This window comes from Astyanax mexicanus, chromosome 2, assembly GCF_023375975.1.
Source record: "Astyanax mexicanus isolate ESR-SI-001 chromosome 2, AstMex3_surface, whole genome shotgun sequence".
Classification (NCBI taxonomy): Eukaryota; Metazoa; Chordata; class Actinopteri; order Characiformes; family Acestrorhamphidae; genus Astyanax; species Astyanax mexicanus.
The window spans coordinates 69,524,904-69,669,082 of NC_064409.1; the positions used below are offsets into that span (position 1 = coordinate 69,524,904).

At 37.2% G+C, this 144,179-nt stretch overlaps 7 protein-coding genes across 9 annotated transcripts in view; 4 read left to right on the top strand and 3 right to left on the bottom strand.

Annotated features, from left to right (window-relative positions):
• Positions 1-2,190: 2,190 nt before the first annotated feature.
• med12 (mediator complex subunit 12) lies at positions 2,191-46,250 on the top strand. Of its 2 annotated transcripts, none has more exons than XM_049474860.1 (44): positions 2,191-2,403; positions 6,057-6,161; positions 6,260-6,451; positions 6,873-7,032; positions 7,330-7,505; positions 7,650-7,760; positions 8,724-8,996; positions 9,677-9,823; positions 10,423-10,522; positions 10,769-10,905; positions 12,154-12,285; positions 12,376-12,502; positions 14,171-14,400; positions 14,504-14,563; positions 14,643-14,819; positions 15,531-15,675; positions 17,365-17,483; positions 18,894-19,037; positions 19,220-19,383; positions 20,084-20,215; positions 20,458-20,685; positions 20,821-20,965; positions 23,691-23,811; positions 25,288-25,395; positions 26,452-26,565; positions 26,829-26,992; positions 28,526-28,705; positions 31,236-31,307; positions 31,460-31,620; positions 31,901-32,062; positions 32,223-32,334; positions 36,156-36,245; positions 36,370-36,479; positions 36,708-36,843; positions 37,949-38,098; positions 38,507-38,869; positions 40,347-40,494; positions 40,652-40,851; positions 41,574-41,648; positions 41,852-42,078; positions 43,547-43,715; positions 44,116-44,337; positions 44,492-44,579; positions 45,828-46,250. In XM_049474860.1, exons 1-44 carry the CDS (start codon positions 2,305-2,307, stop codon positions 45,863-45,865), a joined length of 6,513 nt encoding a protein of 2,170 aa, XP_049330817.1. In that variant the 5' UTR covers positions 2,191-2,304; the 3' UTR covers positions 45,866-46,250. The 2 variants fall into 2 exon arrangements, with proteins under 2 accessions (XP_049330817.1, XP_049330818.1); XM_049474861.1 differs by having other exon boundaries at positions 14,646-14,819.
• On the bottom strand, positions 45,589-53,076 carry mars2 (methionyl-tRNA synthetase 2, mitochondrial). Its single transcript, XM_007258573.4, has 3 exons — positions 52,680-53,076; positions 51,556-51,890; positions 45,589-50,188 (listed from the first exon to the last, which is right to left on the bottom strand). Exons 1-3 carry the CDS (start codon positions 52,951-52,953, stop codon positions 48,974-48,976), a joined length of 1,824 nt encoding a protein of 607 aa, XP_007258635.3. The 5' UTR covers positions 52,954-53,076; the 3' UTR covers positions 45,589-48,973.
• Positions 53,077-53,980: 904 nt separating this feature from the next.
• Positions 53,981-71,509, top strand: hspa4b (heat shock protein 4b). Its single transcript, XM_007258574.4, has 19 exons — positions 53,981-54,220; positions 56,145-56,202; positions 56,391-56,531; positions 58,603-58,725; positions 59,459-59,558; positions 62,391-62,524; positions 62,716-62,960; positions 64,396-64,472; positions 64,736-64,887; positions 65,761-65,867; positions 65,974-66,107; positions 66,213-66,409; positions 66,530-66,622; positions 66,744-66,896; positions 67,051-67,176; positions 69,260-69,367; positions 69,463-69,582; positions 69,990-70,151; positions 71,036-71,509. Exons 1-19 carry the CDS (start codon positions 54,114-54,116, stop codon positions 71,222-71,224), a joined length of 2,526 nt encoding a protein of 841 aa, XP_007258636.3. The 5' UTR covers positions 53,981-54,113; the 3' UTR covers positions 71,225-71,509.
• A 2,995-nt stretch (positions 71,510-74,504) lies between these two features.
• gnpda1 (glucosamine-6-phosphate deaminase 1) lies at positions 74,505-80,586 on the top strand. The gene is made up of 6 exons (XM_007258575.4): positions 74,505-74,945; positions 76,281-76,382; positions 77,698-77,880; positions 78,009-78,193; positions 79,392-79,566; positions 80,380-80,586. The coding sequence occupies exons 1-6, from the start codon at positions 74,822-74,824 to the stop codon at positions 80,418-80,420; spliced, it is 810 nt and encodes a 269-aa protein (XP_007258637.1). The 5' UTR covers positions 74,505-74,821; the 3' UTR covers positions 80,421-80,586.
• A 4,386-nt stretch (positions 80,587-84,972) lies between these two features.
• ndfip1 (Nedd4 family interacting protein 1) lies at positions 84,973-94,049 on the top strand. 2 transcript variants are annotated; one of them, XM_007258577.4, is made up of 8 exons: positions 84,973-85,196; positions 88,817-88,901; positions 89,903-90,033; positions 90,126-90,213; positions 91,836-91,960; positions 92,618-92,684; positions 92,802-92,910; positions 93,062-94,049. In XM_007258577.4, exons 1-7 carry the CDS (start codon positions 85,167-85,169, stop codon positions 92,906-92,908), a joined length of 633 nt encoding a protein of 210 aa, XP_007258639.1. In that variant the 5' UTR covers positions 84,973-85,166; the 3' UTR covers positions 92,909-92,910; positions 93,062-94,049. The 2 variants fall into 2 exon arrangements, with proteins under 2 accessions (XP_007258639.1, XP_049330827.1); XM_049474870.1 differs by having other exon boundaries at positions 92,802-94,049.
• A 1,608-nt stretch (positions 94,050-95,657) lies between these two features.
• fgf1a (fibroblast growth factor 1a) lies at positions 95,658-98,742 on the bottom strand. The gene is made up of 3 exons (XM_007258578.4): positions 98,544-98,742; positions 97,341-97,444; positions 95,658-96,959 (listed from the first exon to the last, which is right to left on the bottom strand). Exons 1-3 carry the CDS (start codon positions 98,680-98,682, stop codon positions 96,762-96,764), a joined length of 441 nt encoding a protein of 146 aa, XP_007258640.1. The 5' UTR covers positions 98,683-98,742; the 3' UTR covers positions 95,658-96,761.
• A 1,409-nt stretch (positions 98,743-100,151) lies between these two features.
• nr3c1 (nuclear receptor subfamily 3, group C, member 1 (glucocorticoid receptor)) overlaps positions 100,152-144,179 on the bottom strand; it is a 44,771-nt gene continuing 743 nt past the window's right edge. The window contains 9 exon segments of the mRNA XM_022672039.2: positions 100,152-102,591; positions 105,666-105,823; positions 105,950-106,080; positions 107,595-107,739; positions 108,576-108,857; positions 109,908-110,024; positions 111,219-111,245; positions 113,563-113,720; positions 143,752-144,179. The exon segment at positions 143,752-144,179 is cut by the window's right edge and continues 706 nt beyond it. Of these exon segments, the coding sequence (XP_022527760.2) occupies positions 102,439-102,591; positions 105,666-105,823; positions 105,950-106,080; positions 107,595-107,739; positions 108,576-108,857; positions 109,908-110,024; positions 111,219-111,245; positions 113,563-113,720; positions 143,752-144,179 (1,599 nt within the window). The 3' untranslated portion in view covers positions 100,152-102,438.

Consider the following 144,179-nt stretch of genomic DNA (forward strand, 5'->3'; position numbering starts at 1 on the left):
TAGGTGGCAACAAACACACACACACACTTTAAAATTTGGATACATTGCCAATTCTATTAATTATTAAATTTTATATATTTTAAAATGCAATAGCTTTCAAACCGAATTACACAGAACAATAAAAACAAGTGTGTATGATACAGCTAGGTGGAAACAAACACACACACACTCTTTAAAATTTGGATACATTGCCAATTCTATTAATTATTAAATTTTATATATTTTAAAATTCAATAGCTTTACACCAAATCACACAGAACAATAAAACTAGTGTGTATGATACAGCTAGCTGTAGCATACACACTTGTTTTTATTATTCTGTGTAATTGAGTTTAAAAGCTATTGAATTTTAAAATATATATATAATTTAATAATATGTAGAATTGGCACTGTATCATAAATATAAAGCATGTGTGTTTGTTGCCACCTAACTCTATCATACACACTTATTTTTAGTGTTCTGTGTAATTCGGTTTAAATTCTATTGATTTTTTAAATATATAAAATGTGATATTCACTAGAATTGGCACTGTATCCAAAATATAAATGGTGTGTGTGTCTGCTGCCACCTAGCTGTATCATACACACTTGTTTTTATTATTCTGTGTGATTCGGTTTGAAAGCTACTACATTTTAAAATATATAAAATTTAATAATTCGTAGAATTGGCAGTGTATCATAAATATAAAGCATGTGTGTGTTTGTTGCCACCTAACTCTATCATACACACTTGTTTTTATTGTTCTGTGTAATTCGGTTTGAAAGCTATTACATTTTAAAATGTATATAATTTAATAATTAGTAGAATTGGCAATGTATCCAAATTTCAAAGATTGCGTGTGTTTCCTGACACCTAGCTGTATCATACTTATTTTTAGTGTTCTGTGTAATTCGGTTTAAATTCTATTGATTTTTTAAATATATAAAATGTAATATTCACTAGAATTGGCACTGTATCCAAAATATAAATGATGTGCGTGTCTGCTGCCACCTAGCTGTGACATACACAGTTGCTGAAATGCTATTGAATTTGTGAATATATAAAATATAATAAAAATTTTGAGCATTTTGCATAATATTAATGGGTGTGCAATTTTCCTCATGACTCAAAGTATACATCCCCGTTATTCTGATGTGTATGAACCCTAAGGATATGGAGCTATTGGTGTTTTTTTTTTTCTTAAAGCCATCTATTCTTATGTGGGAACATTAATAGGCATTTTTATGCACTGAAGTGATTTGGAGGTAAATAAATGAGTGTGTACAGAAGTAGAGGTGGTCTAGAAGTACATGCATTTTATTCTGACAGGAAAAGTGCGCTTAGTTTTTCGGTATTAACGCTAAAAGGGCGTTGCGCAAATTTCACCCAAACAGTAAAAGGAAGGGTGTGCGTCACTCTCTGTGGTCGTACTGTCCTGATTATGTAAGTATCTGCTGGCTACCATCCTCCGTTCAGAAGTTATTAGAGCCGAAAAGTCGAATATCAAAAATGAAACTAACTTTACCGTGGTTCAAAAACTGTGCAACAAAACATGATATATCTTTAAAAAATATATATCTTTTGTAATATAAGATATCTTTGTAATGGACGCAGGGTCTGAAAGGGTTACATTTACAATGTAGAAAATTACAAAAAAAGAAAGAAAGACTTTTGACTGGTACTATAGTTTACTATAGGTATACTAGTAAACTATTTTTGTGGTGTTCTGTCGAGTTGTGCTACCTTGTCAAACCTTGCTACCATAGTAGTATTTAAGGTAAAAAAAAGCACCAAATTAAACCATACTAGAGAATACTCCCAGCTGATAGGTAGGATAGATAGGTAGGATAGCTGATAGGTAGGATAGACGTGGTAGGCTAAATCACTGTATCAGGCAGGGTTAAAAAATAAAGTAATTTACGTGATTAGAACCCTATTTTTTTGTTTTATAGCTTATGATTATTTTTTTACTTACCGTTAATATTTTTTTACTGCTATTAAAAGTTTTAAAACATTAAATCAAGTTGTTTAATACTCCCAATAAAAACGTAATGAATTACATTACAAAAAAAATGAAAAATGTCCGTAAAAAAAGCACATATCTATGGATAGCATAACTCGACACAACACCCGGCTTTTAAACCTTCCGATTTAAATCCATATCAGGGTCTTTTAATTTGCCGGGTGTTTTCCCACAGTTCCGCTGGCTGTTGATTGGAGCGGGGCAGGGAGCGGAGCGTCGCTGGCTGTAAGCCGCTGTCGGGTATCGCTCGGTCGGATCGGGGACGGACGGACTCGGCCCGGGCTGCTATGCGGCTGGGACCATGGCGGCCTTCGGGATGTTGAGTTACGAGCACCGGCCCCTGAAGCGACCCAGACTCGGCCCTCCCGACGTTTATCCCCAGGACCCGAAGCAGAAAGAGGTCAGAGCCCGTCTTTACACACAGAGTCAGTCCACAAAGAGCCGGAGCGCTAGCCGGAGAGCTACGCTAACCTAGCTAACCGAGCACCACCAAACCCCCGGGCCTTCAGCAGCGCCCGCTAACCCGCAACAATACCGGCCTAACCGGGCTAAACCCGACCCGCCCGGTCCGCCACAGAGCCCGGCAGCAGGCTGAGATATAGCCCTGCCTGTGTAGCAGCGCTGTGTTCACTTTATATAAATAAAAACACGAACTGGACAATAATAAACTGCTCAGAAACAGAGCTGCTAACTTACTGCAATCCTGAGCGTTTTCCTACTCAACCCCCATCCAAATAAAATACCGAGGAAAAGAGATTAATATAAGGAGATTTGGGTGTTTCAGAAACGGCTAAAGTGCTTAAAATTATTAGGAAATTGACGTTAAAAACGAAATTTAATTCTGTGTCAGTTAACGCTGGCTGAGCTATCTGGGTTAGCTCGTTAGCTGAAATCTGTCGGCTGCTGTTTGTTGACAAGTCGTATCTAGGTTAGCTAACAGCTAGCTAACAGTAACTTGCTCACTGGCTATCTAACATAATTGATCTAATTTACACAAAGCTAAGCTAACATGCTTATATTATGTTTTTATATCGAAAACAACCGTAAACACAACGTTATATAAATCATATAATCCAAAGTTAGCACGCAGAGTGTGCAGTGGTAATATAACATTCCAGCAGGAACACCAAAAAATGCAAGTTGGTCTCGTTAAGTTTCCGTTTGTCTTCACTATATCCAGTGCTTCTAATTTGGCACTGTGCTGCTAAGCCTAAATGTTTGGTTAACCTAGACAAGTTTGCATTTTATTGGTGCAGCTTGAATCTCTAGGAGACCATCTTTAATGTGTCTGATTATCACATTAAAATCATGTCCAATTCATTCCTATATCTCGTATTCTTAAAGCCTATTGTGCCATTTTACAGAGATGGAGATGTAGCTAGCTAAGAAACAATACAGAAAATAAACATAGCGTTATATATATATCATATAATCCAAAATAATCCAAAGTAATAACTCACTACAGTTTAGAAATATACAACAAAATACAGTTATACAATCCCAGCAGGAATACCAACAAATGCAATTTGATCTCAGTAAGTTTTTATTTGTTTATTTATTCAATACTTCAAATTCGGCACTTTGCTGCTGAGCCTAAATGTTGGGTTGAGTTTCCATTTTTGGAGATCTTTGCCAGTGTTCTATTGGTGTGCAGATTGAATGGGTCTGATTATCACATTAAAAGTCAAGTCCATTTGATTCCTTTACCGGTCTTATAGCCTAACTAATGTGCACAGAGCAACAGAGATTTAGATTTAGGAAAAAAGAAGTGAAAGAAAAGAAACCTATAAAGCATAAGTGTTATAACATTTATTATTTTTAGTTTTATTTTTAAATTTTACATTTTTTTTAACTGAACTCTTTTTAATTCTATGTATTTTTTTATTGTCATTTTTTCCTTAATGTAATACTTGTTAACAGATTGTGATTGTTAAGTGTCAGAGGTGTTGCTCTCACCAAGTCAAGTTTGATCTTGTTCAGTTTCTGTTTTTTTGGAGATATGTGCTGGTGGTCTGTTGGTGTGCAGCTTTGAAGTGTCTGTGTGATCATGTATCTAACTAGCTTCTTGACTAACTGGATAATTATATAGGTTATATTACATTTATTATTTCAAACCATTTGTGTAGTTATGCAGTACTTCTTATCTGGCATTGTGCTGCGTGCTGAGGGTTAAATGTGCAAAACTTTTGAACATGCATTCATGCTGGTGGTGTGTTGATGCTTTAGTGCATCCATTAAGTTAATAGTTAAGTCTATTTTATTTACTGAGATTCAGATGTTGACAAACAATATTTTAAATGTGTTATCCAGAGTAAACAACCCAAAATGAGCAGTGGTAATGAACAACTCCCTTCAAGATGCATAAACACTAGGAATGCTGCGAAATTATTTATTTTGCATGTAACTGAACATAATGGAAACATGATCAAATAAAATGTTGTTTCAAAAATATTTATTGAACACTGAACAGTTTTGACATGTCATATTAAATTGACTTGTGTGATCAGATAGGTCTATGCATTGGTAATAAATACCCATCTAAAATCATTATCGAACATGAAAGACACTATAGACATTTTAGGTTAGTTTGTCTAATTGTGTGTATGACTAATGTGTTTGTTGACAAGTTGTGGCTACCTGACTACCTTTTTGCCTACTGTGCTATACTACACTACTGGTATTATTACTATTATTTGACACACAGTATGTTTGTTCATGCAGTACTACTAAATTTAAGGGCTTCTGAATGCAAATACTGTGTTAAATATGCTTATTTTTTGGAAATACATGACAGTGGTCTGTTGGTATGCATCTTGAATAATTGTATACCCTCACAATCTTAAGTGTGACTGTGGTGTCACTCTGAAAGTCAAATATTTTTTTTTGTAAAGCTCCTTTTGCAATTTAATATTCCTATGAAGTGGCTTCTCAGAGATTCACGTTTAAAACGACAGAATGAAGACCAAATGTGGAAGTGGTTAGGAATAGCTCCCTAAAAACTGCATAAATACCAAGACATTTTAGACCCATTATACATGTTTTATACGACAAAACGTTTTAAGATCTGTAGGTGGTCTGGATTGGAGTCTGGAAGACCATCCTGAGAGTCTTTCATGCTTACCTTGTTTGTTCCAGAGTTTTCAGTTTGGTTTGAAAGCAGATGTGAAAGGGGCTGCGAACCACAGTCCAGACCAAAGGACCAGAGTTTGATCTGACAGAAAGAACCATGGTCTGGTTCGGTTGCAGTGTGAAAGCATTTTAAAGATAGCTCCGAAAGATAGTTTCAGACCAGTTACACAAAGCTTAGACAGTCTTTAAAAAAAACAGAGGTAAAAATAATTGGTGTTGTGCTAAAATCCAACTACCCTTTGCGTGCAGGTACAAACACACAGGGAATACATTTATTTACTCTAACAGGTGATTAACCCTCATTTATAAACAGAAATAAGCAGAATCTGAGAATATTTTTTACACTCCTTCAACTGCGTGGTGCGCATGCTCTGACAGAGCTAGAATTCGTCACAACACCTGGCAACTCACAAACTCTTAATTAACATAAACCAATTAATATGAATTATAGAGAGACTCCATCCAGTTGTTTAGTCTGCTCGCTAAACTGCAGTTTGAAACTGAAACTAGCTGAACCAAATGTATACATTGTAACAAAGATTTGAACCTGGTGCAGACTCTGATTAAGACTTTCAGGTGTTAAAACACCTTTAGTGTCATTGTTATCCCAGTAAACCTAATCCAGTTGTGTTGGACAATTTTAGGCCTCTCTCTTTACCATGCTGTATCATTAAATTAAAGTTTTAAAACAGTAAGAGTTATTTGGTAGCCATGCGGCCATGGCTTCAGTGGATTCAGGGTTTAATACCCATAATACACTTGTAATTAATTTGCATTTGTTTTAACATGATCTGATTTTTACAAGCAAAGACATCTTTGCTCTTTGTTACTGAGATACATTGTAATGATTCATAAAGGTGCTTAAAAACACTGTGTAATATTGTAGCTGTGCAACCATTGTAATGTTTCCTTTTCTGTTTCTAGGATGAACTGACTGCATTAAACGTCAAGCAGGGATTTAATAACCAGCCAGCTGTATCAGGGGACGAGCATGGAAGTGCTAAAAATGTTAATTTTAACCCCTCCAAAGTAGGTTTGGACACACACACATTTTAATCATGTCTGCAGTACATCTCAGTTTTAGATTAGTACTAAATATATGCATGCATCATCTCTCTACTTTCTAGATCAGCTCAAACTTCAGCAGCATCATTGCCGAAAAGCTGCGATGCAACACATTTCCAGACACGGGGAAGAGGAAGCCACAGGTCAACCAGAAGGACAATTTCTGGCTGGTCACTGCTCGCTCTCAGAGCTCCATTAACATCTGGTTTACAGACTTGGCCGGGACCAAGCCTCTCACTCAGCTGGCCAAGAAGGTTTGACTTTATCTACCACGCTGTGCCTCACAGTTGATCAAAAACTCCTATTCTTTAATCATTTTAAGCCTAGTGTATCATAATTATGCAGGTTTGAGGTTTTTAAATAATTTATACATATATTATTAGGAACAATGGTATAAATGGATGATGTTGGATGGATTATGGTTAAACACTTTTTTGTGTTATATATGATTTAGTTAGTTATATTCCTAATATAACTAAGGTTTAATATTTCTAAGGTATTAGATATGATATATTTTCAATATTTGCTCAAATAAGTACTTCGGGTTGAATCTTCCAGTCATTATATTGTGGTTCAGGCTTTAAATAGTTAAACGTGTATATAGCACTTTGAGCCTGTAAAATCTTTATTTTTATTTAACTGCTTTTGACCTGGCATGTGTGTCCACCTGTCTAGGTTCCTATCTTCAGTAAAAAAGAGGAGGTTTTTGGTTACCTGGCCAAATACTCAGTCCCTGTGATGCGCTCTGCTTGGATGATTAAAATGACTTGTGCGTATCATGCTGCCATTACTGAAACTAAAGTCAAGAAGAGGCATGTCATTGATCCGTGTATAGGTGAGTTCAGACTGTGCATTTCTGTGCATTTGTATTTTGGGCTCATATGCTGCCATATGCAATTTTTGTTTTGCATATTGTCACTGTCAATTATTGTCAATCATATTGTCACTGTTACAGACATTTACAAATAGTGCATAAACATACAAACTGGTAGAAGGAGGAGTTTTGACACTGACAGTGACAGTATGCTTAGTAAATTCCCTGATGGAGATGGAAGGTCCTTTATTGTTGTGCACAGTAATTGGACTCTGTCATTGAAATGGCTGTCTTAACTGTCTTATCTTGCTCCTACAGAATGGACTCAGATAATTACTAAGTACCTCTGGGAGCAGCTGCAGAAGGTGGCAGAGTTTTACCGGCAGTCTCCCAGCCAGGGCTGCGGCTCTCCTCTGCCTGCCACTCCAGCTGAGGTGGAGACTGCCATGAAGCAGTGGGAGTACAATGAGAAGCTAGCCATGTTCATGTTTCAGGTTAGTCTGCCTTTATCGGTTTCGAACATCAACTGGGAAGGTGGTGCAGCGGTGTCTGACCTGATTCAAAAGTCATTGCTGTGTTTAAAGGCATAAAACTTAAAGATTGAATGAGTGTATAACTTAAAAAAACATTCTTTACAGGATGGCATGTTGGACAGACATGAGTTTTTAACTTGGGTGCTTGAATGCTTTGAGAAGATTCGCCCAGGAGAAGACGAGCTTCTCAAATTGCTACTGCCGCTCCTGTTACAGGTTAGTCAGTGTCTCAGTTACTACCAATAACTACTGCATTTACTCTTTGCTGCCTTTTACTTTAGTATCTTTGCAGGGGTGGGAATTTCTAGGCACCTTCCGATTCGATCGTCAACGCACCTCTATACATCTTTTTCTTTTACATACATGATTTCTTTTTCCTTGTTGCGTGACATGATACTTTTAAAGTAAAATATTTGTAATTATTCCTAATGAATCCTACTATTTAATAGGCACTTTGACACTGTGTCTATTTACTTGAAAAATAAAAAAGCATAGTTATTTAAATTAATCAAATGATTAATACAAAAATCTAGGATTAATGTTGTTAGGATAATATTAGAAACACAAAAAACCAAAGCAAGATGGGCGATTCAAATGTTGACTATAGTGCAATTTATATACAGAGCTGCTTTTATTGTTGCAGCTGATCTGTGTATTAATAAAGTATTATGCAAAGTATAAAATAGAGCTTTTTTTTTTATAAACACTGTACATCTCGGGGCAGGTTTGATGCTTTTAAATGAGAATATTGTGATGTGCTCAGTTACTGAGGTTAACTTGTAGCTTTAATGAAGGATATGATGAGAGAGCGAGAGCACAGTGAGGGTGTGTCGACAGTGTGGAGGAAAATAAAGTGGAAGAAAGTAGCGGATGGCTCCATAGTTAGCTTGCTGGATTAGCGTTCATGGTAACAGGACATAACTCATTGTACAAGCATAGGAGGAGCAAAATGTGTGCCTGTTATGGAAAATGCATATATAATGTACATGTTGGAAGGTCTGATTTGTTTTGTCATTTGTAAATCAAATCAAATTCCGATCGAGTCCGAATCTAGATGTGCATCTAAGAAATGAAAATTTCCCCAACCCATAGTATCTTTTATTCTTATCATTTCAGTCATGCCATTAGTAGTGCTCTGATCTCCTCCTTTACCCTCTCTTTCTCTTTTTTTCTCCCCAGTACTCAGGGGAGTTTGTGCAGTCAGCCTATTTGTCAAGGAGGCTGGCATATTTCTGCACACGCCGCCTCAACCTGCTGCTAAGTGATGGAAGCCTTGGGCTCAGCACAGGAGGACACCCACCCCACAGCATCTCAGGCCAGCCTGGCAATGCTCTACCACCTACTCCGACGTCACAGCCGGCAGGGGGTAACCAGCCCCAAACACCTTTCACTGACTTCTACATCTGCCCCCAACACCGCCCTGTGGTGTTCGGCCTCAGCTGTATGCTTCAGGTAAACATACCTTAGAGTATACCTTATGAACTTTAGAGTTTTATACCTGTGTTTTATACCTGTGTCTTTTTAAGGCATATTCCAGGGTTTTTATCTGAATCTGTATCATATATATTAATTTAGTGGATAGGTTTTTAATCTATTACAAATTAAATCTACCTTTTTCAGTGATCTCAGGCAAAGATTTGAATCAGATTCACATTCATTAATGTGTTTAATAGTATGTTTTTGTTCCTAATGCTCGGCCTGGTCACCTAAAATTAGGTGAATTTGTCATCAAAAAATATAAATGAAGCACATGATAAAAAATGGTGTAGGGATTATATGTCTGAATATGTAAATTAATCCATGCTTATTGGTCTGCTGCAGCTCTATTTGTTAGTATAGCCTTTAACGGTACGTGTCCTCTATCACATTTCTTTGACTTATTCTGCCGTGCTGGCTCGCCATGTGGGTGTGTCTGTGACGATTTTGAATTTAAATGAAGGAATAATTCAGCCTTGAAATACGCAGTCATCTTCTTTTCTTAGTCCTTTTTGGCTTTCAGCAGCTTTTTCCATTAAAATGAATAAGATGTGTTGATGTTGGTGTACAGAGTGGAGCAGTCCTGTTTACAATTATGAACCCTGTTATCAAGTATAAAGTGTAATAACTGCTTTTCTTTCCTTTCATCTCTCTAGAGCATTGTGCTGTGCTGTCCTAGCGCTCTGGTGTGGCACTACTCACTGACAGACAGTCGGAATAAGACTGGCTCCCCGCTGGATCTTCTGCCCATTGCACCCTCTAACCTGCCCATGCCTGGTGGAAACAGCACCTTCAACCAACAGGTGTGGACGCTTCCCTTAGTACATTATGTACAGCTTTGGAAAATATTAAGAGACCACTTCAGTTTCTCTAATGTTGCTATTCATAGGTATATGTTTCGGTAAAATAAACATTGTTGTTTTATTCTATAAACTACGAACAACATTTCTCCCAAATTCCAAATCAAAATATCGACATTTAGAGCATTTATTTGCAGGAAATGAGAAATGGCTGACATAAAAAAGTTGCAGAGTTTTTGGACCTCAAATAATGCAAAGAAAAGAAATTCATATACATAAAGTTTTAAGAATTCAGAAATCAATATTTTGTGGAATATCCCTGTTTTTTAATCACAGTTTTCATGCATCTCGGCATGTTCTCCTCCACCAGTCTTACACACTGCTTTTGGATAACTTTACGCCACTCCTGCTGCAAAAATTCAAGCAGTTCAGTTTGGTTTGATGGATTGTGATCATCCATCTTCCTCTTGATTATATTCCAGAGGTTTTCAATTTGATAAAATCAAAGAAACTCATCGTTTTTAAGTGGTCTCTTTATTTTTTTCTAGATATATGTATAGGTAGGTATATATTTATTATATATTTTAATCATCTTCTTACAGGTCCGTGCAAAAGTCAGGGAAATCGAAGAGCAAATCAAGGAGAGGGGGCAGGCAGTGGAGTTTCGCTGGTCCTTTGACAAGTGTCAGGAAACAACAGCTGGTAAGTTCACCAAGACTGCTTAACTTGACTCAGCAGCCGCAGCAGTGTGAGAGTGAAGCTATGAAAGGGTTAAGTGCTTTTTAATGAGTCTCGTTTGTCTTTTAATGTGCCTCTTGTGTATCTCTGTAACAGACCAGTGGTTGCATTAATTGTGAAGATGACAGCTAAATGCACTAACATGGGTTTTTTTAGGTTACTATTCTGAGCAGCTGGATGTACTTTGAGTCTTGTCTTTGTGTTTTACAGGCTTCACTATTGGCCGGGTTCTGCACACGCTGGAGGTCCTGGACAACCACAGCTTTGAAAAGTCTGACTTCAGCAACTCGCTGGACTCCTTGTACAATCGTATCTTTGGGTCAGGACAGAGTAAAGATGGGCATGAGGTAACGACGTGTTTCTTCTGTGAAAAAGTGGTTGCCAGACATTTGAAGACATTAAAGAAGCTAAAGCAAGTCTAGGCCTTTTAGAGTGTACTCACACTAGGCACGGATTGGTTGAATCATGCTAGAGCACGGATTGTTAAATCGTGATTGAGAATGGTTTTGCCCCCTCCCCATTCCTCCGCGGGCCTGCACTCACACTACATTTAAACAGTCCGGGCCCAAGCATGCTTACGTCACTCACTGCTCAGTGGGCTTGCCGTTGTTGTGCCAAATTCAACACCCCCGCCATGAAAAGCACCCTCTCTCGGAAGCATGTCTTCTTGATAAAAGCAGAGCTATTCTGCTTTAACTTACTTAGAAATATGTGTCAAAAGTCATAGTTATCTCAGTCACGGTTACATACATGGCGACGCACAGCATGCTCCTGCGATCACACTAATCAGTCAGATTGCCTAGTATGAGTACACGCTTAAACATCACCTAAAGGCTATCGCACCTTTATTTAGCAATAATGTGCCGAAGTGAGAACTAGGTGTGGGCAATATTATATATTGTGACACAGAAATATCATGATATTAAAAATCCATATCGTGATAATAGGGCTGTTCTGTCTTAAAAGTAGTCTATTATTTACTGTGAAGCTTTAGGTTTATTTATTGTATAATTGTTTCAGTCTGCAGTTTATATGCATGCACTAAATATTCTGCAATATTATTTGCTGCATTATATTATTTTATACTATATTATTTATTTCGCCACATTATGATTATTCTGTTATACTGTTATACTATCTTCCTGAAATGAATTAATTATATCAAGTATATCTTTATCGCAAAAATACCCTGAAATATTGTGATATTATTTTAGAGCCATATCGCCCACCCCTAGTGAGAATGCCAAACGGACCGTGGGTTTATATATTAAAAGACGTTAAGGTATAAACAAACATTTGATGGAGTTTAGATTATGTATTGTCTAATGTGTTCAAGTCTGTGCTTCATCCCCCACAATGAAGATTTTCACAAACAAATCATTATACCAGTAAGCAGTACAGACACTGTCTACTCCAAGTAAAACATTTTTATTAACAATAAAATCTTTGCATGTCATGTAAAGTAGTTACCTAATTATCATGTGTATAATAAGTGTGGTATAATTATGTTGTTAATTTATTGTAATAACAAACAAAAAATACTGTGTGGTATTTAAACCCTAACCTTCACACTCTCTGTGTGTGATGTGTGACAGATGAGTCCAGACGACGACGCTGTGGTCACGCTGCTGTGTGAGTGGGCCGTGTGCTGTAAGCGTTCAGGCAGACACAGAGCTATGGTGGTGGCCAAGCTGCTGGAGAAAAGACAGACAGAGATCGAGGCAGAGGTATAGCTTACTCACAATGCTTAAAATTACAGTTAGTGTGCGTGTTATAAGGTTTAACACACTCATGGATGATGGATTTTGTTTACACAGAGATGTGGGGAGTCTGAGGTGGTGGATGAAAAGGGCTCGGTTTCTTCAGGCTCTCTGTCAGCTGCCACTGTGCCCGTCTTTCAGGATGTTCTGCTGCAGTTCCTGGACACACAGGCCCCTGTGCTCAGTGAGTCATGCTTAGCCAGACAGTAGCTGTAATACTGGGTCACAGTGTTCACTATTTAGGCTACATTCAGACATCAGGTGAAGTGACCCAAATCTGATTTTCTCACAAAATCTGATGTGACCTATATCTGTCATTTGTCTCTAAACAGTTGAGCAGTTTGAACAGTTTACACGCCTATACTGATACCAGAGATGGGGACTTGAGTTTGCGACTTGGGCTCATGAACAATTATTAACATTGAGGAACGTTTGAACTGTCGTGACGAGCTTCCTTTCTTTTTGTCAGGGTAAACACTAGTACCTCAGATGGCCGGCACATTTGCAACTACTGTTGTACCCTCTGTAAATTCATTTAGCTGTAAGAACCTCAAACAAGAGGGAGCCAACAAAAGAAGCACAGACTGTAAAGTATACAGTGTCAAAAACAAGGATGCTGAATCAACATAAAATTATATCAGGCACCTTAAAACTCACCCAGAGAAGTCAGTCGCATTAGTGCATCTGGAGGTTTAGCAAAGATGTATAGCTCAGAATCAGCTGTGTAACGTTAACTTTGTAACTGATTTTTTAAATCTTTGATCTTTGAGTGTTAGTTTGCTTGTCACACCAGAAGAGAAGAGACTTTTATTTTTTTAAGAGACTTGGACTTATGTGTCTTGTAATGTGTAGTCTCACCCCACAAGGACTCAAGACTTGACTTGGACTTGTAAAAAAAAGAATTGTGAACATCGTGGACTAAGCCTGTTACGATAACAATCTTTTCCAAACGATATGTTGTCCCAGAAATTATTGCGAAAAACAATATGTTGGCATTTTAAGAACATTAAATGGCACTAATATAATGATAATATAATATCATACCAAATGTATTGCACTCTTTTAATAACAATAAACTTTCCATTCCTGTTCACGGGCATAATTTTGGAACCTGAAAATTTGCAAGCTTGAACCAAAGTAGGTTATAGTCATATATATATATATATATATATATATATATATATATATATATATATATATATATATATATATATATATATATATATATATATATATGTATGTATGTATGTATGTATGTATGTGTATATATATATATATATATATATATATATATATATATATATATATATATATGTATATGTATATGTATATGTATATATATGATATGACGTGCAACCCCGGTCTGTCCCAGCTGGTCCGCATTGGACCAGCATTAAGAATTTGCCTCAGGCAACACGAACTTAAGGGACACTGTGTCTTACTGAAAATGTGCTTGAACTCTTGTAAAAGGGGCACACTATTCAGCTATTCCAGCATTTTTTTTTGTGTTCTTTGTTTCTTGACACTTTATTTTTAGCATTTTTATTTTCATCTGATGCTGCATTTCTTTTGGCATTGTAATGCATCAGAAATTCATTAAGTATCAATACAACCAATATCAATATAATATATATCAAAATATGTTTTTTTTTTTTTTTTTTGCTTCTTGCACTGCTAAACAAATAGAACATCTATGTCACTTATTGTATGACAAATTATTAGATTCGGGCACCTATTACCTGCTGTGTAAATGTAGTTTTTCAGCTCTATAACAGGCCATCTTGCTGTTGGGATGTCAGGAGAATTTGCCGTGATTGTGATCATTTACACTACTTTTACACTCTCTCTGCAGCTGAGCCCGGGAACGAGAGCGAGCGTGTGGAGTTCTCCAACTTGGTGCTGCTCTTCTGTGAGCTCATTCGCCATGACGTCTTCTCCCACAACATTTACATGTGTACACTAATATCCCGCGGCGACCTGGCCTCCGACTCACACCTGCCCCGCCCTCGTTCCCCCAGCGATGAGCCCTCTGATGAATCAGAGCGTAAAGAGCAGGACACGGGCAGCAGTGTGAAAATGGAGGCATGTACAATTTTTACGAACCAGGAGTTATTTCTGGTTCATTTGTCTTTGCCACAGTTGATTCACAGTTGCCTGTTTTAACTCCTGTGCTCTTCTCTTGTAGGACACTGGCCTGTCTGAGCCGATGGAAATCGAGCACAACTCAAGCGCTAACTTTGATGAGGTAGGAATCAGTTGCATTGCTTTTTTATCTGTCATTGCTCTGGTCCCTAAACTGAGCATGCTTATTTGCCTTCTTCCAGCAGATGTTCTCTCCCCCTATGCACGGCGAGGCGAAGGGAAGCCCCTCCCCGGAGAAGGCTGCCCCGGAGCAGGATGGAAAAAGCACTGCCAAGGAAAAATGCATGGACCCAGCCTTCCCCCAGGTGTACGAACAGCCCCGCCACATCCAGTACGCCACACACTTCCCCATTCCTCAGGTGAGTTTCCTGATGTAATGAATAAATGCACATGCATGATGCATGATTTTGCTTGTGTCTGCAATTTCTGTACTGAAATAAGTAGTGTAGTAGATAGATACACAATAGATACACATATAGGAGATATTCAGTTCAGTTTCCAGTCCAGTCTTGGATTGTTCAGTCATAGGAAAAGGCTTCTAAAGCTATATCTTGTGATATACAGCTCTGGAAAAAAATATTTTGCTATTTATAGGTTTATGTTTGAGTAAAATAAACATTGTTGTTTTATTCTATAAACTACAGACAACATTTTTCCTTAATTCCAAATGTTGTCATTTAGAGCATTTATTTGCAGAAAATAAGAAATGGCTGAAATAACAAATAAGATGCAGAGCTTTCAAACCTCAAATAATGCAAAGAAAACAAGTTCATATTCATAAAGTTTTAAGAGATCAGAATTCAATATTTGGTTTTTAATCAGTTTTCATGCATATTGGCATGTTCTCCTCCACCAGTCTTACACACTGCTTTTAGATAACTTTATGCACACACTCCTGGTGCAAAAATTCAAGCTGTATATCTTATTGAAAAAAGTGTTCTGATGATCTACATTCTTGAAAAACTTGTTAAATATTTTGTGTTGAATTAGTTTTCAATAGAATTCTGTAAAAAAAAAAAACAAGAGAGTATTTGTAATTTTTTTTTCTAACAACCCATTATGGCTTTCAGGAGGAGAGTGCCAGTCATGAGTGTAATCAGCGCCAAGTAGTTCTGTATGGAGTTGGCAAGCAGCGAGACGAAGCTCGGCACGCCATCAAGAAGATCACCAAAGACATCCTGAAAGTGCTGAACCGCAAAAGCACAGCTGAGACAGGTACTGAACCTGCATGTTCACACGCACACTACTACACATACTACACTACCCTGCCACATTCACACACTCAACAGCATTACAGATATGCAGTATGCTTAGACACTTGTGTTCTAGGTTGCAATTTTTTTCCATTATCGTACATTTATTAGGTACATTACATACTACAATACAAAATGAGAAAAGATGAAAATATGTGGATGATTGTATACACCATCCACAAACTTCCATCCTCCCCGTTAAATACAGCTCTGGAAAAAATAATAGACCACTTAAAAAGGATGAATTTCTTAGATTTTACCAAATTGAAAACCTCTGGAATGTAATCAAGAGGATGATGGATGATCACAAGCAAATCAAACTAAGCTGAACTGCTCACATTTTTGCACCAGGAGTGGCATAAAGTTATCCAAAAGCAGTGTGTAAGACTGGTGAAGAAGAAAATGCTAAGATGCATAAAAACTGTGATTAAAAACCAACCAGGGTTATTCTGCCAAATATTGATTTCTGATCTCTTAAAACCTTATGAATATCAATTTGTTTTCTTTGCATTATTTAAAGGTCTGAAAGTTCTGCATCTTTTTTTCAGCCATTTCTCATTTTATAGAGCTGTATGTATAGTATAGTAGCAATATTCAGATATGTGTGGATGTAGCCTTAGGGTATATAGGCACAGTGATTTTTTTTATTACACCATTCTGTAGATATAATATGCATGCATTTGCATATTGTGACCTTCTGCATTGCTTTTGCTATGCATTGTCCCTTAGGTCTGTGCAAGTTTATTGTAGCTAATGTAAAGTAATGAAGAATAGGGCTTTTGGCCTTTCCACCCCCATGTACAGAGGATATGTTCTGCTTAAACAAATAAATAGTAAAGATCTTGAGGTATTCTAGTTTTGTGCATAAAATGAGATGTTCTGAATGATACATAATTAATACGTATAATAGTAATCTTCTCAAATTAATTGAATTGCTAACATAATTATTAATTATGATTCTGAAGATGATTGCAGCTTCTAGATTAGCATCCATGACATGCAAAAAGCAGCAGGTGTTTTTCCTTTTTTTCTTTTTTTTTTTTTTTTAAACAGTGAAATTCTTAGAAATGTCTCCTGCACAGTCACAGTCCCTTTCACTCTCTTGCTTCCCCACTCTCCTGCTCTCCCCCTCTCCCTCCACTTTTCTCTAATAACCAAACACAGCCATGCACAGCGCTGACCCACAGCTGCCGCCATTGAGTATGCATACCTGCGGGCCCATTTCCATGCTAATAGCCGTCATTTGCTCATTATCTCCCCACTAAGCGCCTGACCCCAGCCAGGGAGAGCAACCCAGCGCTAGCTTTAACTTTTAATGGCGTTGTAATTGAACAACCTATTATTTTACCCAGGCTAGATTTAGCTGTGCCACTGCCTGCACTTTAACCAGGGCAGGCTAGGCTGCTGCCATTACTATTTTAAGGTAGCGTTCAGTTTGCTTCACTGTAGCAGCTGTATTCTACAATAAGTCACCATTAAGTCAGTGTTAATGTTGAAAAAGCCATTAAGGAATTTCATAACCTTCAGAGATGGAGTTTAATTAAATCCATATAACATGAAGATTCCTGTGCGTTGTGATGACTCAAAAAGCAAAATGAAATTGTCTCTAATATGAATGTTTGTTTTACTCTCTCTCTCTTTCTTTCACAAGGAGGTGAAGAAGGGCAGAAAAGGAAGAGGAGTAAACCAGAGGCCTTCCCTACTGCTGAAGACATTTTCTCCAAATTCCAGCACCTCTCCCACTTTGACCAGCACCAGGTCACCTCTCAGGTTAGGTTCCCTTCAGGTCATTCCTCTCCTCCGGTCTTGAAGTAGAGCAGAGAGATAGACCAATCAGTGTTTGGGCGGTAATGTCAATCGCATATCATCTTTTAGCTGGATTGGCCGATTGCCGATACCGGTGTTGGGCGGGGTCACATTAATGCCATATAGATGCCCAGCAAACCTGCTACAGATTCCCCTAATTACGTCCACCTCTAAACACGGAGAATCTAAGTGTACTGTAAATCATTTTAAGAGCTTTACTGGCCAAAATAATCAGACTTCAGAAGAGATATAAGTGTAAATATTTTAATTTTTTATAATTATCTTTTTGTTCACTTTGATGTCGATACCACAGGAACAGGGATCCCAACATTGGCCACCTTACTGCCTGTTTTCCGCAATCATCTTACTGCTAAATAATAGCCTACTAGCTAATTAGCCTATCCTATAGTTACTGTTGTAAATATAAAACCAGATTATTATTTTAATAATGTAGGTGTAAACAACAGAAAATCGCTGCTTATCCAGCACTAAATAGAGTCTGAACATGATGACCGTTAAGTAGCTTTCTGACTGCAGCAGAAGCAAGCACTGCTGCTGCTGTGCTTGGTGTTGTTACATTACATTTACATTACATTTGGCAGACGCTTTTGTCCAAAGCGACTTACAATAGTCAAGTACAGAAGTAGAATAAGTTAAATGTAAAACATCTTTGGATAGGGATAAAAGGAGGACAAAGGGGAATAATAGGATAGAGGAGTGAAGGTGTGTGTTAGAGGTGTTAGGAGAGTAAGTACTCTTTGAAGAGCTCTGTCTTCAGGAGTTTATTAAAGATAGTGAGAGATTCTCCTGATCTGGTAGTGAAAGGTAGTTTGTTCCACCATTGGGGAACACTGTTGTTTGAGTTGTTGGTTAGGTAGATCTGCTGCTCACTGTATGGGCTAAAAAATGCATTGTTGAAATTAGTATTATCTGGTTAGTGGGCTCCTACACATATAAACATAGGAATTGGGGTTTCCTCAAGCGAGTTTTCTCAAGAGTTCCTTCTAGTGGCTTGACAAGAAACTAGAGCTTTACATGTGGTCCACATTGTGGCACTGCAGTTGTAACCTTGGATACCGAATCTGGTAAATCAGAGAAATAGATTGATCTTCCCTCCTGAAAAGAGTCTGATCTAGAGTGACTTTATTTCACAGGTCTACTCCCTTCAAAGGGTTTTTTACATGAACTGTTCACTTAACATCCAGTGAGAACAGAGTGTAGGAAATTGGAGATTTAGTTAGCTCAGCTCTGTCTCATTGCTTAAAAAATCCTTTCTGCAGCAAAACATAAATAAGGGTGAAGGGTACAGCACTTCAAGCACAGTTAATACTTAGTACTGTATGGTAACCAGAGTTTTATGTATTTCCGTTACAGGTGTCCAGGAATGTTCTGGAACAGATCACCAGTTTTGCCTTAGGAATGTCCTATCATCTTCCCCTCGTACAACACATCCAGTTCATCTTTGACCTCATGGAATACTCCCTCAACATAAGTGGCCTCATAGACTTTGCCATTCAGGTATGAGGCAACTCGCATGTTTGGAAGTGTGTGTATATTTCATGTGTAATTAGACGATTTCTATGGTTTTATGGTTGGTAAAGCATATCTACAGTCAATGACAGTCTGGAAGCATCATTGTTCATTTCTTAATCAGAAACAGCATGTAGTTCTGATGTGATTCTAACCTAAATGTGTTGTAGTTGCTGAACGAGCTGAGTCTGGTGGAGGCGGAGCTTCTGCTGAAATCCTCTAGTCTGGCGGGCAGCTACACTACGAGCCTGTGTCTGTGCATCGTGGCCGTGCTCCGCCGTTACCACTCCTGCCTCATCCTTAACCCTGACCAAACTGCACAAGTCTTTGATGGGTATGAACTTCACCATCTCTCTTTACTCTCAGGCTTTTTCCAGAAGTATCTAGAAATGTTTAAATAATGGCGTTTTTTTTCTACATTCTCTCCTCTCGTCCATTTAAAAATGCTTTTCCAGTATTGTCATGTGGATGTGGAAAATGGAGTCTTATGAAATGCATAGCCCTGTTAATAATTAAAAGTTTTAGCTGTTTAAGAGTGTAATTGTATTATTGTGCTTCTATACTAGTGCATCTCATTGAAAAGTTACTTTATTTCAGTAATTCAGTTCAAAAAATTAAACTCTTGTTATACAGATGTATTACACAGAGTGAAAACTGGAATAATATATAAGGAAAATTGGTACTTTTGGCAGTGTGAGCAGTCTGCCAAATCCTGCTGGAAAATGAAATCCGCATCTCCATAAAAATTCTCCAAACCATCACTGATTGTGGAAATTTCACACTAGTCCTTAAGCAGCTTGGACTGTGTGTCTCTCCACTCTGTTTTCCCGGGAAAATCTTACAGCACTTCATGCCTCTCTCTGCTGACAGAGACTGACCTTTATGTAGATGAAGATTTCATTTTCCAGCAGGAATTTTGTGTGTTGTAATGTAGTCACATCGACAGTTATATTCAGTTAGGCTTGTGCTTGCTAATCAGTCAGTACACATGGGATATGCAGTAATATTCTGGGTTTTGTGTTACGGTTGGGTAGGCTGCGGATTGTGGTGAAGTCAGGAGTGAACCCTGCAGACTGTTCCTCAGCTGAGCGCTGTATCTTGGCCTACCTGTACGACCTCTATACCTCCTGCAGTCACCTGAAGAGCAAGTTTGGGGAGATCTTCAGGTGAGCTCTCATACAGCGCATATATTTTTTCAGTAATTTATTCTCAGTCAGAGCAAATCGTTTTTGTTTTCCTATCACAGTAACTCACAATAATAACATAAGTGTACAGGTGAATGGATAACACTGGTGCTTCCTCCCTCACAATAGCAGAAACACAATAAATACAAATAGAAATAAGGAAAATCTAAGATATTTGTATTGTGTTGTGTTTGTGTATTAATGCTACTCTCCTCTCTCCTCAGTGAGTTCTGCTCTAAGGTGAAAAACTCCATCTACTGGAACATTGACCCTTCAGACTCCAACATGCTGTGGGACCAGGTCTTCATGATCGACGCCATAGCAAACCCTTCAGCCCACAACCTCAACCACTCTATGGTCGGCAAGATCCTTAATGACAGCCCCGCCAACCGCTACAGCTTTGTGTGTAACGTCCTGATGGATGTGTGTGTGGACCATCGTGACCCTGAGAGGTAGGCAGATTGCAGTTTTGATTTCAGGCCCTCAGATTAAAGTCATATCCAAGATCAACTGTCATCAGCTCCCTTTAACACACTACCAATTTGTGTCATCTGAAAAAAATAAATGTGTCTGGTTTTCTGTGACAGGGTTAATGATATCGGCATCCTGTGTGCCGAGCTGACAGCGTACTGCCGGTCTCTGAGTGCAGAGTGGCTGGGTGTGCTGAAAGCCCTATGCTGTTCCTCCAACAATGGTAACTGTGGTTTCAACGATCTGCTCTGCAATGTCGACGTGAGTACACACACCACACACACATGCACGCATGCACACACTTATATGCCTTATTTTGTTTGCTATCAAGGAATCTGGCAAATACGGAAACTTAAAACAATAAAACATAAATTAAATTCAGTTAAATAAAAGTCTTTTTTTATTTATTGATTTATTAATTGCTTTGTGGATATACAAAATGTGAGGCATCATAATTTTAAGTGAACCCTGTTGAACAAATTAAATGTAAATTTATCTAATTTTACTAACATTGTTGCTAATCGTTAAAATGGCAAGACATTCTTTGTTTAGGTGTTAAATGTGTCTCACGAGATTTTTACACAGGTAACAAAACAAATATTGGATCATTTTGGGCAGCAAACAGCAGCGCTGGTCTGCTCAAGTAAACACAGACCGTACAAAAATATATAAAATTAAATATATATCTTTGTGAATTTCCATCAAATAAAATATATATTTTTTAGTCATAAATTCCTTAACTAAAAAAGTATGTATTGTTAAAATCTTGTTCTCGTGAACCCAGTATTTTAGAGAGTTACACCCCTAAATATTGCTTGTTACTATAACTTTATCTAAGCATCTACTTATTTATTTACTACCTAATTTAAACAAGAAAAATGTTAAATTTAGATGGTTCAACAGTTTGAAGTAATATATTTCGAAAAGCAAAAAAGGTGATTAATAGTAATGAAATACAGAGCTGTAAACATGCTGCAGAAATATTGAATTGAAGTTAAAATATTGATAAATATATATAAATAAAAAAATAAATAATAATAATGTAACTTTGTTGCTTTCTCAGGTAATTACATCAGGTCCATAATTTCTTGTCTGTCTGCTCACTGTGACACTCAAGTTTGTATTGGCGTGGTTGGAAGCAGTTAATAAGAAATGATCCAGTTAAAAATCCTTTAGTTAGACATCAGCAGTTACTCATACTACAGTATAGAATAACCGATTGGCCTTTAAACTGAAAGTGAGAAAAGCCACTTGTTCTTAAATAGGAGCTTGTGAAAGTGAAAAATCCAGAAGGTGTTTGAGCAGTTCTTGAACATTTCCTATTCATTTGATTGTGTCACTTTAATCTCTTGTACCAATGTCTTTTAATCCTTGCTGAGTAAAGATATGGTGGTGTATTTAAGCTCTTCAGAAAGCTGCAGAATGTGTGGTCCATTTTGGTATTTATTATAAACTATGCTGAGCAGCAAGCACTGATATACAACGTCAAATACTCTGTTGCCAAATGTTTGGATTATATCAGAAGCATCAAAGCCAAGCAGAGATGAAGGCTTTCCCTTTTCTAAAACTAAAACTGACCTCGGCTTTTGAAGGCCTTTGGCCATTAGCTGATGAATTGTATCAGCTGTATCAAATGAGGTAGAATGCTAAACCCTGCTCTACTGTGACCCTTCAGTGCTGCAGCCTGACACCCCTGGATTATAGGTTTTACTTGGCCTGGCAGAGTAATTATAGGTGTGTTTCTGATCGCCCACTACTGCTCTCTGCGCACTTCTAAACCTGGCAGTTTTTTTTTTTATTTTTTTTTTTTTACATATTTTAAATATAGTCATTTTCTTCTGGTATAGGCATGTGCTGTTTTATTGTCTGTTATATGGGATATGGGGAAAATCATATATCACGATATGGAATTTTTTATATCACGATAACGATATATATCATGATATACCACATATGAGTATGTTTTCAGTTATTCTTCGAAAAATATGACAAAATAATATCATTGCTTACTTTTTTCCAACTTTATTTCAATATGACATTAAACCAAACTTTCACAAATGAGAATATATATGTATCAAATGCAGTAGTTATTTTTTCAAAATGACAGGTATTTAAATTGAGTTATCAAAATAAACTTAATTAACATTTTTAAAAGTGTCCATCAAATAACGTGAAGCAGCGTCATGTCGCAAAACCACATTATGAAGCTTTTTTTGCGAAGATTACTTTATCACATATATAAACCAAGTTTATGCAAAGTGTCCTGGCCAATACATTTCATCGTAGCCTACTTTATTTATTTGCTTAAATAATTGATGAAATTACTGTAGAAACGATATTTATCGTCATATCGCACAGCACTACTACACTATATACAAAGATACATACAGGGATTCACAAAAATATGATGTAGTGCTGTGCGATTTTCACGACTATTTTGGTTAGTTTAAATTACAGTTTTAATGTGTTTTTCAAAATGGAGTCATCATGATTTTACATAAACAATTTATCATTTTAATCTTAATTATCCGAAAACGCTACTATTTTCTGAAGTGTTTATCCATCTTACCTTGGTTACCGGCTCTTCCAACACAAACACCCGGTGGGTTAAAGCATATATTTAGCTAAAAGTAAATTCCACCGCTTCTAAAAACTGCAGCTCCATTGATCTCCGGTGAGGATTTGTGATAAATTGTGGAAAACAATAACAACCTCTCCATCAAAGTTTCTTCTGTGATTAATTTAGGACCTTCTCATTTTTTTATTAATTCATTAATGAATTATTTTTTTTACAGGTAAACCTAGTTTTTAATCATTTCTTTGTCATCTGCAGTTTGTAGTTTAGTAAGGGGAAAATCAATTAAAAAATATTTATTTATTGATATTTTTTAGGCCATAATCGGGCAGCACTAATGTGAAATGTGAACATTTCAGTATCCCTTTAATATTGAAGATCTGCTAATGTCAGAACTTGTCTATTTTTTAGGTGAGTGACCTGTCCTTCCATGACTCCCTGGCTACCTTTGTGGCCATCCTCATAGCTCGACAGTGTCTGCTGCTGGAGGATCTGGTGCGCTGTGTTGCCATCCCTTCCCTCCTCAATGCTGGTACAGTACTGCCCCTTACACTCCATTCTTTTTTTTTTCCTGATTGTACATCATTATAGATGGAAGCTGCCAGTGTTGCTCCTGGGAGATCTTATTGTTGCATCATAAATTGCATTGGTTGGCAGTAATCCAGATGCTTCACGCACTGTTATCATTATTAACAGGGAGCTGTAAAAGTGATGGTATCTGTGAGATGAGTAACAGAGTAACGGTTGGTGTTTCGGTACAGCAGACACAGCGGCTTCGAGACATTTTAGACACTTGTTTGCTGCCTTTACTCAGGACTGAAATCTCTGAAGTGAACTGAGAACAGAGAGTCACAATGAGCAGCCTGTCTGATGTGTGTCCATGCAACAAGCCTCTGTACTGCAGCCAGAGACCTGCCGGCACCTTAAATACACACACACACACACATTCCATTCCCCCCTCTCTCATGTATAAATAAGGCCACTATGTCTTGGTCTGTCCCTGTGTGTCAGTTATGTGCCACATTCTTCTTTGATATCTCTATTTCACACAGCAGTTCTGAAAGTGCCACGTCAGTCTGTTATACTTCAAAGAGACACTTCAAAACAGTTTTCAACTGAACCTCTGCCTTGGACGCCTGTGTGCATCTGACTGCAGAGCATGCGAGTAGGAGTCTGAACATTTATCGACGGTGTTCTGGAACAATCATCCCACTCTCTGAGTACACTGTAGATACAGGAGTGAACTCTGAAAGAGTTCATGTTGTTGTTGTTACTATTGTTATTACAACCATATAGTCAGTGATATAGTCAGTGGTTGTGGATAAGAAGGAACGAGGTTTGTAGGGGAAGGGCACAGTGTCTTTGAGAGTGAAGACATAAGCTGCTTGGTTGGTGTGATGTTGGAATAGTGGTTTGTAAACGAAAGGCTGTGGGCAAATCTTGCAATGTCCTATGTAGTGATCTAGGAGAGAAGTGAGTCTAGGACGCTTAGAGCATTTTCTCACCTGTAGTTGGTTTCTATGGTCCGGATCAGTTGATGAGTTCTTTTACTTTGGTTTCACACAGACATAAAACTAAACACATCATAATGTGCACCAAAAAAAACACACGAGCACATTGTCTCCTCTGATTAGTCAGAGCTGTCTGGCGTGGGAGCAAGAAAGTAAATATAGTGAACATTCTATGTTCATATTTTAGATTAAACTGTGTCTTATCAGCAGTTTAGGTCAAATAAAAGGAGTATATTTTATAGCTGGGTCGGATCGCAAGCAAACTGCTTCAGAGATCGTTTGGGACTGGTCCGGTTCTTTTGTTTCGCACCCGAATTTGGTGAAGAAGCTGAAGGTGCTGTAGTGTGGAAAGCTTTTTTGACACACTTTGGGCATGTTAATCCCAATCATCAAATGACTGCACCAGTCTGTTTGATTGACTGTGGTATGATGTACATTAGTTTTTCTTGTTTAAAGATTTTTATTTTAATATGCATTTTTTTCTGTTTATGTTGCAGCTTGTAGCGAGCAAGACTCTGAGCCTGGAGCCAGATTGACCTGTAGGATTCTGCTGCATCTGTTTAGAACACCACAGAGAAACCCATGCCCACAGGATGGCAAGTCAGGTACTGCAGAACATGTGTATCAACCCAAAGGCAGTTTATTTACACCTAGGGGCTTCCAAAAATAATGCACTGGATTCATCATTATTGAAATTAGCTGTTGGCAAAATGTCATGCAAATGAATAAATAAACTGTTTGTCGCTTTCAGACCTATCATCTCAAAATGGAACTTTACAAGAGAATAGAAAAAAATACTGTTCAAAGGAAGTAAAAAAAACATATATTTAAAAAAAAAAATATATATATATATATATATATTTCCTAGGGACAGACATTGATTTGATTTCATTGTTCGCATACAGTTTGTTAAAGGTTAAATTTAAAGCCAATTTAATGTTATATTTGTTAAATTAGTGTCTAGTCTCTCTGGAAAATCTGTATCTGCATCAGCATATATACATATACATATATATACATACAGCTTTGGAAAGAAATTGAGACCGCTTCAGTTTCTGAATCAGTTTCTCTGATTTTGCTATTTATAGGTATACATTTGATTAAAATGAACATTGTTTTTTATTCTATAAACTACAGAAAACATTTCCCCCAAATTCCCCCAAAAATATTGTCATTTAAAGCATTTATTTGAAGAAAATGAGAAATAGCTGACAAAAAAGAAGCAGAGATTCAGACCTCAAATAATGCAAAGAAAACATGTTCATATTCATAAAGTTTTAAAAGTTCAGAAATCTTCAATATTTGGTGGAATAACTCTGGTTTTTAATCCCAGTTTTATGCATTTTGACATGGAGGTTCTCCTCCACCAGTCTTACACACTGCTTTTGGATAACTTTATGCCTTTACTCCTGGTGCACAAAATTCAAGCAGTGTAGTTTGGTTTAATGGCTTGTGGTCATCCATCTTCCTCCTGATTTTGTCCCAGAGGTTTTTTAGTTTGGTAAAATCAAAGAAACTCATCATTTTTATGTGGTCTCTTATTTTTTCCCCAGAGCTGTTTATATAATATACGAGAAATATTGGATATTTACATTGACCCTGAATTTCCACATCGATGCATTCATAGATTTGTTAAATAACATCTCTGATCGTTTGTTTAGATAAATCGACGGTGGGGATCAGGTCATCATGTGATCGTCATCTGCTGGCTGCATCTCAGAACAGCATCGTGGTGGGAGCTGTCTTTGCTGTCTTGAAGGCTGTCTTCATGTTGGGTGAGGCATCTCAATTTCTGGATTAGTATGCATTATTAAACACATTCAAAATAAAAGCATAGTGATAATTATCAGCTCACTTCAAGATGATTTTTTAAACTGTAATCTGTTACAGAGCAAAAATATCTTGCCTATAGTGTTGGTTTAATGAGTCCTCACTGTCTTTAAAGTGTAAAGAATTGAATTTAGGCTTGGGAATATCTGGCTGTGATTGGTACAGTGTACTGATTGGTTATGATTATGTTTGTATTAACCTTTACTAGGTGATGCTGAGCTAAAAGGCTCAGGCTTCTCTCACCCTGCTGGGCTGGATGACATCGGAGAGGACGACATGGGGTCCAAAAAATCCGGAGGCCGAAACGTCTCTATTGAAACAGCCAGTTTAGATGTTTATGCCAAGTATGTGCTGAAGAGCATCTGTCAGCAGGTGAGAGTTCTTTAGTGATTTTTTTTTTGTCTTGTTATAGTTTGAGATTTAATCTTTTGGTTGTCTTTGTGTTTTTAGTTCATATGGTTCATGAACTCTCTGATTTGGGGTGAGATTAGTTGTGGATTTAGCTCTAGTATCTCATTGGCAAGGAATTTGAATCTCAGCTACAAATAAGGCTCTAACCTATGAGTGTGAAAGCAGTATATCTCATTGTCTAAAGCTGTTAAGTTGTGCTGTTCTGCTTTACCACTTTGAATAGAAGTAGCTGTATAATACTGTCATTAGTGTTCCTGAACAGAGGCAGTGTTGTTGAAATGCATAGAAATAATTCGTTTTGGCTATTCCTTGTTAGCATCTTTAAAATGTTTACTGTTCCCTAACCTCCTAAAACCTGAATTTTGCATGAAATGCATTTTTTATTCCTCTTTACTGTTTGGGTTAATTGGCACCTAATTAGTATAAAAACAAAGAATTATTACTTTACATGATGTAATTTCTGAGAAAAATGATGTCCACATATGAGGACTTTAGTTTTATATTCCGATAGAACATGATGAAGTCACAGTTAGTAACGATGTGCAAAACATTAATTTTGTGCCTGAACACAGCAGCACAAAATCAAAAAATAGGAAAACAAAAGTAAAAAACAACAGATGCGCCACTTTAAGCAACATGGCTTATATGAAGTGCTGCTTTAACACTAAGACATAATATAAAAAACATACACTTTACTGTATTTACTGTTAATTTAAATGTAACTATCTGAACAAAACCCGAAACTGTAACATGTTAAACTCCTATTCCACCACTAGGTGACAGTATAATGGCCTCATAAGAGGACACCAGGCCTTTGTAGAACTAAATTTAGTGTTGTGCGATACTGTATTTTGTAGTACAGGATTGATTTTCTAAAACGTGGAAATGATCGTATTGTTTAATCCACTGTCCTTTAGAGCCTACTTTTCTGATTGGATAAAAAGTAAACTTTTTTCTTTTTAGTCAAATTTTATTCACATGATTGTGAATTTTGAAAATTTAAGAGACCACTTCAGTTTCTGAATCTGTTTCTCTGATTTTGCTATTTATAGGAAAATGTTTGAGTAAAATGAACATTGTTGCCTTATTCTATAAACTACAGACAACATTTCTCCCAAATTCCAAATAGAACATTGTCATTTAGAGCATTTAGAGAGATGCAGAGCTTTCAAATCTCAAATAATGCAAAAAAAAAAAAAAAACAAGTTCATATTCATAAAATTTTAGGAGTTCAGAAATCAATATTTAGTGGAATAACCCTGAAAATGTTGTTATTGTTAATTAGTGGATGAATTAGATTATCTATTATATATTATATATAATATAAAAACAGCAAAATTTACAAGACAGAGCTTCTCCAGGGCTAGCATAGAGAACCACCGCCTCAATAGACAGGAAAGGAAATGAATCTTGGCATGTCTGGGCCATCACTCATTTCGTTGTCTCAGTCTGTTGCTCACAGTCTCTCTCTCTCTCTCTCTCTTTCTCTTTCAGGAGTGGGTTGGGGAGCGTTGTCTGAAGTCTCTCTCTGAGGACAGCAGTGCCCTCCAGGACCCAGTGCTGGTCAACATTCAGGCTCAGAGGCTGCTGCAGCTCATCTGCTACCCTCACAGGCAGCTAGACAGCGAGGAGGGAGACAACCCTCAGAGACAGCGCATCAAGCGCATCCTTCAGGTCATTTCAGTGCACACTCACACTCTCAAACACAGCCCTCCGTGGGTCTAAGATTAAGATACAATGATGTTTAGAGATCTAATGATCTTTTGAGTTTGTTTTATTTGTGTGTAAAGCCTTTTGAGTTAAATTTACATAGGCTTATCACAATAAGTACATTATTGACTACAAGGATTTCATTCACATCACATGTGGTACATGTGGAAATCTAGATCTCACAGTCTAGTTCCACCTACAAGAGCAATTACTATCTAAGAATAAAATAAAATAAAGAAAGAAATATAGAATAAGGAGTAAAATAGATAAATAGAAAAGTAGGGAAACTAGCAGCAAAATTAATTACAGTACATACATTTACCAGTACATTAAAACTTTTAATCATAGCATCATTTAGCAGTATAAATTATCATACAATATATGAACCGAACCTCAGTCGTTATTGTTGACCTCAATAGTGAGAAATAATGAGAAAACCCACTAACATGAATTAGTTGGTATGCCATCTTTGCTTAAAAACTTTAATTTAATTTAATTTAATTTTTATTTGTTTAGGATATTTAAGCTATTTTCGGAATTTTAGTATTCTTAATAACTAGCATCTCTATGCACTTTTAAAGTAGTGTGTAAACGTGTTGTTAATCTATTATATTATCATTATATCTGTGGAATTGGATGGCCTTAAATGGCTAAATATTGTTTATTGCAACAATATTTATTGTTCACGAACGTTTGGTTATCGTTACAGACCTAATTGCAAAAATGTGCTGATTGCAGCTTAAGAAAAGAACTATGAAATATGAGCCATAACGATATGAGCAGCCAGACCAGAGCAAATCTGTTCCTTATACCAGTATAGGTCATTATGTTGAGCTGTGCAAGTCAGTGCAGGACCACAGGGACGTATCTTTGTCCCAGCGCATATAGCTGGGCACCCAGCCGTGCTTCATCCATCAGGAAAAGTGAACTCGGACTGAACCCCATGCTGCCAGGCCCAGTAGACACACCGGGGTCCACTGGAGATCACTGCTGACAGGCTGCTCCCTGGGGCGAGGTGGTGGGGGTATAAGGGATCTGTTTCCACTCTGATACAGCTGCTCTACTGCCGCAGTACCACACAAAGTGTCACTCAGAGAGATGACTGTGTGCCAGTGTCTGGGTGATTACGTTACAGCTGTCTCAGATAGAGTTTAAAATCCAGACCTGCATACTAACCTGACTAATAAGACATGAAGGCTACTTCCTACACTCCCTTAGTGTTAGAAGGGTGCATCTTGAAGCATTAGAGCATTAGAATAGCTCTTCTTTTAGAGACCCATTGTAGTACCTTTAAAAGGTTCTCCTCTAGTAGGCTGGTCACTATAACCTTTTTATTTAGAAAAGTATATTGTCAGAGAAATGAATGCATTAAGTGATGTTATTGTTATTTTAAGATAATTTTACTTAAGATTTAATTTTTATTTTAAGATAATTTTATGTTACTGATATTTTGTTAATACAATAGCATAGTAATGCAGCTACTCTCCACAGAAACATTGCTCACTCTGGCAAAAAAAGACCACCACTCTGAAAATACACACCCTAGAGCTAGAGTCACTACAGATCCAAATAATATACTGCTTAGTTTAGCAGACCACATGAACAGCAAGTGAAATCAGAGGAAAACACTTACTCAGACTTCTGTGACATACTGCACAGTTTCTAGTTAGAAAATACTGGCTTAAGCTCTGCTGACAAGAGATGAGAGTCCGTGAGCTTTTAATGTTACCTTAATATCCTAATCATTTATACATTTACTCCTGATAATGTAATCCTCATTGGTCCTTTAACGTGAGATTTTTTTGCAAATCCACAAAACAGCCTCGATTGCCACATTTTCACTTGTTGCAGTCTGCTCTGTGTGAACGGAGGCAAAGTTGGGAATATATGGTGGTAATATTGTCCATGATATTTAAGCACATTTTTTTTTACAATACTTATCTTCATATTTTTACATGCAGTTATAGCATCGGATTCTTGAAAAACGCTAATCAAATTGGACAGCTTTTTAATACAGTATTGTTTATTTACAAAATTAGTTGCACAGTAATTTAACAGTACTAATTACACTGTAAAAGAAGGCCAGTTGTTCTGTTTGTTTTTAAGCACTGATGAAATCAATGATGTACGGCTTGTCAGAAATGCGTATCATTTTTCTCAGTAACAAATGTATTACAATACATTAAAATGTTTTTTTTTATTACCCAGCATTAGACAGGCCTATTCTAAAGCTTGCCTTTTTATTTTATTCTTAACCACCACTAATTAATTAGCTGTAGTCCTGACAGCATGTTTCCTTAAATACTACCCACTCCCTGCCATGTGGTTTAAATTAAGGCACTAATTCTTACAGGGGAAAGTGGGCATGGAGGCTGCTTCTCAAAATAAACAAAAACAGTCAAGCAGTGGAACCCCCTAGTTTCTTGCGGTTTGATCTCCAGTGTTTTTATTTAGTTTTTTTCTTCTCATGCTGTGTCTGGTTTCTTGCTTGCAGAACATGGACCAGTGGACCATGAGACAGTCTTCTCTGGAGCTGCAGCTCATGATTAAGCAAAGCTCAAATAACGTGAGTCGACCAAACATACACAAGATGTTCACCGCCGTTATTGCTCTTTCCATTAGCGCCCACTCTTAGATAGGAGCATTGGTGATTACATATATGTTCCTTCAGTTCTGTGTTGTTACAGGATGATTATAGTGCATTTTGAATCTCTACAGGAGCTGTACTCTCTGCTTGAGAATATTGCCAAGGCAACTATCGAGGTTTTCCAGAAATCTGCTGAGATGAACTCCAGTAACCCTTCCTGGAATGGCTCGGCTGCCTCCAGCAGCTCCGTTTCCAATAGCAACAATGCCAGCAAACTCAAACCAGTTCTCAGGTGGGTGACCCCAATCAGAGCTTAGCAGAAATCCCATCCACCCAAGGCACTTCTGGCCTTATTGGGTTTCCGTTTGACGGAGGCTTGATTGATCTTTTAAAGACGCTGTTCCCTCTCTGTGACCTTTTGTTGTGTTAAAAGAATAAAGAAAATATATCTGATCAGTCAGTGTCTCAAAGGTTATAACAAGAAACTGTTATTCCTTCTCCATCCAGTGGTGCTGCCCCTGCCCTGTGTGTGGCGCTCATATTAAAGGATTGTATGGTTTTTTTTGCTGCAGTTCATCAGAGCGCTCAGGCGTGTGGTTGGTGGCCCCTCTGATCGCTAAGCTGCCCACGTCAGTACAGGGTCACGTACTGAAAGCTGCCGGGGAGGAACTGGAGAAGGGGCAGCACCTGGGCTCCTCCTCCCGCAAGGAGAGAGATCGACAGAAACAGAAGAGGTACACGGACCGTTGTGCTCGTTTGTTATGAATCACCTTGTTCTGTAGTCGTCCGTGTTTTGGCTCACAACTGATGATACCTTTGATCTGATACGGTGTGATGAATGCTGACTGGCCCAGCTCTTATTCTTTCCTTGTTCTGTTGTGGTCTGTTTGGCAGTATGTCTCTGTTGAGCCAGCAGCCTTTCTTGTCTCTGGTGTTGACATGCCTGAAAGGCCAGGATGAACAGAGAGAGGGCCTCCTGACCTCCCTCTACAGCCAAGTACAGCAGGTACTACAGACTTTCAATAAGAAGAGATGGAGAATATACATTCATTGTCCACTTTTATTTGTTACTGATATTTACCAAATGTAAAAATACGGATCCTAGGGATAAGGATGCTTACTATTTATAGTCATATACACATAATTTGATCTATTTTTAAACAATATATATATATATATATATATATATATATATATATATATATATATATATATATATATATATATATATATATATATATATATATATGGCTGTATGTGGGAAAAAAAAAATATATATATATATATGGTGGTATAATTGTAAGCCTTTTTGTTACAACAGGATTACAGGATTATGGCATCCTGTGCCCTTATAACTGGTTCTAATCATTCCCTTTGCTAGAAATAACCTCAATTAGATGATTATTACTATTACAGTCTCAGTCTCTGGAATCTACTGGGATAATGTTTTAAAATGATAATGGTTTAATATCACCCCACAGCTTCTTAGTTGGAAGCCAGATTCCAGATTGCTCTATTTCTGTCTTTTGAGTTTAGATGTTTTTTTGGGGTTAGAAGTTTCTACTTTAGTGAATGCTGCATGTAATTCACAAAATGTCAACCTAGTGCTGGACGATATGACCAAAAATGCATATCACGGTATTTAGCAAGATTCTGATGGGTTTACAGTATATTACAATATTTTTTTATTATTTTTGTTAATTTATATATTTTTTGGATTACTATTGGGTTTACGTTTCCCCCAAAAATTACACATTTAGACTTTATTATCAGAAAAAAACAGTTGAAGAGTGTAACCTTAAAAAGATACACACCAACATTAACATGGCTTCCTTTACAAAACTAGCTAAATATTTTTATTTCAATAAAAAAACATAAAAGGACCTAAAATACTCAGTTTATTCAAAAGAGATATTTTTCAGATGTTCTATTGCATAAGTCATTAGAGGCATTAATGTATTTATGCAGCTGTTTATCAGTTTGTCTGTAATTCCCTTGGTTCTCCAGTTAACAAATAAATTTAGTTTAGTGTGCATTAATATGTTTCTTTATTTAATCTACAGTATTATTATATTTAAACGGGCTATAGTTACTCATATTGTGAGTAGCAGCAGCAGAAGCTCTATAAGTGCTATTCTCATGTTTCTCCATGCAGGACAGCTTTTAACTCCACCGAGCTGCCTTAGCATGTTATGCTAACTGGTTAGCATTAGTAAGTGAGCTCTGCTACTGTGCTTTTCTTGGCAGCACTGTTTTACACAGCGCTCCACAGTGCCTCTAGGGCAGTGGTCACTAATAGGTGGAACGTGTTCCAGAACCCAAACCGATAAACTACTGAGAAGTATTTAATTGTATACATGCTTTGCGGCGCAGTACACTCACAGACCAATCACGTGTGGGGTAAGATCACCAAACGCTTTCTTCAGTCAATCAGATCTGTGCAGACGCGGAGAAAATAAATAAAATAAATAAACAATCCGCTCCTCACTGCTCCGGCTGTTGAATTGGGACGCGGCCATGAAAAAACTTGTATAAGGAGATAGAGAGCCCAAGAACGGGTGGAAACTAAAGTCACACCGAGCACGACAGAGAAACAGATGAGAAATGTATACAAAATCTGTCCAGAGAGGTATTTTTTATTATTATATATTTTTTTATTATAGTTTAACCCTTTCCAGACGACGGACGCGCGGGCGCGTCAAACGCAGCGTTGCTGGGTGTTTCTATAAATAGATTTGCAATAATACGGCACAGAAACACAGTTCAAACATTTCCTGAATCAACAGAGTCCGCCCTTTTATGATATCCAATCCTGAGTCTGTACGTCACTCAGGTCCGGATTTATATGCCTTTTAGACGAGCAATACGGTCCGCCTCTCTTGTGTGACTGGTGGATTCGCGTGTCTATCACCAGCCTCTCATCTGCGACTGGTGGATTCATGTGTCTGTCACCAGCCTCTCATCTATAATTGGTGGATTCATGTGTCTGTCATCTCTGTTGGTTGTGTAAAACTGACCAATAGGCTTTCAGAAAATCACAAAAAACCCTCCCACACATGATTACATCAGTCTGAGTCATATAGAAAGACACGTGGGGGCGGGGTGTAAACAGTTCACCGCGGCTCAAGTTACAGCAGCGTTAGAGAAGCAGCGGTTTTAGGTAGAAGTGCATCAGCGGCTTTGATTCTTATAATGAGGAAAAATATAGAACCGATCAGGATCCAACTGAAGATCTGTGAGTGTATTTAGTGTATTTATAAAACTGTCACTCATTAGGGATGTTTTGTTATGTGAGTTCGCGAGCTAGCGAGCTAAATGCTGCTGCCGTATGTAGAGAAAGGATCTTTGGGGAAACGCAGGGCTGATAGAGAAGCTGGAATCTCTCTCTCCCTCTCCCATACACACACGCGAACACACACACTCACACACTCTCTCTTTCACACACACACACACACACACACACATACCGACACACACTCTCTCTCTCTCTCTCTCTCTCTCTCTCTCACTCACTCACTCACTCACTCACTCATGCACACACACAGTAAACACTGAAGCTAGTTAGGTTTCTATAGTCATGATCTGACTAAATTGATTAGTACACAGTAAATATTTACTTTGCTATTGGAAAATTCATTTTCTACCCATTAGTAAATATTTATTGTATAAAGTTTTTCTTTCTTTTAGTAAAAGTAAGCTTCACTTACAAATTGCATACAAATAAACATTTTATGACCACTGATGGATTGTGCCATATATATCATACTGTTATGTTCAAATTAGACTTTGTTGTATTTAGTTTTATTCTTAATTTTTATTTGTGTGTGTAGTGAATGCAAAACACTGGTAGTCTGTTTAGGTGTAAAGTGAAGTGTAGTGAAATAAAAGAGAGTAAATCCACCGTCTCTTCAGGTGGGCTCTTCTGCATTCCACTTAGGTGAGTGGGAGAAAGGGAAACTTAGTTAGCTTTTATATGTGAAAGTAAGCATTTTCTAATGAACAGACAATGTTTTTTAATACAGTAAAGTAAACATTTGCTAATGAACAGTGATTTTTTTTATGTTTATGTCCAAGTTTATGGCTGTTTGCTGTTGTGTCAAGTAGAATGGCAACATGCTACTGAATAAACGTTTTTACAAAAAAATAATTTTATATCTTTATTTTACATTTATATATTATTTTATATATAGTTAACTACTGATGTGAAGCTAAGACTTTAGTAAATCAATTTCAAGCACCAAAACATTTTATCCACACGAGTAAAATATATTTTTAACATTATATAGGAATAATTTTTAAATCGGATTTCACATTTTTGAGGTTTAGGGCCACATAATCTCTTCATACATCCTCCAGGCCACTTATTCCCTTATTATTGAGATAGTTGAGATTATTCTGAACATTTTGATATAAAATATGTGGGTATTATTTTAAATGAAAGTGCCTTTAAAGGCAAAATTAAGAAAATATCCAAAAATCGGGATTATTCCCCTAGTCTGGAAAGGGTTAAACAACATTACAGGATATAGCACTGAATCATAACACAAGTTAAAAATCGGTCCGGACCTTGGACTGTCGAAATTTTGTCTAACTGGACCATACTGGATTCTAATTAAATACCCCTGCTCTAGGGGTATGGCGGTATGTGAAAATGCAGTTCTAATTTCCCCTCTATATGAACCGGTGTACCGCCCAGCACTATGTCAACCTAAAGCAAAGATACAGCCTTCAATACAGTGTTCTGTTGATCTTTTGTTCCATGTATAAGTATTTTAAATGCACACCTGTATTATAGCTCTTTAACTGCTTTTTCCTTGTTGTGTTTAGATTGTCACCAACTGGCGTGAAGACCAGTACCAGGATGACTGCAAGGCCAAGCAGATGATGCACGAGGCTCTGAAGCTGCGGCTCAATTTGGTGAGGGACTTTGCCTTTCATCTTTTATTTCTACAGTCTAAGCTTACTATAGTAAATCATGTGCTGTGTTCACTTTACAGGTCTGTGCTCTCTGGTCACTCACTTTTTGTCTCCTTCTTTCTAGGTGGGTGGGATGTTTGACACAGTTCAGAGAAGCACGCAGCAAACCAATGAGTGGGCGGTGCTTCTCCTGGACATCATCAGCAGTGGGACTGTGGACATGCAGTCAAATAAGTGAGTTCCAGCAGTTTGTGAATTGTGTTGTGAGCTGAATTAATGTGGTTACACGGGATATATATATATTCATTTTTATATGCAGGCAATTTAATCTTTCTCACAGTTAACAAGCAGTCAAAGTAACCTGCAAACGGGCACTTCATACACTTCATATTTTAGATTTTGGCTTGTCTTCCATCTCTGCAGAGAATTGACACACTTTTTTTTTGTCTCTCTCTCCATCAGTGAGCTGTTCACCACCGTACTGGACATGCTGAGTGTGCTTATTAACGGGACTCTGGCAGCAGATATGTCTAGTATCTCTCAGGGCAGCATGGAGGAGAATAAGAGGGCTTACATGAACCTGGTGAAGAAACTCAGGGTGAGACTGCAGTTCTGGCTGTCAGCATTCTGATATTGAATATTATCCTCAGAAAAATGCTTTTTGTTTCTGATCGTGCATGATAAGATGTTAATTCCATCTAGAATTTGCAAAAAGCTAAGTAGGGGTGTGTCATATCGTATTGTATGCAATAATTTTGTCTATATTATTTCAGGGCCATATGGGGCATCAGGCTACAAATCTTTTTGCTGTTTGTAGCAAAAGAAAATTTCATACTGTTCTCATCTCCCATTAAATATCTACTGTTTATATCTGTTCAGTATCATTTATTTTACTTTAATCCTGGATATTACAATCTGGTGTAAATCTCAATTAGGGGTGTTCCATATCATATCAAATGCAATAATTTTGCCAAATAAAATGTAATATCCGTTATTAAATATTTGTTGCAGTAGTGTATTCTTGAAATATATATATATATATATATATATATATATATATATATATATATATATATATATATATATATATATATATATATATATATATATATAATTTTTTTTTTTTTTTTTTTTTTTTTTTTTTATGTTTTGTCATATCACCAACAGGGTGTCATGGTCATGAAGAGCCTGGAAAAGTAATATGAATTTTCAGGCTTTTTGGAAAAATAAAAATACCCAAAGTTTTGGAGAAGTCATAAAAATTTGGTCTTCAAATTCTTGTGTTTTCTTTATTGCCGGATAAAATGTATTTTGAGCTAACAAATTACGTCAGCTCAGAGTTAATTCAGTAATTTATCCCTACACAATGGAGCTCTCAGGATCTGACACACATTTTATTATTAAAGATTGTGTGTAAATATGTTTATTATGTTTTTTAGACCTGATTGTAGTTTTATTTTTATTTATTTATTTATTTTTATAGTTTTTTTTTTGTTTTGTTTTTTTGTCCATGTCTTTTTAAAATTGTTTGGTCATGAAAAGTTGGTGAAGTCCTGAAAAAAAATCACAAAAATACCCTGAAATATTGTGATATTATTTTAGGACCATATCGACCACCCCTAATTGTGGGTACGCTTTGTTGTAGTTCTCACAGAAATAATTTAAGAACAAGATTTAATTAATTTCTTTGATTTGCTCTGCAGAAAGAGTTGGGGGATCGTCAGTCGGAGAGTTTGGAGAAAGTGCGACAGTTACTGCCTCTGCCTAAGCAGACTCGGGACGTCATTACCTGTGAACCCCAGGGCTCACTCATAGACACCAAGGGCAACAAAATCGCTGGATTTGAGAAAGAGGTATCCATCGACACTTGAGTTTTGGATGGTCTCAATAGCTAATGGTTTGTTTTGTATATGTTAGAATGAAAGAATCAAAATGTGCTTGGTGTCAGAATAGTTTGATGTGTGATAAATGCAGCTGATTAAACACCATCCCTCACGACTGTTTAATCCCTTTTAACCCTTATTATTCCGATTTTAGTCCTAATGCACAAAACTGTTGTGAATTGCTCCGTAACCCTTGTGTGTAGCATATCTTTTGCGGTCCCACATGGTTCTGATCTAGGGTCTATGAAATTGATGTGAAATATAACAGTAATGTAGTTATTAAGAGTAAAGAACTGGTTGGTTCTGGTTTTCGGCACAGTTGTACTGCAAATGGAAGTGTAAAACATGTTTTCCATCTTTTTTTTGTTTGTGCTGCAGGGCCTGCAGGTGTCGACGAAGCAGAAGATCTCACCGTGGGATGTGTTTGAGGGCCTAAAGCACTCTGCTCCACTTTCTTGGGGCTGGTTCGGAACAGTTCGGGTCGACCGCAAGGTCACTCGCTTCGAAGAACAGCAAAGGCTCCTCCTCTACCACACCCACGTGAAACCCAGACCACGCAGCTATTACCTGGAGCCCCTCCCGCTGCCGCCAGAGGAGGAGGAGCCTCCTACTCCCGTGCCACAAGAACCAGAGAAGAAGATGGTGGAGGCGGTGAAATCGGAAAAGAATGTGACCAGCGTGCCCCCGGATGCCAACAAGAAGAAGAAGAAAAAGAAGACTCCATCTACCAGCAAGCAAGAGGTTGGTAAAATGATTTGTGTCAGTTAGTGGGAAGTCTTCGAGATATAGAGACTGAAGTCTTCTGTGTCAACTATAGCTTGCACATGCCCTACACAGAGCTGTGTACCGTATAGTCTGATTCACACCTCCCTAGAAATGTAACACAACAGCTGAGATTGGTCCACCGAGTCTCCCACCTGCACATTCCTGCCTCCGCAGTTAAACTGCATAAGCCCTAAAATATTGACAGCCCTTTATGTCATAAGTATATACTTTATTCCCAGAGTGTAATCACGGTTCGTGGCAGTGGACAAAAAGCTATTTTATTAAAAGTGAGGTGACGAAACTCAGGGATGTGCGTCCGAACAGGACTAATATTACCGGAGGACCACCGAGTTCAGTGTAAAACAGTAGGTAATTCAGCCTGTAATTTTCTGAGAGGACGTCTGAGAAAAACACGTACATGGTCGTTTCGGACAGGAATAAAATCCCCCCATCTACCCCCCCAGCCCCCCCCCCCCCCCCCCAACCATAAAAAAAGAAATTTACCCCAAGACCCCTGAGAAACTAATCCGGTCCAAATAGGGCTATAGTGAAATTTACACAGTTTTTTAACACCAGTGTTTATTTATGCAAGGCCTCGACTTTAAGGCATGGGAACAAAAACCTAATGCATGGGAATGAGAAATTTAAAGCGTGGCCACAACTTATTACAGCATGGGAACGAGTTAATTAAATCCTATTTATTAAGGCGTGACCACAAGGTCCTTTTGTTTTACAGCTAACAAAGCAAGCAGCTCTGTTATGGTCTGCTTCTGTCCTCCTTGTCAGCTTTTAGTATAAGAATTAAGAGTCTTTTACTTAGAATTACACCATGTCTCACTGCAAGGGACTCCAAAATATCACCATAATTCATTCATAGATTAAAATAAAAAGAAACCAATTCACTCTACATTTTCTTACTAAAGCTTATCTTTGGATTGGATCTTTGATGTAATATTCAGTTTCTTCATGGGCTTTTCATTTACACAAAAGGAAGCTTTATTATTCTCTGGCTATGACTTAATGATCTCCCACATCTTAATAAATCGTGGCAATGCAATACTTTTATTTAACATTATGTCACCTTAGCGGCTCTGTAGAGCATGATTATTTGATGCTATACATTTTGTTCCATTTATATATTGTGAGTAGAGCATGAAAAATGAACTTTAACATGGTATTTGCTGGCCGTTTGTCATATATACATCAGTGCTTTGTTACACAGTGTCGCAACTACTTAAAAAAAGTGAATGTTTAAGGAAACCCTGAAATATGACTTAAATAAACTAGTCATTGTCTGAAAATGGCAAAAGACAACTTTTGAATAATATTGGTTCCCAGATATATGTTTAATCCCTAGATTTTAGTAGTAAATCCTTCCTGGCTTGTATCCATGTAAACTCTTAATGAGTCCCTGGAAATACTGACTGATTTAATACTTATCTTGTCTTTTCAGGATTACCCTGCTCGTAACCCTGGTGTGATGCCCTATGGACCAGGAACAAACAATGAACTAATGAACATGGGCCAGTCCGGCCACACCTACAGAATGGGCTACAACCAGACATCCATTATCTACACCCAGAATCAACCTCTTCCTCCAGGTGGGAGTGGGCAGAGAGTCCTAAACCTCATCAACTGGTTTAGGCTTTGCTTGTCTTTTATTTAATTTTATTATTATTATTATTTTTTTTTTTTTTTTTTACTATTATAATTTTTTACAGTGTTGAAATTACATTTTTCTTTATGGTTCCATGACAGGAGGTCCAGGTTTGGAGCCCCCATACCGACCTCGCATGCCTGTAAATAAGATGCCCACACGGCCCAACTACCCAGGCAACTACCACCCTGGAGGAATGGGCATTATGGGTATGGACAATAAGCAGTACACAATGGGCTTCAAGCCGCAGACTGCTATGTCCCAGGGCCAGATGCTTAGGCAGCAGATCCAGGTCAGACTGGTGAGTTTAACTCTGAAAAATGGAAAGTAATTTAACACACCATTGTAAATCACATCTTATTTATTTATTTCTACCCACATAGTTGTGTGTGTGTTTCAGCTGTTGGGTGGTTGGGTGTGTGCTTATCTCCATTCTGTGCCTTTACATTTCATCAGGCACATACAGTTCTGGAGAAAATTAAGAAACCACTTCAGTTTGTAAATCAGTTTCTCTGATTTTGCTATTTATAGGTATATGTTTGGGTAAAATTAACATTGCTGTTTTATTTTATAAACTACGGACAACGTTTTTCCCAAATTCCAAATAAAAAGATCGACATTTAGAGGATTTATTTGCGGAAAATGAGAAATGTCTGAAATAACAAAAAAATTGCAGAGCTTTCAGACCTCAAATAATGCAAAGTAAACAAGTTCATATAAGTTTTAAGAGTTAAGAAATCAATATTTGGTGGAATAACCCTGGGTTTTAATGCATCTGGGCATGTTCTCCTCCACCAGTCTAACACACACTGCTTTTGGATAACTTTATGCCACTCCTGGTGCAAAACTTCAAGCAGTTCAGTTTGGTTTGATGGCTTGTGATCATCCATCTTCCTCTTGATTATATTCCAGAGGTTTTCAGTTTGGTAAAATCAAAGAAACCCATCATTTTAAGTGGTCTCTTATTTTTACCCAGAGCTGTATAATGTGTTGTCTTACTGCTTGTGTTTACTGTTTTTTCAGAACCAGAGTATGCTGGGACAGCAGATGAGACCTATGGCACCCAATCAGCAGTACAGCTCGATGCAGCCTGCACAGGCAAGCCTATTCACGTTGTCTGCTTTTCAGAAGTGGTGCATATAACATTAATCTAGTTTTGGCAATGTTGTCTATAATCTAAACCATGATTTTAACATTTGTTAAATAAACACTTAATTAAAAAAATAAAAGAACACTCGCATGAGATCGCCCTTTGTTACTTGAATCTTAATTTTTTCATGTTTTGTCTTTTCTCTTTTCAGAATATGTCACAACAAGGTTATACCTCCTACGGTTCCCACATGGTAATGCAGCCGCACCCGTCTCAGACAGGTGCAATAGTCCCTTCCCAGTACGGTAATCAGGCCTTTCAGGGAGCCCATCCTGGTACTAACCCTGGAGTTGTAGATCCTCTGAGGCAGATGCCCAGGCCCAGCGGATATGTCCACCAGCAGGCTTCTAGTGCGTACGGCATGCAGAACACGCAAAGGTGAGTGCGGAATGATTCACACTCACAAACTGAGAGCAATCCTGTAATAGTTAATCATTTTCCTTACCGGAACCGATACCAAAACTACTTTGTTGTAACCAAACAAAAAGTTGTAACCAAAAAAAATTACAAAAAAACGATAAATATTCTCACACAATGTATTTGTTTAACATCAGACATGAATAATCTTGTTGTTTTATGCATTTCAGTTTTAAGAGTTCTTAAATGATCAGCATTACATTGACAAAATGTAATGATAATTTTTTTATGCAGCTCGTTCCCTGTATTTTTGAGAGGGGGCAGTAATAATAGTTTAGTGTGGTTTAGCTCAGGCAGACTAGAGCTTTTGTACTTTATTATAATATCTCAGGAGCCGGGGCGGTGCGAGTGAGAGAAAGACAGCGCAAGTTAGTGAGAGAGCGTGCAAGTGTGAGCGCCTGAGATTTTAGCACAGCAGAGGTGTGTTGACAATTTGAATGATCACTGCAAACATGCTCATCGCATTTGGTGCGTTTGTGTGTTTCATGCAAAGTATCAAAAACAGGCAGATTTTTTTTAAAAAATATATATAATTTTTTATAAGACCTTTTGCTCGGTGCCTTTTTAATATTGAATTACAATATCCAGCCCTAGTAACTATGCACATCATTTTAGCTTGCTCACTTTGTATCATCTCAGACCACATCCTTACATTTTCTAGTAAAATTATCACGAAAGCAGTTGACAGAGCCTGGTGAAGCATTAGCAGTTTGATTTAGTGATTTAACACAGCAACACTTACTGATGAGTTCAGAAGGTAGATTCCCTTTTATTTATGCTGAAGTTTATAAAAAAAGGTGGTTGATTGTGATTGATCACAGAAGATAGATAGAGAGATACATAGAGAGATACATAGAGAGATACATAGAGAGATACATAGAGAGATACATAGAGAGATACATAGAGAGATACATAGAGAGATAGATAGAGAGATAGATAGAGAGATAGAGATAGATAGAGAGATAGATAGAGAGATAGATAGAGAGATAGAGATAGATAGAGAGATAGATAGAGAGATAGATAGAGAGATAGATAGAGAGATAGATAGAGAGATAGATAGAGAGATAGATAGATACATTTAACCCGAAGGAAATTTAGGCATCCAGCAGCAACAACACAATACAATAAGAAACATATTCAAACATAAATTAAAACAAAGAAGAATAGAAAATATATAAGGCTATTAAAAAAGAAAAAGAAAAAAAGAAGAAGGTAAATATATATCTGTAAACAGAACAGTGCAGTACATGTTGCTAATGGTCATTAAATAATAAACAGAGCAAAGTGCAGTGGGCAATGACATTGATTATGAAAGTGACTGATGTGACATAGAAATATAATATAAATACGCATCAGAAATCTGTTGTGATCAATTGGATTAATTTCTTTAACCGATTAACACCACTACTCTGTTCTCAACGTTGCTTAGGTTTGCTCACCAGCCCATGCAGCAGGCGTCCATGATGCACGGCCTACCGCAGGGACACATGGCAGCGCAGGGCGTGCACCCCGGCATGAGGCCCAATCAGATTCTAGACCAACAGCAGCAGGCAGCTCAACAGCAGCAGCAGCAGTTCTTGAGGCAGCAGGCCCTTCGGGTATGTGCACACAAGCACTGTTATTCTTTGTTCTCATGGGACTTTGTGCTTATTATTAGACACTGTAGGTGGGCTTTTCTCATTCCAGCAGTGTAACTGAGGTGTTTAAAAACTCCAGCAGCACTGCTGTGTCCAATTCTCTTGTGTCATTTCAGCTCACACACTAACACAACATACAGCCCAGTGCTAAAAATGATCCATCACTCAAATAATAACTTCTGTGGTGGTTTATCCTGTGGGGTCCTGAGTATTGAAGAACAGGGTGAATGGAGCATAATAAATTATGCAGAGAAATAGATACAGGACTACAGTCTGTAATTATAGAACTGCATAAAACTGCATAAAAATGTTATTTATTTATTCATTCATTTTTCTTCTCGTGTGTGATTTCTCTCTTCAGCAACAACAACAAGTTCAGCAGCAGCAGCAGCAGCAACAGCAACAGGTCCAGCAGCAGGTCCAGCAGCAGCAGCAGCAGCAGCAGGTTCCCTCACAACAGGTGCAGCAACCTCAACAGGTGCCACCTCAGCAGGTGCAGCAGCAACAGGTGCCTCCGCAGCAGGTGGGGGCTGCGCAGCCCCCTGCTCAGGCCCAGGCACAGACCCTGGGCATGCAGCCCATTGTAAGTGCTTATTAAGTGGACACGAGGTGGCCTTTTTACAGATAGCAGCGTATTGTTTGTTCCTTCAATGGTTCACAGATTGGGGCTTCTGCATTTATTTTTTTATTTTTTTTCTTCATCATGTTTTAAATTGCGCTTGTTCTGTGTGTTTCAGTTCCCTCGGCAGGGGCAGGGCATGCAGCAGACCCAGCAGCAGCAGCAGACTGCAGCGCTGGTCAGACAACTTCAACAACAACTGTCGAGTAAGCCTATAATTAATTCATAGAGCTTAATAGTTTTTAACCAATATTCTTAAAGGTGTCAAGTAAAGAAGTACAAATACTTTATTACCTTACTTAAAGCAGCACTAGGTAGGATTTCCTTGATTTTTGATCTTTTTTAAAGAAGTAAAATTACACCTTGAAACTCACTGCAGCGCTGCATTGAGGTGTAATAGGAGGAATAGCGGTGCTCTTGTGAGTGCCGGAGCTCCTGTACTCAAACCAGACTCTGTTTTCCGAGGCGGCCGCGACCAACGTTCGGGAGAACTGCGACCTGCTTTCCGAACTTTAGTTCTAACAGTTCTACAAGGACTACTGGTTCATTCTTTACAAACTAACATACAGACACTCTGGCAGAAGCTGGAAAGAGACCGAATATAATAAAACCCCTATCAAGATAAATCTATCCATCCACATCCAATTTAATTTATTTGCATTGTACTAAAATGCATTCATTTTTAATGGGCATATATGTGGCTTTATCTTTATACATTGTAGTTTTAAAACCAGTACTTTTACTTGAGAATTGTAAACCCAAGTATCTATACTTCCACCTACAGAGTAATGAATGTAGATCATTTTGACATCTTTGATTACGTCATAGTTGTTCTGATACATTTTGTGTAAAAACCAATACGTGTGTTCCAAAATAAGGCTGGACAATATATTGTAAAAACATCAGTATATTCATAACTTTATATATATATATATATATATATATATATATATATATATATATATATATATATATATATATATATATATATATATATACAAGAATACAATTCATAATATCTCACCACATGTGTGTCTCAGATCAGCTTCTGAATTAGTTTGAGATAGGGCTGGGAAATATATTGTACATTTTATATTCTGAACTATTTTATACAAAACTAAAAAGAAATACTTTATTCATAATTTTGCACCTGCTACTAATATTTTCATCTGTGTACGGTTAAATAAAAAAAGGAATGCAACAAAGACAACAGTGTAAAAAGATATTATTCCATTGGTTTATTAATCATGATTTTTTTTGTATACAATTTAAAGATTTACATTATGTAAGAAAAAAAAAAATTGTAAATAGAGCATTATCATATCACCTCTCCTCTGTGCTATATTTGCATAATCAGCATTTTAAAATATAAATTATATGTGTTTTTATATAGATTATGTATTAATCTTTATTTGTGATTAGTTTTGCTGATAAGTGAATCTATTTCCCCACAGGCACACAACCGGGACAGAACTCCAACTCCTTCTACTAGTGGTATGACCGAGTCCTGTATGGCGTCCTGTGTGAGTAGTGGATGCAGCCCTTCTGAAACGGACTGTGGTGAATTCAGGACTGATGCTGTACGGGTCCGAGAGCCTTGAAGACCAGTGGCATAGAGAGGCTTTGGGCCTAGAAGATTCCTTGATGATCAGTAATCTGACCACAGTGCTGTTTCTGTTCAAGAATTAAACCACAATGTGTAATTCCTAATCCTCTGAAGGGTTGTGCTGTGAACTTGTCATTAGGGAGAGTGATGATGGAAGTTTATGTAAAAAAAAAAAAAGTACAAGAAATAAGAATAATGCAATTTTTTAATTTTATTTCACTTTGTACAATTTTTCAGTTTCGTGTATTCTCATTAAAAAAAAGTCATGACACTTTTTATATCTTGTCTCAAATTGTGAGCAGTTTAAAATGTGCAAAATCCTAGGTACAAAAAAAAAGGTAATTATATACCTTATTATATATCATATTTTTATGCCTTACAAGTCTGACCTCAGATGGTTTACACCTCCACAGGGTTCGTACGGTCATGAAAAACCTGGAAAAGTCATGGAGCTTGAACATTTCCAGCAATTTCCAGGCCTGGATACATTTTGGAAAAAGAAAAATACCCAGTTTGAAAAAAATGTTTGTTTAATGACTTTGATATTCTGTATTGGTTTTAAAAAATAGTTGAATTTTTGGGTAAATCCATCACATCTTTTCGCATTAGCTAGCTTTCTATATGGGTATTATTCAGACTTGGAGTTTCAGCTTTAAAAATGTGTAAATTCACACAGTGAGAGAAAAATGCTGATTTAAAGCTGTCTGGCTTCATTCACTTACAAGGGAGAGACATGCAAAATATGCAAAAATGTCATTTAGCTAGTAAAATGTGACATTTTAAAGTGTTTTCAATTAATTTTAGGTGAGATATGGGCCTACAATAACCAGATTTTACATGGCTTTTAAGTTAAATGTATTTACTGATGTTTTAAAGATCATATGGTCATTTAAATTGGCTGCGAAGGCATGGAAAAGTCATGAAAATGTATTGGTTGAAAAGTGTATGAACCCTGCCTCCAGCAAGCAACAGTGGTACCCTGCAGCTTCCCAAACATTAGCTCTAGTCCCACTTTGTTTGGATAGCATCCTGTGAGTTTGGATAGAAAAAAGCTATCCTAAGAAAAAAGTTCATACACTGGGTTTCATTTACTAATATCAGACATTTAAGCCCTTGAGAAATCAGGTATTGTCTTTATTCATTACAGAAAAGTTCACAAATTATAATTATTTGAAATGACTCACTTAATGCAATAGATCTTAAACTTTTAAGATCACAAGCACCACCTTATAGACCATTTCACAAGAACATCATACATGTTTATCTCTTTTGTCAATTGTGTGGAGCCTGCCTGCTTTTGCCATCTGCAGGATAGCATGGTAAGATGGTTATATTTGATTGTTTTTAATCAATGCAGTGAGTGCACCTAATGAGGGATTTTGGAAGGCTTGAGACAGAGGAACACTGCAGGATTTTTTGGTAACAAGTTGGTTTGGTATATCTTGAGGAGCTCCACAGGGTTCTACTGTAGGGCCTGTGAGACTAATGTTAATAATTACAGTACTGTGGTTGTTAGAGTAAAGTGTGGGTTTTACCATACAGCATCATAACAGGTTAAGCAATAGCCACAAATAATATAAATGTTAGGAAAATGACCTGACAGCTTGCAGTATTTGTCATTATGCTTTAGTGGCTGGAGTAAATATATTCTGAGGTCTTCTGGTGTACACCTATGGGACACTTCTTTTATTACAAGTGAAACCACAGTTTGAGAGTAACTGACTTAAGGCATTTATCAGGAACTTAAGAGTTAGGTGTAAAATATATAAAAGTACTAATTGAGTCCACTGCAGATTCATGATGTTTTATACCCAAGAATTGTTCATGGCTCTTAGTACAATATGTATTGATAATAATTAATCCTACATTGTTCTTGGAAATGACAGCAGTTTTTAACATTGAGAATGTACCACTTGCAATAGATCAGAATTTCTAAAATGTTTCATGTTTCATGAGAAGTTCACATTTTTGTATACGAGAGGTTTCATTCTGACCGTGATTATACATGTACTTACTAAACAAAGCAACCAGAAATTAAAGTTTGAGCTGAGGATGGAGTCAGCAAAAATCAGGGGTTTAGTGTCCCCTTTAAGTAAGGTCAGGCTGGTGGATGATCAGCAGCTCATCCCAACTGTACTGGATGGAGCTCCATTGTTCCAGAGAACTAGAGCTGGACGATACGGCCAACAATTATGAATGAATATATTTATTAATTCTGGTCGAGACAACACAATGCAGATATAAAAAAAAATGAAAGCCACAGAACCACAAAAGCAAAAAAAGCCCACACAGGACGTATGTAGCTATAAACTGAACGATTCATGTAGTGTGCCCAGCAGTTCAGGACAGTCAGTAACATATGCTTTAAATAATGTATAGTAAAACATCAAAAACATGTTTCGAAAAAAAAATTCTCTATTATTGAAACCAGCATTTTTTCTGCAATTTTTACTTCCTTAATTACTATATAATAACACACTCAACACACACCTGTAAGAAGCGGCAGCCAATTATGCACAGCATACTCTCAACAGGAATGGCCGTCCACACATTCACACAATTTTATTGGCAATTCAGAATATCCAATTTACCTGATCTCCATGTTTTTGGACTGTGAGAGGAAGCCGGAGTCTCCTGAGTAAACCCACGCACAGACACTAAGCCACTAAGCCACCGTGCCCAATTAGAAGATAAGTTTAAAGCTATTGAATATATTAGAAGATACTGAATTATTGTTCAGCCTTACAGAGAACACACTACACTGCTCAATACTGAAGGACTTAGCACTTAGCTTCCAATGCCCACAGGATCATTTTCATCTACTCCAGAGTGCCCTATTTTATTGGCAATACTTTATTATCTATCTATTTCACCAAAATGAAGTATCTGAAAGCAGCAGTTACAAGGGGTATCTGTCCAAAAACATTTGGACATACAGTAGTCTTAAAAAAATATATAAAACACTGAAGTCTGTCTCCCTCTAGTGCTCAATTACTAGAACATGTTCTGAGTCTTTAATGAGGTCTTGTCTTTTTTTAGTTTCCCAAGTTTTCTGGTCTCCACTTGTTTCTCATTCCTCTCTAGGCGATTAAATAGTACTCCAGTGTCTGGTCCTAGTGGTCTTCTCTCATACGGGCAATCTCTTCCTTCGTACTTTGGCAGAAAATTACATGCATGATCCCAGCTCCTTTCATCAGACCTCACCCCTAACCTGGACAGGATCTTATCAGCCAGTTCTGGCACAGCCGGCTGCAGGAGGATGCTGTAGATCCGCAGACACTCCATGGACACGTGAAGTATTGTCTGATGCCAGAGTCTGTCCTCGGTTTCTCCACAGTTAAGCTTCCATGGAGCGTGTCTCTGGATGAAGCCGTTGGTCAGGCGAACGCAGCCGCTAATGGCCTCCAGTGCTTTGTACACGTGTAGGTTCTCAAAGTTCTCCTTCACTAAAGAAGGAAGCTCTGACACGGCCTTGATCATTCTGTAATCCTCCGACACAGCTCTTCCAGTGGGTTTATTCGAATCTTTTGGGAAAGAAGCATTACAGAACTGAGGATAGGTCTGTTCTGGGTTCAGAGAGGGCGCGGTGCATCGATTGAGAAGACCCCCAAGAGAATCAGCCAGTTCGCTGTTGCACAATTTCAGCACTTTGTCATCACCGTAATCGCAGTCCGTGTCTGGAACGCCTTGCCGCAGAAGAAAGTATCTCAGGCCATCCACTGTGAACTTTTTTGACCTTTCAAATGGATCCACCACGTTTCCAACACTCTTGGACATCTTCTTTCCCTGCACTGTCCAGTGGGAGTGCACGTATATCGACCGAGGAAGGGGCAGTCCTGCAGCCAACAGAAACGCCGGCCAATAGACAGCATGGAATTTCAATATGTCTTTACCTACAACATGATGCGCAACACTCCACCAATCAGAGTGCTCCTCCGGATAGCCAACAACAGTCAGATAATTTACCAATGCGTCCAACCACACGTAGATCGTTTGCTCAGGATCCCCAGGAACCGGAATCCCCCACTGCAGACGGCTCCTCTGTCGAGAAACTGATAAATCCGGTAGATCGTTCTCCAGCCACTGCAGGACGATGTGGTAGAACTTTTCAGGCTGAATGGCTTTGGGGTTGGACTTCAGCCAGTCCTGCAGCTGAGTTCGGAAATCAGAGAGGCGGAACAAGTAGTTGTCCTCCTTCATCCACTCCACCTGTTCGACAAGGCAACAGCAGGTTGAGAAAGCTTAAATAATTTTAAGAAAAATGTTGGAATTTAGTATTAATCAGTGTATTTTAAATAAGAACCTGTTAATACAATATGCATCAGAATCAAAGGTGTCAAAGAAGTATTCACATTCATTACTCAGGTAGAAGTAGATTCTAGGGTTTAAAATACTTCTGCAGACTCAAGTAAAAGTGTAAAAGTACTGAATTTAAAACTACCTGAAGTATAAAAGTAATAGTAACGTAAAATTGGGAGAAAATGCCATTAAAGACAAAAGCTTAGGCCGAATCACAGGGTCCTATAGTGCATTACCACCCCACCCCAAGTGAATGTATTTTATTACATTGTAAATATATTAAAGAAGCTCAGTTGGGACATTTTGTTCATGTTTTTATTTATTTATTTATTTTATCTCTGCACGGATCATCTTTATACTAGGCTACATACATCTAATATGTTCTTGCCGGAGTGTGAGGGGGCGTGACAGGTGCAGGTACAAGTATAAACCAATATGGTGTCAGAATGGTATATACAGCTCTGAAAAAATAAAAGACCACTAAAAATGATACGTTTATTTGCTTTTACCAAAATACATCATCAAGAGGAAGATGGATGATTCCAAGCCATCAAACCAAGCTGAACTGCTTACATTTTTGCACCATGAGTAGCTTAAATGTATCCAAAAGAAGTGTGTAAGACTGGTGGAGGAGAACATGATGCCAAGATGCATGAAAACTGTGATTAAAAACAGATTTATTATCTTAAAACTTTATGAATATAAACTTGTTTTCTTTGCATTATTTAGGATCTGAAAGCTGTGTATATTTGTTGTTATTTCAGCCATTTCTCATTTTCTACAAATGCTCTAAATGACAATATTTTTATTTGGAATTTGGAACAAAAAAATCCATATTAAATAGAATAAAACAACAATGTTAATTTCACTCAAACATAAAACTATCATTAGCAAAATCAGATAAACTGATCCATAAACTAAAGCGGTCTCTTATTTTTTTTCAGAGCTGCACTCATACTTCTCATCCAACCAAAATTATTTCACTCTATCCGGATGGAGAGATTAATCTCAATAGGGTTATTTTTGATCGATGAGAAGCCATAATCAAAACAATGATTTAATCTTATTCACAATTTATTTATTTAGGAGATTTTTTTGTATTTCATCAAGTTATAGCTATAGGCACATCTGCATGAGCAATAGGTGCTGAATACATTTATTACATGTTTCCTCAAACCATTTGGACATATACAGTAGAATTAATAATCTAATTAGTATATTATGGTATAATAAATCAAATCGAATCACTATGAGGTCAAGTACTGAGTGTTGATTACCTTATGCCCGCTCTCTGTGGAGACTTTAATCTCTCTTCCCAGAGAGTCAGTGCTGTCTGTAACCTGCGTTGGTGTGAGAAAGCTCTCGTCTGGTGTGGAGTACCAGCCTTCATAGCTCCCTTTATAGATGAAGCCGTTGTTGAGGAGCACACTCCAGAAGTGCTCCACTGCCCGCCGGTGCCTCTCCTCCGTGGTCCGCACATAGTCAGTGTATGAGATGCTAAAGCTTCCGAACACCTCCTTAAACCTGTCTGAGACCTCAGTACAGAAGCTCAGGGGGTCTTTCCCTGCCGCAGCCGCTGCCTGCTGGATCTTAAGACCGTGCTCATCTGTACCTGAAAAACATGAACACAAATAAAGTCAGTGCTCCATAGTATTGTAAACTGTATATATTGTACATTTAATACTGGAGACAGCTAAAGCTATAAGAAGACAAGGGGAAAGCCTAGAGTAGTGCCTAGACCAACTAAAGCTTAGACCAACTTACATGAAGATTAAAGCTTAGACTAACCAGAGCCTAAAACAGAGCCTAGAATAAAGCCTAAAGTAACCAAATCCTGGACTAATGCCTAACCTAGACTAAAGCCTAGACGAATCAAAGCCTAGACTAAACCCTAAACTAACATCTAGAGTTAACAAAGCCTAGACTAACGCCTAGAACAAAAGTGTATAGTATAGCCTAGACTAAAGCCTAGAATAAATCTTAGACTAAACCGTAAACAAATACCTAGAGAAACCAAAGCCAGATTAAAAGCCTATAGTATAGCCTAAACTAACTAAAGCCTAGAATAAACGCTTATAGTACAGCCTAGACTAAAGTCTAGACTTAACCCCAAACACTTAGAGTAACCAAAGCCTAGAATAAAAGCCTAGAGTATAGCCTACACTAAACCCTAGACTAATTAAAGCCTAAAGTATAGCCTAGATAAACTAAAGCCTAGACTAAAGACTACACTAAACCCTGGAGTAACTAAAGCCTAGACTAAACCCTAGAGTAATTAAAGCCTAAAGTATAGCCTAGATAAAGTATAGCCTAAAGCCTAGACTAAAGACTACACTAAACCCTGGAGTAACTAAAGCCTATACTAAAGCACGAATCTGTTTGTGCTGGGTGAGTAAGTTACCGGTGGAGAACCTGCAGCGGAGGCCCTGCAGCGCGCGCAGTCGGTGCAGACAGTCCGCCAGTACTGCAGAGTGCACATGGCCCAGGTGAGGGGCCGCGTTCACGTAGAAGATCGGGGTGGTGACGTAATATCCCCCCGGCTCGCTGCTCCGCTGAGCCGGACCCTCACTCAGGCTCCTGCAGGTCAGAGCCGCAGAAACCCGCGGCAGATTAAACCGAGCCCCGCGGAGCAGCCGCTCACTGACCCCCAAACACACAGCGCCCAACCCGGACATCACACAGCCACCGGCCCGCTGCTCCTCTTCCGCTTTAGCTGCCCTTCAACCGAGCACTGAGGTCCAATCAGCGCTCCTCCTAAAGAGATATTCCTCCTCCTTAGAGCCGAGCGGAGGATCCGGATACAGAGCTAAAACAAATCCAGTTAAAACACTGAGCTTATCCTATTCATTTAAAAATAAAAAATATTAAATATTGTATGAAACATCATATCAATATGTGGGAAATATAATATTTGTGAAATATAAAGAGTACAAATGCATACAAATATAATTAAATAAAAATCTATATATATATTTATTTACAAAATAATGTTAAAACATAAATAGAAACAAATATGGAAATATTTCAACAGACGTGTACATATATAAACTGACAGAACAAAAACAATAAGCTATTTCGTGAAAAAAAGAATTATTGTGTGAAATATCAATATGTGGGAAAATGTTATAGGTGAAACATAAAAAATGGAAAAGCTTCTAAATATAGTTAGCTAAAATTGGTGCTAAGTATTTATTAAAATATAATAACAGATGCAATATTTCAACAGATATATACAATTATAAATTAATGTAACAAAAAGAAAGATATATCACTTGATATATCTCATTGCTTGTTTAGAGATTTAGTGTGCAGATTTCATTTTCCAGCAGGACTTGGCACACTGCCCACACTGCCAAAAGTATCAATTGGTCTAATAAAATATTTAAATTTTCTGATACACTGATTTTGGGTTTTTTTATTGGCTGTGAGGCATAATCATCAACAATACAAGAAATAAACGCTTAAAATCTATCAATCTGTGTGTAATACGTCTATATAATATATTAGTTTCACATTTTGAACTGGGTTGTTCAAATAAAGTAACATTTCAAGTTCTATTATATTTTATGCACCAGTAAATATATTAAAACAAATATTAAAAAGTCAATAAGACTCATCGCAGTGCATCTCTTAGCGCGTGGTGTTGGTTGGACCTGCTGTCTCTCGGTCGGTCCCTCCCTTTAACCGGTTTTCCAGCAGCCGACCGGCTTCAGTCAGTCAGTGAGAGACAGCGCGCGGTGTGTCCGGGCCGGGAGGATGAACTGAGCTCTCACACTGCGCCTCTCTCCGGGTTATATCAGATCAGGGCCGCGGGCTCCGGGTTCAGGCTGTGAACATGTCGGTGGTCGGGTTCGACGTGGGTTTTATGAACTGCTACATCGCAGTGGCGCGAGCCGGCGGCATTGAGACGGTGGCGAACGAGTACAGCGACCGGTGCACGCCGTAAGTCAGCATGGCCACAGAGCCACACAGAGAGAGAGAGAGAGAGAGACCGGCGGGTCCATTCATTAACCCGCCTCCGTGTTACTAACGCTGATCCACCCCAGGGCCACATGCGGTGTGTATACCGGCTGTGAGTGAGTGTGTGCCGGGGACTGGGGGCAGCGTGGGGCGGTAGATTGGCTGGATGCTGGATGTAGCCGTTAGCACTGTTAGCTAGCCTCCCGGTTCTGTGAACAGGAGGCACTAAAAGACACAGCCAGATCCAGGCCAGAATCCATGGGGTTTATCTGGATCTCCTGGTGGTTATCTGGATCTCCGGGGGCTGGAGCTGGAGAGGTGGGAGATATCTGGGGAGATGGTCTGAAGAAGGAGAAGATCTTCCAGAACCTTCTCCTGACCTGCCCGCTTACATTAGCACACCGGCTAACACTAGCCTAGCTAACCTAGCCGAGCTAGCTGAGCTCCCCCAGACCTGCCCGCTGTTATTGTGCTCCTGATCTGATCAAGGGCCGATTTTGTATCGAGTACCGTGTAAAAACCACACAATATTCCACACAGAATATTCGATATGAGTAAAAATAGACTTAAAACGAAGCTAAAACTCATTATTATTAATGTGAAAGTGCCAGTAGTTTCTTTCTTTCTTTCCTTTTCTTTCTCTCAGACTGTCTTTCTTTCTGTCTTTCCCTTTCTTTTGCTCTCTCACATTCACTCACACACCTGTGTATTAGGGAGGCAGTTTTCAGCAATAATGAATAAAGCAAAATAAATAGGCATTTAAAATCTATACAGATATTATATTTTAAATACTGTGGTATAACAATATTCCACACAATGTTTGATATGAGTGAAACATAACCTTAAAATAAAGCTAAAGCTCATCATTATTAGTTTTAAAGAGCCAGTATTATCTTTCTTCCTCTCTGACTTTCTGTCTTCCTTTCTTTCATTCTGTATTTCTTTCTGTGTTCCTTTTTTCTTTCTTTCTGGCTTTCTTTCTGTATTCTTTTCTTATAGTCTTTCTCTCTCTTTCACTCACACACACATCTGTATTGTGGATGCAGTTTTCAGCAACCAAAATGAATAAATGAAAAGAATTCATACCGAAGTAACCTATATGATTTTAATGTATTCTTGGCAAAATTAGACACAAACAATTGCTATTTAACCCTTAAGAGCCCAGACACAGTTCTGAATATTGATACCAAATCAAAAATTCAATCAGATTCTAAATTCAGTGAGTAGCTTATTAATGTTTTTTTTACTTACTGTGCTCACATGCCTTAAATGGCTAAAATCCTGATGTTACACAATTACCATTTTCATAACTTGTGTTGGAGCTAAAACCTTTAATAAAATCATTTAAATGGTTAAAAGTTTGCAACAAATCTGTAAAAGAAAATAATACATTTTAACCGGAGCTAGTTTTATCTCCAGCACTAACCCAGCACTCCTACATTCTGTAGATAAGGTCAGATGAACAAACTCACATTCACACACTGTCCTGTAGTGATGCTCTCAGGATTTTCAGAATATGTCACTTAATGACTGTATGAGTTAAAATTAACACAGCTTTTAAAGAGTCCATGTTACTGTTGTGATCAATAACCTTCATGATTATTTGGTGATCATAATTAAGAGTTAGAATACATAAATTGCTGTATAATAGTAAAACATTATTAAATAGTTTATGTAGTTTATGGTAATAACGAGCATGTGTTGGATTATATATCATGCATCCATCCTGCCACAGAAATCAGTTGTTTTTTATATACTCCCTTTTTATGTTTAATTTCTATTCAGTTCTGTTGTCTTTTTACTTTCTGTATTTTTTATAGAAACATCATAGACTGAGAAAAGGTTGACTGTTTATTACAGGATTGTTAAATAATTATATAACTTTTATATACATGTATGATTTCAGAGCATGTGTGTCTTTCGGACCACGAAACCGCTCAATTGGTGCAGCCGCAAAAAGCCAGGTATGGAAATAGTTTCTGTCTATAAATATCTGATTTATGTCTGATTCTTCTTGTTAAGTTACATTAAGTTTTAAATGATTTAAAGCTGCAGATTGTGAATACTGCACTGTGTCTGTTAGCTGTTTGAAGACGCCCCCACATTGTTCCAGAAGGAATGCCAACTTTCTGTTTTCCCCTCTGAAATACAGGTGGTCACTAATTGCAAGAACACCGTCCAGGGATTCAAGCATTTCCATGGGCGAGCTTTCACAGACCCGTTTGTTCAGAGCGTGAAATCCAGCCTTGTTTATGAGCTTTCACAGATGCCCACCGGAACAACAGGAATTAAGGTGAGTGGTTGTAAAATAACTTTATAAAGGGCACGATAGCAAGTGATTAACACTGTGAACTCTGAGGGGTAGTCTGAGAACACTTAAGAGGGCCAGATTTCACAGTTGCTGTTCTGTTTGCACAGACAAATCTAGCCAGGTACAGCCAGTCGCAATAATTACCAGCCACAGCACTGTCCTCTGTGGCTGGTAATGCCTTCTATAGTGCATTACCTGAACACTTATAACCCTAACATTTTTAAGAAATGTTAGATATCTGCATAACAGTTAATAACAAAACATCCCATTCATCTGAATCCAATATCAGGCCACACTCAAACTGATAATTTGCATTGCCTTGCCATGAGCACGCTGACCAGTGTTCAGCCTCATTCACAAAAGAATACCTCAAAACTTATACATATTAACTTACATATTAAGGCCGCCCTCTGACGTAACACTTCAGGATCAATTTACTTACTTGCTTTAGTTGTTCTTAAGGTAATTTTGACTGGGTGCCCATTTTTATCTTAATTTTCTCTATTTGTAGTGTAGAAAGAACTGTAGACTGGTGGATTTCTAAAGTTTTTGAAACCACTTTATCTATTTTCAATTTGATGTAAATCAACCATTTTTATCTCCTCTAAAATCTCTTTTTGGTGTTCTGTCGCTCACGTTTACTTATTCTTCTTTTGTGGGGCAAACTCAAGTGTTTAAGAGGTGTTTATCAGTCAAATTAACTCTTGTCCACACCTTCAAACTAGTAAGAACATAGCTCTCTGCAAGGATTTCACTCTATATAGACCCTTAACACAAATCTTTACATACTAACACTTACTAGCACGATAGGGTTTTTATGATCGTTCTCAATAGCCCTATTCGGACGGGATTCGTTTCTTAGGGGGTCCTGGGGTCATTTTCCCTTTTATGTGGGGTCCTCTGTGATTTTACTCCCGTCTGAAACAACCATGTATGTGTTTTTCTCAGACGTCCTCTGAAAATTACAGGCTGAATTACTTACTTTTAAACTTTTAATTTTAATCCTGTCCGGACCCGCATCTCAGTTTAGTCACCTCGCGTTTAATAAAATTGAACTCTTTGTCTACTGCTAGGCACCGCAATTACACTTTGGGCATGTGTTTTCATGGAGATCCATGTAAACACAACAGCGAGTGGAAATGGAGGAGCTACTGAACCTAAATTCCTCAGTGTAGGAAATACAAATTCGCCCAAATCTGAAATAAGAGTCAGTGTCTCTTTTCTGCTCCAGTGTCTTGTAGAGCATTTGGAAACCGCCATGGTGCTCCTCAGCATGTCCAAAACTTGATATGATGTGACAGCGCAATGTCATGTGACCGAGTAAGCCTAAAAAAAAACCTAAATAAAAACTCCCAGGTCCTCCTGCTTTTTCAATTGCAGTCTGTATGCAAGAGTTTTATCACTGAGTGGAAGTGCAAAATATTTTTCACAGATGTCCCACTGAGAAACTAATCCCATACTGATAGGGCTTATGAAGACTTTTCCGGCAAGCAATAAATACATCAGAAAGCATTGGTTTGAAATTTGGCCCATATCAGACAATGCTGATGTTTCTATAAAAAAAGCAACTATCATCCCATATATATATAATTCTGATATATTTGTGCATCCCTAGTGTGTATATATTGGTCAGACCTGTTAAACTGGGTTTTATCTGCCTGGTCAAAGCTCAAAAGTACTGCATGCATGAAACCTGCTCTAAGTACCAGTATATGCATACATGTATGGCATGTAGCAATTCGTTTTTCTCACGTTTAATATTGGTGCTATACCTACAGTAACTACCATTAAATATATTTTTAGGCACTGCAATTAAAGAGTCAGTCTCATGGAAATGTAGTAGTTAATATTACTCTCCTAAGTGTTTAAATGAGTGTGTATGAAAGGCTTTGTGTTCTTGCATGTGTTGTAATAAGACCTTGTCCTCTTCACACTAGCATTAGAAACAGGCGAATCTTTTAGACGAAAGCTCATTAATTATACAGTTATTAATAGAGCAAATGATGCTGTGATGCTGTGTGTGACTGGAGTGGTTCTGGTTTTGTTTCCTCAGGTTATGTACATGGAGGAGGAGAAGGTGTTTAGCATTGAGCAGATCACAGCAATGCTTCTCACCAAGCTGAAGGAGACTGCAGAAAGTGCTCTGAAGAAGCCTGTGGCTGACTGTGTTATATCTGTGAGTTCCTTTATCACTGTAATTTAGTATTTTTTTTGACCAGCCAATTGTATTTAGGTATTAATTTAACTATTTAATCTTATGTAAAGACCATGATGTGACAGAGGTTTGTAGCGGCTTATTATTTAAATTAAAATATACATTTAACTAAGTTATTATTATATGGCTGTGGAAAAAAATAAGAGGCCACTTAGAAATGATTAGATTCTTTGATTTTACCAAATTAAAAACCTCTGGAATATAATCAAGAGGAAGATGGATGATCAGAAGCCATCAAACCAAACTAATCTGCTTGAATTTTTGCACCAGAAGAGACATAAAGTTATCCAAAAGCAGTGTGTAAGACTGGTGGAGGAGAACATGTCAGGATGCATGAAAACTGTGATTAAAAACAGGGTTATTATACCAAATATTGATTTCTGAAGTCTTAAAACTTTATAAATATGAACTTGTTTTCTTTGCATTATTTGAGGTCTCAAAGCTCTGCATCGTTTTTGTTTTTTCAGACGTTTCTCATGTTCTGCAAATAAATGCTCTACATGACAATATTTTTATTAGGAATTTGGGAGAAATGTCTTTAGTTTATAGAATAAAACAACAATGTTCATTTTACTCAAACATAAACCTATAAAAAGCGAAATCAGAGAAACTGATTCAGAAACTGAAGTGGTCTCTTAATTTTTCCAGAGCTGTATATTGTCTTTATAGTTAACATATGTCTAATGTTTTTAAGGTTCCTTCCTTCTACACTGATGCTGAGAGGAGGTCAGTAGTGGATGCAGCTCAGATCGCTGGACTCAACTGTCTGCGACTCATGAATGAAACTACTGCAGGTACTACAAGTCTTTCATAGTCAAATATCAATCACAGGTCTGCTAGTAAAGGTCTCCCTGTCTATTTCACATGGGCATACCTCACACAATGGGTCAATTTGCCCAAATCTGATTTTCTAACCAAATTTGCTGTTCTTTTTTTCAGTCTGTTTACTTATCTTTCTAACGTGACCCATATTCCAACATGCATCTGAATTAAAATGTGCTTGAATAGAATTTCGAATGCTGAAAACCTGCCTCATCGCTGTTGCCCATTGTCCTTCTCCTCAGTGAATGTTTAGATGTAGAAATTGCATGAATTCTGATCTGGCTGTACAGAGGGACAATATCACATTACATTTGTATTGTGCAGTGTATACAGTGAGTCCAAGAAGTATTTGATCCCTTGCTGATTTTCTTCGTTGGCCCACTAATAAAGACATGATCATTCTATACTTTTAATGGTAGATGTATTCTTACATGGAGAGACAGAATATTAAAAAGAAAATCCAGAAAATAAATCTAAGGAATATATATTAATTGATTTGTATTTCATGGAGTGAAATAAGTATTTGATCCCTTAGTATTCATTAGCAGTTCTGGCTTTTACAGACCAGTTAGACACTCCCAATCAACTTGTTACCTGACCTGAAGCCACCTGTTCTCACTAATCACTTGTGTGAAAAACACCTGTCCACAGAATCAGACAGATCACACAGATTTCAAGTCTCCAACATGGGTAAAACCAAAGAGCTGTCACAGGACCTCAGAGTCAGAATTGTTGACCTTCACAAAGCTGGAATGGGCTACAAAAAGATTAGTAAGGTGTTGGATGTGAAAGTAACAACTATTGGTGCAATTATCAGAAAGTTTAAAGAGTATAACATGACAATCAACAGACCTCGGCCCGGTGCTCCAAAGAAGATTTCGCCTCGTGGGGTGGCAATGATGCTGAGAACGGTCAGAAATCGTCCTGCAACCACTCGGCAGGAGTTAGCAAATGACCTGAAGGCAGCTGGGACCACAGTTTGCAAGGAAACAATTGGCAACACTTTGCGCAACAATGGATTCACATCCTGCAGTGCCCGAAAGGTACCCCTGCTGAAGAGAGCACATGTGGAGGCACGCCTCAAGTATGCCAATGATCATTTGAAAGATGAACCAAGTTATTGGGAGAAGGTTTTGTGGTCAGACGAGACCAAAATTGAACTTTTTGGCCTCAACTCCACCCGCCATGTGTGGAGGAAGAAAAATGCTGCCTATGACCCCAAGAACACTGTGCCCACCGTCAAGCATGGAGGTGGAAGCATAATGTTTTGGGGGTGTTTCTCTGCCAAGGGTACAGGGCTACTTCACCGCATCACTGGGAAGATGGATGGAGCCATGCACCGCACAATCCTGAGGGACAACCTCCTCCCCTCTGCCAGGGATCTGAAAATGGGCCGTGGTTGGGTCTTCCAACATGATAACGACCCTAAACATACAGCAAAGGATTGGCTCAAGAAAAATCACATTAAGGTCATGGAGTGGCCCAGCCAGTCGCCAGACCTCAATCCGATCGAAAATCTATGGAGGGAGCTGAAGGTCAGAGTTGCCAAGCGACAGCCCACCAACCTTCATGATTTAGAGAGGATCTGCAAAGAAGAGTGGGCCAAAATTCCCCCTGGTGTGTGTGCTAAACTTGTGGTTAACTACAACAAACGTCTCACCGCTGTGCTTGCAAACAAAGGCTTTGCCACTAAGTATTGAGTGTGTTTGGCAAGAGGGATCAAATACTTATTTTCCTCATTGAAATACAAATTAATTAAAATATATTCTTTAAAATTATATTCTGGATTTTTGTCTTGATATTCTGTCTCTCAATGTTAGAATATATCTACCATTAAAAGTGCAGAAGGATAGTGTCTTTATTAGTGGGCAAACAAAGAAAATCAGCAAGGGATCAAATACTTCTTGGACTCACTGTAAGTAACGGGTGTAACAACCTATGCTAAACCATATTAGTTTATAAGCTCTCATTTGTGATAAGATCACCCAAGACAAATCACAATAGAGTTTCTGCAGTTATCTGATTATTCCTGTGATTGTTTAAACAACATTCTCAGGTTTCTTAGATCAGATTATATTATGTATAAATTTACCAGTCAGGTTGTAAGAAGCAGTAAAGCCTATCCGGTTATACAGGAGTTTAGGTCTAGATCTCCAACACTGGGGTTGGAGTAGCATTAGCCGTTAACCGCTATTTCCCCGTTTAGAGGTGAGTATTATCTGTGTATAGCCTGCTCCTAACCCCGGCTAGCACTGCTGGAGCAGCATTAGCGTTACCCGCTAACCACGCTCGCTATTTCCAGGTTCATCTTCCTGTAGCATGCTCCTAACCCTGGCTAGCACTGTTGGAGTGGTTAGCCGCTAATGCTCCAGAAATTTGAGTGAAAAATAATAGTGTAAGTAGTGTGAAAAATACGGTAATCGGATTTCTCAGCACATGCATACTCTTAATCTGATCTGAATTTTTGGTTTTCTCAGTCTGTGCATGCACCAAGATGTAATTAAATATAGGAAATATACTTATTTAAAAAAATATATATATAGAACAAGCTAAAAGGAGGATGTGTTTTGCATACTATTGGAAACTATCAAACTGTTAGATCCCTATTTGCATGTTTACAAAAAAACCTATATAATCTGTTAATTGCCTGACTCATGCAAACCTAAATGTTTCACCTTATTTGATTATTTGATTATCTGGTAAAAGTGTATGGCAGACTATGAAAAAATTGATTGTGAATTTTGAATGGTAGCAGTCAGGGTCTCCTCTGTCAATGTGTCTGAAATGTTCTTCGGTCTCTGCAGTGGCTCTGGCTTATGGGATTTATAAACAGGACCTCCCAGCCCCCGAAGAGAAGCCCAAAGTAGTGGCGTTTGTGGATCTTGGCCACTCAGGCTACCAGGTCTCTGTGTGTGCCTTCAACAAAGGCAAGCTCAAGGTGAGTTCTATTAATGATCAAGCCAATATCAATCTATCAATTAATCAAACTGCTGTATCATAAGAATATAGCATATATATATATATATATATATATATATATATATATATATATATATATATATATATATATATATATATATATATAACGGATACATTAATTTAATTTTGTGACATGATTTATCTGAATAGGTTCTTGCTACAGCCTTTGACTCTCATTTGGGAGGCAAAGACTTTGATGAGGTCCTCGTAAACCATTTCTGTGAGGAATTTGGGAAGAAGTATAAGCTGGATGTGAAGTCCAAGCCAAGGGCTCTGGTTCGTCTTTACCAGGAGTGCGAGAAACTCAAAAAACTCATGAGTGCCAATTCCTCCGATCTGCCACTTAATATTGAGTGCTTCATGAATGACATTGATGTTACTGGAAAACTGAACAGGTAATGTAGTTTACAGTATAATATTGCTGTAATATTGAAAATGCTCTGTTATGTTGTGGGAAAACCTGTTTCTGCATGTTAATCTTATTTACCTATAAACATATTTAGATTGTTATAGTTCTTAGCCTGGGAACTTAAATTTTTAAGTGGATGGGATCTTTAGCAGGATATTGTGCTGAAATGTATTTAAATAGGTAATTAGGTAAGAGGTGTTTTAACAGTTCATTTAAACCTAAAGTCAGGGTTCGGTGCACAGTATATAGATGGTAGGGGTGTGACAAGATCCTCATCTCATGAGAAGAGATGCGATACTGGGTTCACGAGGATGAGATTTTAAAATATTTAAAAGAAAACTTTATTTATTAAAATATTTTTATTTATTTTTTATAAAAATAGAAACCATGTAAATGAAAAAAAGATATATAAAGCTTTTCAAGGTCCTATATAGTGCAAACAATAAGAGCAAACCACAACCAGTCATATTAAGCCTATGGTTTCTGTTTTTTTTTTTTTTTTTTTCCTCCTCCTCCTGAGTCTCTTGTAACTTAACTATGTATACCCATAACCACTCATATTAAGACTATGCTTGAAGTGCAAACAGACAAACTAACGGAACTTTTTTTTAAAATACAGTACAGAGCTAAGGTATTATTACAACTGTCTATGAAACAGTCATACAGTCTTATTCAAAAATATCAGCATGTCTTCATATTCTGGAAGCAGTTGAGACTCTTGGGCACTAACTGTGTCTCCTGCAGTTGAAAAGGCACGCTCATTTCGGCACGGTTTTCTTACAGTACTTGCATATGATTTGTGTCTTGTCAGTCACTGTTACCATTAGTTGTTTTCACTGGAAAGCGAACATGCAGCCAGACATACGACTTAAAAGTAGTGGGAGCATCTTCTATGCAAATACACAATTTTTCTCTTCTGCTGAGAGCTGCTCTCACTGCTCAGCCGGTGCACTCATTGCTACTGTGTTGCCAGATCCCTCTTAAAAAGTCCATACTAAACAGTTTTTTTTTTCAAGCCACGAGATCTTGTCACACCCTTAATAAATGATACACACCTTGGTGTGGAAAAACACCTTAAACATCCTTGATGTTCTTGACATTTTACTGTGTAATTAACACAATGTAGGCTGTATTAATTATTCCAGTGTTCACTATATGCAGTAGATGGAAAAAAGCTCTGCCAGTTTAAACTAAAAAAGTCCTACAACAGTTTATTTCCTTATCGTACCGAACTGTGAGGTCCAAACTGTGAATTTTGTGTACTGTTACATACACCTCTATTCAGTAAATGTTAACCGTGTCATTTTGGGGGGAAAAAAATAATTTCTTGCTTTTCAAAGGCTCTGAATGTCCTTTTAAATAGTACGGTTTGCTAAATATGAACACATCACATCAGTCTTCTCTTCATTGTGTTCCTGCAGAGGTCAGTTTGAAGAGATGTGTGCTGACATTCTGGCTCGAGTAGAGGCTCCTCTTCGCAGTATAATGGAACAAGCAAGTGAGTAGCTGGAGCCTGTTTATCAGTGTGGGTGTATTTCCAGATCCATGGCTGTCTACTTCAATTGTATTCATGTGATCATATAATCTACTGAATCTGATGATGATTAATTGAGAAGATATCAGGATATCTGAGAAATTAAAGTGAATGTGCATGTTGCCATTAAAATGGTTAACACTTCTGATTTGTTGAAAAAATGTATTGTTTTTAGGTTATAAACTTATGTCCACCCCTATAATGTGTATATGTCTTACCTACTTCAGATTTGAAGAATGAGGATATCTGCGCTGTGGAAATTGTGGGCGGTGCTTCCAGAATACCAGCAGTTAAGGAGCGAATCAGCAAATTCTTTGGGAAGGAACTGAGCATGACCCTGAATGCAGATGAGGCTGTGGCCAGAGGATGTGCCCTTCAGGTCTGTCTGCTATCCGCGTCTTGCAGTTTCCTTTGAAGAACTACTTTAGGGGAATTAGAAGTTTAGCATACGTCTTTTAAAATGGCTTTAATGTAAATAATAGAGCAACAGTTTAAGACAAACACAAGTTAAATGTTGTAATAATGAGACCATTAGAGTATCAGATCATTTTCAGCCCAAATATACAACTAAAATATTTAGGATTTTAGGAGCTGATCAGATTATGCGATATCATCAATATTTTGCAAGGTTTCGCAGCGTTAAACAAAATCACTGCATGTTGTTCAACCAAAATATTACAGAACTTACTCACATCTGCAGAACTCCATTGAAGCCAGTGTTAAAATCTGGTCTGAGTGCTAAAAGTTGACTTTCCGGCAGGTTTCTCGAACTCTCGAATCTGATATTTGTTTAATGTGTAAAACAAACGTCCTCCTCTAGGGGAAGCAACGAGAAAAACCTTTTAACCATGCTACTAACCAGATAACCCTCTCAAGAGTACACCACTCAGTCCTGCTCTAGCTCTGAGCTGATGATTGGATTTTAAAAGTGATAAATGTGGCTGTTTCCAAAAAGCAAAGTACATTTCATGCTGGGAGCCAATTCTCAGAACATTAAAAAGGCCCTGCACAATAGTGCATCACCAGTTTGCTTAAAGAAAAAAATCTAATGTGGCATTCTGCCCCACCCTTGGTAGGTGCCTGCAGTGAAAGGGAAAAATGTTCAGCAATCGGTATCACATTAAACCACTGATCTGTCTACCTATAATTGAGACCTGTTAGCTTAGGTATCAGTAAGATGTAGTAACAGGCTGATGTATAGTGTATTATTAGGTGACTCTGTGTAACTATGGCTGTTTTCACTTTTCCACAGTGTGCTATCTTGTCTCCTGCCTTCAAAGTCCGAGAGTTTTCCATAACTGATGTTGTTCCTTACCCAATCTCTCTGAAATGGAACTCTGCAGCAGAGGATGGCATAAGGTATGAATTGTTTGTTCCTTCATAATCCACTGTATTAGATTCTACTGTGTTTGTAATATTTTGTATATAAGATTTTTAAGATTATTTTATCATTGCTCAATTACAGTGACTGTGAGGTGTTCCCAAAGAACCACGCAGCTCCGTTTTCCAAAGTGCTAACATTCTACCGGAGAGAACCGTTCTCCTTGGAGGCGTACTACAACAGTCCTACAGACCTGCCCTACCCAGATCCCACAATAGGTATGTATTATTTTCAGCACTTCTCTTTCCTGTAAATGGGAATATTGATTTGCCTTTGTATTGTTAATTTAATATGGTACTGTGTATTGTGTTGGCATTTATTAGGACAGTACATGATCCAGAAGGTGGTCCCCCAGGCCACGGGCGAGAGTTCTAAAGTAAAAGTAAAGGTGAGGATTAACATCCATGGGATCTTCAGTGTGTCCAGTGCCTCACTAGTGGAGTTGCAGAAGCCTGAAGAGGGGGAGGAGCCTATGGATACAGAGCAGACTTCATCACCGACTGCAGAGAAGGAGGAAGAGGTACTGAACCCTGTGCTACTGTATACTTTTCTTTTTAGAATGAGTACACACTCTCAATATATATATAAAGATATATAGATATACACATATATGTATATAATTTTATTTTTAATCATTTAGAACAAGATGCAGGTGGATGAAGATCAGCAGAAGTCTCCAGATGATGGACAGAAGGAAAATGGAGAGAAAAAATCAGAATCTGATGAAATGGAGGTAATATGACATCAAAGATGTGCTCATATTCCCAACCAGGCTCTTATTTCCCAGTGTCCCTCTTGCTTTCATGTGCTGATTGGTTTTCTGTGTGTTTTTTTTTTTTTTTTTTTACTTCCAGACATCAGAAGAAGGCAAACAAGAGAAGAAGACTGATCAGCCGCCACAAGCTAAAAAGCCTAAAGTCAAGACAAAAGTGCTGGAGCTGCCCATTGAAAACAATCCGCAGTGGCAGCTGGCGATCGAGATGCTTAATCTGTTTGTGGAGAACGAGGTACGGCTGCTGTCTCTGTGTTTCTTCATTTAAAGAGGGTGAAAAATTGCCTTAAACCTCTACGTCTTCTATTACTAAATGTACAATTATTATTTATAAGTCGCTTTGGATAAAAGTGTACCCTAAATGTAATGTGCTTTTATTTTCTCCATAGGGAAAGATGATCATGCAGGACAAGCTTGAAAAAGAGCGCAATGATGCCAAGAACAACGTGGAGGAGTATGTGTACGATATGAGGGACAAACTGCACGGCATGTTTGAGAAGTTCATCACTGAAAGTGTGAGTACAGGGCCAAAGCTGGCTTTGCTATGCAGTCATCTGTACAGCATACATCATCACACTGCAGTTTTAACCAGGATGAGATCCAGTTTTAGGCTGGAGACAACCGGCTGTGTTGGCAATTTAATTACCCATATACTTGCTTATGTGCTGTGTGTCTTACTGCAGGCTTCCATAAGAGGGCAGGCCAGAGAACACCAACCATGAATATGCTGACACAAGGAGATTATTTAATTAGCCTTTGATTTAATTTATATGTGCCTTGTGGTGCTTGAAAGGTTGTGGACCCTTTAGGATTTCCTTTAATTCTGCCTAAGTTTGATTTAAAACTTCATTAGATTAGATTTTCATAAGTATGGCTCCAGTGGACTACAGCGCTGCCACTATGATTGGGAGATTGTTGGTTCGAATCCCGTTTATTCAGCTTTCAATCAGCCGCCAGAGCCCTGAGAGAGCACAATTGGCCTTGCTCTCTTTGGGTGGGTAGATGGCGCTCTTTCCCCTCATCACTCTAAAGGGTGATGTCAAGGCGTCTGTGAGCTGATGTATCAGAACCCAGTCACTGTGCTTTTGTCCGTGCGATGAGGCAGTGACTGACTTCACGTGTATCGGAGGAGGCATTTGCTAGTCTTCATCCTCCTGGTGTTAGGGCATTACTAGTGATGGGGGAGATTTGGGAGAAAATGGTACACAATTTAGGGGGAAAAAAAAAGTATAAAAGCAGGACCCAATCAAATCATGAGACCAAATTATGAACTTAGTAATTTATTAAAGGCAATGATCCAGTATTACATGACTGTGAGTGGCTACTAGGGGTGTGCCATATCGTATCAAACACGATAATATCGTAAATTTTTAAATATCGTGAACGATATTATACCGTATAATATCGTGCCATATCACCCATCCCATTTCCCATTATATATCTACTAGAGACAGATTGTATCTGTCCAGTTTAATTTATTTAACTTTAATTTAACTTTAATAATTTATTTAACTAAAACTGATTATATGTTGATATTCTTCTGTTACAAATCTGATAAAATTCTTGTATTTTTAATATCTCACTTGGGGGTGTGCAGTATTATATTGTATGAAATAATAATTTATTTTTTTCTTGCAGTGTATAGTGTATTTTTAAAATATTTTTTAAAAGTGTTTTGTCATATCTCCGAGTATCGTTATCGCAAAAAAAAACATGAAATATCGTGATATGATTTTAGGGCCATATCGCCCACCCCTAGTGGCTACAGTATGTGACTTTTAGGATTTGAAGGTGAAATTAGACTAGACTAATCAATGGAATGATAATTAGATGTCGGTGGGGTCCTGTTTAATTTTAAAAAGATGGATCTATCAAATATGCACTTTGTGAAAAATTAATTTAAGTTCCTCCTTATATATTTGTTCCTACTATAAAGAAAATTACTGTTGGAATCTGCCATCTTCAACCAACAGAATTTAGCTGTGTCTGAAAGTGTGCCATGTTTGCTATCTGCCATATGTTTAAATCCAGATCCCTATATAATTGGTTTGTTCTCCCATGGGGTCTAAAAATCTTAAAATGTCTTAAAAATGACCCAAAACAGACATTTCTATGCATGGTCCTAAATTTAGTCTAATGGTAATTTAGTTCTGTGTTTTCTTTGTTTCTGGGGGGCTACCGGTGTTGGTACGCATTAATTAAACTACTTCACAATCCCATGATGACTGCAGGCAGGAAACAGCCCTGTTTGCTCACTCCCTGCACATCTGCAGAAATGTACTGCCTCAGTTACTAGAGTAACATCTCTTAAGTTAATTTAGCTGCTTATAGTGGAAAACATGGATAAATCAGTGTGTTTTTGGTGAGACTTGGCTAGATATCAGTAATTTTTGCAGTTAGTTGGAAGCCCCCTCAGTAATCGATATGAGGCTCACTGCAAACTATACAAGAAGATTCACTCTGCATCCAGTTTTGTGTGAAGGTGCTCAAGTCTTATGCCAAGGCAGAAAAACAGCAGTTCGCCACATACAAAATGACACAATTCTACATTCTGTATTTAATTTACATCTTTTTCTGTGATCATTCTCTCTGTTACAGGACAGAGACACATTCTCATTAAAACTGGAGGACACAGAGAACTGGCTGTATGAAGACGGAGAGGACCAACCTAAGCAAGTGTACATTGACAGGCTGGCTGATTTAAAGGTAGAGCACTGAGGGCTGTGACTCTGCTGTGGTTTGGATTAACTTTATGATTAAAAAATGCTGGTTTTATTCTGAAATGTAAATTGGTTTTGCAGAAACTGGGCCAACCTGTTCAGGACCGATACTCAGAGTATGAGGAGCGACCAAAGGCTTTTGAGGAGCTGGGGAAACAGCTTCAGCAGTACATGAAAATTGTGGAGGCCTTTAAAATGAAGGTAAAAGTATAGTAAATTATTCTTAACCCTAACTAGCTGTTAATTAACTTTAGAGATGCATCAAAATGAACATTTGTGTCTGAAACAATATTGAATTAAACATTTTTTCCCCAGTATTAAATAAATTAAAAACAGACTTTATTTTGTCTTGCTTGTCAAATGTAATTCATTAAAATACAATAAAAATATGTACTGAATATTTTAAATATCACAGCATATAATACCTTGGCCTAAATCCCAAAATTAGAGGAAGCACTGAAATATAATTTAAAATAAATTAGTCACTGTTTAATATAAATTATTTTACCTTTTCACATGTTCAGTGTTTTTTTTTTTTTTTTTGGCAATTTGTGGGCAAGTCATTTTGGTTGCTAAAAATCTGACGTATATTTGATTATATATTGCAGGACGAGCCGTATGATCATTTGGACGAGGCGGAGGTGCAGAAAGTGGATAAGATGGTGGGTGAGGTTATGATATGGATGAACAGCAAGATGAATCAGCAGAGTAAGCAGAGTCTGAATGTGGATCCAGTGGTGAAAGCTGCAGAGATTATAGCGAAAACAAGGGTGAGTCATTTATCTAATGGACTGATTCTTACCTTTAAATCACTTTCTTACACTTTATGCTTATTTAAATGTTAAGGGCATTTTTTCACCTTATCAGTTTCATAACAATCTAATGTTAAATGTCATTTATTTCTGTAAAGGTTACAAAAATGCCATACAATAAAGAACATTCAGATATGTTACACAGCATCACTTAAAGCAGTGTTTCTCAGCCCTGAACATTTTAGACCGGATTCACACTTAAACTATTTAAAGCCTGATTCTTCCAGCCAGCTGTGTTTCAATTTTGAGTCTAATTTGGTGTGTTTTCATGACAACACATTTTTGAAGCGCAGACATATAAAAAATAAAATCTACATCGATGGGCATGATAGTCTGGAAGTGAGGTGTGTTTGGGTAAATGGCGTATCTGGCGTGTTTCTATCTTGGCAGTGGGAAATGGTGCGCCACTGACTGATTAAAACCCTGACAACAGTCAATAGTCAGCCGTACAATCTTAGCCATGCAGGAGCTCAAACCTGACTTTTAGCTCAACAATTAACAGAATAAGTAATAAAATAGTATTACTGTTTCCTTAAATGAGCTGCTGGTGAACCTTTACAGCATGAACAAGCAGGTCAGTATCCTCTGCTAAGATTCACAAAGTGCCACGCTGTTAAGATACGAATGCGCCAACGTCAGAGCTCACCTGCCTCTTAAAGGGAATGACTACTGGCACACTGATTGATTGTATTTCACATTTCACCCAAAACACACCTATAATTAAAATAAATAGTACATGCCTTTTACGTGTTTTGAGCCACACAAGCCATCATTTTTACACCCTCTCTATACCAATTTATGTTAATGTTTTAATATTAATATATATAATTTTTGTCTTTTAGGAGCTGTTCTCCACTTGCAACCCCATCGTGACCAAACCCAAGCCAAAAGTGGAGCTGCCAAAAGACGAAAAACCAGCAGAACAGAATGGACCAGTCAACGGGCAGGAGAGCACTGAAGCCGAGGCTGGGGCCAACGAGAAAGTGCCTGCCGAAGGCACCAACTCCAAACCAGAAATGGACCTTGATTAAGTTGGCTGTGTCCTCCTGTCTTACCCACCCCTCGCCGCTCAAATCATTCCATCTCCCCTGCCATGAGGTTGTTTCGACAGTCAGAATGATTAGTGGCTACATGGTGCATGTTCATCCTTTTTGTTAAAAATGATTAAATAAATAAACCGAAAGCGTAATGCAATAAGAGTGCTCTTTGACATCAAATGCTGTGTGCGCACATGGTTGAGTATATGTGGTGTACTGCGAAATATTTGAATCTGTGGCAACTGTTGGGTTTTAATAAATATTAAGTTTAAAGTGTGATTGGTTCAGGTGTTGTTTTTGAATGTGGTAATTTAATTTTATTTCATTTTAATGTACTTGTTTGCAGGTATTATTTGGATGGTGGGTCATTCTGAGCACTGCAGTGACTGCACTGGCATGGTGGTGGTGTATGAGGTGTTAGTGTGTGTTGTGCTGCTGGTATGAATGGATCGGATACAGCAGTGCTGCTGGAGTTTTTAAACGCTGTTTAATCACTTACTGTCCTTCATTCTATCACACACTCCTACCTCCTGCTGCTTCACCTTGTAGATAAAGTAGAGTCAGAGACAGAAGCTCTAAATCTGTTACTGCACAGTTTGTGTTCGCTCTTGATACCACATTTGTTTGGTCAAGATGTGTGCTGGCATCTACGAGTCTTCACTGAGCAGGAGTAGAGCAGTTACAAACACAGCATAGTGAGCACGTGAATGAGAGGAAGAGGAGATTTGCAGAATGCATTCACACAAATATACAAATAATATACGCAAATAGAGATTGGACCTTTTTGTCTAATTTAGATGGTTCTTTCCTTTTTGTATTTTATAATTATTTTTTTGTATCACTCTGTTCTATGTTGTGTAGCCACAGCAACAAAAAACATTATGAACATTATTTGATAAATAAGTTTAAGCAACAAAACAATCTAAGGAGCCACTTGTTGGCTGAAAGAGCTCCACAAACGCGTGTCATCCTGATGTCCACTGCTACAGAACAGGATGATAAAGTATGTAGAAAACATAAGTGCTACAGCCTATGATTTATACACTGCCTGGCCAAAAAAAAATCACACTAATATTTTGTTGGACCGCCTTTATCTTTAATTACAGCACGCATTCACTGTGGTATTATTTGTTATATTTTAAGCTTCTGCCGTGTCACAATATTTATTTCAATCCAGTGATGCATTAATGTTTCACCAAGATCTTGCAGCAGCATTGATGACGGTAGAGTCTGACTGCTGCACAAAGCAGCGCTTCTCCATCCAGCACATCCCAAATATTCCCCACTCTGTGGTGAACAATCCATGTGTGAAAATGATGATCTCATGCTCCCTGAATCACTCTTTCACAATTCCAGCCCCATGAATCCTGATATTATCATCTTGAAAAACTCTATTGATGGATTAACCTGGTCTATATTCAGTATATTCAGGTAGTCAGCTTACCTCATTCTTTCAGCACATACTGTTGCTGAACCTAGACCTGCAGACCAACTGCAGCATCAACCCCAGATCATTTGCTTGGTTATATCTAGGTGGTGTATCTTCAGTGTTGTCCCATGAAATTATATTATAAAATGTTTACAGAAATGTGAGGGGTGGAATCACTTCTGTGAGATACTGTATGTAGGTCAAATTTAATCACACTTTAATATGATCTGATTTAGATTTTTTAATGTGGATTTAAATCACATTTTTCTTTACAGTTTTCCTGAGTGTGCAGTTCAGAGGCTCAGTCACGCGCTTCTCTTCCGTTAGGAGGTGGGAAATCTAATGAAAATAACCAGTCAGCTGATCAAGATCCTGTCTCACCACTATAATCACATGATCAGCTGTAGTGAACAGCTGTGCAGCGACACCACAGTTAGTTTATAGCGAGAGCACCCACTCCCTACCTCCACTGTTCTAGCAGAGAATTACTGCACACCGCGAGGGAGCTCTGAATGATTGAGGATTAATGGAGCTGAACCACTAAAAACTCTAATTTAAAACAGAAACTGAGCAGAAAACCCCTTTAACCCTTTCAGACCCTGCGATCATTACTGTAGACATCATTTATGTTCTTGTTTTGTTGCACATAACACAAATTGAGATTTGCTTTTCATGAGAATAGAACATGAACCAGCCAATGAAATAGTAGATTAGCTTATCATGCTTGTTTTACTGTTTAGGGATGGAAAAAAAAATCTATATTCAATATTAATACACGTTAACACAGGCTTTCTGTGAATTTTACATTTAAAAATTAAATAAATATTTTAGTTAAATAATTTTACTTAGCCCTTTCAGACACTGCATCCATTACAATCGACTTCATGTATTTTCTTAATAAAACAGTAACTTGGCCACGCCCACAGCAAAAACACTGGAAAAACAGTAGTCCTAGAGCCACTAGTACTGTTACAGATATAAAGTAACAGCTTGTTTAACTCATTTTATGTGATTTAGAACCCTTTTTATTTGTGTTTTTACTGTTTAGGGATGGTTTGTGAAATATAAAGGTCAGCATAATATACAATATTACACATAGGCATACAATGGAAATAAAAAAATAACATTTTACGTAATTGGATCTATTTGCTGTATTTTACCTTTTACAGTAGAATATTATAGTCTTCTTTACTGTGTTTTTTTTTTGTAAACTAAACATAAAGTAGGAGAATCTTCACTGTTTATAGATGCACATTCACTTCTGTTTAAGCAAAGGTGATTTTTTTTACTCACTTTTTTATACATTAAATTGCTCTAGCATGATTTACGGTTCTAATGGGAAAAAAAAAAAAACTCAACTAATGCATATCTTATTCGCTTCATTCTCTTGGAGTAGGGCAAGATAAACTTCCTGTTTTTTATGATTATAGACCAAAAGTAGAAACAAAATAATTTTCCTAATGGTGTCAATTACCACCCAATCAAAAAACACTCAAACGCAATAAATTGGTTTGCTTGCCTTGTTGCAATGGGTCTGGTTTTATGCAAGCTGGCAATGCAGCCAAAGCACTTTAAGAGTTTATAAGGATAAAACCTAGATTTTAAAAACTTTAAAACCAAATAAAAACATGTGATATTGCTCTGTGATGAGAAAATGTGTATTTTATTCAGTTTAAAAATTCTTAAACATTTATAAACTCACATTTTCCCAATTGCTCCATAGGGTACCATTCATTTTGGACTCACTCTGGAACGCCCCCTATTGGTCAATCAGACCTATAATAAATGATTAAGTGGGAACTCTACTTCCTCTCTATTAGAGACTCTTTGGCTCTGTCTCTACAGCGCGTTTAATTCACTCTGTGAGTGATGATATTATGGAGTATAATATCTATAACAGCGGATACAGTGTAGAGCGTTTTCCCCTCACTGTCTGTCCTTGTCCTCCGTTAGTTTCCTCTCCGCGTGTTTCTCCTCTTTTCTCCTCCTCCTGCTCCTCTGACTGATAAAACCTCTTCCGGCCGCTCTCAGGCACTTTTATGAGGCTAAAGTCTGGAGAAGCTGCTCTACAGCTCACCCTGAGCTCAGTCCTGCAGATTCAGACCAGGTTTCCCCTTTAAACCGGTTTAAAACAGCAGCGGTTCTGAACAGAACACACAGCCATGAAGCTGATCATACTGAGCGACTACGACGCAGCCAGCGAGTGGGCAGCCAAATACATCCGAAACAGGATCCTCCGCTTCAGCCCCGCACCTGACAGGTTCTTCACCCTGGGCCTGCCGACAGGTAGAGTCTCCTCACCATTACACACACACACTCACCACCTCACTAATTCACTCTTACACCTACTCACTAATTCACTCTTACACCTACTCTCTAACCACCTTATTCACCAACTCACTCTTTTACTGTTTCACCTGTCACTAACTCAATCACTGACTGCACTCATTCACTAACTCACTTTCACTTGTCACTCATTTACTCACCAACTCACTGTTTTACTATTTTACCTGTCACTAACTCAATCACTCACTACACTCACTCACCAACTCACTAATTCACTATTACACCTACTCATTAACCAACTCACTATTTCACCTGTCACTAATCCAATCACTGACTACACTCATTCACCAACTCAATAAGTCACTTTCACTTATCACTCACTCACTACACTCACTCACCAACTCACTAATTCACTCTTACACCTACTCACTCTTTCACTATTTCACCTGTCACTAACACAATCACTTACTACACTCTTACTTACACAAACTCACTTACTCACTCACTCACTCACCAACTCACTGTTTTACTATTTCACCTGTCACTAACTCAGTCACTCACTCATTCATTCACCAACTCACTAATTCACTCTTACACCTACTCACGAACCAACTGTCTGTTTCACTATTTCACCTGTCACTAACTCAATCACTGACTACACTCATTTACCAACTCACTTTCACCTATCACTCACTCACTCACTACACTCACTCACCAACTCACAGTTTCACTTTTTCACCTGTCACTAACTCACTCACTACACTCATTCACCAACTGACTTTTACTTATCACTCACTCAACAACTCACTTTTTTACTATTTCAGCTATCACTGACTCAATCACAAACTACACTCATTCACCAACTCAGTAAGTCACTTTCACTTATTACTAACTCACTCACTACACACACTCATCTACTCACTATTTCACCTATCACTCACTCACTACACTCACTCACCAACTCACTATTTCACCTATCACTCACTCACTACACTCACTCACCAACTCACTATTTCACCTATCACTAACTCACTCACTACACTCACTAACCAACTCACTATTTCACCTATCACTAACTCACTCACTACACTCACTAACCAACTCACTATTTCACCTATCACTAACTCACTCACTACACTCACTAACCTACTCACTATTTCACCTATCACTAACTCACTCACTACACTCACTAACCTACTCACTATTTCACCTATCACTAACTCACTCACTACACTCACTCATCTACTAACTAAATTTGTGCATTGCCATTGGTGAAAGGAGCACTAATGCCAGGTGGTGTTCTTATCCTCTCTGTGTGCTTTTTGTGTTTTTTAGGGGGTACTCCTCTAGGATGCTATAAGAAGCTGATAGAATATTATAAGAAAGGAGAGATATCCTTCCAGTATGTGAAGACCTTCAATATGGACGAGTATGTTGGTGAGTGTTTCATACTCTTATTGCAACATGTGTTGTACCTTGGATGGGTGGATGATATGGTTACAGTCTGCAGAAATCATTAAAGGTATGTTAGCTCATCAGTATGCTTAGCATGGCTTTCCTTACCATGATTAAGCTTTGTTGACCAGATAACCAGATAATCAACTGGCCTGTCAGCAGGGGGTATGTTTTTGTCAGGACAAGCACCTTTGTCAAGACTAGGCTGTTTATCAAACTTAGGAAATAAGCTTAACTTATCAATAGGAGATAAACTGGTCAAGCAGGAGGTTTTAATAGGGACTAGACAATCTGTGTACCGTATATGCATTTGTACATCTGCATCAGCAATGGGTACAGCAGTGAATTTCTTTCGTGACCCAAAGAATATTATAAAATATATACAGCTCTGTTAAAAAATAAGAGACCGCTTCACATTGTGGTTTTATTCTATAAACTACAAATAACATTTCTCCCAAATTTCAAATAAAAATATTGTCATTTAGAGCATTTATTTGCAGAAAATGAGAAATGGCTGAAATAACAAAAAAGAAGAGTTTTCAGACCTCAAATAATACAAAGAAAACAAGTTCATATTCATAAAGTTTTAAAAGTTCAGAAATCAATATTTGGTGGAATAACCCTGGTTTTTATTCACAGTTTTCATGCATCCTGGCATGTTCTCCTCCATCAGTATTACACACTGCTTTTGAATAAGTGTATGCCACTTGTGGTGCAAAAAAATAAATCAGTTCAGCTTGGTTTGATGGCCTGTGATTTAGGGGTGGGCGATATGGCCCTAAAATAATATCACGATATTTCATGGTATTTTTGCGATAACGATACTTTTGACGATATGACAAAACACTGATTTTTTTTTTGTCCAAAATACACTACTGCACAATACTAATAATGCAATCCATATATTGCCATATATCCCGTGCTGCAGTAAAATGAATGATACTGGACAGATATAATCTGTCTCTAGTAGATATTTAATGGGAAATGTGAACAGTGTGAATTTTTCTTTTGCTAAAAACAGCAAAAAAGTTGTACCCTGATGTGATAATTAGGGATGAGTGATATGGCACGATATTTCAGGGTTTAATATCGTTCACGATATTCAAAAATGTTGGCGATGTTATCGTGTACGATATGATATGGCACACCCCTACTGTGATTATATATCTTCCTCTTGAGGTTTTAAATTAGGTAAAATCAAAGAAACTCATCATTTTTAAGTGGTACATTGTGTCTAAATTCAAAATAATTTGTTGGGATTTATGTGTCTAAAGCCATACATTCCCTCTCTGTGTAGGATTGCCTAGAGATCATCCGGAAAGCTACCACTCTTTTATGTGGAATAACTTTTTCAAGCACATCGACATCCGGGCCGAGAACGCCCACATACTGGACGGCAACGCTCCAGACCTGCAGAAGGAATGTCAGAGCTTTGAGGATAAGATTAAAGCTGCTGGAGGGATTGATCTCTTTGTTGGTGGTAAGATTGCAGAGTGATCTCTGACCTCCTGTCATTTAGCTAAAGGTGACGCACTGTTTGTTGGGTTGTTTGGATGCTATGTTGCAGTGTGTTAAGAAAACATATTCACGGTTCTGCATGTGCTGCAGGTATCGGACCTGACGGCCACATTGCTTTTAATGAGCCCGGCTCCAGCCTCGTGTCCCGAACCCGAGTGAAGACCTTGGCTATGGACACCATCCTGGCCAATGCTCGATTCTTTGATGGAGATCTGACTAAAGTCCCCACCATGGCTCTCACTGTAGGCGTTGGTACAGTGATGGACGCACGAGAGGTAAACAGACATTAATGGTGTCAGATTATTTTTACAGGACCAGTGATATCTTCTTTTCAAGCACTGTAACTTTCTCTTGTCAGGAATGCGTTTCCCAAAAGGTTCTTCTTAGATAGTCGAGTGAGTTCACACTGAGCACTCTCTCTCTCTCCATGTTAAGATGTTCTTAATGCTAAGATGCTTTTGGGAAACTGGGTTTCTTGAATGTGTTTACACTTGCATGTTTATGTGTTTTGGCCTTATCTAGGTATAATTCTGATACTTAAGATGTATGAAGTGACCAAGGTCTGAACAAGGTCTAACTTAGCAAACAGCATGTTGGCTAACTCATTTATAAAACTCTGCGTAGCTCCACAAGCCGGACTGTTACAGAAGTAGAAAGTGTTCAGATTCAAAAAAACAAAGCTGCTTCACCTGTGCATGTTTTTCAAGGGTTTTTATCACCTGTAAAGTGGACATTTATTGCCTGATTCATTAAGGTTGGTCTCTATAATCTGTGCCCAACTCAGCATATACGTCTATGAGAATGGCTCCTGAAAACATAAAATCTGTTAATTAACCAGCTCATTATATATATATATTTCACTTATTAGATGTGAAATAGAAATATAGTACATATAAAGCAGAATAAGATACAGCAAGCATTAAAACTTTATACATGCAGATGAAAATATATAAATTTAAACAAGTATAAGTTAATCTTCCTTAATCTTCCGTTTTTTAATCTTGATTTATGTGGAATGAACTAATGTGCGTGAGGATGGTTTGCGCATTTACTTGCAATTCTGTGCTTTTCCTCATGATGTCACTCATTTTTGGAGTTTTGGTGATACAGACGTGTTTACACTGCTATTGAATGTGGCTCAAATGCTCCTGAAGTAGTTTAGGTGATTTCTGTTATAAATGTGTTTTGTGTGCATTCAAGGTTTAAGCAAGTAGCTTAATTTATTCAATATTTGAACAAATTTGGTTATTTTTTTTTTCAGACAATGGAGAATCTCAATCCACTGTGCAGAATAGTTCAAGACCAGGCTTAATGACTTAATCTGGGAATCCAACCCCTAGTGTATAAAGATAAGATACATATGCTGTTGTAGATGTAAGCCAAGCATTACTTGCTGGACAACCATGTTGGTCATATATTTCTTTCTCTGTTTTTGTCTTATATTACATTATTCTGTATTTTCCTGTATATTAGGTGATGGTCCTCATCACTGGAGCACACAAAGCGTTTGCCCTGTATAAGGCCATAGAAGAAGGCGTGAACCACATGTGGACGGTCTCAGCCTTCCAGCAGCATCCTCAGACTGTGTTTGTGTGTGATGAGGACGCAACCCAGGAGCTGCGGGTCAAGACTGTCAAATACTTTAAAGGTGAGGCTCGAGTGCAACGTTGAAGATTAATACGTCCACTCTTGCTTCCCCAGGCTTACAAGCTGAACAGGGTCTGCACGGTTAACTCTTGGTACCTGGGGGCCAGGGTGTCTGCACATTTTAAAGCTCAAATTTAATGGCTTTTAAGACCTTTTTATTACCTAGTGTACAAAAAGGTTAACTCAATTGAAATAAAAAAAAAATCAGTCCACCTTAGGGAACATTACTGACTTCCTATTAGCAAAAACTATCAAATAAACATAAAAGTGCACTGTTAAGGGAACTCGACAAAACAGCCTATTAATTACTTATAATATGTTAATAATCAATGCAATATAAAAAAAGAATAAGCAAACAAAACAATGATTAAAATTAAATGGCACATCAATTAATAAAAAAATCACATGCATATGTACACTATAATTATCTTCAATTTAATAAAAAGTAGTAGTCATGAATAATACGTGCAAATAAAGATCCTATGATCCTGTTATATTTTAGTGTTTTGCATTTCATTGTTATTTAAACATGCAATGAATCCCTTGCTTACATTTTGCTGACATGAGCAAGTGGATTGACCTTAGTGGGCGGGGTTTATTTCCATCAGCCAATGACCAACTAGTGCCCACCCATCCGTAAAAACGGAGTCAAAACTAAACGCGAGAAAGATTGAAAATTAAGATTGTGCTAAATGCAGTCATATGCTCAATGAAATGTTCCACTGGACAGTAGAGATGGTGCAGACTGAACATTATATTTTTATTTATAATATAAGGATGTATCTTATTTTGTCTGTTTCTGTTTATTCTACAGGACTGATGCACGTTCACAATAAGTTTGTGGAGGAACCATAGTGTCAGCGGCTGGAATAAGAAAAAACAGAGGATGTTTTGGGAATTTAAATAGAAGCACTGTTTAAAAATCACATTTCCACTTTTATACTTTATATAACAATTTGTATGTAGTGTTTTGTACTTGTAAATACTACATTTTAATAAATTCAATTGTGAAATTGAATAATGTCCATCTTCATTATTCTTCATAGTTCTTGTCCTAATAAGACAAGACCCTGTTTATACCTGATCAATTAGTGTGACTAATATCTGGATTGTATGCTGAAAGGATTTGAATCACATGTTTACACTTGGTAGCCAAATTTGTCTTGACTAAAATCTGGGTGTTGTGATGGTTTATACTGTTATAATGTGTCTTAAATGCATCTCAGACCACCTCCTGAAGTAGAGATAGATGATGTGGCCAACATTTATTTCACAATATAAATTCATGGTACCACTTTAAAATAGGTCTACCTTTATAAAGGGTTTATAAATGGTTTACAATTAGTTTATTAATGGTTAATAATTAGGTTGTAAATGCCTTAAAATCATTGATAATCAGTTATTAATAACACATACGTAGAAAGGGCAATAATGACCTGTTGTTTGCCAATATTGAACCCACAGCCATCTATATTGTTGCCCTTTTTACGTATGTGTTAAAACTGATTATTAATCATTTTTTAGGCATTTACAACCATTAGTAACTAATTGTAAACCATGCATAAACCCTTTATAAAGGTAGTCTTATTTTAAAGTGGTACCTAATTCATTTTGGTCGATACACAATGCAGGTAAACCACCTGTGATGTATGTAATCATGCACTGACAGGGCTGGGTGAAATGGTAATAATATTATATCACAGTGTTTTTGACAATATTTATAGCAATATTTTGACAAGCAGAGGAAATGCATATGAAAACCTGCTAGCACAATTATTCATAGTCAGTTTTTGCTGCACATCATTCAGTTTAACAGAATTTTTTTACACTCTTTGTAGTGAAATGTACAGTTAGGTCAGTGTTTCTTAAACACTTGATATCCTCAATATGCTTATTAAAGGAGAACTCACAGAAATGTAAAATTGACTTTTGGTGTAGTAAAACATGATAAAGAGTACTAACCTTTGTTGAATAGCCCACCTCTGTTCTCTCAAAGCTTTCTGAGATTCAGCAATTTTTTTGTAAAAATATGCTTTAGAATGGATATGGGGCATATTTTGCCCCTGCAGATAAATCGCTTTTGACATCGTTATCCAGGCTCAAAGTAGCTCCACACCTCATTGGTAGAATCCAGAGGGCCCTGACATTAATAATGAGGCATTAATAACTTTAAAAGTGCACAAGAAGCTTCTTAAAACCCTGTTTACAACCCATGGCGTAACCTAATCTCTAGGTGCCACCATCTTTTACCTTTACCATAAGGTGGAAGCACACAGAGATTAGGTTATGCTATGGGTGTTTTAAATAAGCTTCTTGTGTTATTAATGCTCGTTTTAAATGTCAGGAATCCCCGGATTCTACCAATGAGGTGTGGAGCTACTTTGAGCCTGGATTATGGTGTAAAAAGTGATTTATCTGTAGGGACAAAATATGCCCCATATCATACATTCAAAAGCATGTTTGGACAAACAAAAAAATTACTGGATCTTGGAAAGCTGCGGGAGAAGGGAGGTGTGCTATTCAACAAAGGTAAGTTCTCTTTGTCATATTTTACTACACCAAAAGTCAATTTTACATCAGAGTTCTCCTTTAATAAGCATATTGACCAATTCATCACAATACAATAAAATATCAATATGTTCTCCAGCTCTATCCTGATGTTGTCTAAGTTATCTGATCTGAATCTGTTTTAAATGAGTCTGAAATGTGTATTTTTTTTTAAGTTGCTTCTTAAAATCAAGTGACCAGAAGTAAACTGTGTTAAAAAAGTAACACTCTGGCAGTTCCTACTTGTTTAGCAGGCCATTAGTCAGCAAAATCACTTCCCTCTCAGTCTGTGAACTGGCTGACATTATAGTACTTCCGAATTACAAGCCATCACTTTCTAAAAACTATACAAAGTTCAGAAAATGTTTGAAACAAACTAAACAAAAACTAAATGTTTTTATATATAATAAGACAGTTACATGTGAAGGTAACTGGAAATTCTAAATGTCTAGGCCCTCACCACTTATTTTTAAGTAGAATATATACATACACTTCCATTTAGCACAGAGTACAGCCAGAATACACACTATTATTATAAAGATTATTATAAACACATTAAGTGGGGTAATGTGTAATACAGTACTGGTGTAATGAGTTGTAGTGGATGTAAATGACACAGAAATGCATGGTAGAGGCCTTACACAACCAGAGGCCTGCTGTAAAGACTAGTCCACGTTAATCAGTTATATAATAAGCTGTGGTTTAATCTTTGTACTGAGCTGTAAAAGCATTCACTGAATGGAGTAAGTTGATGAGAGTTCTGACTCGTTTCTGTGAGTCAGATCAAACGACTCACCAGCAAGCTTTGATTCTTTGATTCTTTGATTCTCCATTCTTCATTCAGCTGTGCTGCCATTTTTTATTTTCATATGTTCACCTTTTTCCTATGATAATTTAAGCAACCTTTTATTTAACTATTTAACAAGCATCTGCACGATATATATGAACATTGCCGTGGGTCACTGCACGACAAGAGAGCGAACACACAAAGGTATGCTGAGATAACATCAATGAAGGAGACATTGAAGAAGACCAATAATGTGCTGGAGGGATTATGTCTCCTGGCCTAAGTGTGCCTAAGATAGACCAAGATGAACTGGCTGTGGTACCTACTGCTACCACAACCAAAATGTGGACCAAGAAGAGGACGAGTTAGAATATGGTGATGATAATGATGATGGAGTAATTATTTTTTTTAAAAGAAATTGAAATATTGAGAATAAAAATGCTTCAAATACTTGACAATCATTTGTCTAATAATGGCAAAGAATCAAATAATGATGTAATGATCCAATCAAATCTCAAAACAGTTTTTTATTGTATTTTAATCATATTGTACTTTATAGGCAATACAAAAATACAAAAAAGGTTTGAAAGGCAATACAAAAGTACATTTATTCTGTATAATTTATGCAATGGTAAAAAATTGGCATTAGCCACAGTTTAAAACCTTTAAAAAATGTCTGATATTTTGTTCAGTTTTGGCAAGAATTGTTCATTTCTAATGAACCTAAATGAAAAAAAAAACACATTTAGTACTCAATGTTTTAATGTCAGGATTGAGAAAATAAACAAGGAGAAATCTGCCAAATGTAATGTAATGTAATGTAATGTAGAAAAAACACCCATAATAATAATCTGTCACAGTAGTTATTACATTTTTAGTTGGAGGCCCCATGTATGGATGGTGTATGCCACTCATGGCAAAATGGAGGCTGTGCATCATTTCTATGTGATTTTTAATTATTATTATCACTTCTTTTAAAGATAAAGCCAAATTAGATAATGTTAAATGAGCATATGTGAAAATTATATATAGAAAGATACAACTTATAATAATATTTTTCTGTGCCCACCTAGAGCCCCATTGCGACCCCGAGTTATGTTTTTGGAGAGAAATAAAATCACACCAATATTTGGGAGTTTCTACATAATGTTGGCCAAAGACAACAAATCGAAAAAACATTTTAGTAAGAATATAGTAAGACTATAAACAGCCAAATATATTTCTTTACATATTCTTGCACATATACAGCCCTGGAAAAATTAAGAGACCACATCATTTTCTGAATCAGTTTTAGATCAGTTGCTAATTATAGGTTTATGTTTAAGTAAAACGAACATTGTTGTTTTATTCTATAAACTACAGACAACATTTCTCCCAAATTCCAAACACAAATATCGTAATTTAGAGCATTTATTATCAGTCTTCTTCATGATTATTTTTCATTCAATTTTAAGTGGTCTCAATTTTTTTCCAGAGATGTACATATTGTATTTATGATCCACTTGTGTTTTTAATTATGTCTCAATGTATTGGAAGTAGATATGCCTTGTAACATTGTATTTAAAATAATATTGTGGCGGCTCTGGTTTGTGTGTGTGGCTGCCTGTAGGCATGGTTCTGTTCTCCTGTGTGCGAGGATGACAGGGGTGGGGCATCTCCCTTGGGAGGGGTTATGCAGAGAGGGTGGGCACCACTCTGGATCTGCCATCTGGGAGACACACAGCTGGGTTGGTGGCCTTTGGGCTATTTGAGCTCTGTGGGAACGGTTTTAGCTCTCCTAGTCTTGTTAAAGACTGTAAGTGAGTGTCAAGCCTGTTCAATAAAGGAGCTGTTGAGCATTCAGCATGAGTCTCACGGGTCTTCCTTCCTCTTCCACGCCACAATATAAACAGATAAATGAATACATTAAAAATAGGGTATGGATTGGAGTGGTGTAATAAACTAAAAAAATGATTTGTTGAATGTGGGCAACATTATCCATTAAGGGGTTAAAAAACTCTCTAAGTGGGAGTCGACTCCTCTAATCACTCCCCTAAAAGAATCGGTTCCAGGAACCGACTCGCTGTTGAACGACTCGTCGCTGGCGGACTGAGCATGAGCAGTGGGGTTATGGCTGTAGGGCTGTAGCTCCATTTAACCAGAGCTGTGAGTTCCGTAGCGCCCCAGCAGAGCTGCTAAAACCCGGGGACGAAGAGACAGCCCCGCGGGGATCTTTAATTCTGTAGATAATCGTATGAATTAAGAGTTCGGACCCGAAGAACCGAAGGATGGCTGAGCAGAGGAGCGGATACCGACAGGTAAACGAGTCAACCAGCGGGCTAACGACTGTTTAGTTAGGCTAAGCTAGGCTAACTGACTAGCTGGGTCAGCTAGCTCGACGTTAGCTCGCTTGTTTATCTGTTTAGCGGGTTTAAATCGTTATTAATCGGGTTTATAGAGTTAAATACGGCATTTTTAACGATGTTCCACCTTAAATAAGCAGTGTTTACGGATTTCAGGGGTCTGTGGGCTGATCCCGTATTAGTCTAATCATCGACATAAACAGCGTTGGCCTTCAGTGACAGTTTAACCTCAGTACATTAGCTAAAAACAGAAAAATTACACCCCTAAATCCCAAATTAGTGCGTTAATTTATGTAAAGAAGTGAAACAGATCGTGTTAATTACATGTCAGTGTCTTAAAATATCATTTTTAATTTATTTTTAATAGTTTGGGCCTAGTTAGCTAACCTAATTAGCCTGCTAACCCTAGCTAAACACAAACAGCTGACTGCCTAGACTTTCACTTTCCATGTATAACCTAACACTAAATAACCAGCTGTTTATAAGAGCAGCACAAATGTAGTTAGCTACACTAGGTGTGGGCGATATGACCCTAAAATAATATCACGATATTTCATTTTTATTTTTGCGATAACAATACTCCTGGCGATATGACTGAACACTGAATTACAAAACATATTTCAAGAATACACTACTGCAACAAAATAAAAATAACTTTTCATCATTGCATTCGAGATGATACGGCACAGCTCTAACTGAGATATTAATAAAATACAAGAATTTTATCAGATTTGTAACAGAAGTCAATGATCCAGGATGTCATGATATTAAAAATGCACTCCAAATATCTCAGTATATCCAGGATTAAGGTAAAATGAATTAATACTGGACAGTAGGGGTGGGCGATATGGCTCTAAAATAATATCACGATATTTCAGGGTATTTTTGCGATAACGATATACTTGGCGACATAGGAAAACTAAAATAATTCATTCATTTTAGGAATATAGTATAATAGTATAACAGAATAATCATAATGTGGCAAAATAAATAATACAGCAAAAATAATATATTGCAGCAAATAATATTGCAGAATATTTAATGTATGCATATAAACTGCAAACTAAAACAATTATGCAATAAATACACCTAAAGCTTCACAGTAAATAATAGACTACTTTTAAGACAGAACAGCCCTATTATCACAATATGAATTTTTAATATCATGATATTTCTGTGTCACGATATATTGTATACCATATAATATTGCCCACCCCTACTGGACAGATATAATCTGTCTCTAGTAGATAAATAATGGGAAATGAGAACAGTGTGAATTTTTCTTTTGCTAAAAACAGCAAAAAGTAGTACCCTGATAATTAATGGTCAAAGTGTCAAAGTGGTTTTTATTGTCATTTCAGCTATGTACAGAGTACACAGTGAAACGAAACAACGTTCCTCCAAGGACCATGGTGCACATAAACACAGTGTAGACAGAACAATAGTGCAACAGTACAAAAGTGCAGACAGACAATACAACACAATACAGACAAAGAATAATAAATAACAAGACAGTGTGCAAATTTTGCAGTGTGCAAAAAAGACCAGGTGAGGTAGTAATTACTCTATTACACAGTGTGCAATAGAGTCCAGTGAGGTAGTAGGGTTTTTAGTGCTTTCCATTTTCTGGGGTAAGTGGGGTATGGTACAAAATTTAAGGGTGTTATATTGTTGACAATATTCAAAAATGTTATCGATATTATTGCATTCGATACGATATAGTACACCCCTAGATCATAATTGTATTGTTGTGTTATACATTTAGTTGGGCAATACTATAATGATTTGGGGAAATAACAGTATTCATTTTGAACGATAAGTTTACATGTAAAGATTATATTAAAAGCCAATACAATAGTCAAAACTATATGTAAAAGAGTTTTATAAATAATTCTACATTATTTGATGAAATGTTAGAAGTCTACATTGATACAAGTTAGAGAACATTTTTAGCAGTTTTATTTAAAGGCAAGAGCAACACATAACTGTAAGAAAGCCAGATTTGGTGCAGTAACTCAGGTAGTCTGTATTATATTGTATTGTTCCATGTCTAGAAGATTATTTTGCTTCACTGTGTACTTGTACTCAAATGGAATGACAACAAAAACCTCCTGATTTGACAAAACCTTGATAAGCACAAACCAGTGGATCTGAAGCGATAAAACAAGAGTAGTTTGCCCTTTTTCAGCCTTGAGTTACATTTACTTTTCATTCACTTTGCTTAACAAGCATTTTCAGATTCATATTCCATTGGACAAATTGACAGTGGGGTCAGAGAGAGTTTGGCAGATGTAATAATGGCTGAGAGGTAGAATGAGGACAGATCAAGTGGTGCGGAAATGAACACTGTTGAATGAATAGAGGGGCAGCAGGATGGTAGGATAACCAGTGATAACTAGGCAGATTAAAGTGTTTGAGATAACTGTAGCTGTAGTTTGTATGTGTTGCTGTTGCCCGTTCTGAAAATGTGCTACAATACTGCATGTACGGCTGATTTCTCAGACTATATTCACATTATAAGGCTGAATTGTCACACATCTGATTTTTTTTTTGCCTTAATCTGACACAGATCTGAATGCTGTGTGGACATGTCAAAGCCTGTATTTTTCAAATCAGATTAAAGTTCCTTTCATATGTGGTCCTAGAACGGATACATATCCATTTTGTGGGCATGTGGCATTAATGTGAAAGGTCAGGTCAGATTTCACGCATCTTTTTGGTTGTTAGCATGCACTTAGTGCTGTTTGGTGACCGTGGCTAAATCACTAAGTGCTTGCTAAGTGCAGAGGTCCTTAATGTTGCTTTACTCTGTTCATCAACAATGCAAAAATGGCCAGAATCAATTACAGGCAAGTAAGACCAGGCTCTGATCTCTATGAAAGGGTAAGAATAAAATGAAAAGTAAATAAATAAATAAAACTGATTAAAAACCTCAAGAATGTTATTGTGTTATGTGCATTCACTAAATATTCTGCACTTGTATTTTGTTCATTTTGTTTTGCTACATTTCATTATTTTTATGTTATTAATTGTCATTTATTTATATATTGTTATACATTTTTAGTATATTATACAGTAATCACAGTCTTTGTAAGTTACTGTAGTTACAAATTAGATTTTTTTGTTTCTACTGAATGTTTGAAATGTTATAATGTTATAATATATAAAGCTTGTACTATATAACATTTGTTTTGTTTCAGTAATATATTCTAGAAATTAATAAAAATATGGCCATATTTCCCACCTCTACTGTCAATGTTGTCTAAGCAAAAACATTTGAATTGATGATTAGAGACTTGTAATTTAAATGTTAAACTCTAATCCCCTGTAAAGGAGTAAATAGTAGAGTGGTCTGCAGTGTATAATAACATTGTGGCCCCTGAAACCATTCAAAACTACATCATGCAAAACGGGTCCCTCCAATGCTTAAGTGAGGTCGATCACACTGACAGAGACAAACAGCCCAATGTGAGCAAACCAGAGGCAATTATTGCGTCGTGGGAGTGTGAGGGCGAGGGCGGAGCGGGTTGTAAAGTTTGTGCCGTTTGTGATGAGTTCTGTTGTTCTATCTGCAGTTGACTAATGAGGAGGAGACACCTGAGGTGCCCCAGGAGGCAAATGACGCGCCCCCACCGTACAACAGCATTGCAGCAGATGCAGGTAAATCCAGACTTTAACACTATTGAAGATTAAAGGGTGCTCTTTAAGTTGCTCTTTAGGTGAAGCCCTAAATCAGAACTGGGCATTGTATGGCCTGTGGGCCATTTTTGGCCCTTCAGCTTTCGATAACTGGCCTTTTGCATATTCACTTTACAAATTGAACTTCACTGTACTTGTTGAAGCCCAAAACAGACTAGATTTCTCTCACTGAACAAGAAGAAAAAAATTCTGAAAACCGCAAATGAGGAAATTGTACGGAATTTACTCCAAAAACACAAACATTTTATTCACGATTGTGTATTTAAATCTTAATTAAATAATGATCTATAATATTGGTGGTTTCACACTATCTGCTTTACTTTTTATTTTCCCACCTATTGTTACCAGTAACAGCTGATCCACGCCCCATAAACACTGTATTTTCTAAAGAGACAAAATTAACATTCAGCAAAATTGAGATCAGTTTATTGGTACAGCCCTCTAAAAACGATCCCAGGTTTTCATGTGGTTCCTTGGGAAAATTAATTGCCCACCCCTGCCTCGAAGGAACCAATTGTGGTTTCATAATGTGTGAATAAAGAGTACTTTGTACTCACACAAAGTATACAGAATCATTTTTTACTTGTACCTGTTTAACTACATTAAATCTTATTTATAGTTTACCCATCTATATCTAGTAGACATACTTTTCTGGATTAGTAGAGAACATTTCCCCAAAGCAGGATAAAGCCCTTAATTACCTTTTTATTTTTTTAGAAGATGAATGATACCCCCTAATGCATTTGTTAAAATCATCGTTAATATTTTAATATAATGAATGTTCAATCATTTATAGAATCACTGTCTGTACCCAGCAAATCTTGAAAATCAAAAAATCTTGAACCTGATCAGTATGCACAGAGGTTCCATAAATTAGGGTCTTTTATACTCAGCTTTAATTATTAAGCACTTGACTACAGGAACTGAAAACACTAATTCGAATACTCTCATCTACTTTACAGCTTTCTTTGACTACAAAGAAGAAGGCAACTATCCCAAACCTCCTTCATACAACGTTGCCACTTCTTTACCTTCATACGATGAAGCAGAGCGGACCAAGGCTGAGTCCAGTGTTCCTCTCGTCGCACCAAGAGTGAGCATCTATTTACTGTCTGTTTAAATGAATTCGATTTTTTTGCCACAGACCTTTTCTCATTTACATAATCAAACCCTGTTTCTCCCCAGGACGAGGATTTTGTTGCCAGAGATGACTTTGACGATGTCGACCAATTGCGAGTCGGAAATGATGGCATATTCATGCTGACCTTTTTCAGTAAGAATCTAAACAAATTATTAATTTTTGACTTACAAAATCATACATTTAAATAATGCATACATTTAAATTCACCAATGCACTTCATTTGATAATAACAGAACAATAGATTGTCATTACCCTTATAACTAAGAGGGTAAAACTTTTGGATTACATGGATCAGGCTGTAACCAGATTTTTTTACTTTGCAACCAGCTAATTATTTCACAGAACCATGTGACCAAAACATCAAACCTGTATTCTTTCTAAAAATGTGCCCACTTTACAGGCAAATATGAATTAGTTTCTAATTGTATACTGCATGTCCCTTTTGCAGCTTTTTTAATATAACTCCATAGACAAAAGCAAATAAAGTGTCTGTCCTGTCAGGTTATGTTTAAATTTGGATTGTTAAACGCATGTTAGCATACAAGTAAAGCTGTCTCTTTCATTTAAACGTTGAAATTGTGTTGATGATTCTTATTGCTAGTTCTAATTTTTACATACAGTATCGGCAGTAGAAAGCACTGATGCCTGTGTTGTAGTTACGTTTAGGAGATCTTGACTATACTTGTGTACTTTGATGACCGTTTAGACTGCAGACTGTGTTTTTATAACTGTCTCTACTAATTATCTGGAATTTGCCGTGATTATGGCCTCAGCTTCTGGCATGGCATTAAAGCACATGTCAGTGTTGTGGGATTATTCCATGCTTGAGTCACGCAGGAGCCAAAATTGCTTACTGCAGAATGCGTAATTGCAGTGTTTAGAGGAATGAGTGACCTGACGAAGCTGTTAAACGACAATGCTGTGCAAAAATCTGTACAAACCAGATGGAACAGTACCGTGCTTGTCTGTATGCTTCAAAAAATCACCAGTTTTTGATTTTTAACAAGTTTTTCAACAAGCTAAAAACTACTTTTAACCCGATTAAATGTATAAAACCAGAACAGTTTGATTGTCAGTATTTATATTTAACTGTATTGATATTGATACTGATCCTGATATTGGTACTCTATTGATATTTACGCAATAATACACGAGACGTTACAGCATGAACCTCGAGTATATTATTGTGATTATACCACAGTTCCATTATCGCTGTTTATTAAAAGATTTTTTAGTTAAAGAGGATAAGAAACTATGATCTGTTTGGTTATAAAAACTCTGTCAGTTAAAATAGTTCCATTGCTGCTCTGTTTGTAGCTGCACTGTTTCACTGCATCGTTGCTAGGTTACCTGTATGTGGCGGAGTAATACATAGAGAGCTTCGGTTACAGTGCATTACTGGCTGATAATGGCACTCACAGAACACCTCTCAGCCAATCACATTGCAGGTTCGAAACTAACTGTTGTATAATTAAGGATAAGCATGATATTTGGCTTAAATAATGCAAAGAATTTCAGTGATTTTCTAAATGTTCTTTTGGGGAATAATGATGCCATATTATTACATCTAGATCTGAGTCCTATTAATCAAGATTCATTCAAGTAATTATCTTGATTAATTGCAATAAAATAATTATGATGGTCTTTATAGTAAGCTAGACTTCTCCAAGCAGTGCTTTCATCGAGAATCATGATAGAATGAGTTCATCACAAGCCCATCTAATGTTTCATTTTGTTTTTCTTCTTCTTTTTAGTGGCTTTCCTTTTCAACTGGATTGGCTTCTTCCTGTCCTTCTGCCTCACCACTTCAGCAGCAGGGCGATACGGTGCTGTCTCTGGGTTCGGGCTGTCCTTGGTTAAATGGGTCCTGATTGTCAGGGTAAGACCCTTTAAACTGGTGTTCCAGACAGTTATTCCAAAACCTCTCTTTAAATGTTATTTCTGCTAGGGATGGGCGATATGGCCCTAAAATAATATTGCAATATTTCATGGTATTTTTTGCGATAACGATACTCTTGGCGATATGACAAAAGACTTAATAGAGAAAGAATACACTACTGCAACAAAAAGAAAATTTAATTTTATTATTGCATACAATATGATATGGCACACTCCTAACTGAGATATAAAAAATACATGAATTTTATCAGATTTGTAACAAGTCAACGACCCAGAATATCATGATACTATAATGCACTCCAAATATCTCCATATATCCAGGATTAAAATAAAATAAATAATACCGGACAGATATAATCTGTCTCTAGGAGATATATAATGGGAATTTTTCTTTAGCTAAAAACAGCAAAAAAAAAAGTAGTACCCTGATGTGATAATTAGGGGTGGGTGAATGGCATGATATTTCAGGGTATAGTATCATTCACAATACTCAAAAATGTTGCCGATATTACCGCGTACAATACCATATGGCACACCCCTAATTTCTAACACTTTATAAAATGGTACATCTTCATTTGATAATTATAATGTTCTTGTATTTAATAACTTTTTAAACTTTTGTATTTTTATAAAACAGTTTTCCACATACTTTCCTGGATATTTTGATGGGCAGTACTGGCTGTGGTGGGTTTTCCTGGTTGTAGGTAAGTTTAATATATGAAGCTTTCTAAATTATTATAAAAATGAAATTATTTACCAAATTGCGCTGTGTTAATATACATACATAAATATATATATTTTTTCTACAAATAAATAAACAGGGTTCCTGCTGTTCTTCAGAGGATTCGTGAACTACTCAAGAGTGCGCAACATGGCTGATCATTCCTTCTCCACTCTTCCTCGAACCAGAGTGCTTTTTATCTATTAAAGGTAAATCGGAGATGTGAAGATGCAGCATTTTAAGACTCTATGACCGTGTGTGAGAGTGATGGTGAAAGTAATCTGTCCACCACAGACTTTTAAAGAATTTCCGGTGTGTTCTTGCTGCTCTGTCTTAATACAGTGCTCTGTTTGTGTGCAGATTTTACACCTCAGGCCTATTATGACATCAACAAAATGGCAAAACTCAAGCTTCAAATTTTCAGGAGGTAGAAAGCGGAGAAAAGAAGAGTATGTCCGCTATTAATGTCTACATACTGCTTTATAATGAATTAAAGGTTTAGGTACACTTAGGTACATTTACAAGGATGTTAATAGTCCTCCAATCATCTATTTATCAGCTACTAATATCCAGTGCAATCTGCAGTCGCTACATTTAATGCATTCTCTTTTGCTAATATTTCTTAACTAGCATACGCCGAAGATTATAAGAATCAGTCACTTATTTCCTTGCAAAATTCACGATATACCCAGCTGATAGTTTGGGTGATGCAATGGGCATGTTAGTTTTCTCATAAACAGTGCTGGGGAAATTTTAGTTTTACTTTGTGAGTAAGTATTGTAAACAAACGTTTCTTCTTTTTTGTGAATTACAGAGAGTAGTGTATTAGGAACAGTGTAATATCAGATGTTATTTACACACGCACTTTGAAGATACATTGAAGGTAAAGCAACAGCCAATTTCAAAGTCAGGGAAATATTAGGCCTTATGCAAATATATATGAATGATTTAGTCTTTCTCTTATGGGTGTGATTATACAAAATCATTTTGCTATTATTACTATTATTACTATTATTACTATTTTGCTGTTATTATTATCAGGACCAAAAAATTCAAGAACAGATGCAAAGCGTTTCAGTCTACTGGTCTAATTTAACATTCAGTGAAACGCCTGAGCGTGTAAAGTGCAAGTTTTATTTCTTCAGTGATCTGTGTTGCTGTAATTTATGATGCCAAAGTAGCAGTAGATAAAACCACTGACTTGTTGATTTTTTTTTTTCTTAATAAAGATTTCAGTGAAAGGCATGTTAATGAAATGGTTCAGCACAACGTGATCTATTGTGATTTGTATGTTTACACTTGTGCAAAGTAACTTTTAATAAAGATTGCTTCTATAGTGAGATCAAAAGTGGTCTGTGACTCTCTGGAAAGAAGTTCCTTAATGTGAAGATCTCTAAGGCTGCGTTCACACAGCAGGTAAAATGGTCCAAATTAAGTTTTTTTTTTTTTTTTTTTCCCCATCATATGTGATGCAAATATGTTTACATGTTCTCCACATATCAAAAAGCAGCAATAACATTGTGATTAACAGTGAACACCTATTGCATTACCAATCTGCAGAAACAGAGGGAGCTCTTTACCCTGCAGAATGTGATCACATGATGGACATAGCGGCTGGAGGCAGAGCGAGGCAGGTTGGGGTAGAGTAGGGTAGTGGTCCGTTATAAAAAATTCTCACCAAATTACTATACTTAAAGTGATCTGTATTATTTTGTTTTTGGAACTGGAAGCAGAAGCATTTCTGAGTGAAAAAGGGATCATATATTGTGTTTAATTGTACCAGTGTGCTGGAACAACCATCCCTGCTAAGCCTAATATATTTATTTAAAAAAAATAGATTGCTTTTCGTGGGAGGTCTTCTGGCCACGTCATGCGTCTTTACGTACTTAAGTTACACAGCTTCTAGAAGAGGATCCGGCTCAGTTTTACTAAATGTGAGCAGCTGGTGGAGCAATGGAAACTCAGACCTCAGAAGCTTCATTCACTCATAGACTGAGTGCTCTCTCTCTCTCTGACTGAACATAACCTGGAATCGGATTCATCCGCTCTAAAAGGAGACCACATCACACCCGCCCAGCTTAAAATAATTCTTCTGCATGCTCTGCACTATTACCCATTCTCACCAGAGTGGGCCCTAAATCCCAAAACATACGTACATAAGCTTTAAACTGTGAAAAAGAGTACAGCCAAGCCGTGTGCTAAAAATCTTAAACTAAAATTATTTCAGGTCTTAATGCTTTCCACATTGTTAACGGGAATACCTTACAGCGTTATTAAACAACATATTTTTTAAAAACTGAGAGAAAATTGGATTTGGTCCACTTTACATGTGTAAATGTCACCAAAAATATATTTTCGATAGAAAACGATTTAAAGTATCATTCCTTTGGTTTGGTTGTTCTTTTCCATCTTATTTTGCTCTTTGTTCACCCATATTAAAACTATATCTGTAACAACTTCAAAATGTACAGTTTCTACACAGTATCCAGCGCTGTCCTATCAGATTACGGTATTTTACCAGTGACAAGAAGGCAAGTGATGCTGTTTTCTTCAGTTCATGTAAGGCCAGCGCAACATGCTTACATTAAATGAATGTTAACTGTTGAACAACCTGTACAAATCTAGTAGTGTGGAAAGTGTGTGGAAATGAACTACACAGCCATGTAGAGGCCAAGATGACCTAGAACCCAGTTCATTACATTTGGACCTTGAATCCCAGCTCCTAGTCCTGTGTTTTGTTGCTGCTGAGAGGTTAAAGGAACAGTTACTGTAACTGATTGGCCCCTGAGAATCACACCTAACAAGAATTACGAAGTCCAGGTCCGGAAACTGGCTTCAAGGTTCAGATCTGAGGACATTTTACGAACAATGGACATTTTCTCTGTTGAAGACAATTACATCTTCCTATTTTTTACATATAGATTTAAACAGTTCATGAAAAACATGATAAAAATGGTCAGTGTACAGAGAGGGTTTATTATATTTCATAGTGCAAATCACAGTCTGTAAATGTTTTTAAATAATAATAATAAGTGCTGATTCAAGAATAAGGTAAAACAGTGGAAATTAAAATGATCTTGTGAGAATAAATACAAGTAAATAATCATCTATTTTAGCTTAGTGTATGTAATGTTTTATGAGCAGCCTTTCGAGTACAGTAGCTTGTGATTTGATTTTAAAAGCAGGTTTTAAAACTAAAATATTAATGTGAATAAGATCAGATTATCTGTCCAATAAAAATCATATATCTCTAAAATGGTGGCTTCAGCTGAGAAGACAAAAATAATCTTAAATTTAAATAGAAGATAACAAAAAATAAATAAAGTTAATTTAAATTTTAGAGCCTTTCTATTGGTTTACTCCTCCAGAATTACTTTCACAGTGTACAGAAGAAGCTGCAGTGTTCAAACGATGGAGAAAAATAAAAATGCAGATGCATGTTTTTCAATGGACAGCAGCAAAATTCATATTTATAGTATATGTACATGACTAAAATTAGCAGGGTTTGTGTAGTACAGGGTTCCTGCAGGTGCTTAAAAAGTCTTAAAATGTCTTACATTAAAATCCCGGTAATTAAGGTCTTAAATTGTTTTAAATTTGTAGCTGTAGGTATTAAACTTTCAGACGGTGAGTTTAATGCTGGGGGAAAAACACATGCTAACTTTAGCGGTGAGTTAGCTAACATTACGGGAAAGAACTAAGGTAAGCGGCGAGCTAGCTAACATACTAACCTTAGCATCAAGTTATGTAGCTACATTACTGAGGAGAGAACTAAGGATAGTGGAGAGCTAGCTAACATAGTAACATTAGCAGCGAGCTAGCTAACATGCTAACAATAACAGCGGCGAGATAGCTACGTTAGAGGGGAGGGATCTAAGGTTAGGGGCAAGCTAGATAACATAAGCAGCAACAATTTTTTTTACCAAAGAAATTATGACTACGTTTTTGGGTTTTAAATTATATTTATTGCGGTCTAAAAAAGGTCTTAAAAAGCATTAAATTTGACTTTTAAAATGGTGCAAGAACCCTGTAGTACTGTTGTGGAATGCTTTGCTAGTGGTCAGTCTTTCATTTGATCCAGCTGTAGAGGAAGGAAGAAAATGGCTTTCTGTCCGATGTGGGTCCTCGAGCCATTTTTGGGGTTTCCGTTCTTTTTTAAACCAACGTACCAGTTGGGGCCGTACTTTTGAGACTGGTATGTGTTGTAGTGGTTCTCCTCTATTCTCTCCAGAAAGTAGCTTTCATCTGTTACTGACGGCTGTGAGAGAAAGTAAAGGTGCTTCAGTGGAATGTTGCTTACTGTACATTCTATGTAGATACACTGGTGTGCCAAAAGTCATGGGACAGGAGTGTTAAAGGTCTGCACAACTTCAAAAATGGAACATCCCATCTATCAGGCCTTGCTCCTCAATCAGAAATTTACAAAAATTACATCTACATTAAATGCAGGAGACCGCACATACATCCCACAGATCAGTTTGCAGCTTCCTTTAGCTTCTGTGTGATATGGCAAGAGTCATGGGGCATGATACTAGTTTCTGTCCATTGGCTTTTAGCATGTCAGGGTACTACCAAAATTAAAATCAGCACCACTATTGCTCAAGCATTAAGAGTTCAAGTATATAGATATTATACTCACTGAGCCGTACAGAGTTCCATCCTCACTCATGCTGAGGAAACGTCCTGCTTCTACTCCCTCAATCACCACCACTCCAGGACTTACTGCTTTTATCCTCAATACACCTTTACAAAGATACACACATTAACGATGGATGGAAAACAGTAAACAGATAACATAAAATACTACATTGTACATTAATATTAAACACATAAAAGTTAAAAATTAAGAAACCCATATAGAATTATGTATTAAACAGTGTTTGGCTAAACCTTATTGAGATGATGATTTGGCATGAGCTGGAGCTTCACAGCATGAAGGAAAAGCAGCTACTATTGTTCAGCATTAAAAAAAAGGTCACACACTCAATATTTGATTGGATAGCCTTTAGCTCTGATTGCTGCATGCATTCGCTGTGGCATTGTTTCAATAAGCTTCTGTAATGTCACAACATTTATTTAAATCCAGTTTCGCATTCATTTTTCACCAAGATTTTGCAGCAGCATTGATGAAGGTAGAGTCTGGCCACTGCACAAAGTCTTCTCCATCCAGCACATCCCAAATATTCTCAATGAGGTTAAGGTCTGGACTCTGTGGTGAACTCTCTCAATCCATGTGTGAAAATGATGATCTCATGCTCCCTGAATCACTCTTTCACAATTCCAGCCCCATGAATCCTGACATTATCATTCTGGAATATGAACGTGTCTTCAGGGAAGAAAAAAATCCATTGGTGGAATAACCTGGTCTATATTCAGTATATTCAGGTAGTCAGCTGACCTCATGCTTTCAGCACATACTGTTGCTGAACCTAAACCTGCAGACCAACTGCAGTGGTGTTTAAACTTTTCACCAGTACTCTAGAACCTCTTGAGCTGTGGAGCAGTGAAGATCTGTTTTATTTAAATTTTATTGCCTTAAAATTTGATAATTTCCTTTTTAATTTTTTTTTTAAGATTTTGTGTTTGCCATGTATCTATTATACATTAATGTTTGTACTTATTGTAACAATATATTGTATAATTAATTGTATTCTATGTTCACCTGCTGTCAGCACAGCTATAGCTACCCTGAGCTATAATAATACCCAGCCTGTGTACTTACAGTGCAGTGTTTAGCTGTTCACACTGTGAATTGCTGTGTAATAGCAGTGTATAGCTGTGTATAACTATGTATAACCATGTATAGCTGTGTAAAGCTGTGTATATATAGGGATGATCTTACTGTATCTGTGCTCCTCCTCCCGGCTGCCCTGTACCGCTCCGTCCGGCAGGATGAGCAGATGGTATCCGCCGTTCAGGCAGTGCAGGCGGGTCCGCCTCCTGTAGTCCTGCACCCCGGCCTGCCCGCCGCTCGCCTCCATCACCACCAGCACCGCTCCTCCATCCGATACTGCCCCGAGCCGAGCGGAAGTGAGGTGTGTGTGTGTGTGTACTTTGTACAGTGTGCTAATGTTCACTAGCTCAGACCTTTGTATGTTAGTACCGAGGACGAAAAGATGACATTAAAATATAAATAAATAGAGGCACATGTAAATTAATAAATATATAAATAATACAAAGTATTTATTGATTTATGTTGCTTGTATTTATTTAATGAGATATTTACGTATTTATTATTTATTTATTCAGTTATATGTGCATTTATTTATTTATAAATGCATATAAGTCCTAAAGCACCTCAGCAAAGTAACACACACAAATAATCTCAAAATAATTACTTAGCATCTCAAAATGAGTCTCAATATAATATCTGAAAATAATGTTAGAATCTGAAAATAATGTTAGAATCTGAAAATAATGTTAGAATCTGAAAATAATGTTAGAATCTGAAAATAATGTTAGCATCTCAAAATGAGTCATAATACAATGACTTAGCATCTGAAAATAATGTTAATATCTCAAAATAATGTAACGTTAAGCATCTCAAAATGTCTTAATATAATAACTTAGCCTCTCAAAATAATGTAAGCATCTCAAAATGTCTTAATATAATAACTTAGCCTCTCAAAATAATGTTAGCATCTCAAAATAATGTTAGTATCTCAAAATAATGTTTGCATCTCAAAATAAGTCTTAATATAATGACTTAGCCTCTCAAAATAATGTTAGAATCTCAAACTAATGTTAGCATCTCAAACAAAAGTTAGCATCTCAAACTAATGTTAGCATCTCAAACAAAAGTTAGCATCTCAAAATAATGTTAGCATCTCAAACTAATGTTAGCATATCAAAATAATATTAGCATCTCAAAATAAGTCATAATATAATGACTTAGCCTCTCAAAATAATGTTAGAATCTCAAACTAAGTCTTAATATAATGACTTAGCCTCTCAAAATAATGTTAGAATCTCAAAATAATGTTAGCATCTCAAACAAATGTTAGCATCTCAAAATAATGTTAGCATCTCAAACAAATGTTAGCATCTCAAAATAATGTTAGTATCTCAAAATGAGTCATAATACAATGACTTAGCATCTCAAAATAATGTTAGCATCTTAAAATAATGTTAGCATCTCAAAATAAGTCTTAATATAATGAATTAGCTTCTCAAAATAATGTTAGCATCTCAAAATAATGTTACTATCTCATAATAATATTAGTATCTCAAAATAATGTTTGCATCTCAAACTTAGTCTCAATATAATGAATTAGCCTCTCAAAATAAAGTTAATATCTTAAAATATAAAATTTAATTAATGTTATTTCAATACTTCAATACACAAACTGTGTCATACCTTGACGTACGGTCCATTATTACAGACAAAACCGTCTAAAATCCATAAACTATGTAACATTAGGTGGACATTAGTGAACAGACTGAGACGTGATATAATCTGGTCTTTTTATTCATGTATTAAACATGTTATAAGCTTTAACAGAGGAAAATGAAAATATTCCATGTCGTTCTGCATTTCCTGTTCTGATACATTACCTCTGGCAACTGTTAAGACAAGCACAGTTTCGAGAATCTAAAAATCAGAAATTAGTACACGTTTGGCACGGAAAGAACAGATTGCGACAATACAGGCTCGTAGAAATTCCCCGAGAAAGTGTGAGTAGTGAGGCTAGCATGTTGCTTTCGTCTGCTGTGGTCTATCTAGGAATGGGGCAGGAAGGTCTGTGATAAGCACTGGGGAAACTGGGAGGGGGTTAGCATTGTGCTGATTAAACAGAGGAGCACCTGCTAAAATGGGCAGGGATGTGTACACGACCACTGAAGGGATTGAGGAGCCACCACCCGGAGCTGAATAAAAGGACTGCAAACGAAGGGACTGAGGGCCTGAGCTGTTTATATTATATATAGATTTCTCTCTCTCTCTCTCTCTCTCTCTCTCTCTCTCTCTCTCTCTATATATATATATATATATATATATATTTATTTTTTTCTATTTCTATACCTATTTCTGTATGTTTTGGAGCGTAAATGTGAGAATTGATTGCACAGTATTAATAATATAGTAATAATATCCATTCTTCTTGTTAATGGACAGTGTGTAGGATGTAGGGTGGAGGGTATTCTTGGCTTTTGGGGAACCGTGGCTACTGGCATTGCTTTTCTAGTACTAACTAGTCTGGCTACAGTGATGAAAACGAAACTGGTACCTGATGCTATGCTTATGCTTATGGTTATGGCTGTATAGATGAATGATTGTGAGCAAGGAGAAAACACACACACAAACATACACAGTTACACAAGAACAAAAAGACCAAATCGAACTGCGTTCCGATCAGAACCATGATTCACATAGCCTCATAACTCATTCCTATTCCATTCAATTCAACTCAACGAATTAAAAAGACTAAAAATGCGTAAACACCAGCGTCTTCCGTCTCACTTTTCTCGTTCTCTTTAAAGCATTTAATAATAGGAGTGAAGGTGCTCGAACAGCATTTTAGTCTAAAGTTCTATAGAACAACAACAAAATGGGGAAAGGATGCGGGTTACAGATTAGACTCCTAATTTCAATACCAAAGCAATAAGGACCACTTTTTTAAAAATTAACACTACGCAATCATGGAGCTGCCAAGAACAAATACACGGCGGCCATGGTAAAAAGGAAAATCGCCAGTGCAAGTGGGTATAAAAATACAATCAAATACAATATCTAACATGATGGATGCAAAAACGCTCAGTACGCACAGTTACAGAAGAAGATGGCTAAAATGGGAGGAGCTAAAAAAAAGGCACATATTTTCCCTTTTGCTATAATCGTGTAATTCCGACAGAGGTTAGCAAAAAACGTGAGCTTGAAAATAGTAAAGATATGTTATGTGTAAGTATTAAATTTTCTCTGTTCGACTTCTTACATCGCCAAAGCCATTTTACTGTACATATTATTGAAATGATTATTTCAAACAAAACGTGTGTATCAGTATGAGATCATCAGATGAAGTAATAAACTCTTTGTATTATTATATCTCACCAACATAAAAATGAGAAGTTCTGAAAATCTAAAACCTACTATAATAGGTAGATAGAACTGTATAATCTGAGACAGTAAGTGCTAAGGTGTTTCCTTTGTTCAAAAAAAAAAAAAAAAGAAAACAAAAGGAAAATAAAATTTAATAAAACAAACAAACAAAAAAAAGGTATGTGAAACCTATACAAACGTAGATTTTTGAGAAATAGCTAGTTTTTCTACTTATTTTAATGTTGAGAATCAAACACCTGAGACAACATTTATGGTATAATTTTTTTTCCACCATAGAATTTCATAGTTATCTTACTGTATAGTTAATACAGTATCTTTCTGTCTGTATTAGCTTTTAATTGTCTGATCTATTATGCTTTCTTTACCCGTCTTTAAACACCGTCAACACTTGTCCACCGTGGTTCTGTGTTGGGTTGGGTTGGATTAGATTGGGTTGGTTGCATACTGTTCCCCATCCATCCACTGTCCCATTGTCCCACAATGACCTCAGTTAGTCTCTTTCCATCTCTTTCTTTCTTTCATTTACTCATTCGTTCATTCACTCACTCTCTCATTCTCTCTCTTTCCATTCTTTTTACTGTGTCTCTCTGTCCCTCTGCATGTTCAGTGAGGAACGGTTGGTGATGTGGTGTATTTTTAAGGCATGGTGTCCCGTTGCTGGAGGAAGGGTGTGTTTTTCGTTTCATTTCTGGTGAAAGAGCAGCGGTTTGACACTCCCGGCTTTTATTTTTGGTAATTGGTTGCTGATGATTTCGGCGAGCATCTCGGGGAACTCCACGCTCAGAGACTTGTTCACAAATGTGTAGAAGCAGAAATTCATCAGTCCACCCACCATCTGTAGAGGAGAGAATAATGAGGAGTGAGCAAAGCAGATCTTAAAAGGGTGATATAAAGTAAAGGGACTTGAAAATAAAGTTGAAACATCTCTTCAGAGTTGTTGCACCATTTAAAAGTCAAATTTAATGCTTTTTAAGAACTTTTTAAGACCTCAATAAGTATAATTTAAGACCCAAAAATGTAGTCATCATTTCTTCAGTTCATAGTTTCGGAAATCAAAACATTTCCCATTTGTTATCCTTTTTTTTTTCTTTAAATTGTTTTCCCTTGCCATCCAGAACAGAGCGAATATAGCAAATGTAAGTTGCATTATGTAAAACAACACACTGAATTGCATGTAGGAAGCAATAAAGAATAACTAAAGTACACTTAAATCAGTCACAAAAAGTATAAATAAGCTCAAAATAAAAAGCCTGTCGCCAATAATTTGAAAATGATGCACATAACTGTTTAAAAAAAACAGCAAACCTCTTAACAAGAGAAACCAATGAAAGGAGGTTGTATTGAAAAAAAAAGAAAAAAATATCAATTAAATTGTTGTGATGATGTTTATTATACTAATTATACTACTAACACAATTGCTACTACTACTACTATTACTACTCCTACTCCTACTACTACTAATAATAATAAAAACATAAAAGTAGCAGTGTCCATTTATCATTATCTTATATAACATTGAAATGCACAAATATTTAATGCACCAGATTCATTTTTTTGTAGTAACTGTTATTCATGTAGTTTTCATGTTCCTCCTCAGATTCTATAAAAAAAGCTCTTAAATTCACTTTGCATGCATATGTAAGTTTAAATGTGCTTTTTAAATAAATCTGTTTGTTTTGTATTCTATATAAGTGGGTCACAACTTAACGACCATAAGAAAATGTGGGTGCCGGGCTGAGAACAGTTAAGAAACCCTGATCTAAAGATCAGATTGCACTTTTTTGACTGTAATGCAAGATGCAAGGGATTGACGTATAATGACAGTGTGCACTAATTATATACAAGCTATTAGCATTTCCACAACATCCTGTCCACTGTGCTTTGTATGGACTCTATCCTGAGCTTAAATGTTGTTAAATAAATTTAGTGTACTGTAAAGTGTTTTGCATAGTCACTGGTTTACTGATCACAAGGTTGTTGATTTGAAACCCTTAAAGGCCCTTAAGCCTTACTGCTTCAGAGGTGCTTTGAGAGCCTAGCTGACCTTAGCTTTTTTAAACTGAGATATCTGAAAGGAAACATTTAATGTGTTATTATCTGTTGATGTGTCAGAAGTAACCATATTTTTCATTCCTCTGCTCTTCTGTGGTAAGAAGGAATGACAATAAAGTTGACTTTATCTTTAACTGAGCTCCTCCCAGACTGTGGCTGGACAGAGTTCCTGAGCAGCATTCCTGAGATTTATTCCTCTGGAAACTTTTAGGGTCATTTAATTTTTAGCACTGGGTTACAGATACAGTGCTGTATGCATTTCTATTATTGTTAAGATATTTTTGGGATAAGAGGTGACCTGTAATTGTTGTAAAGATGCAATCTAAAAATAATCAATAGCATGCTACTAAGGATTGTGACAACACACAATATATATATATACACAGCACATATATACACTGTATAGCAGTGTATCACACTGCTGTTTTGTAGTCGTGCGAGTAGCATATTTGCTTGCGACCTTGCAGTGCTGGATCGTGACACTATAAAAAAAAAAACAGCATAGCTTTTGTTGTACGTACTGTTAGGAATTTGATAAAAATTGACTGCTAGAAAAAATTGTGTACAATGTACAACAAAGAGTAGATGAGACTCCCACTCACATTAATATAACTAATATAGTCATGATAAGATTGAGGGAATTATTACTTTAAAATTTGAAAGCAGCTGTAAAACTGTATTCCACAGTTATGGATCAACTTTGCCAATTTTCCATGGTTCACATTAGGGCTGCACGATATATTGTTGAGGCATAGTCATCGCGATGTGCGCATGCGAAATATTCACATCACAGGACGTGTGATGTCACTTAAGGCAATTAAATCAAACACGTCATGTTGTTTTTTTTATTTTATATAATTTTATTTATAATTTTTCCCATTTTTTCCCCAGTTTACACGGCCAATTACCCAACCCACTCATTAGGACTCCTCGTATCACTAGTGATGCCCCAACACACCAGGAGGGTAAAGACTAACACATGCTTCCTCCATGTGAAGCCAGCCACAGCTTCTTTTTGAGCTGCTGCTGATGCAGCATTGCCGAGCAGCCAGCACGCTTGGAGGAAAGCGCAGCGACTCGGTTCCAGTACATCAGCTCACAGACGCAGTGTGCTGTGGACATCACCCTAGGAGTGATGTGGGGAGAGATCTACCCATCTACCCACCCGGAGGGAGCAGGGCGAATTTTGCTCCCTCTGAGCGCCGGCAGCTTGATGGCAAAGCTGCATGAGCGGGGGTTCGAGCCTGCGACCTCCTGCTCATAGTGGCAGCGCTTTAGACTGTGGGACCACTCGGTGCCCCAATATTTTGATTCTTTACACAAGAAGTAGATGCACAGCGCTGTCTCTGTGTCTGTGTGAGTGAAAGGCTGCTGCTGCCTGAAAAGCAGGAGGGGGAAGGGGGCATGGCCTCCATTCACATGGTTAGGCATGTGCTTGTAAACACGTGTCGAAAGTTGTGCACCTCAATCCAGCACAGTTTTGCAGTGCAGACATTTCCAGTTACAGCTGAACTCACGCTTTTAATCTCAGAAAAACGCTCTTATTTACCTCTCAAAAAGCCATTTAAATGCCTGATTAAAAGGCTGATTACTGCTCGTGCAGCCCTACTTCACATGAATCCTGAACCTTGGGAGGCAACCTGTACTGATGACGGATTATCCATGATCTTCTACACCAGTAATCAACAGTATGATCAACAAAACACTGAGTATCAAACAAACAGGAGAACAAAACAATAGAAGCAGGCCTTGTGACTGAAACCATCTGAAAACCCCAAGGAATCCAGTCTCAGATAAAAAGATTAGCAGATACTTCGTGATTCTCCATTTAATAATAATGAAACTTGTGATTCTTACATCGTGCATGGAGTCGAGTAGCTTAGTGAGCTGGTAAAATCGCTGCCAGTTCTGGCTGGAGTTCTCCTCTCTCCTGACAATGGCTTTGCCCAGTTCTTTAATGTAGGACATCCTGATCTCATCGAACACAGCCTGGCTCTTCAGACCGTCCTTTGGCACTAAAGAGAAATAAGAGGGCATACACATTTACCTTTCAAACAGAGTGCTCCAGGAAGCATGTGGGTTAGATGTGTGTGTAAACTGTGTGTAATGGAGTGAGGCAGGTCACGCTGTGGGCTTCTCACCGGTGCTGAGCAGCAGCAGGACCTTCATGCACAGGTATTCCTCATTGGACACCTGCAGCCTGACAAACTCATTGGAGATCTTCAGCATCTGTGCACACTGATCACCCATGTAGGGCAGTTTCATCCTCTCCCTGCACACATAAACATGCACACATCCAACAGTTACACACAGAGTTTTACACCAGAACATTCACACCTCCACTCATCTTTAGTTTATTCATTAGCAGCAATTTAGAAAAATTGATGTACAAGCCACATCTAATCCTTTATATACTTGATTCCTATAATCTTTACTGTTATCAAATTAAAAAATATATAAATTTAGACAATGACTAAAAGAAAATATTAGGATCCTGATGGGATCTGATGCACTACATACAGCTCTGGAAAAAAAATGAGAGACAACTTAGAAATCACAAGCCATCAAACCAAGCTGATCTGCTTGAATTTTTGCACCAGGAGTGGCATAAAGTTATCCAAAAGCAGTGTGTAAGACTGGTGGAGGAGAACATGCCAAGATGCATGAAAACTGTTATTAAAAAACAGGGATATTCCACCAAATATTGATTTCTGAACTCTTAAAACTTTATGAATATGAACATTTTTCCTTTGCATTATTTGAGGTCTGAAAATAAATGCTCTAAATGACAATATTTATATTTGGAATTTGGGAGAAACGTTGTCGGTAGTTCTTAAAATAAAACAGTGTTCATTTTCTCAAACATATACCTATAAATAGACAAAAAATCTGAGAAACTCATTTAGAAACTCAAGTGGTCTCTTATTTTTTGTCCAGAGCCAACCATAATTAAGTTACACCCTGACAAAAATTTAATTGACTAAATTAAAAAGCCATTTATATTATATTTCCTTTAAAATCAAGATTATTAAAAAGAGCTTGTTCTGTTTTTTCTGGAGTCAAACTCTCTCTACTGAGCTAAGAAAGCTTTCTACAAGATTTTAGAGCACTGCTGAGGTAAAACCAGGATATTAAGTGATCACCAGCTCACCCCATCCCCATCTCACAAATTCATTCCAAAAGTATTGGATGGAGCATCATCATTTCAGAGAACAAAGATCCACTGCTCCACAGCTCATGGTGCCAATAGGTTTTATATTTAATTTATGTGCCCCACAAAGTCCTATTTTATTGGCAATACTGTCCTACAGGCACTACACATATACACTGTAAAAGCTGGTGTCCACAAACATTTGAACATAGTGTTATTTCTCAGCATTTTATGAAATTATAGTACAACTACAATGGAATGTAATTGTAAGTGAACATTTGAAGTCTAGACTGATATAAAGGGTTTATAAGCTAGCTAAACTAAGCTCTGTTAAGCTCTGAGTAGAAATTATTTATGTTTATGTTATATTAATGATCCTAAACACTGGCCCATATTTATAAAACTCCATAATGTAAGAGTGCTGATCCGTGTTCAGTTCTTGTTATTCAGACCCCACTGAACAAAACTACATAGGCAGATCTTAAACCAGTATTCTTGTACTTTGAGACCTTCGTAAATATGGGCCACTGTTACACAAATATTAAAAACAGCTTGAGGTCATTAAGTTTATAGGTCAATACACACTGGCACTAGAGAGCTCCAGTGAAAGTGTTAAACACCAGTGTGCTACTTACTCATTGATCACCAGATCTGGAGCAAAGCAGAGCATGTTTCCATTGCACTGCTGGTAGGACCTCCAGCCCAGGCCGAAGGACATGAGGAAGAGCCAGGAGGACTGCAGTAGAGTCATCTGATCATCCAGGTGAAGATTCCTAAAACCTGCAAGTAAAGAAAGTAGTACTTCATCAGCCTCAACACAGTGCTGTGCATTAACGCAGGCTTAAAATTCAAATAATAAAAATAATCTTTAATTTTGGAAAGAGGAATTATGTATTTTCCCAAAAAAGCAAAGAAAACTTACCTGTATATTTCATGTTTTGACAGTAAAGACACGTTTATAAGCACGTTTAAAAACATTGTGTGCAGTACTAAAACATTTGATATTGTTCTGTCTTGAGGAAATGAGTACATGCTTAATCATAAAAAGTCAGTACAGAAATGTAATATATTTATTTTGGGAGCAGCAGTGATTTTGGGCTGGTGATGGATAGGTAGGAACCAGTTCTATTGAAAAAGTATAGCAGCCTTTTTTTGTTAACTTTGTGAACTTTTTTTACATGAACTATAAATATGAACTAGTTTACTCGTTTAAATGAGTAAGTAAGAATGAATGAATGAAATTTGAACTAGTTTATTTGAAATGTGAACCATGGCAATACTAACCCCAAATACCCACAGGGGCTTCAAATGGGGCTTTAAGCAATGCTGTAGAAGAATCTTGAATTTTGGTTCCATAAAGACCTTTTTTGATATAATCTTATACAATCTATACAACATATGAGCATGATCTCAATTTCTGCTTACTTTAATATTATTTTGTATTTACTTGGTGAGATGAACACATCAAGTTCATCAAGCTGGTATTGCAACTTTATTCATTTCTTTTTGTTTTATTTTTATGCATTTGGAGATTTTGTATGCATTGGAGATGTATGAAATAGAAGCTGCTCTGAGGAAAAGTGTGAGTGTAATGATTAAATGTCAGTATTCAGTACCTGGCAGAGTTTTGGCCCACTTGACTGCGGAGACGAACTGGCGGCCGCCCAGCCTGTTGAGGGTGGTCATTAGGCGAGTGGATGTGTCGGTCAGTGTGCTGTCGTATCCAGCATAAATGGTCTCTGGCTCGATGGCTTTGAGCAGGGACAGCATGGTGGGCACGAGCTGTGGCATGGCCTTGGGCACCAGCGCCCGCACCTCCTGCACTGGAGCTGGGCTCAGATCAGCTGCGTTTGGCTGCTGCACACCCTTTAAGCCCTTTAGTTTCTTGACTTTGCGTGCTGTGGAAGATGAAAATAATTCAGTGTTAAAATTTTAAAGTCAACATATAGAAAATGTATCTTGTTAGTAGCAGCGTTTCCTTTAGAAATTGTTCAGCAGCAGAGGTTGGCCCACACCTGACCAAAAATAACAGGGTGGTAAACAACTGCATTTTCCACCCAAAACTAAAGTCACACATATACATGATCAAACCAGGCTAAACTACTTGAATGTTTGCACCAGGGGTGGCATAAAGTTATCCAAAAGCAGTGTGTAAGACTGGTGGAGGAGAACATGCCAATATGCATGAAAACTGTGATTAAAAAGCAGTGTTATTCCACCAAATATTGATTTCTGAAGTCTTGAATCTTTATGAATGTGAACTTGTTGTCTTTGCATTATTTGAGGTCTGAAAGCTCTGCATCGTTTTTGTCATTTCAGCCATTTCTCATTTTCTGCAATAAATGCTCTAAATGACAATATTATCATTTGAATTTTCTAATAAATGGTGTCTGTAGTTTATAGAATAAAACAACCATGTTCATTTCACTCAAACATATACATATAAATAGCAAAATCTGAGAAACTGATTCAGAAACTGAAGTGGTCTCTTAAATTTTTCCAGAGCTGTATTTTTTATATTACAGATGGAAGAAAACAATCAGTATTAGTATGTATTGGTATCAGGTGATTTTAAGGCAAAATAAGTGATTAAACAATATTTTTATACAAATATTGAACTTTTCCTAGGATAATCAGATCATATTTAGGGGCCAATGATTACAGAAACTCCGTGTGAGGCTCAATATCAAGGCTTCTTATTAACAGCAGTTAAATTAAATTAAATTAAAAGCAGTTAAATTAAAAGCAGTTAAAATCAGCAGTTCCTTGTTAAACTACTAGATGGAACTACAGAGCTGGTGCCCCACACTTTATAATTCCTATCAGTGATCTGGTAAATGAGCTGATTCTTCATCATCCTCAAACAATTCAGAATGCAGCTAGCTTGCATACTAAGATGGTAATATACCACATTAACCCACAACATTGTCATTGTCAGTGTTTATTACCCTCTAGGTTCATCCCGGCCATGAGACACTTGCGGAAGCGGCAGGCCGGACAGTTCTTCCGGCGGATCTTATCGATGATGCAGTCATTCCTCCCAGCACACAGGTAGTTGTGTTGCCCTGCAAGAATTAAAGGAAGAAAAAATACATTTTAATTATTTAAACAGCAAACCTGTGAGACTAATTTTAGAGCAACAGTTTTACTGTTTATTGATTACTGTTTGTATCAGGTGTGTTTAAGCAGAGACAGCACTGAAATGTGAAAAGTGAACTTTCCAAAATGCAATTTTAGGAACTCAGTACTTGTCTGAATGAGCATTTTCTCATTTACTCATTTCTTGCGTGTGCAGCATTTATAACACAGTGAAGCTCAAGATGTTCATCCAAAGCAGCATGGCTGACCAACAGTGAGAGCAGGCTGCAGCTCAAAGCCACCACAGTCAATGAATGTCCTCCAACTGAGCACTCCTCAAAAACACAGGCTTGATTCCTGTTTAGGAAAGCTCCATGCTGCATAATTATGCAGTTATCACATAGGATACATACATAATAAGGGTGTAACCATACAGAGAAGTGGACCTCATTGTTCATAGTGTTGTGTTTTTGGAGTGGTGAGGAGCTGTGTGTTTATTTATTTATTCTTTCCTTTCTTCTTGGGTTTACCTGCTTTGAATTCAACTGTTCTGCAATTGGGTTCAACAACCCTCTGGGCTGTTGAGCTAGTAGTCTGTAGCACTCCATCTCCTTACACTTCATTTTCCAAAACTGATTTTTTTTGTGGCCCGCTACGTAATGGCTTGGAAAATATACTTAATTGCTGACCCCTGGTCTATAGGTTAGTGTGTACTGTGTATTCTCTGGCATGGATGCACACATTGAACTGAAACATCCTCATCATAATGATTAGGCGCAAATATACACACACTATTACACCCTTATTATATATGCACACAATATTATCACAAATGTATCAAAACACAGAATGGTTCAGTTGTTCTTTTTCGGTCTTTTATTTAAATGAAATGAAATGGAAAACAGCAAAAAGCAGTTAAAATATTGAATTCTCCAATTATCATATTTTATGATGATGATATATTTATTAAGATGTGTAAACACACTGCAGATACGTATTTGCAGCTCACAGAAAAGAACAGAACAAAACTACTTGACTGAACGGTTGAACTGGCAGCCACAGAAACATGCGCTATTCTGCCCCATCATGCTGATAATCTGGTTTTAACATGGAGCATCACAGTGAGGCAAGGGCTAGTGGCAGGAGATGGACAGCAGTGGCATTTTATAGAGTTTAGTTACCATCTGTGTTTTGTCTCGATCGCCATCCTTCCCCACACAAAGAAAAACAAAGAAAAAGCAATAAACAGGCATATTTACTATAGAGCATAGATACTATATATATAATATATACACAAACCTTTTGTTAAAATGCAAACCACTGAAGAGTGACTGGTATAAACCATTTAGGTGGATATTAAAGGTGTAACAGTACATGTATCCTTACTGAATCAACATAATACATGGTGCCAATACACAGTACACACTATTAGAGTAAATAGGTCAGAGTTCATCAAGTTTTAACCAATACATTTCCATAATTTTTTATGACTTTTCCATGCCTTCAAGGCAAATTTTCATAACCATTTGATTTTCTAAAACATCAGTGCAGACATGGACAATAAAACCAAAAATCAATCAAAATTGATTATAGTAGGTCTAAAATGAATCAGATTAAATGTTGACACACAATCTTTAATAATAAAATGTGTGTCAGATCCTAAGAGCTCCAATATGTAGGGCTAAATTACTGAATTATCTCTGAGCTGACGTATTTTGTTACCTCAAAATAGATTTTCTCCATCGATAAACTGAAACACAAAGAATTGTAGACCAAATTTCCATAACTTTTCCACAACATTCTGGGTATTTTTATTTCCAAAACTTATCCTGGCCTGGAAATTGCTTTTTTTTTTTATTCTATGACTTTTCCAGGTTTTTCATGACCGTTCGAACCCTGATAGGTGCAGTTACAGGTACCCTTAAGTTGCAAGCTGTTGGATTTGTATGATACTGTTCTGACTGTAGTGGTTTAGGAGTAACTGTAGTCTTGTTTGTCACCCCCTCTCCCTCCTGCTCCTTGTCCCTTACCCCCTTTTGATGCAATAAAGTGAAAGAATGGCCTATACGCTCCTTTATATATTTCTTTATTCTTTATCTCTCACTGTGTTAATTCCTTTGGATTTAAAGTAACTGGAAATAAACAAGCATTTCACTAAGAATCTGGATTTAACATCTTATTTTAACTCATTAAAATGATGCATTAGATGAGGCTGACGTGTTGGTGTGTGTGTGCATGTGCATGTTATACAATATTTACACCTTACTCCTTTATCAACACACTACTTACAGACTGTAATAGGACTACCTCAGTGTGCACCATATGGAACTAACTGGAGAAGATAAACATCATATTGATCTTCATTTTTACGCTGTACTAAAAGAGTTTTTCAGCTTAAAGATACCAGCTCTACAGGAATAGGATAGTAATGTTAGCTGAGATAACTTAGCCTTAGCATTTGTCTGTTAACCACAGGTCTAGTGGCCTTTCTCAGTCACATGTGATCTACTTTCTGGCTTTCGGTGGTCTTGATATAGCTTTAATTTGATGTAGTAATGTCTAAATTCTGTGTAGCAGATTGCAGCATGATGAGGAATTTAAACAGTGCTTAGAGTCTGTGCACTGATGTTGTAAAAATGTCACATGATGTTGCATGTGACATTTAATAAACTTGCAAAGCAAAGTCGGCAATAATTTTTCAGCAGTGGGCTGCCAGTGCCAAATATGGTTGTAGTGGAAACACTGTGTTACTCCTCTAGTGGCTGACGAGGAAAGGACACGTAGGGTAGAATAAATAGTTAATGTAGGGAAAGCTGTGATATAATGTTGTGTATAGATAGGTGTTAAACATTTTTTTACAGATCTGGACAAAAAATAAGAGACCACTTAACGATAATGTTTTTCCTTGATTTTACCAAACTGAAAACCTCTGAAATATAATCAAGAGGAAGATGTATGACAAGCCATCAAACCAAACTGAACTACTTGATGTTTTGCACCAGGAGTAAAGGCATAAAGTTATCCAAAAGCAGTGTGTAAGACTGGTGGAGGAGAACATGCCAAGATGCATGAAAACTGTGATTAAAAAACAGGGTTATTCCACCAAATATTGATTTCTGAACTCTTAAAACTTTATGCATATGATTTTTTTTTTTTGCATTATTTGAGGTCTGAAAGCTCTGCATCTCTTTTGTTATTTCAGCCATTTCTCATTTTCTGCCAATAAATGCTCTACTTGACATTTTTATTTAGAATTTGGGAGAAATTTTGTCTGTAGTTTATAGAATAAAAACAACAATGTTCATTTTACTCAAACATATACCTATAAACAGCAACATCAGAGAAACTGATTCATAAACTGAAGTGCTCTCTTAATTTTTTCCAGAGCTGTATAGTGATATTTGTTCGGAAAGTGTAAAGTTGTGTCTAAGCCAACAACCTCCTTTTCTTTATAACATATTTTTATTACAAAATTTTTAATACAAATAAAAATCCCTGTGTGAAGCAGGTGTGGTAGCCGCTCACCTTCCACAGCTCTTTTGAAGAAGACCTTGCAGCTGCCGCAGGTCAGAACACCGTAGTGGCAGCCCGACGCCTCGTCTGAACACACCAGGCAGATTTTGTGTGTGGCGCCACCGGATTTCCCTGTGCCAGTGGATGTAGCCTCAGGCCTGTTTGTGCCGCTAAAACACACAGAAAGAGAGAGAGAGAAACAGATTAGAGTGGTCTCTATGTAAGATTGATGTGACAGAAAAAAAGCTGAGGGTATGATTTTTATGATTTATTTAAATTAAGTGTCATCATTTCTATCTCTCCATTCCATTAGTCTTCACTCAGTCGGCTTTAACGTATTCAGTGAGGTCAGGCGAGGTTTAAACAGTGAGATGAAAATGAATTAAGCAAATTCCTCCAATTTACTTAAACAGCTTTTTATTATTTATTATGATGATTACATATCATCTCTTATTCTGTATTCCTCTTTCTCTAATTCTTATTTCTTTTACTATCATCTCAGAAGTACAAAAATAGACCTGGAGAGATGAATATAACTGACTTATCACTGACTGCTCTTTAATTGATTCTCTATAGCCCTGTTCAGGCTGTATTAAGCTCTCAGCAGGATGTCAGTAATAAAATAATTTCACATATTTTCTCAGTGAAAAACAAAATTAGCAGAGAACGAGTGGGTTTATTTCATGTTGTCACATGATCACCTTAACCACAATATCAAACAGTAAAAGAGACGCTGGCTCTTATATCAGTTCAGTTACATCAAAAGTCCCAAAAACATTTTGATTTCATTTTCACTTTTGTAGTAAGTTTCCGTTTTACAAATGTATGTTTGAGATTTTTTTTCAGACAAAGCTCTTTTATTTTAGAAAGTTTAATGAACAATATTCTTGAACTTAATTTGTTCAAGCAGATTTTTTTGTTTCTGAAAGTTTTTAGTTTTAGAAAGTTTTAATTTATATGTTTTTTTTTTATTATTATTTTTAATCTAGAAGGTTTTGTTTCAGGTTTAAAAAAATAGAAAGTGTTTTATTCATAAAGTTTTCAAGCTTAGAAAGTTTTCATTTTTTAGATTTTCAGTTTTGAAGTCATAATGTTTTGTAAATTAAAAATGTTCAATATCTACTGGAAGATCTCAGATGTGTGTGTGCTTGAACACTAAACACAGAGTTTGGCAGCAAACAAACACTTTGCTTTCAACATGAGTCAACAGCTGTCTGGAAAATCCCTGATAAATCCATTCAGGAAAAAATGTGTTAACACCACATGGATGCAGATCTACAATTCTATAAATACATTTAGCTATATTTTCAAATGTATTCTAATAAATATAATGTTTTTGCTTTTGTGCTACAGTTCCATGTTTGCTGCTGGCTGCAATTGTAGTTCATGTTGCTTTAAGGAAAACTTTAAAAATGAAAGAAAAAGAAAAAAAAAATCCCCCTAAAAATCTGGAAGGGGGGAAAAATTTTGAGAAAAATGAAGCTTGTTTAATGGGACCCTAGAGAGGATCTTCACACTCACACATCTTATTAACAAACATCTTCTTAATGGAAGCAAAAGTGGTTTAGTGTTTTTTTTTTTTTTTGTATGACATCACTTAACAAAACCTCTGTAGGATTTTTTTTTTTTTAAAGAGAGTTTTCGTAATTACGGCCACCAGGGGGCAACTGCTGACTACGGCCCGAGCTGTGTGCCCTGCCCCACATCCAGAGTGGCAGCGCACTGGCTGCATGAGGCCTTAACAGCAACGCCCCCACAGACGCAGAGAGAGAGAGACAGAAAAAGAGAGAGAGAGAGAGAGAGAGAGAGAGAGAGAAACAAGATATGTGTGAACAAACTACCAAGTACTTTGGCCTACATGCAAATCTGCCAAACGAAGCCGAACAGAACTGAAGAAAAAGCTGCTCGTCCTGTTAACGGTCGAGCAGTCTTGCAGTTAAAGATCAGAAGCTCCTCTCCTACATCCTATAATATGTGTGTAATCTGGAGTCTGTTTATGTGCGGTTGCATAACGGCAGGTTTGCTTTCATTCAGCAGGCCTGGAGCCGGTCCAGCGCTGCAGTACGCTCTCAGTAGGGTCTGGAAGGGGGAGTCCAGCAGTGATGACCTTTTTGGTCCCTCGAATACATACCACCAGTTCATGGAGAGACCTCGGGGGTCACGCTGCACACACTACAGCTAGCACCAAGAGGCATGCTTAGCATGTATAGCAGTGCCATAATACCATAATTATCCTGATACAAGCTGCACATATGATTCAATACAATATTGCGATATATCACTGTACTATAAGCAACGCGAGTTATGGACATTTTTTTAGGAGGGACTTAAAAAAAAAAGGCCCATCATATTAACTGTTTTTCGTGGCACAATATATATATATATATATATATATATATATATATATATATATATATATATATACATCCTACGTATGTGTTATTAATGATATTTAATTATTTATTTTGATTATTAATGATTTTTAAGGCATTTACAACCTAATTAGCAACCATTAGTGAACTAATTGTAAACCATTTATAAACTCTTTATAAAGGTAGTCTTAATTTAAAGTGGTACCAATGTTTTATTCAATATTTAATCAACAATATCTTAAGACATTAACAAATGATTAATAAAATAAGTAGCTAAAATAAGTAAGGTTGTGCCATATTGTATAGTACACAATAATATTGTCATAATTTTTTTAACTTAATTTTAAAAAATCCATACTGTAATAATAGCGTTCTTGAAAGCAGTCTATTTGTGTTTGTTACTATTTACTGTGAAGCTTTAGAGCTATTTTTGTATAATTTTTGATGTTTTCAGTTTATAGGCATGCACTATAAAAAATATTTGATTAGTTAAATGTTGTTTAATGTAGCCTTTTCAAAAGTCAAAAGTATTGTAAAACTTAAATTAAAAAATTAAATACAATAAAATCTAAAATTGTTATAGCTATGTTATATTGCTTTTTTTGCATGCATGTATTATTTATTCACTAGTGAACTACAATCCATATATACATTTGTGAAATAATTTTATTTTATCACATTTAAATAAAACTCATGCTTTTCTCATAAAAAATGTTTCAATTATTAATTATCATTTTCCAGCTCTCAGCATGTCCAAGTCAGGAGCGATAGGGTAGCTGGTACCCAACGATATTTCCACCTTTTTGACTCAAGAAATTGACACTCAGCTTGGTCACATAAACCACACCAAAGCACAGAGACACCAGACGTGTTATATAACACTGTAGCTTTGACATTATCTAACAATAAAGAAGCTCTGAGGACCCTGTGAGGTGCCAGTAAGGCACTCTGGGAATTGAGAGACGCTGAAAACAATCGGCTAGCCCGGATCTTTGTTTTGTTGCTATAGTGCAGTGCAATTAATGATCTGGTAATTATATTACATAAGATTGTATTTATAAACCGGATCACATACAATAACAACACTGAACCTATGAAAGAGTATAGAATCTGCGAATCAGGCATACTGTATAAAATGTAGTATTTCTAGGTTAATACATTTCAGTGCATCTGTAGGTCAAAAGGAAAATAATGATGACTTTAGTAAACTAAAATGAATTAAAATGGAAGTTTTATTCAATACTTTAACACCATGACGTTAAAAATGAATAATAATATTATATGTAGTTATAGTAAGTAAGGGTGTGTCATTATGTATAATACACAATAATATTGTCATAATCTTTGAAACAATAAAAAAAATACTGTAATAATAGCAGTATTCTGTCTGGAAAGCAGTCTATTGGTATTTGTTACTATTTACTGTGAATTTTTTTTAAATACTTTTTGATGTTTGCAGTTTATACTAATGCACTAAATATTCTGCAACATTTAGTATTTTTATGTTACATTTTTTTATTTATTACCATTGCAAATAGTTGATTAGTTAATGTTTATAAAATATAATTAAGTTTGCATAATTTGTACTATTTATATGAAGAAGAAAAAACTAACACTGATTTATTGCAACAGTATACTCTTTATAGGAATCAAATATTTTTTGTGTTCTGACCTTATTGGAAAAATACCCTGAAATATTGTGATATTATTTAAGTGCCATTTATAGACAGAATATTAATAGTAAGTAACCTGCCTTAAGTTTTTACCAATACTTGATCCAAAAAAAAAGTAGGCATTATGGATGATCATTTTATTATTACTTAAATGTTATTACTCCCACAGTGAAAGCAGACTCAAAGTCTGATAAAGTCCTTTATCATATACTTTTGATCAAAAATGTCAGAAGCAGCTTGTCAGACCTAGACTGGCCACATTTTTGTTTTTGTCCAGCTCTCCACCTTTCTCAGTCCTTTCAGAATCACATAGACACTCATTTCTTATGGTTTCATACTTCATATGTGTATCAGGAATATGTCATAAAAGCCAATAACCACATTCAGAGCAGGGACAGCAGACACAGCAGTGCTGCTGGAGTTCTTAAACACTGTTCACTCACTGTCCTTCACTCCATTAGACTCTCCTAATTATTAGCTCCAACGTGTAGATAAAGTCAATTCAAAAACAGAAGCTCTGAATCTGTTGCTGCACAGTTTGTGTTGATCATCATGTAGTCCTTCATGAGTCCCAACAGGATGCTGCCTTCAGAACGCTGTTGCTGGACTATTCTCAGTTCAGCAGTGATTAAAAACTCCAGCAGCACTGCTGTGTCTGATGTACTGATACCAGCTCAACACACACCACCACACTAACACGCCACCCCCATATCAGTGTCAATGCAGTGCTCAGAATGACCCACCACCCAAATGTGATGGTCTGTGCTGGTCCTATGGGGTCCAGACCATTAAAGAAAAGGGTGGAATAGAAATAATATATTGCTAATATGATCTGTGTATTAGGGGTGTGCCATATCGTATCGTACGTGATATCGCCAAAATGTTTGAATACCGTGAACGATATTATACCCTGAAATATCGTGCCATATCACCCACCTCTAATTATCGCAATAGTACTACTTTTTGCCGTTTTTAGCAGAAGAAAAATTCACAATGTTCTCATTTAGACATAAGAGACAGATTACATAACTTTAATCCTGGATATATGTAGATATTTGGAGTGCATTACTAGTATCATGACCATCTGAATCATTGACTTCTGTTACAAATCTGATAAAATTATATATTTTTTAATATCTCAGCTAGCCATATCATATTGCATGCAATAATAAAATTCTAAACATTTTTTCTAATTCGGCAAAAGTATCGTCATCATCAAAATACCCTGAAATATCGTGATATTATTTTAGAGCCATATCGCCCACCCCTACTGTGTATACAGATGATAGGTGTACTCGTATTGCAGGTTATTACACATGAATTGTACAATCCAAGTTGAGACTCAATTCTAACGTCGATTAAACGAGTTATGAATACAAACCTGAGCTCCAAATCCACCTAATTTTAAACTCACTGGGCCGTGTGTGAGGTGCGAAATATAGCCTAAGAGCTGCTTACAGCACCATCTGCCTGATCACATGGGCCAGAGGAAGACGTCATGGTTTTAGCATGTCTGTGTGCGAGTGGCCATACACACACGGTGCCAGGCGAAATGAGATTTAGATCGGTTAACAATATCACAGCGTGGGGCCAGTCTGATGGGTTTGCCAGCGCCGCACTCAGTACAGGAACGGTTTGACTCACAGCAGTGAATCCTGTCTTGTCTTGTCTCTCTGTGATGATCTGATTCACTGGAGTAGAATGACTGAGTCGTAAATGAATGACAGTCTCTCTTCCCCAAAATGGAAGGAACGACTCCATCTTGGTGCTGTGCTGAGGATGGCGTGCAAACAAAATTGCCCTACATGCCCTCGCCCTAAGGTCTATTATACACAGTTCATTATTATACACTGCAGGGGTGGGGAATACTGTATAACATCACTGTCGTGCAAAAAACTTATACTGGATGTTTATGTTTGGCTCTTTTCCTTTTTTGTTTGGCCTAATACGAATCTGAGAGTTGCTCTATACATTTCGTCCACACTTTGTGATGAAAAAACAAGTATAAATGCTCCAAAATGACTTAAAATCAAACATTTCTACACTAACTTCCACTAAAAGCTAAGAAGATTTTGATCCTTTTCTGTAAAGTTGCCATTTCTAAGACATTTTGAGTTTTTTTGCGTTACACTGACAATAATACACGTCTTCATCAGGCATGGTAGGGCTTTAATTCAGAGGCAGCTGCTAAGCTGATCACTCAACGGTTTTGAAATCTGTACAACTTGGATAAGATCCAGGTAAAGCTCCAAAACAAGTCAATCCAAGATCTAATTCTGACATGTCAGTCTCATGTAAGTCTTATTTATGCCTAATGTTACATTAAGATAAATGCAGACAGAGCCTTCTCTCTTTATTCTGTATTTATTTGGTTTGTATTTACTAGTAGTTTATATTCTCTGAAAAGTTATAAATAGGGATGCATTGGAGCAATAGCATTGGAAATTGTTGGGGCAGTAAAGGGCGAAAAAAAAAAGCGAAACCTGACCAGGGCCACTTGTTACACTTGATGAAGAGCAACTTTTTAAAAATATATATTTTCAAAACTGTTTACATCGCTGTCGTATCTATACGTCTTGTAATATATAGATTTTTTACTGAAACACAGGCGCTCTTAACTCTCTAAGACTGTACCCTACAGTAAGTAGGGTTTGGTTTTATTGTGCTGGAGCACGGTTCTGCCCCCTCCCCACTCCCCCGCTGGCCTGCACTCACACTGCATTTAAACAATCCGTGCCCGAGCTGCTCAGTGGGCTTGCCGGTGTTGTACCAAAAACAGCACCCTCTCTCAGGAACGCATGCACACTGTTCTCTTCATAAAAGTGGAGAAAAATCAGCTTTAATTTATTTATAAATACGTGCCAAAAGTCACAGTTATCTTAGTCACTGTTACATACATAGCGACATAGCACCTGCTCCTGAGAAGGGGTGCTTTCCTGGCAGGGGTGCGGAATTTGCACAACACTGCCATGTTTGTTTACCAGAACGTCGCATCAGGAATGTCGCATCACAGATAGCACTCACACTAAATGCTTAACATGCTCGAGTCCAATTGAACTGTGCTCTGACCCACCCCTTCATAAAAGTATCGTAATATCATTATTATCATGGGAAACATATCGTAAGATGCCCTGTAAGCATATGTGTCACTTAATTTTACGTATGTCAACCAATTAAGTCTGATGAAATTGGAAATGGAAATTGGAAATGATTAATGGAACTTGTAATGTAATCATAGCCTTAGGTGCCCGATTAGGGCAATTTCTGATGTTTTGATTGTATGGATGCCAAACAATTGTTTCAATCAATCAATCAATCAACCTAGAAGTGACAGTATTCAAATACTGAAATGTGTCATGACCTACTTCTCTAAAATTAGTGACAGACAGATTTCATGTTTTATGTGATTAATGTATTGAAATGTTTTATAGGGGTGGGCAATATGGCCCTGAAATAAATTCACGATATTTCTTGGTATTTCCGGGATAACGATAGTCTTGGCGATATGACAAAACACTGAATTAAAAATATATATATTTCAGGAAAACACTACTGCACGATACTAATAATGCACTCCAAATATCTCCATATATCCAGGATTAAAATTAATGATAATGGACAGATATAATCAGCCTCTAGTAGATATATAATGGGAAATGAACAGTGTGAATTTTTCTTTTGCTAAAAAATTGCAAAAAAAGTAGTACCCTGGTAAGATAATTAGGGGTGGGTGATATGGCACCATTTTTCAGTGTATAATATTGTTCAATATTGAAAAATGTAACTACATTTTATTATATTTTTAGACAGACTCTTACGTGGCCACATTTGCATTCAGTGTTATAACTGTCAAGTTAGCAGCAGCTTTAGCTCATCTGGAGAGACAGCCTCTATTCATTGTCCTTGGTTAAAATCTACAGATATTCCAAAGTTACTTTTTAATGAATAAAAAACTTGTATGTTTTTATCTCATGGTTCACAGTTTATTTGTTTATTAACTCTTCTGAATACAATGAGCTAAAATAAGAGCAAGGGATGTTTTGCGCCCTTTGCTCCAAAGCTTAGCTGACAATGTCCTACCTGCCAATGTAACCATTAAACTACCGTCTAGCACAAGTCCCGATTACCAAGTGAGCTACTTTTGTGATAATGTTATTTTGTATAGAACCTGGTTAATGCTGTTCAAATTGGTGCCTTTAATTTATTTTTTAGCAGCACTGCACAGCTCGCTTGGTGCTAGCTAATTTACCCCAGAAAATGCTGTGATTTTCTGAGGATTGAGTGGAACTGTGTGAGGAAGAGAGAAAGAGAGACTAAGAGAGATATAATCATTTCTTTTTCACTTTCCAATGGACCTCAAGAGCGTTTTTCTCTTAAACACAGTACAAATCGATCAGCGCACCTGAAACCAGCGTTTCAGAAAACTTGCAGAAGCCAACAAGTCATTTGTAATTTTCATTATTGATCTTTTTTGCCCATGAATGAGCTACTTTAGCCTTCAGACAAGTAAAAAATGTAATTACCCCATATAGAGAAAACAAGCTTCATGTTTTCACGAGTAAATCATTTCAAACTATTTACTTAGAAAGACTTTTGTAGAGTCCAATATAAAACAACCATAATGTGCTTATTCTCAAAGCCATTCACCATACATTCAACATTAAACTCAATATAATAGTTATATGTGTATGTGATGAGGATATAATTATTTTACAGAAGTGGGTTAAATGAGCAAAATGGTCCAGAAAAACTGAACATGAAAAATATGAACAATATTCATAATTAAACAAATCAGATAAAGTGTTTACCATACTGTACCATAATTCACATCTATATATAGTTCTGCCCATGTAGCATTTTTAACAGTACTACTTTCTACCTACTAAAGCCGTATTAACTAGGGCTGGCCCGAATAGCGTTTTTTGAGCTCCGGATATTCGGCACTGATTCGAAGCGAATATTCGAATATTCGTTTTTAAAAAAAGAGGTAAAAAAAAAAAAAAAAAAAAAAGCAAATCACGGCCCCTTTAATCCACTGAAAAATGTTCAATTTGCTCTGACCGACGAGACATATTCACCCCGGATTTTTGGTGTTTTTATCCCCCATATTTTTGTGTTTTCACCCCATATTTTTTCTGTGTTTTTAGCTCAGATTTCTTTGTGTTTTCATCCCGGAATTTCTGCTGCCCCACACGCGGCTTATCCGCTGCGTAAGCAGGCTAGGAGGCTGCTGCTGCACGGTTTCTCCGCTGCGCAAGCCAGCCCAGTAAATTGCTGTTTGTGTTTTCACACTTAGGCTATTTGCTTAAAAAAAACAAACAAAAAAAACGTTTGTTCAGGAAGTATTTTATATTCTTAAACATTGGTAATTATATTAGAGGACAGTCATTGTAAACTGTACTTGGTCTATTTCGGTTAAAGGATTGTGCAGGGCATAGCCGTATTACTGATTTTGTATTTTTGCACTTGGGCTATAAGCTCAATATTAAATATTTCGTTTGCTTAGAAATTATTTTATATTTTTAAACCATTTTAAATTATATTAGATAAGAGGAAATTCGTTCAGACATCATTTTTGTAGGCCAGGCTTTTGTAACCGATTTAGCCCCTACTGTTGCCACATTACCCCTTACGTTTTATTATATAAATCAGTTTCGAAGAGCCTGCATTTTTTTTATCATGTATAATAGAGGTCTGCGCGAGACTGATTTTTAAACCCACTCTTCCACGCTCCCGCGTTTCTGTCTCGTTACCGCTCCGCAAAAAAATTGCTTCTTTTAATCCCGCGCCTGCCCGCCACATAGTGCGGTCCCGTTCCTTACCCCAGTCCAAACACCATCGGTGTGTGCGTGTGTGTGTCGGTCCATCCTGCGCGTTGAGAGTTTTCTTTAGGGTTTTTTTTTTTTACAATTATTACAGTTTTCTTAACTATTTATTAATTTGCTCCCGCATCGTCTGGATTAAACTCCCGCTCCAGCCAATAACAGTTCAGTTCTGTCCCGCGCGCAAGATATTCTGACGGGACCCGCGAGAACAGAAGTGGTTAGAGTGAGGTGGAACTCTGGAAAGGAGAAAAAAAACGAATATCCGAATACCAAAATTAAAAACCGAATACCTACTCAACGAACGAATATCCGAATACCCGAATATTCGGGTCCAGCCCTAGTATTAACACCACAGAAAGCGATAGTAGACCATGTGACTTATTATTATTTTTTATTTATTTAAAACGTACACAAAGAAAGGCAGCCTGTCTTTTGATGAACAAAAAGATACTAAGGCTAGTTAGCACAGTTAGCACAGCTTGTATCTTTTAGCTGGAAGGCAAACAATTTGTGAAAATGGTAGTAAACTAAGTAAACTGGTACAAAGCCTAAAAAATGCACTATTTTATTTTATTTCTAAAGCAATTAGTGTAAAAAACAAACATTTGCATTGGCGTATTGAAGTGCATGTGCAATTTAAAATACTGTAGGTTGTAATGTATTTTGTGCACTATGGGTGGGCAATATGGTAAAAATAAAAAGATTTATTATTAGCCTGATTGTAATGAAACATGCAGTTGGGCTGTGTTCTTTTAAGTACTAATGATATTCACAAAAAATACCACAGTATGACAAAATGCTGTCATACTGGTGACCTCACAAAGTACCAAAAAGGGGCGGCACGATTTGGGCAAAATATCTAATTGCGATTTTTCCACAGAATATTGGGATTAACATATTTTTAATCCATTAAACCCTAAACCTTAGTATTAGTATTAAACATATCTGTCGAATATAATTTGAAACTTCCTTCCACATCAAATCTGAGAACCGTGGGAATATTTTCAGTATTTTCAGTTGTCAGATTTATTTTAAAATTTCAAGGAACAAGGTAAAAAAAAATTATATGATATTCCCGCTGAGTATGGGAGTGACTATGAGCCCAAAGACTACAATCCACAGCTCTCTACGGATTACAAATGTACGTGGCGCACGTGGCACAATGTTGTGTCGTGTTTCCGGAAAAGCAGGCTTCGTCTTTACACAAACACTTGCAGGCTATTGGCTAATTCAAATCGCGATTTCAATTCAAAAAAACAATTAATCGTTCAGCCCTAGTTAAAATATTGCGATACTATTATTATTATGTCCAGCACTGTCTTTGTCCCACACTCTCTCCCACGCTCAACCCCCTGCCCACCCTCTCCCACAGACGCACAAACACACACACACACACACACACACACACATACTTATCCCATAACAGCAGCTGCCTCAACTTCCACAAAAGTGTCAAACATCTGGTGGCTCATATCACTAAAGGGGTGGTCCTAAAGCACACGCAGTGAAAAATACAGCAGCTGAGATCCAGACTATCTTTTTTTTAAATAAATCAGAACAGTGTGACCTTCCATACAAAAGACACTCAAAAAGTCTGCTGTGATTTATAATCAGCTCCACAGTGCACGCTCCCTGAACAGACAGAGCTAAGCATAACCGTGAAGAGACCAGGCAGGCTGCTCCACCACAAACCCACCACAAATCATTCAGTGCATTTACAGACTCTATTTATGTCACAACCTATGAGCTCTCACACACACATTAAACACAGCGACGTCTGAGTGAGGCCTGCGACACACTCCTCCAACTTCCCCATTCAGTCTGTTCCATAACAACAACACGCCCCACTTTCAGTTTTCACATGCAGAGCTTAACAGATTCCAGAAGCCATTCTGGGTTTAAAAAGCTCTTTTTGCACTTTGTGAGACACAAAACCCATTTTAGACAAAACAATCTGGTGTACGATTCTGCAGCCTGCAGTTTCCTCTGTGTAGCGTCTCTGCAAGACTGAGCGCGGCAGAAAGAAGGAAATTGTTCTTCCCTGAGGTAAAAGCCTCAAAATAGAAAAGGTATGTCAGGCATGCCATCTCTTTCTGCATTCCTTCCCAAACTCCAGACCATTCAAGACATTTGGACATCAACATGATAGTAACTGGCCTGATGAACTATTCAGATTGGGTGATTATATATATATATATATATATTTTTTTTTTAAAAAATACACAATCCAAAAATGTACACAAACGTAATAAAAAAAAAAAAAAAAAACAGGGGTGTTTGATAGGTTTATAAAAACGTCCATATTGCAATATCGTAATATTCTTAAAAGCAGCCTATTTTGCATTTATTTATGTTATTTATTATTATGTTTTTACTTTTAATTGTTTGTAATTTTATATGCATGCACTTAATGTGCTGCACTTTAGTTTTGTGGTAGATTTTCTGGTTAAATTTTCTATTTTGTTACACTTATTATTTTACACAAAATCAGACTTGGAAAGCTACTGTTTACAAAAAAGACAAATATTTTTAGATGTGTTCTGTTTCTACTGAATGTATAAAACTATATTTATTATTATACATATATATTTCAATTGCTTTAAAAACAATCAATGTTTTGTCATATCACCAAGAATATCATATATTATTTTAGGGCTGTATCGCTCACCTCTAATAGAGAGCACTATCCAAAATAAACAATTTTACATTATTTACATGTTTATTACACATTATTCAGTTCCAAAGCCCGTCTGATTAAGGGATTCAGCTACAATTGTGTTAGGAAGTATCTAAGCTAGTTGTGAACTAGGCTGGGTAATCAACAAATTAATAAATTGATTAAATGATTGGTTAATTAAAAAGAGTTAAAAGCAACATTTTAGAACCTAAAGCCAACATAATCTTACATAGTAGTGATACTAATTTGAGGTTATATTGCCCAGGACTATAAGATAGGATATATTGCGAGTGAAAAACAAAGAAATAGCAGTTTATACCAGAATAAACTGCTGATCCAATTTTATAATTAATCCCATTTTGATATGTTCTTTACATTTATATGAAACTGCAATAAAGTTAAAAATGATAGAAGGTAAAACAATGTAAGTGGGGCAGTTGCTCTATTAATATCCTCCATATCCAGTTTTTCAAACTGACTGACTTTACTATCTGTGGCTTTACATAAATGTATGTAAAATATATAATGTGCACAGTTCCTCAGCAGATATTGAGCAGCAAAAAAGGGACAGCCAATATTTAAAATCTGTAAACAGTACTGCACAACGTGTCTTTCAGTGATAGTGCTTTATTTACAGGTATAAAGAATAACGGTGATAGATGAGTCATCACTTTTAAGACAACAACAAAAAATGTAGGTCAGATTTACTGAACAACAGGTCATCCTCACAGCCCTGAAAAAAATCATTAAAAAGCACTCGTCTACTACACGCCCCTCGTTTTTAAACACTGAACCACCGTAAGCTGGCTCAGGAGCTGGTGATACTCTCTGCCAAAAAACATGTTTGGCAAACCAATACGGAAGGTACACACATGCAGGCACGTACAGCACGCACAAACACACCCACACAAACAGAACAAGGGAGGGAGGGGGCGAGAGAGAGAGAGAGATAGAGAGGAGAAAAAAAGACAGTTTGAGAATAGAGCAAAAGAAGGAAATAAAGAAAAAAAGGAAAGGAGAGAAAGTGAGCAGAGGTGTATTCATAATCATAATACAATTCCAAAAAGGCTGCTGCCGTCCCACTAAGCTGTCCGCTGCCGTCCAGCTGTGCAGCAGAAGGAAAAGTAGGTCAGGCCAATGGCCGCCCGCTGAAGCACTTACACCGCCGAGATGATCTTCATCTATTATACATTTCTGCTGACTGTCAGGATTTCTGCAGCCCTTCACCACAGAACCGGAAAAAGGCGAAGGAAAAGAGAGGGAGAGGCCAGAGCCCCATTAACGGCTAGGGATGACCACCCTGTCAAATATTCATCAAAAACAGAGGCAGGACTTTCCTACAGCAAAGAGAAGAACACTAAACTAAAAGCACACACACGCACACACACTCCACAAACTCCAAAATTTTGGTTTATGTTTAGGTCGTCCAAAGTGGGGCAGGAGTTAAAAAGTGTAGTATCTGAACAGTTGACTGAGGTCAGAGACAGAACAGAATACTGATACTTATATGCTGGTTTTTCCAGTTGGGCAACATTCAGCTTCTGAAGCAGCTCCTCAGCAATGCACACACACTCTTACCCCACTTACCCCAGAAAATGGAAAGCACTAAAAACCCTACTACCTCACTGGACTCTATTGCACACTGTGTAATAGAGTAATTACTACCTCACTGGTCTTTTTTGCACACTTTTTGCACACTGCATAATTTGCACACTGTCTTGTTATTTATTATTCTTTGTCTGTATGGTGTTGTATTGTCTGTCGGCACTTTTGTACTGTTGCACTATTGTTCTGTCTACACTGTGTTTATGTGCACCATGGTCCTTGGAGGAACGTTGTTTCGTTTCACTGTGTACTCTGTACATAGCTGAAATGACAATAAAAACCACTTTGACGTTGACTTTGAATAAACAATTAACCAAAAGAAAAAAAAACACTTCCTTAAACTGCAGCTGAAAAAGTGGACTTCATCCTATTTTAGAAACTTTAGAAACTTCTGGTTACGATAAATGATTTATTACGGATTAGTTATAGCTTTAGCACTTTTTTATACTTTGCTGGCAGTTTTCTCCTTTACTTCTTTTTTAATACTATGAATTAAAAATGGATCAAAAAATATTTTTTTTGGGGCAATTTTATTTTTATTTATTCAGGATTCTGTTCATCAGTTTATTGTTGTAAATATAAGAACACACATATTAGAGCTCCAAGTTATTAGAGGAAAACTAACAGTGTGATATTTTGTTGTTCTGTGATATTTATTGCAACAAAATATGTATATATACTTTTTAACAGATAAATGGTTCAACATTCATAATAAACAGTAAAAAGGAAAAAAAAGTGATGCAGTAAGAGACACTGTGCACCCTACATAGGGGTGGGTAATATGACCCTAAAATAATATCACGATATTTCGTGGTATTTTCATGATAACGATACTCTTACACTGAATTTAAAAAGAAATTTCAAGAATACAATACTGCAACAAAATGAAAATTACATTTTATTATTGCATACAATACAAGATGGCGCTACCTAAGATATTAAAATAAAAGAATTTTCAGATTTGAATCAGATTTGTAACAGAAACAGTAAGAAAGTAGTACCCTGCTGTGATAATTAGGGGTGGGTGATACAGAACGATATTTCAAGGTATAATCTTGTTCACAATATTCAAAAATGTTGGCAATGTTATTGCGTACGATACGATATGGCACAGCCCTAATCCTACGAAAAAAACTACTGTGCACAAGATGTGAAAAAGATGCTGTAATGTAGTGATATCAGTTTCTGCATATTTCACAGATATTTGTTAATGTTCCTAAATACTAATTCAGATGGATAATATTACAATTTCTTCATTATTTAAATATTTATTTCTGCACCTGTACTGACGTTCATATAAAACCCATTGGATATCAGCATTGTCCTCTTAAATACCAAATTGGTGAATTCCTACACATAAGGTTTTTAAGATTTTGTCATTTTAGGACTTTTTTTTTATTATTTACAATAACAATCCTATGCTAAGCTCAGATCAAGCAGATCGGCATCTGACTATGGCGATTGTACATGACACATAGGAGCTCGAAGCCTTGGCAGCTTCTTTTAAATCAGGAAGTGTCTTTTTTCACAGTCATTTCTTTGGAAGGGATGGGATGAATTGTAGACATTTACAAACTGAGCAATCATCCTAAATACACAGGCTTATTTTGAACAATCTTTTTATTTTGTAAAATTAAATTAATTAATTTTATTAGTTTATTTCTAGACCTAAAATGACCTATTGTATATGAGTGTGCGTTCATGGTTTATACCAGCTATCTCAGGGGGGGTATTTGACACTTGGTGGAACACCTTCCTCTACTGTTCTGTTCACAATAGATGAAAAGAAACCTTGGCTTACATGTTTGATGTTTTTTTTTTTGTGTTGCTTTTTTCCTTTCTGTGCCAAACCAAAAATCCGTGTACAATTACACCTATACACAAACCAAATGCGTTATGTAATAATCAGGGATGTGCCAATCCGATCGAGTAACCCAGGACTGTGGGAGATCCAGGAATATTAGGATCGGGTATCAAGATTTTAACATCAATCCAGCTTCCAGTATTTGTTTTAACCAGCGCATCTTCAGTTCTTTGAAGATAAATTAAAGAGAAAAACTAAATCTAAAAACACTGCTAATTTAAATAAAATCAGTATAAATTATCTGAACTGTTCCTAAAATCTGATTTTACTATCTTATCTAAAATGTGTTACTCTATGAATAGAGGGGGATGTCCTGATCAAACCCCTGATAAGGACATCCCTAAGAATAAATTAACTGATAAAATGTCAAAAACATGTTAAACATGTTAATCACATCAGTGTGAATGAATACTATTATTTGTATTAATAAAAAAAACATATATTTGCTATTTAAGTTTGATCGGATGTACAGTTGTGGTCAAAAGTTTACATACACTTGTAAAAAAACATAATGTTATGGCTGTCTTGAGTTTTCAATAAGTTCTACAACTCTTATTTTTCTGTGATAGAGTGATCGGAACACATACATGTTTGTCACAAAAAACAGTCATAAAATTTGGTTCTTTCATAAATTTATTATGGGTCTGCTGAAAATGTCACCAAATCTGCTGGGTCAAAAATATACATACAGCAACAAAATTTGTCAATTTTGGTGATGTAGCGAGTTGTGTCAATCAAATTAGCTTCATGTCATGGCCTCTTCACTTCTTGTAAGTGATTCTGATTGACTACAGCTGTTGACTTCTCATGAGCCCATTTAAATAGGGCTCATTTGACCCAGTGATTAGACTCAGCTACAAAAGCTACAATGGGAAAGTCAAAGGAACTCAGTGTGGATCTGAAAAAGCGAATTATTGACTTGAACAAGTCAGGGAAGTCACTTGGAGCCATTTCAAAGCAGCTACAGGTCCCAAGAGCAACTGTGCAGACAATTATACGCAAGTATAAAGTGCATGGAACAGTTGTGTCACTGCCACGATCAGGAAGAAAACGCAAGCTATCACATGCTGCTGAGAGGAGATTGGTCAGGATGGTCAAGAGTCAACCAAGAATCACCAAGAAGCAGGTCTGCAAGGATTTGGAAGCTGATGGAACACAGGTGTCAGTCTCCACAGTCAAGCGTGTTTTACATCGCCATGGACTGAGAGGCTGCCGTGCAAGAAAGAAGCCCTTGCTCCAGAAAAGGCACCTTAAGACTCGGCTGAAGTTTGCTGCTGATCACATGGACAAAGATAAAACCTTCTGGAGGAAAGTTCTCTGGTCAGACGAACAAAAATTGAGCTGTTTGGCCACAACACCCAGCAATATGTTTGGAGGAGAAAAGGTGAGGCCTTTAATCCCAGGAACACCATGCCTACTGTCAAGCATGGTGGTGGTAGTATTATGCTCTGGGGATGTTTTGCTGCCAGTGGAACTGGTTCTTTGCAGAAAGTAAATGGGATAATGAAGAAGGAGGATTACCTCCAAATTCTGCAGGAAAACTTAAAACCATCAGCCCGAAGGTTGGGTCTTGGGCGCAGTTGGGTGTTCCAACAAGACAATGACCCAAAACACACATCAAAAGTGGTAAAGGAATGGCTAAACCAGGCTAGAATTAAGGTTTTAGAATGGCCTTCCCAAAGTCCTGACTTAAACCCCATTGAGAACATGTGGACAGTGCTAAAGAAACGGGTTCATGCAAGAAAACCATCACATTTAGCTGAACTGCACCAATTCTGTCAAGAAGAGTGGTCAAACATTCGACCTGAAGCTTGCCAGGAGCTTGTGGATGGCTACCAAAAGCGCCTAGTTGCCGTGAAAATGGCCAAGGGACATGTAACCAAATACTAATGTTGCTGTATGTATATTTTTGACCCAGCAGATTTGGTGACATTTTCAGCAGACCCATAATAAATTTATGAAAGAACCAAATTTTATGACTGTTTTTTGTGACAAACATGTATGTGTTCCGATCACTCTATCACAGAAAAATAAGAGTTGTAGAACTTATTGAAAACTCAAGACAGCCATAACATTATGTTTTTTTACAAGTGTATGTAAACTTTTGACCACAACTGTAATTAGGGATGTGTATTGGCCATAACGACGCAGGTGTTTCAATTCAATGTTTCTTCAGTATATTTAGAAATACACACTATTGTCTTGCTTACAGTAAGTAAAAAAAATTATACCACAGTTAGTTTCGACCCTGCAATGCGATAGCCGTTCTGCGAGTGCCAATATCAGCCGGTAATGCACTGTAACCGAAGCTCTCCGTGTATTACTTCTCCACATACAGGTAACCTAGCAACAATGTAGCGATACAGCGCTTACAAGCCAAACAGTGCAGCTACAAACAGAGCAAAAATTGAACTATTTTAGCTCGCTGGGTTTTTAAAACCAAACAGATCATATTTTCTCGTACTCTTTGACTAAAAACATTTCAATAAACAGTGATAATGGAACTGTTGTATAATCGTAACAATACACTCGAGGTTCGTGCTATAACGTGTAATACTGTGCCTATGACCACAGCACAGCAGTGCCAATGTTACTCGTTTTAGCACAAACCTCAAGTATAAAACATCACTGTATGCTCAAAATCTGATTAAAAAACAAATGTTTACTTTTTATCCAATCAGAACAGGGAGATATGAAGCTGCTGAATTAGCCTCTATGTCAACTACTTAGAAACTAGTAGATAAATTGGTTTGGGATTGATTGAATGGTGACAGTATTCCTCTGTCTAGCTACTGCTGATGGTATGGACACACTGACGTGGTGCTGATTGGAGCTGGATATCTTCTTAAATTGGTGTTCAAGCAGTTGCAGGATGCCCATTTTGTATTATGGATTATTAGAGGAGGAAAAAATCATTATTTCCTACTATGCTGGAAGTCTGCCATTGAGATTCAGTATTAGGGTCTATTTAGCTCATTTCCCTGTAAGCTCTGCTCCTCAGAGTCAGTCAGACTAATGATTCCTTCATTCATGTGGACTTGAACAAAGCTTTGAGTGTCCTACAGAAACCTGCTGTGAACGTCCATTGTTACACTGTTACAGCTCTCGAATATAAAGCATACCAGATGTTTGTTGTGAAGTAGGGCAATCACATGTATGTGTATATATGGTAACAAGAACAGTTTGGCTTAATTTTAATGGTTAAACAAATAATGCAATATAGATAAGTGTGTTTAATGGCCTTGTTTATTGCCCCTCTGTGGCAAGATTCTTGCTTAAAGGCAGTTACATTCAGTTTTTCCAGCTTTTGCAATCTCTGCAGGCATATAAATATATACAATATATATACAAAATATATGACATCTCATAAAGTACCTTAAAACATATCTCCAAATATAGACATTTAATCACTGAATTAAACAAACAACAGCACCCAGACTCATCTGTCTAAAGCACATCTTGGTCTACGCATATTCTTTACACTATACTACACCATTATGCACTATAAGTGTTGGGACATCTGCTTACTCATTATTTCTTCAGATTCATGGGTATTAAAAGAGTTTATCCTGGTCCTGTATCTCTACTGTTTAGGGAAGTCCTTCTACTATACTTAATACAGTAAACACATTCGACTCCACAATACTCTGATCTATCTCTGCTGGAAGGGGATGAAATAATCACTGTTAAAGTCTGTTCACTGCACAGTTTAAACACGGACTTCTATATTATCTGTGGTGGGTTAGACTGCTCAAGAAAGCATGATAAGGTGAGTTTAAACAGGGTTAACCCCTTCATTTACATTACTAACGCTAGTTAAAGTAGCTGTCTGTGTGTTCGATAAATCTGTATTCTGTCCACTCTATTAAAATTATGTTATACAGCTCTGGAAACAAATGAGAGACCACCTACAATTTTTCAAAGAGTTTCTTTGACTTTACCTCTGAAATATAATCAAGTGGAAAACGGATGATCACAATCCATCAAACCAAGCTGAACTGCTTCAATTTTTGCACCAGGAGTGGCATAAAGTTATCCAAAAGCAGTGTGTAAGACTGGTGGAGGAGAACATGCTACAAAGCATGAAAACTGTGAATAAAAACCAGGGTTATTCCTCCAAATATTGATTTCTGACACTTTAAAACTAACTTTATGAACATGAACTTGTTTTCTTTGCATTATTTGTGGTCTGAAAGCTTTGCATCTTTTTTGTTATTCCAGCCATTTCTCATTTTCTGCAAATAAATGCTCCAAATGACAATATTTATATTTGGAATTTGGGAGAAATGTTGTCCGTAGTTTATACAATAAAACAGCAATGTTCATTTTACTCAAAACATAAACCTATAAATAGCACAATCAGAGAAACTGACTCAGAAACTAAAGTGGTCTCTTATTTTTTTCCAGAACTGTTTATATGTAACAGTATATATGTATTTATGTTAATATTTACATCTCAAATGAAGACACATAAGAATCCTAGAATTTCCTGAAAATAACATCCAGCCTGTGTAAATATATTCTATAATAAACTTATATCTATATCTATGTCAAACTTTTAAAATGTAATGCACAATGGGCCCTAACCTTTAAACAGTCAAATGTGCAGTAAAACATGCATTTGATCAGGAGCCTCACCGGTAGGAATTAAAAAGAAAAAAATACACAGAAAAAAAAATTGTGACTAATCGACTCATCGAAAAAATAATCATCAAGATTAGTCGACTACTAAATTAGTCATTATTTGCACGGTTCTGAAATGCTTGTGACAAAAGATAGTCTGAAGCAATAAAATAAACTAAAGAGTCAAAAATAAAAATTTGTATTTTCCTTCGGACCGCAACAATAGTTTTAAATATGTTAAATTGACATAAAGACAAAAGTTTTTCGTGTGGTGATCTAACTGTTTTCCAAATCTGTCTGCACTTGGTGTACTGTACGCATGAGATGAGAACTTGGCGGAAGCTTTCTTTCTTTTCTGCCAACCTACATTTTAACTAGCCCAAAGATCTTCATTTGGGAACTGGTTAGACTGTGTTAAAAATATATCTGTGGGCGTGTGCTTGGCAGAGGAGTGAGCGAGGTGGGGAAAAACGAGAGAGAGAGAGAGAGAGAGAGACACACAAACATATATATACACACACACACAAATACACACAGTGAAGAGAGAGAGGGGGAAGGGGGAAAAAAAAAGAAAACAAACTACTTATTCACATCTGTGTGAGAAGTTCGGGCAGGCCCTGGCCATACTGAGTCACATATTCGTATGAGAACCTCATCCAGTAAAGTGAGGGAGGGAGCAATTATTTAGCTGGAGCCAGTCTACACACGACCTGCGTCTGACTTAAACACCCCGCCAGACAAAAACAATACCTACCAACAATCACATTCTCTCACACACACTCATGCACACACTCACACACATGTAAAACCAGTCCAGCTCTGATCGGGGTGTGTTGCGTGAGAGCAGAAGTGGCATCCGTGACCCAGCGCCAACCTTATTACCACAGATCGTGCACACGTGATAGAGGCAGCTCTAACCGCAGACCAGAGCAACGTTAAATGTCACGCAGGTCGAGATGCGCCGACAAAAACACACATCTAAAGCCTGACTCCCACTCGGAACCTGCGCACCACAAAGGCCAGATAATCAAGCCCACATGAAAACTGAAGATGAGACCTCTCTTCTGTTTCACCATCTGTCGCTGCTGGCTGTGAGCCACCACCTAACTATGGCCACCCCCCCAAAAACTCTACCAGCTACTCTGGTAGCTAGTACTCGTGTGACGCACTTTCATTCAGGGTGATCTAAAATTTGCCCAGCACCATCTGTAGTAGAAGAGACGAGAGCACAAACGGCAGAGGCTTATAGTTACTGTGATTTTTCTTTGCATATGATAAAATTATGTAATTAAGTGCAATTAAACAGTTATATAGCTAATAAAGACATAAGTTCTGAGATTTACATCTAATACATCTAATAAACTAAAAAAAAAATAGGGCAAAAATGTATGCACATCAATAACTTGCCTTCACAAGGTTCTCGTACCATTGTAAAAGTCAAATTTAATACTTTTAAGACCTTATTAAGACCATAATAAAATGTAATCTTCATTTCTTTAGTTCTCTCCTCGGTATAGTTAATTAACTTTCTGCTGACTTTAGTATGTTAGCTAACTCGCTGCTAATGTTAGCCAGCCCTCTGCTAATCTTAGTTCTATCCCTGGTAATGTTTGCAAGCTCATTTAAGCTAGCTAAAGTTAGAATGTTAGTTAGCTTGCTGCTAACATTACTATGTAAGCTAACTCACCACTAAAGTTAGCTTGCTTTCCGCTAACCTTAGTTATATCCCTGGTAACGTTAGCAAGCTTGTTTAAGCTAGCTAAAGTTAGAATGTTAACTCACCACTAATGTTAGCTAGCTTTCTGCTAACCTTAGTTCTATCCCTAGTAATATTAGCAAGCTCATTTAAGCTAGCTAAAGTAAGAATGTTAGTTAGCCTGCTGCTAACATGAGTATGTTAGCTAATCCGCCGTTAATGTTAGCTAGCTTTCCGCTAACCTTAGTTCTATCCCTAGTAATATTAGCAAGCTCATTTAAGCTAGCTAAAGTAAGAATGTTAGTTAGCCTGCTGCTAACATGAGTATGTTAGCTAATCCGCCGTTAATGTTAGCTAGCTTTCCGCTAACCTTAGTTCTATCCCTGGTAATGTTAGCAAGCTCATTTAAACTAGCTAAAGTAAGAATGTTAGTTAGCCTGCTGCTAACATTAGTATGTTAGCTAACTGGCTGCTAATGTTAGCCAGCTCCCTGCTAACCTTAGTTCTATCCCTGGTAACGTTAGCAAGCTCATTCAAGCTAGCTAAAGTTAAAATGTTAGTTAGCTTGCTGCTAACATTAGTATGTTAGCTAACTCACTGCTAATGTTAGCTAGCTTTCCGCTAACCTTAGTTTTATCCCTGGTAACCTTCGCTAGCTTGCTGCTAAAGTTAGTATGTTGGCTAGCTCTCTGCTAACCTTAGTTCTCTACCCGGATTAAATGTTTGTGATGGGCCACTGGGTTTTCCCACCGGCATTAAATGCACATTCTGAAAATGTAATACCTACAGCAAATTTACAGTAAATTTAAGACAATTTAAGATCTTAATTACCTATATTTTAATTTAAGACATTTTAAGACTTTTTAAAGACCCGCGGGAATCCTGTTTTAGATTCAATTCATAATAAAATAAAATGCAGCTCTGAGACTGCCACTTTTGACACAATTCACATTTATGCTTACCGCATTTATCATAATGCACAACTCTGCTACACCAACAACTTGTGCCAAAAATATGCAAGTAGTAAATAAATGCTTTAATAAATGCTTTAATATGCTTTAATAATCAGTTATAATTTTTTGGTGAGAATGTGTAACTGCACCAAGCATGCTAAAAAGTACTTTTAATACATGCACTGTTTTAAAGTGAATGAATCTGGCTGCACTCTCATTTATCTTGCCAGCTCCCGTCAGTTCTAATTATGCATTTCTTTGATTTAATGATCCATGTATGAACAGACGAAGACTGACATTTGCCATTCTGATATCTCCGTGTTCACAGAAGCTATTGTATTAGTGCCATTAGCAAGACTACCGTCGCTTTTCCTCAAGAAAAGCTGTTGTTGCTCGAAATAAAATGTCTCAGGACCTACCAGACACTCTGTTTTTAGAATGAATATATATTTGGCTTTGCAGAAATTAGAGCACACTAGAATCACACTGACGGCATTTATTATAATAGTTTGCCCTCTTCCCATTCAGGAACGCTACTACTTTTAATGTATAAGAAACAATCTTATGGACTGCTTCTTTAAACAGCAAAATGAGGCAAATATAAAGATTGTGCTGCTTTCTGTTCAATTAATTTCTCAATAAAATACATACAAACACAATTGTTAGCACACCTAACTCCAAACTTCAACACATAAAGTGCATTACAATATTATGGCATGTGAAATCATTAACTACAAACATTCAGACAGAAACTGTTTTTTTTCTGTTTTAATATTGAGTGAAACTTTTATCATAAATCACAATTAAACCATTTAAAATGATTTTAATGTGTGTAAAAGTCAAGTAAGTCATCATGAGTAAATTGGGAAGGGGTGTAAAATTTGATTACACTAAATATGATTAAACTAATAGAATTAGAGCCATTGGCTTGCAATGGAAAAGTATTTTAAATGAATCACATTTCTGCATGTTAGCAATAAAAATAAACATATTAAAAGTATTGCTTCAGGCAGCACAGCTGGGCTGTTTAAGAGCAGCCCGATATTTGGAAATAGTTTTATAGACATGAATGCTTAATTTAGGCAGCCTTACGTGAGATTCTGTGTTATTACTTTTTTTTGTACCGTATTTTTCGGACTATAAGGCGCACTTAAAAACTTTTAATTTTCACAAAAATTGACAGTGCGTCTTATAATACGGTGCGCCTTTTGTATGGATTTTACTCGTCAGGTTGTAAGGAGCAGTAAACACACACTCCGTGCAGCGTTATAGAGAGTTTCAGTGCTATACAGAGTCCAGAGCCGTGCAGCTCCGAGGCTGGAGCAGCAATAGCATTAGCTAGATGCTAACCGCTAAGCTAGCTAGCTTATTCACTGTTCAGAGATCAGTATTATCTAAATTTTACTCGTCAGGTTGTAAGGAGCAGTAAACACACACTCCGTGCAGCGTTATACAGAGTTTCAGTGCTATACAGAGTCCAGAGCCGTGCAGCTCCGAGGCTGGAGCAGCAAATAGCATTAGCTAGCTTATTCACTGTTCAGAGACCAGTATTATCTAAATTTTACCCGTCAGGTGTAAGGAGCAGTAAACACACTCCGTGCAGAGCCGTGCCGCTCCGAGGCTGGAGCAGCAATAGCATTAGCTAGATGCTAACCGCTTAGCTAGCTAGCTTTTTCACTGTTCAGAGATCAGTATTTTCTAAATTTAGCACTTTTAATACTGCTGGAGCAGTATTATTAGAGTTAGATGCTAATCGCTAAGCGTTCACCGTTCAGAGGTGAGTTATCGGCCTGTAAGTCTGTGCTGCTTTGCCTGGCTAGCATTAGCTAGATGCTAAGCGCTAACTCTCTCAGAGGTGAGTTTTATCAGCCTGTAATCTGCTTGTTTACCGTGTTAAAACAAGCTACGGGGGACGAATCGCTAGCTAATATCTCACTGTCTTACCAGAACACGCAGGATTACTCAGTGTTACGCTGTCGTTTAAGTTTGGGTTAACTTTACTAGTTTAGGTGACTAGCTAGCGTGCTAGCGGATAGCTATGCTAACGCTGGTGCAGCAAGCCTTAGTGGACATCTGGAAATCTAAGCTTACTGTAAATAAACTGAAGCACGTTACTCACCCAAATAAACAGTTTTCAGGAGAGGAATCTGTGTAGATTAATATCCAGCACTCGTTTGACTTTGAAAGAGCTAACGTTAGATTTGTATACTGAGACGCTCCACCGGCAAGCGACCACCCCCGGTGGGGGAAGGGAAACATGGCGCCACCCCTGTTCACTTTGATATAGGCACCCTTTCTAGTGTCACTTAACGCGCCTTATAATGCGATGCGCCCTATGTATGGAAAAATAGCAGAAAATAGGCGTTCTTTGATAGTGCGTCTTATAATACGGTGCGCCTTATAGTCCGAAAAATACGGTAATTCACTTTTACTTCACTGCAGTAAATACAAATCACACTTTGAGTGCCTCCTAATGAACAGTTGTACACATGTTCTTGTTGGCAAGGTTACAAGACAGATACAGAAACAGCATCTGAAGGGAAAAAAGCATGTGGGCTGAGACAGCAGAGTAATATTAAAGGGTCTTACATGGGGGTTTGCCATATCGTACTGTACACAATAATATCACCAACATTTTTCAATACCCTGAAATATCATACCACATCACCCACCCCTAATTATCACATTTAGGTACTACAGGGTACTACTTTCTTCTGTTTTAATTTTTCATTATAAATCTAGTAGAGACAGATTATAAGATTATATCTGTCTATTATTATTTATTTTGCTTTAATCCTGGATATATGGAGATATTTGGAGTTCATTATTAGAATCATGACATTCTGGATCATTGACTTCAGTTATATATCTGATAAAATTCTTGTATTTTTTTATATCTCAGTTTGGGGTGTGCATATCATATTGTATGAAACAATAAAATAGAATTTTCATTTTGTAGCAGTAGTGTATTCTTAAAATATTTTTTTTATTCAATGTTTTGTCACATCGCCAAGAAAATCGTTATCGAAAATACCATAAAATATTGTGATATTATTTTAGGGCCATATCGCCCACCCCTAGTCTTAAACTAATATGATTGTGCAGCTCCAGCAAAGTAACAAAGTTGACAATGAGAGAGATACAATTCTTCCTATTACAGTCAGTGGAGCATCAGAATATTAAAGTGGTGTTGAAGCTCTTAGTTTAAAGCCAAATGGAAGGTTTTTTTCCACTACAGTCAGCCCTGGCACGCTCTTCTGCACGTATGGTAGACTGAATCACACTGAGAGAGGCAGCAGAGTTGGCTTTAAGGATTCAAATCAATGTTTTTCCTACATTTCAGTTTGCACTGGTTCAATGAACTGGATGGATATTACAATACTGACAACCCTGCTGGTTGTCTGGCTGACTTATGATATTGTGAGAAAAATGAAATAGTGACTCAATGTCTCACATAAATACTGTATGCTATTGCACAACACCCAAACAAAAGCCCAAACCACAGCTGTAGGATGATGCTGCTGAATACAGCAACAGTGGCATGACCTGGTCCAGAGCCTGGGCCACACAGTATCTCACACTCTGCAGTTTCAGACGCTCCTAAATGCTAGACTTCCTTCAGATCTCAACCACAAAAGCTTCGGGGTTCCCCAGCCAAGGACTGTGTGCTGTAGTCTTTGCCACTATCAAGTGGGCGTCGAACAAATGCCCACGCTGCAGCTTTCCACACAATGCAGTCAAAAAACACATGATGGTTTTGCAGAGCTGTCTGTCTGTGTGAAGGTTTTGTTGCCAGATCGAAATGCCGAAATGCAAGATTAAACAGGACTTGACCCCTTTTGACTCCTGAACAAGTTTTGTGGGGTCATTAACAAAATGGCCAGTGTTTTTTCCTACTCATTTCCTCATTGGCACAGTTACAGCTCTCCTGGTCTCCTTCCTGGTCTGCAGTCTCACAGGCCGGCTTTCATGTTTATTTTTGGTGAGATGCAGAAGAGGGCGTGTCACAAACGGCCTGTTCACTAGACTGGAGGCAACACAGATACTTCCCTGTTTGAGACATAAATACTATTTCAATAAGATCCAGAGAAAACAATGAATTCAGTGATGGGAGCCCTCTTTTTCCAATCAGAGAAGATTGTACATTAGTGTAGAAGTGTGGAAGTGAGACTTGAGAGAAGCAGATGAGGCCATTCGGAATTGTTTTGTTGAGACTAAATGATTCAGCCAGGCATCAGTTATATAACTGTTACTCATCCAAAGGAGCTGCTGTTTATTGCTTTTTAAAACTCCTAAACTCTTAAACAAACCTGCTTAATCACTGCACCAAACAGATTATTGCAATTAACTCATATATACAGCTCTGGAAAAAAAAATTAAGAGACCACTTCAGTTTCTGAATCAGTTTCTCTGATTTTACTATTTATAGGTATATGCTTGAGTAAAATGAACATTGTTGTTTTATTCTATAAACTACAAATAACATTTCTCCCAAATTTCAAGTAAAAATATTGTCATTTAGAGCATTTATTTGCAGAAAATGAGAAATGCCTGAAGTAACAAAAAAGATGCAGAGCCTTCAGACCTCAAATAATGCAAAGAAAACAAGTTCATATTCATAAAGTTTTAAGAGTTCAGAAATCAATATTTTGTGGAATAACCCTGTTTTTAAATGCATCTTGGCATGCTCTCCTGCACCAGTCTTTCACACTGCTTTTGGATAACTTTGTCCTTTCTGGTGCACAAATTCAAGCAGTTCAGCTTGGTTTGATGGTTTGTTTTCATCAATTTAAATCAAAGAAACTCATAATTTTTAAGTGGTCTCTTTTTTTTAAAAGCTGTATATAAATATATAAAGGTGCGGCAAATGGTTCTTAGGGCAACAGCAGAGACATATAATAGAATCTTATTATGGTTAGTCTTTTAGCTATTATAGCGGCCCACCATAGCATGATCATGATCACAATAATCCTTAACACAACAACATAATCTGAGAAGTCAATAGCTGTTGTGTTTTTCCTATGCTCCTACAATTGAATTATTTAATTAGGCATAATCATACAGTTACTTATCTAATAAGCCATATAATAGGGCTGGAGAATATAAACTATTCTTTATTTTTATTATACTAATATAAAATTTTATATCACAATATATTTTATAATTTCAGTTGATACATTATAAATCTGAGCTTGATCTGCTGCCAGAGCCAGAGAGAGCACAATTAGCCTTGCTCTCTCTGGGTGGGTTGCTGCACTTTCCTCCGAGCGCACTGTGATGCTACTCTACAATCATCAGCAGCAGTTTAAAAAGAGGTGGTGGATGACTTCACATGTAACAGAGGAGGCATGTGCTACAATTCACCCTCCTGGTGTTGGGGCATCACTAGTGATAGGGGGAGTCCTAATGAGTAGGTTGGGTAAGTGGCCTTGTAAATATGGGAGAAAATGGAATGAAAATTAGAAACAAATTTAGAAAAATAATTCTGAGCTTGATATGAACAATTTAAAAGCAAGATAAAAGAAACCAAGTCTACAAACTTATATTTTCCAAAATATTTACCAATTCATGTAATGTGTCCTTTAATGAACAGTGAGTCACTGACAGTTGCTGTAAATAATATATATTAAAATACCAGATATGTACTTATTTTTTTCTACTGCAACACATACTAATACTCAATTATTTATTAATACATATAATGAATAGTTATATAAAAATGAATAAATATTTAACATAAACTGATTCAAATGTAAGGACACTGCTGTACAACCCATTCATTTTGATTCAAATTATTTGTTCAAAAGCATTAAATGGTAAGTAATGTCCTGTAATATAAAGGTTCTTAATTAAAAGGTTCTAAAAACTCACTGAAACAAATATCAGAGTTTTCGCAGTGCTTTATAGTATAGGTGGCTGCCTTGATAACAAATAGCTTGACTACATCCCCAAAAGAAGGGGCATCTATTGGTTAAATATGTTACTGTACCATTTTACAAACAAGAAATGGTGAATCACTGCAATAGATTGATATTAGGCAGATATAATCAAAGAAGTCTCTGGTCAATGAATCATAGAAAATTAGCCCACATCATCTCTTATATGAAACAAGCTGTAGCATGTCCTGTATCAGTAGTTTGCTTTAAATGTCACTGCAAGTCCTGCGATGTGATTATTACACATGCACAATTGCAATGCCGGTGTGAAAACGAAACAACTAGACAGAAATCCTGTCTAGTCGTAATATGAAGAATCTTTATTTTTAGGTTTGTCAGTATGATCATGGCTTTTCCCAGCAGTTTAATGGTGACCAATATTCAATCTCAATTTGCAGGTAGCAGTCTGTACTGTACCAGGTGATGAGTGATGTCCCTGTAGACTACAATGAGCGTGAGCGAGAGCAATGATTGTGCCAGGGCAAACAGGACAGCTGCTGTTTGAGGAGAACGAGTCAGACTGTCTGGCCGTCAATGGCATAAATAACAGCATCTCAACCTAGATTATAGCCACATGAAAGCGATCGTGGCTCAAGGCGTAGGAGTGAAATTTGGAAAGTGATGGGCCCGAGGGCTGATATGGTTAACGCAGTTGGCAGTGGCGAGTTCGCATCGGGGCCTGGGTTTTGTCTGCTGCATGACCTATTATTTCCTGGCTGTGCGTGTGGAGGAAATGCACTGCGTTTTTCATTTGTCTACCATCTACCACAGATGCCATCACATGTCTGCATTAGTTAGGTGCGTGAGTGGGCGTGTGTATGACTGATCTTTTGAATCTTGCTGAAATAAACACAAGCAAGGACTAAGCTAAAGATTTCTCGACTAGATTGGTGCTACTCTGGCGTCCCCAAACTGGGCAAACAAGTCTATTAACTTTGTGATAATCTGTGAGTTCATGTATCTTGGTTTTATCTTACCTGGCATAGCTGGTTGTAAAGCTCTGGTTGCTGGCGAAGCCATCCCCAGGCCTTTGCTGTATCCCAAGACTCCTTCCCCAGCCATCCCCAACAAGGGGCTGTGGGGTATAAACATTAAAAATGGGCTTCTGATCTTTCTGCTGGATGCTGATGGTGCTGGTGGCGGCAGGACTTCCGAAGCGGTAGCTCTGCCCACTGGAGGTGCTGACGCCACAGATGGAGATCGATGGGGCAGTAAGAGGGCTCGACAGTTCGTTCCCCGCCATTTGACAGAAGCTCCGTCCACCGGTGTTCTCCTGCTTGATCACTCCTTGAGTGCAGAGCTGGAGCACTGGATCCTTCTCCACCTTCACCACAAGGGGAGCGCTGGCGGTAGTCAGACCGGTAGAAGCACAGCTGGTTGCACTGTTACTCCCGACGTTGTTGCT

Bases quoted from the DNA above. Each gene is read 5' to 3' on its own strand.
- med12 (XM_049474860.1), top strand. From the start codon at position 2,305: ATGGCGGCCTTCGGGATGTTGAGTTACGAGCACCGGCCCCTGAAGCGA. The intron at 14,401-14,503 runs GCATGTACAATT...CTTCTCTTGTAG, and splicing joins GCAGCAGTGTGAAAATGGAG to GACACTGGCCTGTCTGAGCC. The intron at 15,676-17,364 runs GTACTGAACCTG...TTCTTTCACAAG, and splicing joins CAAAAGCACAGCTGAGACAG to GAGGTGAAGAAGGGCAGAAA.
- mars2 (XM_007258573.4), bottom strand. From the start codon at position 52,953: ATGTCCGGGTTGGGCGCTGTGTGTTTGGGGGTCAGTGAGCGGCTGCTC. The intron at 51,891-52,679 runs GTAACTTACTCA...CATGTTTTTCAG, and splicing joins CCGCTGCAGGTTCTCCACCG to GTACAGATGAGCACGGTCTT. The intron at 50,189-51,555 runs GTAATCAACACT...CTTGTCGAACAG, and splicing joins CCACAGAGAGCGGGCATAAG to GTGGAGTGGATGAAGGAGGA.
- hspa4b (XM_007258574.4), top strand. From the start codon at position 54,114: ATGTCGGTGGTCGGGTTCGACGTGGGTTTTATGAACTGCTACATCGCA. The intron at 56,532-58,602 runs GTGAGTGGTTGT...TTGTTTCCTCAG, and splicing joins CCGGAACAACAGGAATTAAG to GTTATGTACATGGAGGAGGA. The intron at 58,726-59,458 runs GTGAGTTCCTTT...AATGTTTTTAAG, and splicing joins TGGCTGACTGTGTTATATCT to GTTCCTTCCTTCTACACTGA.
- gnpda1 (XM_007258575.4), top strand. From the start codon at position 74,822: ATGAAGCTGATCATACTGAGCGACTACGACGCAGCCAGCGAGTGGGCA. The intron at 78,194-79,391 runs GTAAACAGACAT...CCTGTATATTAG, and splicing joins CAGTGATGGACGCACGAGAG to GTGATGGTCCTCATCACTGG. The intron at 79,567-80,379 runs GTGAGGCTCGAG...TTTATTCTACAG, and splicing joins GACTGTCAAATACTTTAAAG to GACTGATGCACGTTCACAAT.
- ndfip1 (XM_049474870.1), top strand. From the start codon at position 85,167: ATGGCTGAGCAGAGGAGCGGATACCGACAG. The intron at 85,197-88,816 runs GTAAACGAGTCA...TTCTATCTGCAG, and splicing joins AGAGGAGCGGATACCGACAG to TTGACTAATGAGGAGGAGAC. The intron at 92,685-92,801 runs GTAAGTTTAATA...ATAAATAAACAG, and splicing joins GTGGGTTTTCCTGGTTGTAG to GGTTCCTGCTGTTCTTCAGA.
- fgf1a (XM_007258578.4), bottom strand. From the start codon at position 98,682: ATGGAGGCGAGCGGCGGGCAGGCCGGGGTGCAGGACTACAGGAGGCGG. The intron at 97,445-98,543 runs GTAAGATCATCC...ATCTTTGTAAAG, and splicing joins GGAGGAGGAGCACAGATACA to GTGTATTGAGGATAAAAGCA. The intron at 96,960-97,340 runs GTGAGTATAATA...TTTCTCTCACAG, and splicing joins ATGGAACTCTGTACGGCTCA to CCGTCAGTAACAGATGAAAG.